Genomic DNA, 144,179 nt, shown 5'->3' with positions numbered 1-144,179 from the left:
AAATACCATAAAATAAATTTATTTATGAAGAAAAATGATATGCGCGTATAGGGTGGTCCGTTGTCTGTTTTTTGATGGGAGTTTTAACAAGAATCTAGTTCTAGAGAATCCCCGCATGCGCACAAGTATTTAAATTTACAATCAACGCTATTGGTCTTACATAAAATAAAAATATTAAATCGATATATCCATATTTAAAAAAAATTCGATACATCGTTTTCGATATTTTAAAAAATATATAAATCTTAAAGGTTTTTTAAAAATTATATTTAATCTAATTTGAGAAAATATCGAAAAATATCGGCTAAAAAATATCGATATATCGATATTTTTTCTGCATCCCTAGTTTCGAATACTATTATCCAATTCTGCTTTGTCAGCCATTGTGCTTTGTAATATTTTGCCTCAAAATAAAAATAACCAATGTGAATGTGAACGACTTGTTGAGCTGTTTTACCATAACTGGGAAGAATCTAGGTAAAATATTTTAAAATGGAATGGACTAAACAGGCGATGGAACATTCTGCTGTTGAAATCTTTTTTTCTTCATTGGCATGGCGTAGAAATGACAGCCACCGAGAAAAATATCGATACATTTTTGCAATATATCTTAATAATGACAATTTTGTATGATGGTTTGGAATACTATTACCCAATTTTGCTTTGTCAGCCATAATGCCTTGTAATATTATGCCTCAAAATTGAAAACAACCAATACGAAGGACTTATTGTCGACTTAAACAGTCGATGGAACTTTCTGCTGTTGAAATTTTTTTTTATTGGCATGGCGTAGAAATGACAGGAGAAAAATATCGATACTTTTTTGCAATATATCTTAATAATGACAATTTTGTATGATGGTTTGGAATACTATTACACTATTCTGCTTTGTCAGCCATAATGCCTTGTAATATTATGCCTAAAAATTGAAAACAACCAATACGAAGAACTTATTGTCGACTTAAACAGTCGATGGAACTTTCTGCTGTTGAAATTTTTTTTTATTGGCATGGCGTAGAGGTGACAGCCACCGAGAAGAATATCGATACTTTTTTGCAATATATCTTAATAATGATAATTTTGTATAATGGTTTGGAATACTATTACCCAATTCTGCTTTGTCAGCCATAATGCCTTGTAATATTATGTCTCAAAATTGAAAAACAACCAATACGAAGGATTTATTGTAGACTTAAACAGTCGATGGAACAATCTGCTGTTGAAATTTTTTTTTTCATTGGCATAACGTTGAACTGATGGTCACCGAGAAAAATATCAATTTTTTTTGCAATATATCCTGATATTGATAATGTTGAATAATGGTTTCGAATACTATTAGCCAATTCAGCTTTGTCAGCCATAATGTTTTGTAATATTATGCCCCAAAATTGAAAAATAACCAACTGGAAGGACTTATTGAGCTATTTTAACAAGTTTAGGTAGAACGTAGGTTAAATACTTTAAAATGGAATGATCGAAAAATATGAAAATATCGATTTTTTATCAAATAATATATTTTTTGCAAAATATATTGATATTTTTAATAAACAATTAAGAAAAAAAACCAAAAGTCCAAAATACATGAATCTTAAAATTGTACATTGTTATTTATGCAGTGCAATTTATATAGTGGATCAATATAAGAAAATAACAAAAAACCAAATGAGAAAATGCTGATAATTTATCGAGTTAAATCGTCGATATAAAGAAGGGGAAGTACGCCAACGTCTTCCCTGTACGAGATTAGACAATATGCTTGTGACTGCGATATAATAATTGGCTTGACTGACGCCCGACACGTGGCCATAAGCGTACCGACCGAGTGGATGATTATTAAACGATATTTATGTCATAACTGCTCATTTCGAACGGTTTACTGCACACCATCGTCGTTTATTCCCACCGAGCCAACGGCATATACGACGCGAATCAGCAGCAGCATCCGATTTTTTTAGCAAAGAGTCAATTACCAGGAGAATAGATGAAGCTGCACCAGGCTTATCGGCGATTTACTATTAGCGTATTCTCATTGACCAACTTCGAAATAGGCTGAGGTTCTATGTTCAACTGTATATATTTTTTTTTCTCCGTAAATTGCGCGCCGATTTTCAATATTCCTTTTTAAATTCGATAGAGTGCACTTCCGAGGTGGTCTCATTGCAACCAAATCAGGATCTGTTGTGTGAAGGGGGAATTTCTTACCTAAAATAACCCAGAGATTGCTTTTAAAAGAATACAATTTTTAAAAACGTATAACATAATCAAGGAAGAATTATATCAATTTAAAAGAGCCATGAATATTTCAGAACATTTCAATACATTGGGTCGCTCATTGCAAGATTATAATAAATATAGTGTAAAGACAACAAAATTTTAACAATAAAGATTAAGTTCTATTAATCAAAACATTTATTAATGATTATTAATACTAATTATTAACTACTACTAATTACTACTACTACTTACTACTACTACTAATTATTAATAATTCCTTGCAGACATGTAGTTCGTCATGCTGGAAACAGGAATTGTTTTATTCCTGGTGCAGAACTAGTGCTTCCCTCTAAGTCCAAGTGTGACTTCCATAGAGAAATAAACCATAACTTGTTTTTGCAGTAGATTGAAAATTAGTTTTTAAAGAACTTGGAGGAACCATCAATTATTGTTATGTAGAATTCACCATATCATAGTACACTGGCGGAGAAAATTTGTACATCAACAAAGTCTGCAATTAAGTAATGGCTTAAAGTAGATAAAATAAGTTTCGAGGAAACCATGTTAAAGAATAAACTACTTAGGGTACTGCAAGGAATTATTGCAATAGACATTCAGGTCGTCAAGGATATTCAAATCAGAACTGTCTGGATTTATGGAAAGACGTATTGTTAAAAATTTTTTTTTTTTTTTTTTTTTTTTATAATTATATACATTGTTACTAGTCGTTGCCGACTAACCTACAATTTGTCCTTATAATAGCTTAAATCTAGGTATATATCTAATAGGACTCATCAGTCCTACATAGTCTCTAACATAATAATAATTGTTTTAACACTTTGAGTTTTTTCTAATGCACCTCACTGCACTACACTACAACACACTACACAAGTTCAAATGGTTTGGTCCTTTTGAGTCTGCGTCCGGTTTTGGTGTTGTCCAAGAGTTGTAATACTTCGAAATTAACATGAGAGTGAAGTCTCTCCTCATGTCTCTTTGCAATTCTTTTAATTTCTTGATTGACAGTCGGTATCTGAAGATCTCGATGTAAATAAATGGTCCGGTAATATCTGGGTGCACCTACGATGCTTCTTAGGACTTTGTTCTGGAAAACTTGTATTAGATTTATGTTGCTTTTTGCGGAACATCCCCATAATTGTATTCCGTATGTCCATATAGGTTTTAATATTTGTTTATATAGAAGTAATTTATTATGTATAGTTAATTGAGATTTTCTTCCGATTAGCCAATACATTTTTCTATATTTTAACTCAAGTTCTTTTCTTTTCTTTTTGACATGTTCCTTCCACCGTAGTTTTGCATCAAGTGTCATTCCGAGATACTTAGCATTATTGCTGTATGGTATGACAGTGTGGTTTATGGTCAATGGTGTAAGCGCGGCCTGTTTATAGGTGAATTGAACATGCACAGATTTGTTTTGGTTAATTTGTATTTTCCAGATTTGGGTCCATTTATTTATAGCGTCAGTAGCCTGTTGTAGGTTTCGGGTTGCTTCTTCGCTATTGTTTCCGACAGCAAGAATAGCAGTATCATCAGCAAATGTAGCCATTGTAATGTTTTCGATTTGTGGTATATCACATGTATAAAGTAGGTACAGAATTGGCCCCAGTACACTTCCTTGTGGTACACCTGCTTTAGCTTCTTTTATTGTAGAGTAAGCTTCCTCTTGTTTCACTCTAAACATTCTGGCTGTGATGTAAGATTTTAATAGTTCGGTGTGTTGCTTCGGTAATATTTTCTGTAGCTTATGGACGAGGCCTTTGTGCCATACCTTGTCGAAAGCTTGTGCTACATCTAAGAATACAGCTGAGCATACTTTATTATCTTCATAGGCTTTTTCAATAACATCTGTTATTCTATGCACTTGATCAATCGTTGAATGTTTGGTAATAAACCCAAACTGGTGTGTTGGTATTAGGTTTTTTCTCTCTATAATTGGTTTTAATCTTTTCAAGAGGAGCTTTTCAAATACCTTAGCTATCATCGGTAACAGTGAGATAGGTCGATAAGCTTTTATATCATTTGGTGATTTTCCAGGTTTTGGAACCATTATTATTTCAGCCATTTTCCAAACGTCTGGGACATATTTCAGTCGAAATGCTGCATTGATTAAGTTAGTGAGCTTTATAATACCCTTTCTTGGCAGATTGTGCAGCAATTGCCCTGTTATTAAATCATAGCCTGGTGATTTATTTGGCTTGATGTTAGTTTTAATAACGTTGGTGACTTCTTTCGGAGTTGTTAATTGAATTGTCGAATTTTCGCCGTCTATGTCCGGTAAAGTATGTTCAATTTCACTTTCGTTTGGTTTGAAAGTTTTCTCTAAATGGTCAGCGAATGCTTCTGCTTTCTCCAGGTTGCTGCGTGCCCAACTTCCATGCATGTTTCTTATCGGAGGACTATGTAGACAGGATCGTTTTAGGTATTTAGTGGCTTTCCAGAGCGAGTAGTCTGTGTTCTTGTCATCTGTTAAATTTCGTAGATAGTTATTTATGGAATTGTTTTTAATTTCCAAAATTTCCCTCTTCAACCTTTGTGTTATGTTGTTTAAGATATTCTTATTTTCAGGTGTTCTATTTTGCTGCCATTTTTTCCGTAGTTTTCGTTTTTCAGCTACCATTTCCTTGATTTCTTTCGGGTAATTTATTCCTTTGGTTGAAGTTTTAATTTCTGGAGTGTTATTCCAAGCAGCCTGTTGGATGTCTGCAACGAATTTTTCGGTTTCATAATTTAATTGGTCTTCTGTCTTAAGGGGAACATTTAGTTGAATTCGATTGTTTATTTCTTCAACAAATCCTTCCCAGTCTGTCCTCTTGTTGGTTAATGTTGGATTTTGTTGTTTTCTTATAATGTTTTCACTCAGCGTCAAAATCACAGGTGTGTGATCTGAACTTAAGTCAAAATTTTCTTCAACTTCCATGTAGTTAGTGGTTATGTTTCTAGCTATAAAGAAGTCTAACAGGTCTGGAGTTTTCTCTGGATCGGTAGGCCAATAAGTTGGTTTTCCTGTCGACATGTAACTGCACCCTAGCTCAGCAGCTGCTTTATGTAATTCATTACCTTTAGTTGTCGTCATTCTAGATCCCCATCTTGTATTTTTAGCATTGAAATCACCACCGATTATAAATTTTTCTCCTAGGTTGTTTAGAACATTTAAGTAATTTTCTTTTTTTTGGTTGTATCTTGGAGGGCTATATATGGAAGCTAATGTAACCCTGTATTTGCTAGATATAACAGTTACTGCCGTTACCTGATTTTCTGCTAAACTGAGTCCGGGTTCTTGATGATGGCATATATTATTTTTTATTATTATTGCACTTCCTCCTCTTGCTGTGTTAGCTGGATGAATGGTGTGGTAAAAGTAATAACCTCTAAATTTAATAAAGGATTCCTTTGTCAAATGGGTTTCAGATATTAAGCAAATATCTATTTTTTGCAATTCTAGGAATACTTGTAGGTCAGCGTGATGTTTCTGAATCCCATTAGCATTCCAAATTGCGATGCGGATGTCTTTACTTGCCATTTTTAGTTCTTGAGGCCACCGCCCTATTGTTTTCGAGTTTAAGTAATCTTTCAGAAAACGATTCAATAATCTTTTCCTGGTTGTCCAGCTTTGCTATAAGTTTCAATAGCAGTTCGTTGGTTGTAACGTCTTCTTTTTTTGTTTCTTTTTGAGCGGTTTGGTTTATGCTTTGAGCATAGGTCATTTCATCGTTGATTTCGTTGTACATTTTTGGTTGTTTATTTTGAGTCACTGTTTTTTGCTCTTTAGCCTGACTGATTTTATTTCTTCTCTCTTGGAATGTTTTCGCAACTACGCATCCTCTGTAGCTTGCTGGATGCGCTTCATTGCAATTCGCACATTTCGCTTTTGTTCCTTTGGGTTTTTTGCATTCTCCCGTGATGTGTTTTCCTGAGCATTTTACACACCTTGGTTCCCTTTTACAGAATTTTTGTGTGTGTCCATGTAATTGGCATCTCTTGCACTGTGGCACAAGATTTGCCTTTCTAAGAGGTTCTATTTTTACTTCGACTCCTAGAATTTGTTTAATTTCATAAATTGCTTTTATGTCCGTGTTATGTTGGAATGATAACATAAACAGTGGTAAAGGCTTCTTCTGGACAACTATTTCTCCATTGTTATTTTTATTTCGTTCTTTTTTCAGGATATTTGTGACGTCAGTACATTTAAGTCCATTTTTTATTAACTCTTCCACTATTTTAGTAGTTTTAGCTGTCGGTGGAAGCCCTCTTGCCATTACTTTAATGTCTCTGGTTTGCTTATCTTCATACGAGTGCCATTGTAATTTTAGGAATTCCAAGCACTCAGCAATTTTCGTAAAAGTTTTACGACATTCGGCGTTTAATTTGATTTGTCCATTGTTTAATGTTGTTGCTCTAAATAGTATATTATTTGTTTTCATTGTTTCATATAGCAAGTCAAAGTCTGTGACATTACTTACTATAATTGGAGGTGGTCTCGGCACTTTTATTTCTTTATTCAATTCTTGTGCTTTAATGGTTTTTGGTTGTTGTGGTGAAGCTTCAGGTGTGTAGTTTGCTTTTCGTTTCTTATTTCTTTTAACTGTTATCCAGCCTACTTCTTTTTGCAATTCTTCCTCGTCTGTTTCATAGTTTACAGGCAATTTGTTTTCAGTGCACTGGTTCACTACGGGAATGCTAGTTGGATTGTATGTGTTTTGGTTTTTTATTAGGAGTTGTAGTGCATCTAATTGTTTTTGCATATTTGTTAGTGCAATTTCCAGATTCCGTCGGGCTGTTTTTTCGTTAATATACGCATTATAGAGAGCTTGCTCATTTTGCGTTCTCTTATGGTTTTCTTGACAAAAGATTTGATTCTGTTGTGCCAGATAAGCTTCACCTGACGTTGAGGATTGTGTTTCCATCTCATTTAGTCTCTGGTTCTCTCTATTAATCATTTTTATTTAATGAATAGTTTAATTCACGTTTTTACAAAAATTTCAGTACCGGTATTTGTTTCAGAACCGTTATAACGCCGCATTTGTGGTACAGATGATGCACCTCCGACCCTTAACAGCCCCCAAAATTTTACCTTTGTTACTTTATTGCAGTGACCATCGTTTTAAACACATTTTCACTAAACATTTAACGCGCAGTTTTAACACTGTTATTGTCGTCACGGTTTTTACTTATTTTTTAAAATCGCATTTGTGGCACAGGTAGTACACTTTCAAATTTATTACACTGACCGTCGCTCCAAACACGTCTTTACTCTACGAAGGTCGAACGACAACTGATTGTTAAAAATAACACCTTCGGTTTGTGTGAGCTCGATCAGACACATTGAAGAATACATTGACATATAGTAGAATCTTGAGCAAGTATTTCATAGATTGGACATAAACTACTTAGTTATTAACTTGGTTAGTGTTTCTGAAAGGGACAGTGATTGAATAAAACTTAATGAATGTTGGTTTATGAAACAACTAAAGGTCAATATACAGGTAGTAATAGAACAAACTAAGGAGAAATATAGTAATATCATAATGACTTTATAAGGAAACATTGCATCGAAAGAAACAAGAACTAAGCGTAAAAGGTAAATACGCTCTCTAATGAAAGTAAAATACATTACCCAGATATACAATTGTTAATTAGGTGGATTAGGCCTTCGGGGGATACCACTACATAAAAAACGAGCCTAAAACTCTATCTATACTAGTGCGGAAAAAATTTCAGTGCATATATAATAAAACAATTCTAACCTATAAATTATTGTGGCTGTATAATTAATTGTAGTTTTTAAGTTCTTCGATAATATATGCATTAGATGTACTATAATGTTAAAATAAATTATAATACCTAACATTTTTGTTTCATTATTTTATTTAGATCAGAATTTTGTTATATGTTAGAGCCAAAATGAACTAAAACTGCTGATTTGCTGGGGCAATATTGCGACGTTTTGACAGGTCACGTCTGCCACTACTGTTTTGAATAAACTATGAACCCCCTCCTTTTTTGAAGTCGGTTATGAAGGTTTTCGTTAGAAATCTTAAACAGCTCTTATACATTTTTCGCGGACATGTGTTTTCACGACCTCATGAACGAAGAAATAACCATTTTATAAAAGAATTCTGACCATTCACTCAATAATTATAATAACAAAGTCATCTAATAAGATTATTTGGGGAGATTATCGACCATTTCTGACGCTTTTCACGCAGTCGAAACACCCCGAGACCATTTAGAACGTCAAAAACGAAAAATAAATACACAGCGCCGAAGAAAAAATGTAAATAATTAACGGAAACCGCAAGTAACACCATATCCACTTAAATCTCCGATAACGGTCGGCGTTAAGTTAATAGGTGGCCCTTTTGTGCGAACGAAAGAAACATCTTAATCGTCCGCGTAATACTCGAGGTCCGTAATTACGAATCGAAATAACAACGCGCGTCCGCCATTGTCCACTAATCCAAACCGATGCCTGTGTTTCCTAAAAAGATAATGAGGGGGCAGCCAATAATTATACGGGTGCTACCGAAATTACTGGGTCTCGAGAAGCGATAATGGTCGAGAGTCGATGAATGGAAACTGGTGGAATATTTTTTTTCGAATCTGTAACTGTGAAGAATGATGAGGGAGATATGATCAAGACCGAAGGACGGCGTAAGCTTCTGGTATTTAAGGCGATGGGCGAGGAAGATAGACAGGTGTTATAATTATTATTTAAGGTGCCTGTTTAAGTTGATAATTTCCGAGTTGTTCGCGTCATAAACGAGAATCTTTTAGGTGTGAAGTTGTTCTCGGTGGATGAAAAGACCTCCCAGATTAAGATCGAACTGTTATTACCGAGGTTTTTAATTGGTTCTTGTACGATTTTCAATAATAGTTATCTTCGTGGCGATTAAAATTCTTTATCACATTGAAAATCTTAGTTATTTATAGTTTCGTAAACAAGAGGTTCAACTCGGTAGCAGAAACACGCAATAGGTCAATTGAAAAGTCCCCGCCTGACACATAGATGGCGCTACTAGAATTAAATCCGTATGTTTTTAGTTAGCGATAACCCCCAAAAGATGCGTGTATAAATTTGCCAGCTGTCGGATCATTAGCCTGTGAATTATATCATTTTGAGTGAAGCAACTTTTGTTATTGTGAAAAAAATGGATAAAAAAGAATTTCGCGGGTTGATAAAATATTGTTTTTTGAAGGGAAAAAATACAGTTGATGCATCTTGGCTTGATGCCGAGTTTCTGGACACTGCCCCAGGAAAATCAACCATGAAGGAGTGGTATGCTAAGTTTAGACGTGGTGAAATGAACACCAAAGACGATGAACGCAGTGGACACCCAAAGGAGGTTGCTACCGACGAAAACATTAAAAAATCCTCAAAATGATTTTGAATGACCGCAAATTGAAATTTAATGAAATAGTAGACACTCCAAAGATATGAACTGAACGTGTATATTATATCATTCACGAATATTCGGGTATGAGAACGTTCTGTGCAAAGTGGGTGCCGCCCGAGCTCACTTTTGACTAAAAACAACTACGAGTTAATGATTCGGAGCAGTGTTTGAAGTTGATCAAGCGTAATAAACCCGAGTTTTCGCGTCGATATGTTATGGTGCCTTTATTTTAGGATGCGCATGGAATAATTTTCATTGACTCCCTTGAAAAAGGGAGGACCATCAACAGCGACTATAACATAACACTATTGGACCGTTTGAAGGATGAAATCGCCGAAAAACATCCACATTTGAAGAAAAAGAAAGTGCTGCCAAGACATTGCACCGTGACACAAGTCAGTGAAAACGATGACAAAGTGGATTGGAAAAAAAGATTGGAGGATGGATTGGGCTTCCTAAACCACCGTATTCTCCAGATCTGGCCCGCAGCGACTATTTCCAGTTCTCAGATCTCAAAAGAATGCTCGCTGGGAAGAAATTTTCGCCGAATGAATAGGTGATCGCCGAAACTGAGGCCTATTTTGAAGCAAAGGACAAATCCTACTACAATAATGGTATCGAAAAGTTGGAGAGTCGCTATAATCAATGTATCACCCTTGAAGGGAATTATGTTGAATAAAAAAAAACTATTTTGTTAAAAAAATGTGATTCACTATGGTAGGCCGGGGAATTTTCAAATGACCTATTAATTTGTAACATTTTTAAGAGATATTTTGGCAAGAATGTACGAAATAATAAGTTTAAAAAAAAATTCAAAACAACTCCAAGCACCAAAAAGGAACGTTTCATAATTTCATATACTTTTAAAACAGCCACATAGTAACTTGATACTGTATATAAATATTACATTACAACAAAAATATCTCTGTGGTAATGAATAATGCTCTTTAAACATTCGTCTTTGTATAAGACAAGAAACACAAAAGGATTAAATTAATCGGAAAAAGCGGATTAACATTAAAATCTATTAGTCTCACATAAGATGTCCATTATTTATACTGTCCAACTAATCTGGTTCTTCGATGTAGCTGAATTTATTCTCACCTACAGTTGAGAAGCGTTAAAAATAAACAATAGCTTCTCTTTATATCTCAATCTACTTCTCATTATGATCACTACCTATATGTATTTGTAGTATTATTGTACACTACATATTAAGAATAATATTATTGACAGTTTTTTAAACTTTCAATTATTAGATAAAAAGACGCTTTGGCTTAAAATAATTTGTCATTTTTTCGTGAAATTTGGAAAATAGAATTACCTCATTTTCCCATGTTTTGTAGTTCAAAGTACACCGATTAGGAATCCGTCTCGCATTTTGATATATCTGTGTTAGTTACCGAGATACCGATGCATTTAAATTTAATAATTTTGTGGCCAGTGAAGAAGTACATGATTACCTCGAAATTAAATGGATTTACAAAGTTTTCTAAGATTTCGCATTAAAACACGAAATAAAGTTGCTGTGAACCAAACCGTATGAACTTTGTCTCAACTCTCTAAGACTAAGGACTTATCTAGGCTATTTCTTAATTTCTAATAAAATAAAAGTTAGTGCCACTTTTCAGTGTTTATGCCATGTATTTCACTGCATAACTGTACAAGATTGCACAATTTGGTTCTCTGGGGTCTGCGTCCTAGTTTACTGTTGTTTAAGAGCTGCAGTGCGTCAATATTTCTCAGAAATTTATTCTGAACTATTGGTATTGTATATGTTGATATTACTTCTCGTGGAATATCTCCATAACTCAATTCCATAGGCTCATATAGGTTTTAGTATCAGCTTGTATAGCACTATCGTTTTAACAAGTCAATTGAAAAATCCCCGGCTTGGCACATAGATGGCACTACTAGAATTAAATCCATATGTTTTTTAGTTAGCTCTAACCCTCAAAAGATGCGTGTATAAATTTGATAGTTGTCGGATCATTCGTTTGTGAATAATAGCATTTTGAGTGAAACAACTTTTGTTATTGTGAAAAAAATGGATAAAAAAGAATTTCGCGTGTTGATAAAATATTGCTTTTTGAAGGAAAAAATACAGTTGAAGCAAAATCTTAGCTTGATGCCGAGTTTTCGGACACTGCCCCAGGAATGATTATCAAGGTTGATTGATTATCAAGGATTGGTATGCTTAGTTTAGACGTGGTGAAATGAGCACCGAAGACGGTGAACGCAGTGGACGCCCAAAAGAGGTTGTTACCGACGAAAACATTAAAAAAATCTACAAAATGATTTTGAATGACTGTAATATGAAATTGAATGAAATTGTAGACACTCTAAAGTTATCAACTGATCGTGTACATCATATCATTTACGAGTATTTGGATATGAGAAAGCTCTGTGCAAAGTGGATGCCGCGCGAGATCACTTTTCACCAAAGACAACGATGAGTTGATGTTTCGGAGCAGTGTTGGAAGATGATTAAGCGTAATAAATCCAAGTTATTGCGTCGATATGTGACAATGGATGAAACATGGCTCCATCATTTCACTCCGAAGTCCAATCGACATTTATCCGAGTGGACTGTATACGATGGACCCTCTCCAAAGCGTGGGAAAACGCCACAGTAGTCTGGCCAGGTTATGGCATCTGTATTTTGGGATTCGCATGGAATAATTTTTATTGACTACCTTGAAAAAGGAGGGACCATCAACAGTGACTATTACATAGCATTATTGGATCATTTGAAGGATGAAATCTCCGAGGAATTGTCGCATTTGAAGAAAAAGAAAGTGCTGCTTCACCAAGACAATGCACCTTGTCACAAGTCAGTGAAAACTATGGCAAAAATCCATGAATTGGGCTTCGAATTGCTTCCTCAACCACCGAATTCTCCAGATCTGGCCCCCAGCGACTATTTTCTGTTCTCAGATCTCAAAAGAATGTTCGCCGGTAAGAAATTTTCGTCGAATGAAGAGGTGATTGCCGAAACTGAGTCCTATTTTGAAGCAAAGTACAAGTCGTACTGCAAATGTGGTATCGAAAAGTTGGAGGGTCGCTATAATCAGTGTATCACCCTTGAAGGGAATTATGTTGAATAAAAAAAAACTAATTTTGCAAAAAAATGTGTTTTATTATGATAGGCCGTTGACTTTTCAATGGACCTGTTATATACAGATAATTTAGATTATCGTCCAAATAACCAATACATTTATTGTCTTTAATTTTCTTTCTTGTTGATATACTCCTAATATAAGTAGGAGAATGACTCAAACACACTAAACCGATAACGATTTTCAATCAAAATGAACTCACAGTCCTAGAAATATGTAGCCACTAACGATGGAAAGACCATGGAAAAATCTCAATTGTAACAGACATAAAAACACAAATGAACAGTATCCGAACCGAAAGTTTTCTGCTGCGTGGAGAACAATGGGAAAATTTTTAATTAGAAGGGAATAGTAATTATCATTGTGCGATACAGTGCCAACCTACCAATACTCATTGTTCCGCGCCAGACAAAGCGCCCGTCGACAAAACGAACAGGTACGCGGCTTCGCTATCGATACAATTAAAGCGAAGTTTGAAAAGTTTTAACGATGCATTTTGCATTAAATAATAACTTGTTGAAGTATGGGACGCGATCAATAGACTCTCGTATCCGCAGGAGACCGAACAGGACGCAGGGCGATATGGGAACGGTCGGGAGGGTGATGTGGCGGCATAAAATGCCGCGTTTCGCCCGTTTAATTGGCAGGATTTTGACATTTTCCGACGTTACGCATTAGTTTTAGAAGTTACTTCGGATACGTCGTTTTTTCCGTTGCAAGTGAAGAACAACTTTTTAATTTATAGAAATTAAATGGGACCACATAAAAAAAGTTTGTAAAACAATTTTAAACCTAATATTTAGGCAGAATGTTAGATATTTTTCACAATATGGCATCAGTTGTCAATAGAATGAATAGACAGACATATAATGCACTTCCATCACAATATGAATACAATATTTTCCTTCTCATTTTATTTTAGTTAAAAAGAGACACAATACTGTGTGATAAGTTCCAACACGTAAATGAACGAACACGAAAAAGTCGTCCGGTTGTCAAACGTATGCAAAATTCTTGAAAACAATAGTGATAATAGGTTATAACTCTAACCTATAAACTATTATAGCTGTGTAATTAACTGTAGTTTTTAGAAGCACTGTAATGTTAAAATAAATGGTATTTGATAACATATTTGTGTCATTATTTTATTTAGATTAGAATTTTGTTATAAGTCAAAGACACTAAAACTCAGAGTTGATGTGGCAACATTGCACCGTTATAACGTCATAAATTGTGATGACGAATGTTTACACCAACTTTGGATAGACTAAAGATTAACGAGAGAAAAAAAAGTTTAACAAAAAATATATGTAAAATATTCCTTTCATTGACTTCTTCCAGACACTACCAAACAAATCCTATTAACTTGAAACCCTATTGAGAATTTTACTTAATTGTTCAAAGATATATATAAAAACGTACGTATAAATAAAACAGTGAATTCACGTCATCAATGCTTATGATGTCGCAATGTTGTCGCTTCAACTCTGACTCCTAGTCCATTTAGGCTCACGATGTTATCAAATATAATTTATTTTTAATATTATGTTACATCTAATAGATATATTATCGAGGGATTTAAATGAAGCTTTTGCACAAATATAATGATACATTTATTTATTGTTAATTAGGGATATTTTAAAATTATTATTCGTTGAAACTTCAATAGAAGAATTTTTAACAATTAATGGGCCCGAATGAGAATATCCAGAGAACGAAAATTGAAAAAGTCAATCAAAATGAGACCTAATAGTTACCAAGATAAGATAAATACGGTCAGAAGTATTTTAGTATTTATCAGTAAATTTTGTAGCAATATTGTTTGTTTCGATAAGTTAAGTCAAAATATGTGGGAATATGTACATATTATGAATTTGAATTCAATTGTCAATATAATGAAAAACTTAGTATTGAAATTGAATCTTTGTTAAGCAATGTTTTTCCTCATTGGAGTCAATAATCTTCCCTCTTTTTCTGCAAGATTTCGAGCATTGTCTATTCATCGATGTGATGAATAATGTTGTTCCTTGTAAAGTAACCAATAGCTATCACCAATAATATTGATATTCTAGCTTTACTAACACCGTTTTTCCATTCATTATATCGATTTTCACTCACGCCACCCAAATTGTCAAGAAAAGGTCAAGATTATTGTGTTTTTACTCAAATTTCCATGTTAAACCTAATATAGGTGATTTCTCAAGTTTTGGGAATTTCAAATGCCAATAGTTTACTGCTGAGCGAGTAAGATATTGTAATTTGCATTTGGTGATCTTAATTCTCAAATAAATAGCGTCCGAAAACAGTCGATAGTCAAAAAACTAGCGACTGAAAAGCCAACTACCAAACTGGTAAAAAGTAGTAAAATCAGTCGATGTGGACGTCAATGTTCTTCGTTTCATAGAACCTTCATATAACGGTTTGAACCACCTTCCCAATATATTAATTAAACACAATAATAAACCAAGAATTGCAACCAAAGAAAACTAAACCGAACGACATGAAATATATCCAATTAAATATCCGATATCAATAAAAAAAAGGTCGAACGACATCGGAGGGGGGCCCGACAGCCGGGAAAGAAAACAGGAAAATGTTCGTATCAGTCACTTTTGGTCGTCGCGTACGGTCCGCTTTCTAAGCTTCAGTTCATTACAAATGGATCTTTTATTCGCTCTCGGTCAATCTTGTCCGAAAGTAATCGGCTACAAGAAAATGGATTTCGCCTTTTTGCGAACGATGGATTTATCCCCCCAATTCGGTGGGAAAGCCGGAGGATCCGTCGCGAGGGCGACGCGGTCAACGAAGCGAATGGACCCTGGAAAATAGCCGGAAAATATCAGATTTGAATATGTGAGATGAGAGCAGGTGGTCAGAATTCAATACGCAATTTTCCGAATACTTTATTCTTAGATATTCTTTGCTATACCCATTTCTTATTCGTTATAGTGGCGAGAATTACTTTATTTTTCAATATAATATATCTCAATCATCATATAATCCCATTGGGTTTGGTTTTAACGATTGACAATGATATCATTAACAAAAAACAACTTGAGGAGACAAACAATCGCCGAATGCATTGCAAGACTTAGTGTGCGAAAATCGAGTTTAAAGTCTTATGAAACTTTCAAACGGATTAGCAGTTGATGAATCAACAATTTTCGGCCATTTACCTTTGATGAGGGAGCTCCAAGAGGAAGGATAATGGTTACCACTCAAATTGACTGAAAGTGCCATTTTGAACCATATCAACATAGTAATTTGATTAGCTGTCATGCAAGAAAAGAAAAATGTTGGAAGGATATTGCGACTGGAGATGAAAAGTGGATGTGTTGCAACAGTCCTAAACGCAAAAATTCATGGATTGCTCCAGGAGAGCCATTCATATTGACAGCGGTAAGTGGAACATTGATGGCCAAGTATAGCTTTGCATATGGTGGGACCAGCAAGGTTAGTGTATTATGAGCTAATAAATTCCAATGAAAATATTACTGCAAATATCTACTGACATTCAAACCGCTAAATTATTCTCTTTCACGACAACACTTGTAAATACTTTGCAAGAGTTGATAAGACTTGGAATTTTTGTCTCTTTTTGATTACCATTTGTTCAGTCTAGTATAAAGCAAGCAACTAATATATCTTCTGCACGCGCATCTGTCTTATTTATTTAATATTACAAGAAGGAGTATAAACATATATAATTATATGGAAAGCTGGTATTTGGTGACAAAATTACCTTGTCATAAGGTTTGGCCTAATTGAGATACAATTAAACATTTGATATTTCACCCTTGTTGTCTTAATATATTGTTTAAACATTTGCTTTGTTGTAATTATTTAAAGAAGTGTTTTAATACATGTGTTAAGCCACTTTCAGTTATTTCCAACAATATAGAGAACTATGACCATTTTTAAAATATAGAGTTATCTTTCTTCATTCACTGGATAGAAATCTGTACGTTATCATATCAATTATTTATTATCTCTACAACAGTACGTTCTCATACAGTTCCCGATTAGTATAACGTGAAAGGAATACCTTCAACAGCAATTACAATTGTAAATTATTAACAAGAAACAATACGGCTAACTACAAAACAATCGGTTCCTTCCATTAGAACATTTATTAAATCAATTTTTATAGTGCGAATCATTAAAATAATTACGGAGCGGCACCACCACAACAATCGATTCATTATAGTTGCGCTTTTCGAAATTGAAATGCAACAATCGATCGGCGGTGGAAAAAAAAATCAGCCCGACCGGAAAATTCGAAATACGCATAAAACAATTACCGGGAACTATGAATTGCAAACGTTTCCTTTTGTGTGCCATTAATTGCAATCAAAACTGCACAATACTCCACATCAATCATCGTGGCGTGGCGGAAAAATGCGAAGCGCCGTCTTCCACTCGAAGTTTCGCGTCTTGGCAATGGCGTACCAGAGCAGTGAATCGCACACAGATTAGGATACGTTAAAAATCATCGTGGTTCGGAGATTCGGCCACTTTCGGTATTAATCGTATACTGGCACAAAATATTTCGAGGAAAAGGAGAATTATAGAAATCGATGTTGCCAGATATACCGCTAAGCTACTTGCGTTATGGATGTAAATTTTGGAAGAATAATTTATGTGACAAGACTTAAAAATAATAACAGAGTAGATAAGTTTTCTACTATATAACAGGTCAGTTGAAAAGTCCTCGGCCTGACACATAGATGGCGCCACTGTAATTAAATCCATATGTTTTCAGTTAGCCCTAATCCTCAAAAGGTGCGTGTATAAATTTGACGGCTGTCGGTGAATTATAGCAATTTGAGTGAAGCAACTTTTGTTACTGTGAAAAAATGGATAAAAAGGAATTTCACCTGTTGATGAAATATTGCTCTTTGAAAGCAAAAAATACAGTTGAAGCAAAAACTTGACTTGATGTTGAGTTTCCTGATACTGCCCCAGGAAAGTCAACCATCGAGACCAACCAAAAGAGGTTGTTACCGACGAAAACATTAAAAAAAACACAAAATGATTTTGAACGACCGTAAATTGAACTAAAATAAAATAGCAGACACTCTAAAGCTATCAACTGAGCGTGGACATCATATCATTCACAAATATTTGGGTATGAGAAGGCACTGTGCAAAGTGGGTGCTGCGCGAGCTCACTTTTAACCAAAAACAACGACGAGTTGATGATTCGGAGCAGTGTTTGAAGATGATCAAGCGTAATAAACCTGAGTTTTTTCCGAAAGGGGGGACCATCAACAGCGACTGTTACATAACGTTATTGGACCGCTTTAACGACGAAATCGCCGAAAACGGCCGCATTTGAAGAAGAAGAAAGTGCTACTTCACCAAGACAATGCACCGTGTCACAAGTCAGTGAAAACGACGGAAAACATCGATATATTGGGCTTTGAATTGTTTCCTCATCCACCGTATTCTCCAGATCTGGCCCCCAGCAACTATTTCCTGTTCTTAGATCTCAAAAGAATGCTCGCTGGGAAGAAATTTTCGTCGAATGAAGGGGTGATCGCCGAAACCTATTTTGAAGCAATATATAAATCGTTCTATAAAAATGTTACCGAAAAGTTGGAGGGTCACAAAAAAATGTGTTTTACTACGGTAGACCGGGGACTGTTCAGTTGACCTGTTAGTAAATAATATATAGTTCTTGCGTTTAGATTTGGCAATACTGCAGAGTACTGCAATTAAACAATTCCTCTACTAGAGCAATGCGACTTCATAGCTACTTCTTAGTACAGGAATTGTTTAATTGCAGTCAGACCCTTAATTTTTTTTTACTCTTTGTGATTCTGTTCACAATCTGCCCTATAGGCAATAAGTATTTCGTATGTCTATGTTATATTTACGTGGCATGCAGTAAATCACTTCATTAAGCGATCTTCTGTATAAAATATTATCTTAATTAATTACTCTTATTCCAAAGATTATTCTAAACTCTACATATGTCCAGTAATCAGATCAGGTGGTACTATCACGTCGCATATTTAGCTAATTAGCGAGTGCATTGGGATGCACTGACACTCTTTCGAAGTACCTCACACAAACACGTTGAATTACACTCGTTATAGGTTCTAGAGGAATATCGCGTTGTATCACTTTATTTGAAACATACTACGGAGCATCAACAATGGCACGCAACACTTTATTTTGGAACCGTTGAATGATGGATATATTAGATTTTCTAGCGGTACCCCATAGTTGTATTCCATATGATCAAATAGGCTTGAGTATAGACTCATACAGCAACACGTTATTATCTAATGATAACTTGGATTTGCACCCTATGAGCCAATACATTTGATATAATTTTAGTCCCAGTTGTTTCCGTTTAGAGAGTATGTGCTTCTTCCAGGTTAGGCGTCGATCCAAGTGCATACCAAGATATTGAACTTGCTCTGCTTGGGGGAGTTGACGATGATTGATATTCACTGGTGGACATGTTCTTCTATGCAGGGCAAATGTTACATGGGTGAATTTTGTTTCATTGACTTTAACGCGCCATGTCTTCAACCATAATTGTATTTGATCCAGGTGGGTTTGTAGGTATATTATTGCTGTGACTGGATCTTCACTCATAATATAGATGTTGAAAAAATCTAAAGCACCATTCAAGAATTTGAAAGACTTTAATTATTATGTTTGAATGTTAGAAGTTTATTGTATAGCTTTATAGGGAGTAATCGCCAAGGTAGTATATATATTGTTATAGTAGTATTCCCATATGTATTTGCTGAATGCTATTAAAACCCAATATTGAAGAAATTACAAGTAGGCAACATGAATCCTATAAATCAGCTTTGCCAAGGTCACAGGGAATTATATATTTAAGTAATTTCAATTATTCGTCCAATTGAAAGACATTGTAGAAGTGCAGGAAAATATTGCATACCATTAAGTCTGAAAAGGAAGTTATTTGGAAAGTATTGTTCTTGTTAAACACCTGTAGATTTAGTTGATAAGAAATAGCGATCTGTCAAAATATCAAGGAAAAGAAAAGCAGACCTACTTTCCTAAGATTAAATAAAGGAAAATACTTAAAAGGTATAATACATTTACAGAAAAAAAAACACATCTGAAAATATAGTCAGCTGGTAGTTCCTCAACTCATGTTCATTTTCATCACAATTTCTTACGGGATAATGATGCGAAAAAATTGGTTTGATGATGCGCGCTATAAATGATTTTTCAAATATACTAGCTGAAGGATGCGTACTTTTACTCCATAGATTCTTATACAACCAAGAAAATCCTCTAAATAATCTCGGTTACGATTCCTTAAACAAATTTAATGATTTGGAAACACAGTCAAAAATAGATTTCTTTGAAGAATCAAATCTTCTTAAAGTAGCAATTACATTATTAATTGATGGTTTTGTAAAAAATATTCTCTTAAAGGGAGAATACAATCTACAACTATTACCTTTTTGAAGGACGTCTTATATGACGAAAAACTAGGTAGACCAGACGAATCGATATTTGCACCACTATCATTTATGTCTTGACAAGAAAGCTGATATTTCCATTTTCACAATTCGAAAATACTGAAACAGCTCTTTTGTTACAGGCCTGTGTTATAGAATAAAGTGATACGAGGCAAGGCTGTAGTAAATCAATTCGAAATTTATTTTTTTATAATAAAACTTATACTGTTTATAGAAGAGAATACAGCCATTTATTATTACGTATAGGGCGCGATACATTCAACGAAAACTCAACAAGAGAAAAAAATGGGTCAATAGGCAACTTCCCATACAATAGGCTCTTTTCCAAATAAACCCCATCGTTATGTAAATGCTATAATAGTGTTGTACGGGTCCTTTCTCCGACGGATTACGACCATAAAGCTTCATTATCCGCCCCACAATAGCTCCAAAGCATTCCCCATTCCCCATAACTCATAATAGACCGGCCAAGGATACGTCTGTCTTCCGTTTCTACGCGTGAAAAATCTAAAACACACAAAACAACAATTTCCACGAAGGTTCCCGACAATACCCGCCGGCCCTTACCCGTCTCCTTCGCCAAACATCGCGCCACCGTAATTAGTTTTTCGACAGTAACGACACGATATCCCTGATAATAGCTAGGGGGTTTTGTTTATTTTCGAATTACGAAAAACCGACAGTTAGTTTTCGATACGGAACAATGAGGGATACACCATTAGAACGGCTATAAATCATTGAAAGTTGAAGCCGTGGCGAATTCGGAATCGTTTTTTTTTTCAAATAACTAACGCGCGCCTGAACCCGCGTGCCCGTGTGTGAGTGAGTGTGACTGACGCGACCTGGCGGATTTTCACTGTTAATGGTCGGTCTGTAAGTGACAACGTTTATTAGATGACGCAAGTATCTTCGCCGCTATTATGCAACACGCATTAACGAGGACTCCTGACAGATAGTGCCTTATTACCGACAATGGTCATAAATATTCCGCTGCCATTATGCGTTAATACTGAAATGTCTTGATTGGTTGACTCGTGTCTTCTATAATCAATCATGTACGTGTATTTTCTAATTTAAATACCAACGATTGAACAATGAGACACGTCAGATGCGGGTAAACATTGTTTTGTAAGGTTTTTTTAAGGCCGATTCTTGATATCCTTTTACGCTATACTAACGCTAATTTCCGTGGCGTTTAACATTTGATTTATTTCATTTCAGACTGTACAAACATTGTATTATAAATGTTGATGCATGATGAAATCGTAAAATTAATATATATCGTAATAAAAATCTTGTTTATTATGTCAGTTTTGTCGTTACTACTCACATTATACTGTATATTAATTTGTGTATATATAACAGGTCAATTGAAAAGTTCCGGGCCTACCATAGTAAAACACATTTTTTGGCAAAAATAGTTGTTTATTTTTTTAACGTAATTCCCTTCAAGGGTGATACACTGATTATAGCGGCCCTCTAAATTTTCGATGTCTTTTTTATAGTACGATTTGTCCTTTGCTTCAAAATAGGCCTTAGTTTCGGGGATCACCTCCTCATTCGACGAAAATTTCTTCGCAGCGAGCATTTTTTTGAGACCTGAAAACAGGAAATTGTCGCTGGGGGCCAGATCTGGAGAATACGGAGGATGAGGAAGCAATTAGAAGCCCAACTCATGGATTTTTGCCATCGTTTTCACTAACTTGCAACACGGTGCATTGTCTTGGTGAAGCAGCACTTTCTTTTTCTTCAAATGCGGTCGTTTTTCGGTGATTTCGTCCTTCAAACGGTCCAATAACGCTATGTAATCAACGCTGTTGACGGTCCTTCTCTTTTCAAGGCAGTCAGTGAAAATTATCCCGTGTGCATCCCAAAATACAGACGCCACAACCTTGCCAGCCGACTATTGCGTTTTCCCACACTTTGGGGCGGGTTCATCATGTGAAGTTCACCCGGATGACTGTCGATTGGACTTCGGAGTGAAATGATGGAGCCATGTTTCATCCATTGTGACATATCGACACAAAAATTCGGGTTTATTACGCTTTATCATCTTCAAACACTGCTCCGAATCATCAACTCATCCTTGCCTTTGGTCAAAATTGAGCTTGCGCGGCTCCCGCTTTGCACAGACCTTTCTCATACCCAAATATTCGTGAATGTTATAATGTACACGTTCAGTTGATATCGTTAAAGCGTCTGTTATTTTTACAAAGTTATTTTGTGGATTTTTTAAATGTTTTCGTCTGTAACTTCTTTTGGGCGTCCACTGCGTTCACCGTCTTCGGTGCTCATTTCACCACATCTAAACATAGCATACCAATCCTTGATGGTTGATTTTCCTTTATAGTGTCCGGAAACTCGGCATCAAGCCAAGTTTTTACTTCAACTGTATTTTTTCCTTCCAAAAAGCAATATTTTATCGATAACGCAAAATTCCGTTTCATCCATTTTTTTCCACAATAACAAAAGTTGTTTCACTCAAAATGTTATAATTCACAAACTAATGATCCGTCAGCTGTCAAATTTATACACCCGTCTTTTAAGGGTTAGGGCAAACTAAAAAACATGTGTATTTAATTATAGTAGCGCCATCTATGTGACAGGCCGTGGACTTTGCAATTCACCTGTTATAATGAACATAATATCAACTCTGCACAAAAGAAACAGACTCAAAACATTTTTGAATAATCCAATAATTTGTATCGGTTAGCAATCGAGGCAAATAAAGGCGAATGATTTCGACAAACTCCTAAAATAAACTACAACACGAAAAACGAAATAATCACTTAATATTGAAAACATTATTTAACATCTCAGGTTTATATGAACTGTATCTACATCTTTACGTCGACCTTGAACGATGGCCCAGGGCATTAAGTTTACTGACTGGTGAATTAACCAATTAAGAGGTGATTTCAGAAAATATCGTGAAGTATTAGTAGACTTTTGACTACAAACCATCATAAATAAAAATGAAAAGAGAACTAAAATATTTGTTAGGATATATTATTATACTTTCTCCTATATTATTTAGGGTCAAAACACTCAATATGATGAACATAATATCAATTCTGCACAAAAGAAACATATTCAAAACATCAAAAAAAACTCCAATAATTTATATCGGTTAGCAATCGAGGCAAATAAAGGCGAATGATTTCGACAAACTCCTAAAATAAACTACAACACGAAAAACGAAATAATCACTTAATATTGAAAATATTATTTAACATCTCAGGTTTATATGAACTGTATACTACTACATCTTTACGTCGACCTTGAACGAAGGCCCAGGGCATTAAGTTTACTGACTGGTGAATTAACCAATTAAGAGGTGATTTCAGAAAATATCGTGAAGTTTTAGTAGACTTTTGACTACAAACCATCATAAATAAAAATGAAAAGAGAACTAAAATATTTGTTAGGATATATTTTTATACTTTCTCCTATATTATTTAGGGTCAAAACCCTCAATATGATGAACATAATATCAATTCTGCACAAAAGAAACATATTCAAAACATCAAAAAAACTCCAATAATTTATATCGGTTAGCAATCGAGGCAAATAAAGGCGAATGATTTCGACAAACTCCTAAAATAAACTACAACACAAAAAGAGAACAAAAACCGATCATTCTTCTGGGCCCGTCCAACATCCGATGTAACAAATGATTCGTAAAAGTAATGTCTTATTTATTCGGACGAAATAAAATAAAGTCGGGAAAGGGCGGACGTCCGGGCCCGTTAGCGTACACTGGGACTCCCCCCCTGGATCCCCGCGACCCCATTCCTCTGACGTAACGGTCGTGGATACCACCCTTCTTCGCTGTATCCTATTGTGGCGGCCTTATATTTTAGAGGCAACGGCACACCGGATTACCATACGAATGCGTCGAACGAATCCATTTTTTTCCGCTTCTTTTCCGTGTGTTGGTCGTTTCGTTGCGTTCCACGGTCTTTGTCGATGGACGTACGCAACTGTAAATACCGCCACCTTTTGTGGGAGGCCGTGAACGTGGTTGTTTTGTTTCGAGACACATTTGTTGGTGGTCAACGGCTCTGGCGGAATGGTAATATTTCTGCGAATCGGCGTGTAATGATATTGTCTTTGGGTAAATTATGTGTTTCACTGTTCCGACCATTTTTTGCTTTTGGTTTCCTTTTCTGCATTGTTAGACGTAAATATACAATCTTAAGCTATAACTAATTAAAAACAACAAGAAAATACCCGAATGTGCTTATTTTTAACAGCGGTAAAAATAATTCAATTAATTTTAACTGTTTGGGGAAAAATGATTTTGTTTCATCCCAGCTGATGGCTATAATGTCGCAGAGCTCTAGCGGTCCTGAGGCATATATTCTTAATCTGTATTGTCTTTTTTCTATATACACTTTCACTCATTCAATATTGATGTCCATTCTTATTTCTTTACTTCTCATCTTGTCTATCTTTCTTATATTTCTAACTACATACGCTCTAATACATCCAAGAAAATCTTCCAAATAACCTCGGTTAAGATTCCTTGGAAACTCAGTCAAAAATAAATTTATTTAAACAAATCAATATTTTTAAAGTAGCAATTACATCATTAATTGATGACACTGTAACAAATATTTTCTTAAAGGGACAATACAATCTATGAGTAAATTATGTGTTTCACTGTTCCGACAATTTTTTACTTTTGGTTTCCTTTTCTGCATTGTTAGCCGTAAATATACAATCTTAAGCTATAACTAATTAGAAACAACAAGAAAATACCCGAATGTGCTTATTTTTAACAGCGGTAAAAATAATTCAATTAATTTTAACTGTTTGGGGAAAAGTGATTTTTATTTCATCCCACCTGATGGCTGTTATGTCACAGAGCTCTAGCGGTCCTGAGGCATATATTCTTAATCTGTATTGTCTTTTTTCTATGTGCACTTTCACTCATTCAATATTGATGTCCATTCTTATTTCTTTACTTCTCATCTTGTCTATCTTTCTTATATTTCTAACTGCATACGCTCTAATACATCCAAGAAAATCCTCCAAAAAACCTCGGTTAAGATTCCTTGGAAACTCAGTCAAAAATAAATTTCTTTAAACAAATCAATCTTTTTAAAGAAGTAATTAAATCATTAATTGATGACACTGTAACAAATATTTTCGTAAAGGGACATTATAATCTATGAGTAAATTATGTTTTTCACTGTTCCGACAATTTCTTGTTTTGGTTTCTTTTTCTGCATTGTTAGCCGTAAATATACAATCTTAAGCTATAACTAATTAGAAACAACAAGAAAATACCCTAATCTGCTTATTTTTAACAGCGGTAAAAATAATTCAACTAATTTTAACTGTTTGGGAAAAAGTGATTTTGTTTCATCCCACCTGATGGCTGTAAAGTCGCAGAGCTCTAGCGGTCCTGAGGCATATATTCTTAATCTGTATTGTCTTTTTTCTATGTGCACTTTCACTCATTCAATATTGATGTCCATTCTTATTTCTTTACTTCTCATCTTGTCTATCTTTCTTATATTTCTAACTGCATACGCTCTAATACATCCAAGAAAATCCTCCAAAAAACCTCGGTTAAGATTCCTTGGAAACTCAGTCAAAAATAAATTTCTTTAAACAAATCAATCTTTTTAAAGTAGCAATTACATTATTATCTGTGTTGTTCTGGTAAAATCTAAAAGCTGCAATTCTTCTATATTATCATGAGAATAGCGTCTTTTCTCATGCCCCCTTGCAATATTCTTAATTTCTTGACTGACTGTTGGTATTTGAAGGTCTCGATGTAGGTAATCAGGCGTATAGTATATGGGTGCGCCCACAACACCTCTCAGGACTTTTTTTTTTAAACTTTTATTTAATTTATGTTACTCTTTGCAGAATATCCCCATAAGTGAACTCCGTATGTCCACATAGGTTTCAATATTTGTGTATGTAATTGCAATTTATTATGTACTGATAATTGTGATTTTCTTCCGTTGTTGCTATATGGAATGATTATTTAATGTTATATCTTAAATATTTAATAAATATTTAATGTTATAATTTGATGTTATTGCTTGTACGGTGTGTTTGTAGGTGAACTGCATATGCACATATTTAATTTCATTAATTCTTATTTTCCAAGCTTGTGTCCTATTATTTATATTGTCACTTGCCTGTTGTAATTTTCGTGAGGCTTCTTCACTATTGTCTCCGACAGCTATAATCGCAGTATCATCAGCAAATGTAGCCATTGTAATATTCTCCATTTGTGGTATATCACAAGTGTAGGGTAGATAAAGCATTGGTCCCAGTACACTTCCTTGTGGTACACCTGCTTTAGCTTCTTCTATTGTAGAGTAAGCTTCTTCTTGTTTGACTCTAAACATTCTGGTTGTAATGTACGATTTTAATAGTTCGGTGTGTTGTTTTGGTAAGATTTTCTGTTTCTTATGAAAAAAGCTTTCATGCCAAATCTTATCGAAGGCTTGTGCTAAATCTAATAATATAGCTGAGCATACTTTCGTAGGCTTTTTCAATAACATCTGTTATTCTGTGGACCTGGTCAACTGTTGAATCCTTGTTAATAAATCCAAACTGCTGTGTTAGTATTAGTTTTTTTCTCTCTATGAACGGTTTTATTCTTTTCAACAGGAGTTTTTCAAAAACCTTAGATATTACTGACACCATTGATATAGGTCTATAGGCTTTTATTTCGTTTGGTGTCTTCCCAGGTTTTGGAATTATTATAGTTTCCGCCATCTTCCAAAGGCCTGGGACCTGTTTTAATCTAAGTGCGAGAAACAGCGATAATGGTAGGAATTTCGAATCTAGAGATTGAAATTGGTCTTCCGATGGATCACTGCCTCGATGACCATCCACACGCATAAATAATTAACGGGAACGGAAGGTACGAGCACAAAAGCATCGGAATAGGACGGCACCGACACCTATAGCAACGACGATAAGAAAGAAACCGGCTACGTCATCGTTTCGCGTTGATGGAGCGTCGGCATTCGATTCGTTTTCGATTGCCGGGCGAAAAAACAATCGGCCTCTCGCGGCCGCGGTAGCCCGGACCTCGATACGAAATAATAAGTATCACACTGGGTCTCGATTCGTGCGGAATCAATAGACGGAGCAATTGGGTTATTGTCTGGTCGGTAGAGCGGCCTCTGGAGTAGTTGGGCGAGACCGGCGGGTGGTAAACGGTACGGACGTTTGATCTGGATCGATGCCGGTGCCGAAGATCGACCGGTATTGTCGTAGCGTTAAAGTGATTTCGTTTCTGGCTTTTGAAATTGTATCTATCGGTTTTCGTTTGTCATCGCCCGATGCGGTCGACGATTTAGGCGTGGCCACGAGTTCTTTTGGGCGTATGTATCTGTTTAACGCTGTTAGAATAAACCTACATTTCTTGACAAATGGTTTAGATTTTGGCGCATGCGTGTATACAGCTTCATCTACTTACTTCTTTCTTAAATATATATTATTTTTATTAAATAAATATAACTATAATATATTTCTTATATATAAAATTCTTACGTCACAATGATCGTTCCCATACTCCTCCGAAACGGATATATATATATATATATATATATATATATATACATATATATATATATATATGCTGTGCGAGTTGCCCAAGGAATTCTTCGAAACTGGCATCAAAAAACTTCCGGAAAGATGGACCAAATGCGTAACTAGTGAGGGGAAATACCTACAAAAACTGTAAATTTTCGTAAATACTTCCAATAGTAAATAAATATGCCAGAGTATTTATCTCGATCATCTCATCTCATATTCAAACCACCCTCATACTTTCATGTTAATATCGTTTAAAGTTCCAAACGTAATATAACACCAAAAAGACTAAAAATTAAGGGTATATGTTATATTATATTATTTAAATAACATTTTAATGTTACCAAGAGCCAATGCTATTTTAATTCATTTGTTTGCGAAGGTACGTCTAGACTTTTTACTTATTGACAAACGAATGTACAAAAACAAATTTAACGAAAATTCTCATTCATATATTATGTCACCAAATGTTGATCTTTTTAAAACGATTATTTATGTACAGCATAGTGAGCAATGTTAACGTAATAAGAATGATAATAATTATGTTTTGCTTGTTCTGATGGATAAAAAAAGGACTTCAAAGAGCAAAAATAAAACATTTTAGATTGTTACATATGTTAATATTGTTTAAAGTTCCAAGCGTAATATAACACCAAAAAGACTAAAAATTAAGGGTATATGTTATGTTATATTATTTAAATAACATTTTAATGTTACCAAGAACCTATGCTATTTTAATTCATTTGTTTCCGAAGGTACGTCTAGACAATTTATTTATTGACAAACGAATGTACAAAAACAAATTTAACGAAAATTCTCATTCATATATTATGTCACCAAATGTTGATCTTTTTAAAACGATTATTTATGTACAGCATAGTGAGCAATGTTAACGTAATAAGAATGATAATAATTATGTTTTGCTTGTTCTGATGGATAAAAAAAGGACTTCAAAGAGCAAAAATAAAACATTTTAGATTGTTACATATGTTAATATTGTTTAAAGTTCCAAGCGTAATATAACACCAAAAAGACTAAAAATTAAGGGTATATGTTATGTTATATTATTTAAATAACATTTTAATATTACCAGGAACCTATGCTATTTTAATTCATTTGTTTGCGAAGGTACGTCTAGACTTTTTGTTTATTTACAAATGAATGTACAAAAACAAATTTAACGAAAATTCTCATTCATATATTATGTCACCAAATGCTGATCTCTTTAAAATAATTATTTATGTACAGCATAGTAAGCAAAGTTAACGTAATAAGAACGATAATAATATGTAATATGTGTACATAAACGATATGTGGTGCTTGTTCTAATGGATAAAAAAAGGAATTCAAAGAGCAAAAATAAAACATTTTGGATTGCTACATATAATATGGACAATGTCCAATTAAGTACCTATAAAAATATATATGAGAAAAGGAGGTTTTGCAATCAGAAATGTAACATGTAATTAATATATTCAGTAATTATTCTTTTAGATAAATGATAAATATTTTTAATTAGTAATTTAAATATTTAGATAAATGATTTTTTAACTTATACTTTTCTTATAATCATTAGATTAGTTATTGGGTATCTATCTATATCGAGAATATTTAAAAGACATGTTAACTAGTATTTCAATAAAACATTTTACTACAGTTCTATTGTTTTAAGTATCCCTCGTAATATATATATTTTCTAATTCTATTTTTGAATCTCTCCCGGTAGTAAATACATCCTCTTGGCGCGTCTTCAGGTCGCGTCTTGGTTTAGGCTAACACAAATTGGCTACACTTTAGACCGGGGATTTCATTCATAGACTGTCTATTCTGTGATTATATTTTCTAAGAACTATAACCGTAAAGTATGCAATTTTATGATAAATGACCAATAAAATTTAAATAAAATTTAATTTCTGAAATAAATTTATTAAATAAAATTCAATGAATGAAAAAAATATAATCTGTAAAATTGCAAATTATCTATAAAATATAAATATAGTATAAAAATAAATATATCTATGAAATATAAATATTAGCATAAACAAAGAACTTTGGAACATATCAAAATTATCTCTTCTGTATGTTCCTTTTTTCAGATTTGTCTAGGGCCATCAATTTTATAGGATTTATTAGAGGCTTTATGTTTTCTTATACTGAAAGCAAACTTTGAGTCTTTCTCTGTTAAAATTCTGTTTACCTGTTTCATACAAAAGTATTTGGTGCATTTTTAAAAAGATGTTTGCCAAAATATATGTTATATTATCGATATGGCAATGACAATGGGACTGGGGCATGTGATATAGCCTTGCCTCATTTGTTTCTATAGGAACATCTGCAATTGAAGGTACAAAGTGCAATTTCTCAACTACTGGTAATACATTCTCCGTTAGTTTGGAATTAATCTTCTTCACAATTTCCTGAAGAAAATGATATGAAAAAAATTGACTTACGAGCGCTTTAAACGATTTGTCAAACATTCTAGCCGAAGGATGTATATTCTTCAATCCATGAACTCTAGTAGACTCCAAAAAATTCCAAATTATTTTGATTAAGTAGCCTTAAGCAAATATATTTATTCGGACAATGACACATTTCTTTTCTTTAATGAAATGAATTAATAATCACCCTCAAGGTGATTATTACATTCTTAATTCTCTTTAACTAATTTGTTCTTATTTAGGCAATAAAATTTAAGCACTATTTCATTCCTGAATCGTTTTGCACCAAAATGCCTAGTGTATTGAACTTTGTTAATGCTCTCTTTCAACTGTCAAATAATTGGTCCAATAAGAAAAGTATATGGCGTTTGTGTATGTTGTGTTTTTTTTAAAATATATTTCAATGTCTCCTTTTACCAACTAGGGGTTTATCTGGACTAGGCCTAAAGTTTAACATGGGCTCCGAACCACGGTCCTCAGCGTTAAGCCTACCGACTGGCGTATCGCCATAAAGAAATAGAAATTTAACTTCATAGGAAGTTTTGGGGAAATGTTTCGCGACGTCCAACATGTAAACAACTGTTAGCTCATTAGTATTTGTAAGATGGTAGTACAATAAGTAATTTGAATCATCGATCTAGAGAAAAACGGTTGATAATATTAAAAATCAAAACCATCAAAGAAATTTATAACCGCTACAGCGTGTTGTGTTGTCAAGCTGCGATACGTTTGTTCATATTAATATCTATATATATATTAGTCATAATCATATATATTAATATTATCATAAAATGCCGGCTTGGTGGCGGAGTAGTGAAGGTGATAGGACGGTCCTCTTACTGTTGCGATAGCCGCGGGTTCGAATCCTGCTGGGGCATGGTAGTAAATTTATGTTTGTGATTGTTTAAAATTTGTGATTGTCCTAGGCAAAAGTGTAAAATCCGACAAGGAAAATGATCCCAGTCACACCAGTACCCAGGCTGGGTAAGACCAGATGTCTTCTGGGATGTTTTCTAAAGTTGTATTTGTGTAAATGGGGCAGGCATTACTTTCCTTATTTAATCAAAAGAAAAAAGCGACTGAAAGTTATCGTTTGATTGTTCTTGAAAAGTGATTGATTTTGGCTGACAACGTTCTGTGTTTCGTCGGACCAGACCGGCGTGTTTTACTACGAGCTGTTGAAGCAAATGATCAACTAGAATCATGAATTGATCGAAAACGTCCAGATTGGACCCGAAGACACGGTAAATTGATTTTACAACACAATAACGGGCCGTCTTATAAAACCAGACCGGTCAAGGAAGCATCGAAATCACGTGGACGGGACATATTATCGGAACCGCCGTACTCTCCAGACCTTGTTCCGTCCGACTATCAACTTTTCGAATCAGTGGGGCACGCATCCAGAGAGCAACAGTTCGCCAATTTCGAAGAAGTTGGAAAATGGCTCGATGAGTGGTTTTTCTCAAAGGACAAACAATTTTTGGCCAACACTTTGTAGAAATATTTTGACAATTTTTAACAGTTGGGATAGTCGTTTTATACGACTCGCTTCAACTGACCGAGAGCAAAAATTAAACCGTAAAGTAGCGAGAACAAGACGGAGGAAGCAATTACCTCAGCGCCGATCGATCCCGTCTACCAGATAACGTTGTCAAAACACACGCACACACGTACACACACACAGGAGCGAGCCGAATTTCTACCGTTCTCATCGGATTTAATTGAACGGGCGGGAGAGGTCCGGGGCCGAGGAGTTGGCGTTTGACGCGGTCCCCGTGTAATTTTCCTCGTTATAGCGATCGGTATTCGATTTTCCCTCGGAATTCTTTTCAATTGTCGAGCTGCTTATCGAATTATCGCCCCTTACGTCGTTTTCTGGTTGTCTAAACAACACCGACGTGTTTTCGACGTGGGTACAGGGGCGGACCGTCGATCCGAATCGTTTCGACGACTATTTCCGACGCTTTTAGGGCTCATTGAGATTTATATGAGCCGAAATGGAATTAACACTGGTGGAAACTTATATTTAATGATTAATACATTGTTAGAAATCGTTGCCAATTAACCTACAATTGTTATTTACGATAATTTAAAATCTAACTTGTATGATGGTTCGATAAGTACTTGGCTTACAAAAAAAAAAGAAAATTTTGGATAAGTCGTGTAGCGACCTTGAGGCATGTCGAATTTTACATCGTGGAATAACGGTCAACAAAATACCCAGAAATATAATCCCAGATGTTGAACACGGGCGGGGTGTCAGCAGCGACAACTAGAACACGATAACGAATATGTTAATATACGTTTATCTGGTATATCGTTATTGAAGGGTATTTACATCATTCAATACCCGACCATCGTTTAGTTTAGACTCGTCACCAGGTAACACCGCTGCCATCCGTTTTACCTATTTTGTATTTTCTACATTTTTTATATTGCCAATAAATAACGGTCACATAATGTAAACACCACTATTACATTTCGTTTTACCTCCATTCACCGAGCCATATCATTTACCCTAAAAGCGGCAATTTATTTCTCAACATAGTCTCCTTTTAGCTCAATACACCTGACCCAGCTATGCTGATGTCCTCCTCATTAGACTAGTTTTGCCCTTCTCTAGGTTGTCCGATATAAATCACACCTTGTGAATCCCACAAAATTGTGGCCATCACCTTTCCTGTCGATAGGTCAGTCTTCGCCTTCTTCGGAGCACGTTTGCCCGCTGAAGTTCTCCGTTTCGACTGTCCCTTGGTCTCTGGTGTGTACCGCTGAATCCATGTTTCATCGGCGGTCACGGAACGATGCAGAAACTCCTTCGGATTGCACTTAAACAGCGTCAAACACTGCTCTAAAGTGGTTTGTTGTTCGGAGTGAGCAAAAGCGAAACCCATTGCGCCGACAGTCTTCTCTTTTTTTTTATTTCTCCTTTCATGCGGTCTTTTGGGATGCCTAGTGGATCATCCATCTCGCACACCTTCAATCAGCCGCAAGGTGAAGGAAAGTGTTTCCGCCCGAGCAAAAAGAAGTACATTTTTTTCATTGCCACCCCAATTACTTTCCAAAAATTTTGGGAGAACTGAGTGAAGAATAAGGTGAATGATGTTTCCAGGACATTAATAAGGTTGGTAAAAGATACCAAAGAAGATGGAGAATCTACTGTTGAATGCTTTAGAAAAGCCTTCCAGATTCTATTCACAAACGCAAATGCACAATGAAGATCCTCACTGGGAATAAAAAATTGTTTTAGTGTGTGTTAGTAAACATGTGTTAAACAAAAATATTTTGCTAGTTTATTCACTTTTATTTTAATGTAATAATCCGTTTAACATACTTATTCCAGCTGCCAAACGACTGCTAGTCGTTTATAATGTTTTAGATTTGGGGTACATCACATATGAAAAGTAGGTAAGATATCGGGCCAAACATATTTTCCTGTGGTACACCTGTTCTTTTATTCTAGAATAGGCTTCTTTTCGTTTGGTTCCAAACATTTTGGCTGTGATGTTGTTTTGGGCACATTTTCAAGTTACTTTGTTTTCTTTTTTTTATTCAAGTTTGGGATTTAATACCTCATGTCAAATCTTGTCGAAGGCTTGGGCTACATTATACATACAGGTTGGTCAATTGTTTAAATGTTTGTATATAAAACCAAACAGATGGGAAGGTTTAAATTGAAGGTTTAGGTGAGAACATAGTTTCAGCTATCCTCCAAATATCTGGAAGACGTTTTAGCCGAGATAATACGTTAGGTACGTAATTCTGTGCTGATGTCAGTGTTTTGTAACTTCGGTGGTTTATTTGGTCACTTTTATTCAAATTCAATTTCATTTGGTAGGATGATTAATATTTTCAAAAAGACATTTATTAAAATTATACATCAGCAAAATTTTGTGATTATCGTTACGTAACTAATAATGAATTGCACGATAGTTTGAAAGTGAAGTGTATTCACTGCAAAACATGAAAGAAGAACTACTGAACATCACGCAACAATTCTTCATATTAGTTTATCATTGTACCATTGTTTACCATATCATAATTTTGTTTCAAAGCTATATCAATAACAACAAAACAAGTCATTGGACACAATTTCAAGTTAATTAACACATTATTTTTAATAAAAATTTGCTCATTTTCTATTCTATTTTTTTTCAGTGACGACTGATTTTGCAGAACTTTATTGATACCAAAAGGTACTGTAAAATAGCTGTCTAAAATATGTTGGACTTTTTTTTACTAATCCATTTCATCATGACCTATATTTATCTACAAACAAAAAAAGAACTAAATTTTCTAAATTCTCACATGCAATTAAAGTCATATAAACAGAAAAATTCAAGTATTTGGTTTTAATTATCTTGAGATCATCTGGATTACTTGCATCGATTTCTATTAGTATTTTTGGCGGGTATAAATTAGTCATGGGTTTCCAAAATGTATATAGATGTAGGTAATAAATCTTAGAGAAGCCATAGGATGCTAATAACCGTTAAGGACCCGATAAACACGTAGTTAACCATTAGCACGTCATACTGCGAGTTAAGTTCTCATCAGTTTTAATTTATTATCTGTCTAGTAATATTTTTTTTCATTAAAATGAGTCAAAAAGTGTGTAATGACGTGACAGTTACAGTATAATTGCTCTTAAACTGCAACAACATCGAGGGTGAAACCAAAGGCGTTTCGAATTTCGAAAAACATTACAGAGTGATTATCTGGATAATAATATTCAAGGTGTTGTCGAATTTGATTACAGAATTGTGAATTTTGTGACATTTATAACTTCGTTGAGACGAACTTTAGTGTACCCGTACCGTGGAAGTAGTTGTACTTATGTGAATTTATATGATTTTTTAGAAAATTCGGAAAAAAAGAGTTCCTATTAGGTACTTAAATATAGTATTTTTACTTAAAATCATGCAGAAGTTTAAGTAGCAACACATTTGCAGTAACAGTTGGGCAAATATTAATTATTGAGAAGTGAATGAGAATAAATATATTCATGTCAATTTTACGATTAAAGAATCAACAATATAAAAGAACAGGTTTAGGAATGGCCTTGAAAGCTAATCTGTAAAGCTCATATAAGGAAGATTGAATAAAAATGAATGTCCTCGAGGTCATGGTGTAGTTCTTCGCTGTTTATATAGGGTTAAACATTGGCAATTGACGGAAGAACTTCGTTTTTTGACAGCGTTGTATTACTAGTCAGTTTGATGATTTAGTGCAACCTCATATTTGCATCACCTAAGCTCAAATATGTTAAGTTTTACTATTGGTATGGTATCTTAAAGCTGTTACCGAGATAGGTGCTGATATATTTCTGTGATACTTCTTGAAGATTTGGCACTCAGGTGATATAATTACATTTTTGTCATTTTGTTGCAACGCAAAATTGGCATAAATAGATTTAGAGCTATAAAGATATATTTTATATAACCTAGTACATTTGATGATATGTACCTTTGATCAGAAATGTACCTTTACATGTCAGTAGTATATAACAGCCATAGAAATAGTCCGAAGATCCAACCCTGTGAATCTTCAGCTTATCAATCAATCAGTGAGATATTATTCAATCAAAATAATTTATCTTCAGTCACAGAACTATTTTGTTCTTTAATTTGATACTGTAGCAATTGTTTATATTTAAAAACATAAAAATATTTATATTAAATAATAAATAAATCGAAAAGTTTCCTTTACTGTATATCAGGGAAGTATATCTTGTAAGGGTATGAATAAATGAAAGATAAATTTGTCCACAAAGTATTTGTATTAATAATTTCTTTAAATACATTACAGTATTGTTTACAATACAGGTGTAATTCTAATTCTTTAATATGGAATATAACAAATTTACAACATACTTTTAGTATAGGTTTATCTCTTTCTATCGTCTAAGATAGAAATAGGAACGAATTCGAAACGAAATAAAATAAAATAGTAAAAAAATCGCGTACATTTTCGAAATAATTTAGACTAAACATCACAAAAACAAATTTAAAATCTCACGACATTGATACGAAATCGAAAAATATAGATAATATAACAAAACAACAGATTGATAACTCGATCTAGTACTCTGTCACATGCATAAACTCTGTACATAAACAAAAAAAAACCATAAATATATTTTTTTTAGGTATAATCTATCATCTAAACGAGTGTTTTAATTAGATTTTGTACAAACAAATATCTACAATTATATTACAAGGGTCTTTTCTTGCTGAAAACGTCGATTTCGATTACATAGCAACTATATGTACAACAAAATTGATTATTATCGGTATTATATAGAAATAAAAGAATGTGGGAGTTACGCGAATACGTGCTATCACAAAACGATTTAAATAAAAAGGCTTTTGAGGTTTTCACTCTTTTTGTATCACTTGTGTTGATTTATTTCTCATTTGATAGATTCAAACAGTACATCAGGAGATAGTGTAAACAACTTACGGGGTGATACAAATCGGTTTAAACCCTTCTAAACTTACAACACTAGCATCACAAACTTAACATGAATGATATCGAATGAAGAATATATTGGAATTGAGGATATTATTAGGGTCTTTCGTTCGTGGGGATTATTGACTATGAAAATTTGAGACTGTACTTGAATATGTAAAATGATAATAAAGGATATCCTATACAACTACCGGAGGAAGAGGCATGGGGGTCTTGGAGGCTAAGGAAGATATCAAGAGCAAATGATGAATGAATATTTCGGGAGTGGTATGGATATGATGAGATCTAGACCCTAGTAATATTGAAAATGGTGAATGTTGTCGTCTGTCGATACATGTATACTAAAAATACCTGACTGATAATGATACAAACACAACAATATCGATATATTCTTCGTTTGATGCGTAGAAAGCGAACAATTAAAGAACCCTATATCATCCTTATAATTTCTATTCTTATTTCACAAAATGCACCTAAATATATCACTAATCACATTCACATGTTATCTGGTCAAAATATAACAGTTAACGGCCTCCGAAACTCGCTACCTGGGGTTTGCGCCGCGTACTGACCGCTATATTGAGCCATGGGCAGGATACCGGGCGGTACCGAGTTGCCCTGCTGGATGCTCCCGCCCGGATAGTACCCGGGCAGGCCCCCTGGCGAGGCTCCCGCCGAGGAGGTGGTCGTGGAGCTGGACGAGCTCGCGCCGTCTAACCTCTCCTGGTTGGTCGTTTTGTTGTCGGAGGGTGAATCGCTCCTGGGCGATCCTAGGAGATTTCCTGCCGGGATCTGCTGCTGCTGCCCGCCGCCCTCGTACATCTTGCTGATGTCCAGGCCGGGGTACGGCCGGGAGGTTTCCCCGTTATATTTCCCGTCCATGTACATCTTGGAGGATTCGAAGTAGGCTTTGGTCAGGGTGGGATCCAGATAACCTCTTTCCAGGTAGCTCTTGGAGGAGGAGTCCATGTATTTGGGGTCGGAGTACATGGACATGGCAAGCGTGGACGGGGGCATGTAAGGGGAGCGGTATTTGTCGGCCTCCATGGAGTACTTCATTGCATCCATGGTACTGACGACCTAAAACAAGTACACAATTGTTTAGATATTTTTCATAGTTGTAGAGTGGTGGAGAGTTTTTCATGCTATAAATTAAAAGTAATTTGTCATCTTGCTTCTGTTTACAAACAGATATACAAACATGTACATGTTGCTATAACTCTTTCTTATCGATATAACCAAATATTGTAAATTAATGTGAGAGTAATTATTAAATTCCCATAACACAGGATTGGACATTTTTTTGTATTTTTCTTTTGGTTCAACTATCTTGTCTTGACTTATTTATATTTTTCATAGCTCAAAAATTTGGATAGATTATTTAATATTAGTCATTGTGTTCCTTCTCTCTATTTTTTGTAGTTCTTCCATTAATCTTCTTTGTTAACTCCTTAGAATTCTATTATATTCCTTTTACTTTATAATTACGCCTCTTACCTACTTTAGTCTTGTCCTAATCTGCCTGAAATCTGAAGAAACTGTCATTCCTCTTTAAAAGTTAAGAAGCCTTGATCTATTTATTGATTTTTTTTTGTTTTTTTAAAAAAATTTTATTCTGTATTGATCTTTATTTTCAATTGTGTTTTGTGTCTTCTTTTCAACTGTCTTTAGTTTTAAGTTTTACTATATCCTATTTGTTCCTTTAAATGGCTAAATTTTGACTTTGACGGAATCTAGAAGCTTTTCAGTTAAATACATGAAAATTAGCCGAAAATAAGTTGCGAAGATATATCTCCATGAAAACACTGAAATCCTTTGGCTACTCGATGGATAAGTCGTTTGAACACTGAATTAGACTGAATTTTGGGATCTAGTAATAGTACGCTGTTAAAAGCGTTGTAAAAGAAAGGGTAGTTGTTTGAAGATGATTATAAATAAATTTGTGATTGTTTTGGAAGCTTTGACATATAATTGAGTTATATTGTCTTATTGGACGTAAGGATTATATAATTTCACACCATTATTATTTGTTTTGGTGCGTTCTTTTTTTGTTGCATGTTGATCTGTTTAGTTCTTTGATTTATATCAATTATCTACATATCAATATGTCATCGATTATTTTGTTTAGATACTAATTTTGTAAGAATATATTGTTAAACGCTTAATAATAATTATTAGATATTTGAACAAGATCATCAATAAAAAAATGCATTAGAAGGGCCATATTTGTCATATTTCAGAGTTTTTACATTCTACTAGGTCTCATCAGTTACTGTAAGCACGGGTCTAGTGCTTTTTTATCACCAATATCGTTATAACACCTTTTTTTCAATGTAGTTGATTTTTATTTGAATAAATAAATAACACTTATATTTCTCAGTGCATTCTTTATCAATTTCGCGAGATTTGGTTCATAAACATTAAGAACTACAACACTGTTTATGGGAAATTAGGGCTAATAACAGTTCCATACTATGGAAAAGAAATATATAATATAAACAAATAGTTCGATATTTAAACATATATGTTATGGAGAGAAAAGTATACTACAACTGCGTATATATAAAAATGTTAAATATATCAATAGAAAATTATGTGTAATTTTAGTGTGGCCTTTGTACAATTTAGTTGATTTACTTGCCTACGGAGCTGAGGCTATTTAGTATTCAGGTCTTAGCTCCGGGTTACAGTCAGTTTAGTTATAAGAGTTGGTAGTTCTTTGTATTGGATAAATATCTCAAATTACAGACATGTGGACCCTCAAAAAATGAGTTAAGTAAAAAGGTGTTTAAGGTTTTTACTGTTTTCGTATCCCTTGTGTTGATTTTTTTCTCATCTGATAGATTAAAACAGTACACCAAGATAATGTAAACAACTGACGGTCATTTGTTTTTATGTGTGTTCTTTTTCTGTTGCATGTTGTATCTATTTATTGATATCGTCTATCTTTATTATTATATAATACCCTACAAACTAAAATGAAATTAGTTCCTTCATTGATATCAATATCTTATTAATATGTTATCGATTATTTTGGTAATAAAAAATTGTTAAACGTTTAATAATAATTATTTGGTATTTGAACATCATCAGTAAAAAACAATGCATTAAAAGGATTATATTTGTCATATTTCACAGATTTCACATTATACCAGGTGTCATCAGTTACTGCGATCATAGGTTCAGTGTTTTTTTTATCACTTGTATCACTCACTTGTATCACTTGTATTATCACAGCTTCTTATCATGGAGAAGAAATATATAATATAAACAAGTAGTTCGATATAGTTAATAGAAATATAGTATATATAAAAATGCTAAATATATCAATAGAAAATAATTTCAGTTAATTCTTTTTTAGCCTCGCGAGATTTGGTTCATAAACATTAAGAATTACAACACTGTTTTTGGGAAACTAAGACTAATAACAGTTTCATATCATGGAGAAGAAATATATAATATAAACAAGTAGTTCGATATATAAATATACACGATATTCAAATATACATATAAAAATACAATGGAGAGAAAAGTATATTACAACTGCGTATATATAAAAATGCTAAATATATCAATAGAAAATAATCTTAGCGTGGTCTTTGCACAATTTAGTTGGTTAGTTCCTACGTAGCTCAGATTATTTAACACTCAGGCCTTTGTTGAAGTAGAAGTGGTCCATAAATTCAATTGCGGTTACAGTCAGCTGAGTTATTAGAGCTGGTAGTTCTTTGTATTTTATAAATATCTCGAAATACAGACATGTGTATTCTGGAAGTAGATAGTATGGTTGATATAAGATATAGCTTTTTTTAGAAGAAGTTATCGTTAGTGATTATTCAGCTAAAACATTATCTCTCGACACGCGCGTATCTAACAAAGGAAATCCTGAGGATGGACGCTGACGAAGACGATTAATCGCGATTTTGGTTTACGTCGTTGGACCATCAATTATCTAAACAATGGCAAGCGAATAAAACCGATTGTCACTGCGATTATTGAAGACGAGACCTGGTGCCTGCTATGATCGTCGAACAACCGTATTGTACCCGTCCCCAGTTTTAAAGCAATTTCGCCTGATGACTGGCCGTTTTCCACGCAGGATATCATCGTCGTCGCCGTCGTCTTTTTACCCTTTTCGGGACCGACCTGCGTTTTTTCCCGACTTCCGGCTCTTCCCGTTCCCCAAACGGAACTAATGGACTGTGAGAATTGGCACACGTCGCGTCTGTTTGTCGTTTCTTTTCCGTCATTGTTTGGACTGAGGCGCGTAAACTTGCCCGATCATCCTAGTCCAGAAAAATACGCTGGAAGTTATCTTCTAGTGATTTATTATTATTGTGAATTAATTTTAGAGGTTGTGTAACTAGGTTTTACATTTCCCTGAAGCCTTTTAACACCTTTTGTAGAGAGCTTTTATATTAAATTTAAAATACATTTTTTTTATTTATTAGATCTTAACAGGTCAATTGAAAAGTTCCCGGCCTACCATAGTAAAACCCATTCCTTAGGCAACAGTAGTTTTTTTATTCAGCATAATTCCCTTCAAGGGTGATACACTGATTATAGCGACCCTCCAACTTTTCGATACCATTTTTGTAGTACGATTTGTCATATGCTTCAAAATAGGCCTCAGTTTTGGCGATCACCTATTCATTCGACGAAAATTTCTTCCCAGCCAGCATTCTTTTGAGAACTGAGAACAGGAAATGGTCGCTGGGGGCCAGATCTGGAGAATACTGTGGATGAGGAAGCAATTCGAAGCAAAATTCATGGATTTTTGCCATCGTTTACACTGACTTGTGACACGGTGCATTATCTTGGTGAAGCAGCCCTTTATTTCCTCCAAATGCAGCCGATTTCGTCCTTTAAACGGTCTAATAACGTTATGTGATAGTCGCTGTTGATGGTCCTTCCTTTTCCGACTATTGCGTTTTCCCACGCTTTGGAGCGGGTTCGTCGCGTGCAGTCCACTGGGATGGCTGTTGATTGGACTTCGGAGTGTAATGATGGAGCCATGTTTCATCCATTGTCACATACCGATGCAAAAACTCGGGTGTATCACGCTTGAACATCTTCAAACCCTGCTCCGAATCATTAACTCGTAGATGTTTTTGGTCAAAAGTGAGCTCGCGCGGCACCCACTTTGTACAGGGCATTTCTCATACCTAAATATTCGTGAATGATATGATGTACAGGTTCAGTCGATAACATTAGAGTGTCTGATATTTCATTCAATTTCAATTTATGGTTATTCAAAATCATTTTGTCGATTTTTTAAATGATTTCGTTCGTAACAACCTCTTTAGGTCCTCCACTGCGTTCACCGTCTTCGGTGCTCATTTCACCACGTCTAAACTTAGCTTATAGTAAGATGTAATTAATAATAAAAAAAATATGTTAATAAAATCCTAAATTATATTTAGTTAAAAGGTAAAACCACATTGATTGTCTGTTAGGTGGTATAAAGTTCCCCGATCAGCTAGTATTAAATATACACAGGTCATAGGAGAATAATCTTACATTGACGGAAGAAAAATCACGAAAACAAGCTAAATGCGGCAAAATTATAAGAATTGTTTCAGCTATACTTCATCATTAAGCCGATAGATTGTTGAAATTCCATCCTTTCTAAGCGTTCGAATATGAATGGGCCCGCTGGCCGATATAATGAAGCTATTAATGGACAGAACCGCGTTATTTTTTCCGAATAGATCGACGCCCACTGTGACGTGGACCCGGGGCCGTCAATGATGAATAATGTATTCGATCCTGAAGGCTTTCAAATTCGGTCCTAATGCATGTAGCGTCCACACCTGGTTTGTGCCGCTCTTTTTTTTTTACTTACAATCTTGACCACTCACTGACGTGACCGGGCGTTTTTTATTCTATTCCTGCTCCCATATGAAAATCTACATCGTGCCAAATCGCGCTGGTAGATCATAAATCATTGCTGTCGGGTGTGCACTTCGAAAATATTTCAAATAGGATTTTTTTATTAGATTTTGATACTGTCTCAGTACATATCTGCATAGAAAAGGGACCTTTACTTAATTTAAACCGGTTTAATTTATGACAGATTATTAATGCAATTAATTATGTCCCTATGAGTAGTAGAAATATTCTAAACACTTATTATACAGAACATGAATTGTAGTTAGAGGATTATATTTCATTGTCGGTGTATTGTAGTCTAAAAATTAAAAAGAAGTTAATTTTATTGCATAATTTCGAAGGGTAACCTTTTGAGAATATGACTTTAAGAGGATTATTCAAAATTAAAGTTATTTTCGGAAACATAGGTATTTTGGAGTTTTAGTGACTATAACAGAAATTGGATTTTGACTATTTTAAAAAAATCAGAAATTTTTCAAATTCATGGACTAAATTACCCCCTTAAACTCAAAATAAGCTCCTTATGACTCTGAATTTTGTTTTATGAAACTAATTGCATCATATTATTACTATTACTAAAGAAAATTAAGTATCTTTATATATATTTTTGTGAATATAATGGAGACATTTTGGGTAGAAAATACGAATATTTATTAACCGCAAGTAAAAGCTTATATTTATATAAATATTTGAATATGTTGAAACTAATTGATATTCATATATTATTAAAGTTAGTTAATTATGTTTATTCCAGCAATAAAATTTGTATAAATAATGGTTGACTAAGCATAATATGATGATATAAAGTCAATTAAGTAAACAGAAATATTTTATCCAATAAAAATATTTAGTTCATACAATTTTCGGATCATTTTTCCACTTTTCATATAAAATAATCCATATTAATGCAAACCTTTTTGCACGAGAAGTATAGTTTTACTTATCGTGGCTAGTCACAATACACCAATTTTAACCAAAGTAGATTTTCCAGTATCAGCCGCTCTATAAATTGTACAGAAAGAACGCATCTAAGTTCTTTACATTCTTTCATCAAGGGCCTTGGCAAATATACATATACAGGCTTTTGGTAGATATTCTTGTTGGAGAAATATATATTCACCGGTTTATTTTGATTCATTTTGATACGGAATTTTTGTTTGCCATTCTAACAACAAAAGAAGCAGGGCTTGGAACATTTGCCGACGACACTGTTGATCATGACAAAAGATACATCTCTGCCTAAGGGCGTAGAGAATGTACAAGTAGCAGTTAAGAAGATCAACAGATGGATTAGAGATTAAATCTGTGCATGTTAATTTTGCGTTGCGGCAAAATAAGAAAAACTAATTATATCACTTAGCGGATGCCCGATTCCTCAAGCAGAATCAACTAAATACGTCGGCATACATAGAAACATCATGTTAAACAAAAAGCAGAGTACATTAAACCCTGCAGTCAAGCAACTGCACTGGTTAGTTGAAAGATATTCCCAAATTAGCTTAAAACCAAAGAGATTGGTTTACTAGTCAGTTATACAGCCAATCTGGACCTATAGGGTGCGATTATGGGGTTGTATTAAAACATAAAATCAACTAATAATCCATCGCAGACAAATCAAAGTTCTACGATTAATTGCCAATGCTTATCGATACGTAATAAACGAAATGAATATACTAATTAATTAATTCTCAAGCAAGACGAGTGCGAGAAAATACATCAATATATATTCGTTAATTATAAAATAATAATAACTTATAGCTATAGTTTATACTAAAGGTATAGACTTTATATAAGTTCGTGTGGTTTGGTTCGCTTTAATCTCCAGAGATCCTGCCCGCTGTCCAGCTGTTCTATTGCTTCCACGTTAGTATGATTTAGTAATCTTCTTTCGTGTTTCAGGGCGAACTCTTGGATAACTTCGCAAATCCATTTGATTTCCAGGTCATCGTGCAGTTCTTCGTTGGTTACGTAGCGAGAGGCATTGGTAATCAATCGAAGAACCTTGTTTTGACATTTTTGGATGATTAGTTGATTAGAATTTTTAGTGCAACCCCATATTTGCATCCCATACGTCCAAATTGGCTTTATAATTGTCTTATAGATCAAACCCTTTGATTTTAGATCAAGTTGAGGGTATCTTCTGGCTAACCAGTGTAGTTGTTTTATTTTGGTTCTAATGTGTTTTGCTTTTTGTTTAACATGATGTTTCCAATTTAATCTACCGTCAAGATGGATTCCAAGGTATTTAGCTGACTGTGTTTGAGGAATCGGGCATCCATTGAGTGATATAATTAAGTTTTTATTATTTCGCCGCAATGCAAAATTAACGTGGACAGATTTGGAGCTATTAAGTTGAATTTTCCAATCTTTGGTCCATTTGTATATTTTGTTGACTACCACTACTTTTTCTATTGCCCTAGGCAGAGATATATCGTTTGCCATGATAATTTTGTCGTCAGCAAAGGTTCCAAGTAGTGTTTCTTTTGTTGTTGGAATATCAGCAGTTTAGAGCCAATATAGGAGAGGTCCTAAGACGCTACCTTGTGGAGCTCCAGCCGAAATAGTTTTAAATGTCGAGAACGCCAATTGACACTCCAATTGACTCCACCAATTGACAATAGTTACGCGGTAACAATTTACTCATCTTAGAGATTAATCCCAAATGCCAAACCCGATCAAAAGCTTGTGAGACATCCAGGAATATTGCAGGGCAGTATTTTTTTTCTCAAACGCCTTTTCAATAGCCGCAGTTGCTGTGTGCATTTGATCGATTGTTGAATGATGATTTCGAAAAACCAAACTGGAAATCTGGTATTATTAGAAAATTTTTAATATGTTTAAATATTAGTTTCTCAAATAGCTTTGGTATTGCAGGTAGTAGCGAAATAGGCCTGTAAGATTCGACTTGTTCTGCAGGTTTGTCAGGTTTTTTGAGATTTAAAAAAAATGCTGTTTGTTGATGCAATGTTGTACCAAATGACTGTGTTAATATCGCTGACCAAAATGCACGCACGCACCTAATAAAAAAATCAAGTTTACTGTACAACCAATAAACTATTCACCGTTAACCGTTATAAATATTCCCGGCTAACTCCTTAACGTACAGTCTTACAAAATTAATTAAATCAATAAGAACCAAAGGATGTGCAAGCGAAACAAAACAAGGCGGTGGCATTCGCGCGGAATACGAGGCTTAACCCAGACAACTCACTTATTACCGATAAAATATCGTGGAGAGGCGAATCGTAAATTCGACATCTAAATCCGTAAAAAATGTTCCTGCTGCATAAATTTCGATCGGGAGAAGTTGTTTGGGCCGCTGTCGACCGATTCCAGTAATCCCTACCAACATTTATTTGTTATAATGGATGTTTCCTTCGTAATTCTCGCAATGAATTGTTAATATGCGCAGCGTCATCGTTTCTCTTCTTTTTATGTGTCGTTGTCGTATCCGATATCTTGTCGTAAACAATTAAATTAAAAATGCGGACAGATTCTTGTAGATTTTGGTTATATTTTTGGGAGTGTATCAGCTTCAAGAAGAAGATGTAAGATATTAGATATGACTAGCGACCCGCCCCGGCTTCGCACGGGTGCAATGCTGATACTAAATTAAATACACTACAGAAAAAATATGAACGTTGTATATAAAAACATAGCGGCCCGCTCCGACTTTGCACGGGCATAAAATATATATGCCTATGTCACTCAATGAAAACATGATTAAAATCGATCCAGTATTTTTGGTTCATTCATTACTGCCCTTGGCCTGCACGCATTAAATTTGGAGTAAAACAATTCCTCTTCCCCTATACTTACTATGAAGATTTCCTGCTATCTTTGGAATATCTAAATTCATACAATTTTTATTACATTACACATTTTTAAACGCGAATTTTAAATTTGTAATATCTCCGAAAATATTTGTTTAATTTACATGCTGTAAGGAACCATATTGATCTATATTAAATGCACACTGTATTTAAGGTACTTAATTCGATAAGGATTAATGCCGTATTGCTTAAAATAGCTTCGTAAATAAGCCATTTTCTCACGTAAAAAGTAAATAATAAAAATGGTTAATGTGGGTTATCCCTAAAAGATAAACATATACCATCGCGGACTTTTTTGTAGACCTTTTTATGGTATACAATACTGTAGTACATTAGTTTGATCTAACTCGTAGGGTTAGGCAGCGTTTTTTCTAATTGCTAAATAAGCCTACAAAAATAGATTAATTTACGACATCACGTTAGAAACCTCTAAAATTAGCAATGTTGCCTTAGTATATTATGCATGTATTATACATATAAACTTCCTCTTGAATCAGTCTATCTATTAAAAAAAACCGCATCAAAATCCGTTGCGTAGTTTTAAAGATTTAAGCGCACATAGGGATATAGGGACAGAAAAGGCGACTTTGTTTTATACTATGTAGTGATTATCAACGAAACCATCATACTCACTGAAATCGCTATTCACTGATATATATTCAATACCTTATTAAGCAGAATATATCTACTAAATTTGTGGTAAAATTCGTCAAGCAGTACCAGCTAAATACCTCGGAATATATCTCGATCATAGTTAATTCATAGATCATTCGTTAATTGGGAACATCATGTTAGACAAAAAGAAGAAAAGATTAGACTCAAAGTCAAGCAAGTTGGGCTTATGGCGTGTAAATATAGGGTTGCACTAAGTCATAAAACCAACTAGTAAACCAACGCATCAAACACAAACTTCCGCGATTAATTACCAATGCTTGTCGCTACGTAAACAATCGAAGAGCTGCAGGATGACCACGGAATCAAATGGATAGACGACGTGATTCAAGATTTCGCTTTAGAACATGAAATAAGGTTGCTAAATCATAGCGACGTGGAATTAATACAGCTATTGGACAACACGCAGGAAATCGGAAGATTGGAGTGGAATTTTTCAAATTTATAGACTAGATTACCCCCCTAAATTAAACACCAGCCCATTTTACCTCTGAATTTTGTTTTATGAAACCAATTGCATCATATTATTATTTGTGAATCTGTTATTTATCTATTATCTTCACTGTCGAAAAAATAATAAAACTTGCCGAATAGCCGTAAGGCAACGGCTCCAAATGTATTCGGGTTGTTGTGTAGGTCGCTGGAAGAAACCGCGTAACGCGGGAGAATTTATTTAAATCATTAGACTCCATTGTGGACGATGATTTATCATCGCAAGGTGCTCTCTTACGATGACTACAAAAGAACTGTCGCGTATTGTACCGGTTTCTTTGGTTCGGAATCTTGCATCTGGGTATCTTTTTCTGTCGAGGATGTTCGTTGGGTTGTAGTTTTGTATATAGTCATTTTTTTACGTCTAATATGCAGAAAATTATACACTTTGGTAGTATCCAAGCTTGGATTTAAAATTGAACATTTTCAATATCTCTTGGAATTTTTGGATAAATATATATTGAAGTGGCATTAATGTAAGATTTGATGATCCTTTCAATAAAGACTAAGCAACGCGTTTCTTCAAACCTAATAGAGAAAGTTATGAACGTCGAAATGTTGGCATATAAGCTTATTATAGCTAATTTGTAGCCTAACTACAAAACTCTTGCGCAGAAATGATTAAAAAAAAACAACAAATGACCTAAGATAATCTATCACGGGCTCTTACATCAAGCTCCCGACTAGGAGGGTTTCTTTCTTGCATTTCAGATCAGATAATAATAAAACAAACGTGGTGGAACAGCATTGTTTAGTTCTTTATTAAAGTTTACATTAATATTTTATTGGAAATACATAATATGTGTATATTCACAGATCATTTCCCTTAATCTATTGAAAAATTAGGTTACAAGTTGATTAATAGAATCAGCAAATGTTCAGTGCACTTCAGAGTATTTAAAAGGAAATAGAAATAAGTGCAATTGGAAAAAGGAAACATACGTATCTGTGCCTTTAACTTCACGTAGGAAAAAACCAACCATAAATAAACAATAATTGTGACATTTAGTTTTATGACATATCCATTTTCATTAATTTTTGTGCGAAGACTGTCTCTGTCTATTGACAACAGAATGCATCTAACCAAATTTAATAAAAATGTTCATTCAGATATTATGTTAGTAAATGGTGATCTTTTTTAAACCGATAAAATTTCTACAATATTTTGAAACAACATCCTAAACATCAACTTAGTAAGAAAAATAATAGTTAGGTGTCGCTTGTTCTTGCGGATGAAAATGATGAATAGGATTGCAGAGGAGAAAAACGAAAATATTTCATGGCTATATATAATCGTATCCATTTAAATACCTATAAAATATATATAAAAAAGAAAACTAGGTTTGATGATAGAAATTGTAACAGTATTACCATATTCAGTAAATTGAAAAGTTGTATTTTTAAGAATATTTTGGATAAGTAATTTTTTAATTCACACTTTTTTGCTTCATAATATTTAAGGCAATAACAAAGTACAGTTAGAAAGTTAGTTGTTGAAAGTTATGTGTTGTACTGAAGTACACAGATATAAAAAACTATATTTAGACTGACAAATTATGTATTTTGAAAATGTCTTATTCAAATGTTAACTAAAATTCAAATTTTAAGTCCAATTTTTTAATATCCTCCTATAATATAAATTTTTTAAATTCTATTTTATGATTTCTAAGTAGTAAATAAAGCTGCTTGAGCCCTCACAGTTGGTTTAGACGAATATAATTTGGCTACAAATTTATACATGCGGATCCTATCTCTATCTATTCTACGAAATGAACCAATAACAATGACAGCTAAAAAGCAACCTGTGACAGATACGTCACAACTATCGAATTTATGTCCTGTGTCATCAAAATTATGCAGAGCAGGTGTCACCGATAAGTATTAATTCCTAGATATAATATAATGACACGGCTACAAATTAATTTCAAAGGATATACAATTTTGAAGAAAACACCATTTAACACAAAGACCGTTATGGACAGCTAAAGCAAATGTAAGGCGAGGGTTTGAGGACATTACTTAATTAAACTGTCAATGGGAATTGCTATCGAATACAATTGATGCATTTCAGTTGTGCACTGTGCTAAAAATGGCCGGAATACGAGCAAAAACACTACAAAGTTGTTCTTCAGCATGACAACATTCGACCACATTTTCAAAAATCGACTTGATCGCCCTAAAAATGGGATAGCTGTCATACCCTCCAGATCTAGCTCCTTCTGATTACTACTTGTTCCGACATATGTTATGAGTCGCGCTTCACTTATGAAATTGATCTCGTAAATGGCTTGTAAGAAGGGAAAAATTAGCAGCTAGCGATGGAGTCTGAATAAAATACATTGTTCACAATAAAGCTTCAAATTACCACAAAAAAAATGCTTAAAATCTCATTTATAAACCAATGCGTTGATCAAAAAATATTAATCGAACAAGGACGGTGTTAATAGTCCCCAGTAGTTCACCTTTCTCACCTGTCATCGAGCGACCGAATCGAACACAAAAGGAAAAAGGATCAGAGAGCGGGTGAAACGAACGGCTATACGGTCTCGTTGGGGTCCCGACGAGAAAAGAGGAGCATATTTTAATTTAAATTTAATTAATTTACAAATTCCTCGACGACACTACTCGGTCGTAAAGAGGATTATTTACGGCGACCGGGGTGTGAAACGGGCCACAAAAAAGAACACGAACGAAGAGAAACCACGACACGGGGACAGAAAAAAAAACGAAGACGAAAGGAAGAAAGTTTTGGAGGAACCAGTCGAGTGGTGGTATCCCTAACGACTGTTTCTCATTCATTCGAGTCGTATTTGCGTATAATCATTGGCGTCGAAACATATTATATCTTGGTATGTATAATTATTCGTCCGTGTGCAAGTCACTGAATTTCTAAACGCTTGGGTCAATGTTAATGAAATTTTTTAGGGTGACTTTATAGAGTAGTGATTACTTCTAGATGGTTCTAGGCAATGGTCGACAGTTTATTCCTGATTTTACGAGGTTATCATTTACAAGCAATCGAGAGGTAAAATCTAATGAACTAAGGTAGCCATTTTTGGTTGACCCTGGCACTGTTAAGAGTTATAGTAACTAGAAAACTCTAGTGCAGAGACGGTTTTTGTAAGTAAACAGTGTTAGACCTAAAGCAATCTCTTATGAACTCTTACATCAACTTCCGGACAGGAAGATTTGTTATTTGCATCTCAGATCAGATAATTATATGCCAAATTCGGATGAGAATCGAAAGTCTACATAATATGTGTATTCATTGCCTTTAACCTATCGAAGAGGCAAGTAAGGCTACAAGCTGAGTAACAGAATCATCAGTTCTTCAGATTACATTAGAATATGCAAAAAGAATTATAAATAGGAAATAAATGAACACACCACTCCTATTGAAATAAATAAATATGTGTATTCAAATTCCTGTAGATAAAAATCACACGGTAAAACACCAAAGACAGTAATAAGTAGATGTCTATGTGGTAATAGTGCGAATCGTAATTGTGATATTTTTATGGTCTAGATCCTAGCCGACATTTTTCAAATTTACAATGAACTAAAGCAGCCATTTTTAGTTTGACTCTGGCACTGGTAAGAGCTTAAGAAGCTTTCGGTTGTTTATATATGTTTATTGTTTATTGCTGTAACGCTCTTATTTTGTCAAATGAGAAGATCAATTAAGAAGAGTCGTGATTCTATCCAGGTGGGTATTTATTCAATTTTAATTTTAATTTAATTTTCAAAGTTCAATTCCACGTCAAATTCCTTACCCCTTAAGCATAATTGACCCTGGGAAAGTAAAAGTTCAGATAAATATGGCTTGATACACTTATGAGGGTAAAATTACAGATTGTTGATGATATATATAGTGATAGAGTCACTCTACAACATTAAAAATGAACCAGAAATATTGAAGTTTGACTCCCCTGAGTATTGAAAGAGCAACTAAATCCTCATTTATTTAGATTGCGTATTCCTATTTCGGTAAATATATGAACACATCTAAATACAAGTGTAAACAATCAGGAATGTATAAGTATTAAATTAGATTAATAGTTATTTATGAGTATTAATTATCTCCTATTAAAAAGAAAGAGTATTCTATGAAAGATAATAGAGATGAGAACTTTGATGGCCATAGGACTGAATTTTGTTTGTTGAACAGTGAATTCAAAGATGCCAATGGACAATAGAGGACAATTGGATAGTTAATTTGTTAAGTTTGAGGCATGTATATATACCATAGGTATAAATATACCAGAATTCTACTTCATGAGTGGCGTGGAACCAGTTTATCGCATATTTTTTTATAGTAGTATAACTTTGTCTTCTTATTATAATGTTTATATATTGATAAATACACTACATTTTTATTTTACATATTACTTTAGTTTTTTTCCAGAATTTTTTAAAACCTTTTAAATATTTTTCGATTATAAGAAAATATCACAACGAAATCACTAATTGCATGTTACTGTGAGCATCTTGCAGTATTTCTTTTGCTATCGAATTATTTCATCCAAACAAATAGTCGATGTTCGGACTGCACAATGACAGTTGGGTCCGCCAGTATAATATAAATTATAAAAAAGTATATTAATAATTTAGAAACAAGCGGATGTGGGCTATATATAAACTTCCAGTAGGGTTTTAATAACGATTAAAATGATTTTGTGCATGGCTTCGTTATTGTGTAACTTCTACCATTATCCTGAGTGAAAATAAGAGGCCAGGGAGTGATATTAAGGCAGCTCATAGCTCCTAAAGTGAGCGTGTGTTTAACAATCAGGTTCAGAAAGTGTTAAATAATATGAAGTTTGTAAATGGATGACGTCTAAGACTAATATCATAATTACAATTATTTGATCAGAATTGAAACAAAAAAAAAACACCCAATTCGTTAAATGATCATTTTGAGCCTTTACCAAATAGTTAACACAACTTTTTAAAACGAATCTTGCGTTTGGATATAATGTCAATAATCAGAATAGTTAAATACTATTTGCAGAACCTCTGAATTGGAATAACAACATTAAAGTTCCATTGACCAGCTTCCTGTAAAGCTCCTGTAATTTTATTTAAAAGATTTATATTTCCAATCAGAAGAAGCTTCAAGAACTCACCGGTCCTTAAGCGGTTTTACTTCCTGTTATTAGTAGTTATAATAATATAAAAAATAACTAGATTAACAACTTCAGAGTCATTCATCTACAGGAATCTTAAAGAATAACAGAAACTTTCAATTATATAATGTTCCGTTGCTTTCATATTAAAAAATAATACTAAAGTTCGTTTAACTTGATTATCTTTACACAACATATAGCAACTTATAGCATTATCAAATTATGATATATATTATATTAAAAAACTAATGATTTATTTGTAATTCTTCCTTCTAGTTCATCAAAATTAAAATGAGTTGTTTTATAAATGTTATCAGTGTTGTAGTTCTGACAATGCCAAGGTTCTCAATTACACATCACTGTTATATTATCAAGTTTTTTGTAAACATTTATTATAGCGATCTAGTGGAATAACCCTAATAGTTATTTATTTAATCCTAATTTGCTACGCTTTCAAAATTATAAAGTACTTGTTCTACGATAAACACTTTGGGCTTAACATATATGGTACTGTTTTTATTGTGCACCAAGTTTTCACTGAAATAGATAAAATATTTTACCCTCCTTAAAATTCTGATTAAACCGTCATTATATGAGATCTGGAAAACAATATTTACGTCATATATTCATGTTTTTATGCATAATACTTGGTAACGCTTTCGACAATATCATTCTACACATTCAGGTCCTTGTAAATTGTCGTTACGAGTGGGGCATCAACATTACTTCGCAGTACTTAGATATTTGGAATTGGAATCTTTTCATGATTTTTGTATTGATTTGGCTGGTATAGCTCCATAAGTACACATTGGTTCCAAGGCTTGTTGGTAAAGCAAATGCTTATTATATACTGACAGTGCTGAATATCTACCCAATAACCAGTACAATTTTTTGTAGTTTAGCTATATTCTGAAGGACATTAGATGTTTTCAACCTTCACTAAGATATACATTATATCATTTATTTACAATTTCATTCGATGCTAGATAAGATTAACTCATTTCACTAGGCCATAATAAAAATATATACCTATAATATACCTACGATTTAGACTACCAAATTGATGAGACACCAAAATCGACGCTCGAACAACAAAGCAGAGCGAGACGGAGACATAGCTTCATCCCCCTCCATTCCCTCGCCTCTCTCATTAATAATTTTCTTGGTATTTTCGTTCGTCGATTAAATTTCCCCTCCGAAAGCCAAACAACACATTTCGAACGTGTTAAAACAAGATAAGATGCAATGAATAATTTAAAAACATCGCTTCGCTGATCCCTCGGGCGCTTTCATATTGAAATCGGGCCGAAGGGGAAAACGGGACCCGAGACCTGCCTCTCTATTTGTGTTTATGTTAGGCCTTTTCCGACAAAAGCTAACGTAAATCAGTTTAAGAGATTATCAACTTTTCTGGTCTTTCAATATCATTGATATTTTAGCATATATATATATATATATATATATATATATATATATATATATATATATATATATAACTACGAATCTAATTTAATACTTATACATTCCTGATTGTTTACACTTGTATTTAGATGTGATAATATATGTACCGAAATAGGTATACGCAATCTAAATAAATGAGGATTTAGTTGTTCTTTCAATATTCAGAGGAGTCAAACTTCAATATTTCTGGTTTATTTTTAATGTTGTAGAGTGACTCTATCACTACATATCTCATCAATAATCTGTGATTTTATTCTCAGAAATGATATCAAGTTATATTTATCTGAATTTTTACTTTCGCAGGGTCAATTATGCTTAAGGGGTAAGGAATTTGACGTGGAATTGAATTTTGAAAATTAAAGTAAAATTAAAATTGAATAGATACCCATCTGGATAGAATTTTCTCATGACTCTTCTTAATTGATCTTCTCATTTGACAAAATAAGAGCGGTACAGCAATAAACAATAAACATGTATAAACAATCAAAAGCTTGTTAAGCTCTTACCAGTGCAAGAGTCAAACTAAAAATGGCTGCTTTAGTTCATTATAAAATTGAAAAATGTCGGCTAGGATCTAGATCATAAAAATATTTGTCACAATTATGATTCACACTATTACCACATGGACATTTACTTATTACTGTCTTTAGTGTTTTACCGTCTGATTCAATATCATTGATATTTTAGTATATATATATATATACAAAGCTTGTTTCTCTAGTGGAAATAGAGGTTAAGTACAATTAATTATTAATTAAGTATATGTAATGTAAAATATAATTTGAAAAAACTGTGTTTTACTATGGTGGGCCGGGGACTTTTCAATTGACCTGTTACTAGCAAAGCTGTTATTGGATATTCCTATATTCCTTAAAATCGGAAAAACATAAGGGCCTAAATATAATCGAAAGTTTACAACAGCAGCGGCCGTAATGGTAATTTATGGGTAGTTCTCTTCGAGAGAGATAGAGAACTACACGGCTCGCCCGTAGAGAAATAAAATCTCCGCATTATCATATTAATAAAGAGTTTCAGGGGCCTTGTTCTAGGCTACCTAAGAAGTCGTCGTCGTCGTCCGCATAAAACCCGACGTCCCGGCCGCGGCGAGAACAGGAATTTTGAGGTTATAAAACGGCGGGTTTACAATCGTAAAGTGACAGCTCATTTACCGCCGTCCGGGGATATTTTCAGGTCCCACGGGCGGCTCAGAGAGGTAAGGCGTCCGATAGGTGTTAAAAATAAACGCTGATGCTTTGTCTTACCTGACCCGGAGCCGTGAATCCGGACAATGCGGCGGACTGTTGGGCAGCGGCTGCGGCGGCTGCCATCGACGCTGCGTTTAGCGAACCGTACGCAGCCGATGGGTTATAGTATGAAGCCATGGATTGTCCCATGCTGCTGGCGGCCATTCCTGGAAATAATTTACAGTCTATTGAAAAATTAAAGAGATTCTGCTTGATAATAATATTAGATGTGTGAGTGGGCAAGAAATACATGTTTTCATAAAAAATTCAATTCGTATTTATATGTTATTTGTTGTTTTTCTATAATAACAAAACATTATGGGCCTATTAATTAATTCTTATGAATTCACATAAAATAGTGTTAGTGCTGCATGCTACAGGGTGTACAAATTTGAACCTGAAGCTTTTTAATGAAAATATTGCAATATATATTAATCAAAATATTTTCTGATAATCTGGCTGGATTTCGTATTGAAAGAACCAGCATTTCGTACAAATGTTCCAACCAAGCTCTGCTGCATCGATCTGAATAAGTGGTAAATGATAAAAAAGTAATGACAAGGCGCTATTACCCTTGTACTTAAAATTCTTGCAATGTATAGCCGAGCGTTAACATACAAGGGAGTGGTTTGTCACTCGTTATTGCTAGTCTTGTTCGCAACAATAAATACATGTTGGTAGACATATACAGTAACATATTCATTTGGTTTGGTTGCTGATATCGTTATATATACAGTAAGGGTTAAATGTGAATGGCTACCATGGGTCTTTGTACTTCGGTCAATCATAATGGATAAACTTTTCAATCATAATCACACAATAAAGAAAATTCTTAGTTTTTGCTTGGTAAACAATGAAACCGTGATCTTGAAGGTTTCGAAATGTTAACTTCGGTCAATTCAACTATCAACAATGTTCGCTCATTACCTGGATTCTTATTCTTTGCCGTTGACATCAGTTATCACTTTTAAATCGTCGATATCAAAACCGAAAATCCCTCAACACCATAAGTTTCTTAAGTATACATTAAATCATTCAATAGTTGAGGTTATTTATTACACCAGTTGTTTATATTGATAGTTCGCATTTTTACCAATAGGTATTGCTGATCTAAATACTAACAAGGATCTAATAATTTGTATTTGTATGTAAATTAATATTTTTGTAATTTCATTTTAAAATGAACGAATGTTTACCACATCAATCAACCAAAGAAAACAAAACAATGTATCTTATTATTGTGAAATATCTGATAAGCAAATATCAATTGACACGTGCTGATTTATTTACTGCATTTTACAGGGTGTACAAATGCATTTTCATATGATATCTGATGAATCAGTTCTTCAAAAAATATTTAAAATTAAAGCGAGATATATAAGTTTGACTGATTAATATCTTTACTGAAATATCGAAATTTGTGATATCATAAACTATGGACGTGATTAGGAAATTGGATGGAACGTGCCAAGTCCGAAAGTAATTGATTATGTTATTGTTATATTCGCTGATACAGGTGAGACTTCGAGTAATCTTCACGATATAGTTTGCAAATCCATATGAGCCGAGAGTAAATAAAGAAAAGACCAAAGCATATATAACTGGGGAATTGAACCTATGCTCTGCCAATATTTCTGAATTGTTTAGAGACGTAGACATTATCACTCAACACCTGTAAGTTTGAGGTATATTAAATACCATGGTTAAGGCTATTTGTGCTTGTTTCTGTTGAAGAACGTATTAGATATGAAGTCATTCGTATTAGAAGAAATAACGAAATACCTCGAAAAGTAAAAGAACTATATTGGTTAGTGAGGAAGATACTCCCAACTTGATTTTAAAACAAAGAGATTAGTTTGTTAGTCAATTATAAAGTTTATTTGGACTGTGGATGTTCTTATAGGTTCATATATGGGGTTCTACCGATGTTTAACGCTACATAACTTCGTAACGTAACCTCAGAACACGAAATAAGGTTACTCAATATTACTACCGGACAACATATTTGGAAATTAAAAGATTGAATCGAACCAAACCACATGAACTTGTACAGTGTATAAGTATTGGATCTTAAGTTTAAGTTAAGTAGTCTAATTAAATTTTTGTTTGGGAAACAAAACAAGACAATAGTTATAAATTAATTTAGTTTAATTTAAGACTGCACTAAGATGCAACAATAAGTGCACTACTGAAGCACAAATGCAGAAACGTAGACTTCTGTGCTTTAGTCATATTTCTTGAAGGAAAAATGGCTGGATTTCTTTGAGTTGTAAGGCCAATCGACCTTTTGATGATAGATCGGTGTAACACTGTCTAGAAATGATAATAAATAATAATAAACGTAGTCATAATAGGTCAATTGAAAAATCCCCGGCCTACCGTAGTAAAACATTTTTTTTGGCAAAATTAGGTTTTTTTATTCAACAAAATTCCCTTCAAGAGTGATACACTGATTATAGTGACCCTGCAACCATTTTCGTAGTACGATTTATCCTTTGCTTCAAGTTTTAGTTCAAGGCCTCAGTTTCGGCGATCAGCTGTTCATTCGACTAAAATTTCTTCCCAGCGAGCATTCTTTTGAGATCAGAGAACAGAAAATAGTCGCCAGATCTGGAGAATACGGTGAATGAGGGAGCAATTCGAAGCCCAATTCATACGTGAAACAGCACTTTCTTTTTCTTCAAATGCAGCCGTTTTGTCGACGATTTCGTCCTTCAAATGGTCTAATAACGCTATGCTATGTAACACTGCTCCGAATCATCAACTCGTCGTTGTTTTTGGTCAAAGGTGAGCTCGCGCGGCACCCACTTTGCACAGAGCTTTCCAATACCCAAATATTCGAGAATGATATGACGTCCACGTTCAGTTGATATCTCTAGGGTGTCTGCTATGTTATTCAATTTCAATTTACGGTTATTGAAAATCATTCTGTGGATATTTTAAATGTTTTCGTCGGTAAACTGTAAATAAAATGTTTTCACCGATTTCGGTGCTCATTTCATCACTCAAAATGCTATAATTCACAAACTAATGATCCTACAGCTGTCAAATTTATACACAAATCTTTTGAGGGTTAGAGCTAACTAAAAAAACGTATGAATTTAATTCTAGTAGCGCCATCTATGTGTGAGGCCGGGGTGTGTGACTTTATTTGTTGAATGAAAAATGGCTGGATTTCTATGAGTTGTAGGGCCAAATCGCTCTTTTGATGATGGATTGGTGTAACACTAATAGTTTGGTGAAGTAGATAAGCAAATTTGTCAAAGTTCATAAAATAAAAAATAATAAATATAAATACCGTTGTTAATTACATATGAAAAGTTCATTGTTGTCACATTATATATTATTGCGTATTAATTGACGATATTGTCTTTTTTTATATCACAACAATTACGTTACGTTATTCTTAAAACACCTTCATGACCCTGCCTTGCCTCGCTATCAATAAAAAAGTTAGCGGCCGGATTATGGGCCAGTCTCGACACCCGGCGACTTTCGCTGAGGTTACGGACGATTGTCGTCGAAAAATCGCGTACGTGAACACATTCCCCAGGCGCAAGGTTATTCGACGTTATTATTTGAGGCCTTTACGTAATGCTTGATTATGTGGAAATGAAAATCGTCGATTGTTCGACCGATCGAAGATGAAAAATCATCCTTCGCGCGAAACAATCAATCAATTGTGGCGATTTTTAATTGGTGCCTTTGTCGACGGTTATTAATTTTCTCTATATGTCCGATTGTTGTTTACATAACCCCTCACAATCGGCTCATTATCTTGTTTCGCCGATGATGAAAAAACGCGTGTGTAATTTTTATTCGGTCGGACCACCGGCACTCAAGGACTGGCCAATTAGTGTTTTTTGTTCTTCGCGTGTAATATGTCAGTTGCAAGTGATCAGAGACTTCCATATATACAAGTTGGTTTGAGAAATACGGGGATTCTCTGAAAAAAGGCGTAGTTGGCAACGTCGCAATCGTTAATACACGATCTATGGTACTGCTCGTTAACTGAAAATAGTAAAAGGTGTTTCGGTTGTGTATTATTTGTTACTTCTTGTTAACTGTTGTATGTTTAGAGATCCTAGACGTAACAATTTGAGATTATAAATTTATACTGTTATTAAAAACGATTGTCAAATTGTCAATAAAGTATTAACATTTTCCTAATTTGTTATTTTTTAGATTTGTATGACATTTTCAGTTTGATTTAAATACACCCATTCTTGGTAAAGAATAAATATTCGTAGAAAATAATGGTAATGCTGCTCAATGATGTCTTATTGGCCCAAAAATTGTCACAACAATCAAAGTTGTTTATGGACAATTAATTGGAAGCAATAACGAGCACAACCACTCGAGTGTCCAAAGGACTAATTATGAGGCTAGTTGGAGAAGCTATACCCGGATATTATTCATTAATATTAGCTAGATTTTATTGTAAAACAATACGGAGCCTCAGTTCTATAAAAAGTCTATTTTCCATTTCATTCCAAGACTTTGTAACCATTAGCATACATTAATATAAACTGTACTAACATATATAAGTTTTACCGAAGATGAAGAATTGAGTAAGACATATGGTTAAGTTGATCAAGTCAAATATATCGATTAAAAATGTTAATTACTTCTATTATTAAACTACTATTTACTATGTCATTGAGCACTGACAATCGTATTTCTTGCATGTCGATAAGATACATTCTCTATAATAAATGTTCATTCAGGCTATGCTTTGACTGTTTGATTTTTATGTTACTTGAAAGAAATCATCAAACAATAGTTTAGTTCGATATTTAATATTTCATTAAGGACCGGTCGATATTGGAAGCCTGTGGCGACCATGTCCTTTTGGAGGCTTCCCTTTAACCTGTTCTTTATCATTGAGTAACTGATGTACAACCACCATAGCAAGTAATATGGTTAACTTGTAGGAGTCATTGGTCCATAGTTTTTCATCTCATCAACGTTGAATACTGTAAAATTAGGTTATCTTGGTCAAAAACGTTATGGACAATACGGAGGATGTTCTGTATGAATGATTTGATAGTATGATTAACCTTAGTAGAGGTGACGTCATCAAAATAGTAAGTTTTGATCTCACTAGGATTTTCCCTGTAGGGTTTTTTAAAAGGGTTTGTGTAAATAAGGCCATTACTTAAATTCAGCCAGCTTTATGTGACAAAATCATTGGAAATTAGACCAGTTAGATCTATGCCATCGTGAAAATTTGTGGGGGGGGGTCATTTGTATCATGTTTGATACCAAAATAGTTATACACAATAGGGACCTTTTAATAATCAATCAATATATAAGACAACAACTATTTATAGAATATATTATTTACACATAACTTTGTGATATGAACCAAAGAACGATACTGATGAATCGATACGGTGGAAAAAATCGTTATTTCTCAACGTAATTAGGCAGTGTTTGAATCGTTGTTCACACTGTTATACTATGCATTGTAGCCCGTTTGGTATTTTAATATAATATTTCAAAGTAAACACACGACATCCATAGAACACCCAAAACGCTGATGACTTACGCAAACAGCTTGGCTCGTTTATATAACGATTATACAATGGACGATAATTGCGCATTGTTGGTAGCAAATGATTTTGAAAACCTTTAATGCTATTGAAGGGAATGTGATGATGTTATTTTCTGTAAAATTCCAGTAAATAAAATGTAATATTTAATATCGTTTGTTAGTTTTTTTAGTTTGAAGTAAATTTTAATGATTTTTTATGTAAATTTGAAAATTTATTGATAGTATTTGAATTTTGGATCAGAAAACTATCAATTCCTTTGACGTTTATGAGGTATCGGAAATACTGTGAGTACTCTGTATCATGTGGGTGGTGTAGGATATTGATTTTGGGACATAAAACTACTTTGTACGGTGATATGGTGAACAGTTCCCGACCTGATAAAGAAAAACTGCGATTTTCAGTTTAAAATGATTTTATTTCTTTACAAAATCTCCTTCGACGTCAACAATTTCGGGTCAGACTTACCTCAACATCAGTAATCCTTTTCGGAACTGAAGTGAAAATATTATTTGCTCAATTTATTCACTCAATGCGAGGTGTTTTATTGAAACAAATTTCATCAAATTTGGAAACGGGTAGATCTTAGAAGGTGAATCAGGAGAATAGGGGAGAAGGCTGATTGAATGGTTCCCCAAATAACGCAGTTTCTCCATTGCTAATACATCCTTGTCTATAAAAGCGTTGTTCTGGTTGGAAATTATTTCGTAAATTTTATCAGGTAGCTGGTTAAGAAGGTTAGAGTTATATGCGTAATAATTTTTCTATGGCAAAGGTTTTGCTCCAATTCTTTGACTATCATCACAGTCTCAGCTATCGCTATCACGACGTCATGGCACCAGCATTATACTACGCACTTTTCGATGGTTTTTGGTGTGGTTACGGCTTTTGCTCTTTGCACTTTTAATTGGTGATAGAGAAGGAGAATAATGCTCGTTAATCAACTTCTAATGAATCTGTATAGCGATTAATCCGTATAAAACCAAGAATTTAATAACATAATATACATGCTTGTCTATTTTACCTAAAGATATCCAAGATTACTAAAAAAATCGTGTCAATGGGGGAACATTTTGTCATACCTTTGTAATAAGGAGTTTTTATGTCACATCTCGAATGTTTTGTTGCATTTAGACTTAAACGAAGACCATATTTTTTCACTGTTGGACTCGATGACATTTTATTTATTCAATTTCTCATACTATAGATCTATGCTAGTTTGGAGTATAAACTTAATAAACCTATTAATTAGACACTTTCTATATAAAAATTAACATTTCAAAATAATAATATAAACTCAATGTTTTCCATGGAATATGATATCTTGTTTTCTCATTCTTAACATCTCTGGTGATACTTGGCAAAATAGCATGAAAGTCAAATCTAACGATTTATTAATTAATCTGCGATGATTGGTTGGTTCCAAAACCTTTATTTTTTTGTTTTTCTTGTATATGCGTGTTAATGTTATTCTCTACAAATTGATACAATTTATATCGATTTTCAATCGGGTTTTAATCTGGGCTCTCCATACAGAAATTGCTCTATGTTTTGTAATTTTTCTCTTGGGTCAGAAGAAAAGAAAGAGTAGAGTAAAACAAATCATATGCTATTGCACTCTACGAATACATCCGGTCCTTTTGGTGCACTTCATCGAATAATTTCTTCAAATCCTTATCTTCCAGTTGTTTGGCTGTCCAGAATGCTCTTCGTCTTCGGTGTCACAGTCACCATTTTTAAAATGGCATATCCAATATTCGTATGTTGAAATTGATGAGGCATGGCACATAAGCTTTTTTATTGTTAATCTCTTAGAACATCAACAATCTGCGCGTGGGCAATAAGTATTATTATATGATTTCTGTTATATAATATAGCCATCTTGGCATGTAGAAGATCATTTAAATAAGTGATCTGCTGTACAACTTATAATCTAAATCTTATTCTAGATATTATACTAACTTATTTCAAAGTCCTAACTCATTCTAAAGACTATTCTAAATTATTCTAGAGATTACTAAATCGCACTCCATGTGTCTATTAATCAGTTCGTATACTAGTTTTCGTTTGAGTATATGGACTTCACTGTCATCGCGCACATTTAACTGCTTGGCGAGTGCATTGGGATGCATTAATAGTTTTTCAGAGTACTTCGTACTAACACTCCGAATCACGCTCGTTATGAGTGAGGAGATATCGAGCTGAATCAGTTGGACACGCAATATGGGGCGTCGAAGATGACCTGCAATACTTAATTCTGGAACATCTGGAGGATATCTATGTTCGTTTTGCTAGTAGTATCACACAGTTCAATACCATAGGTCCAAATGGGCCCAAGTATTAACTTATATACCGAAACCTTGTTATCTAATGATAATTTAGATTTACGCCCTATTAGCCAATACATTTGGTTTAGTTTAAGCCTAAGCTCTTTGCGTGATGTCACTATATGTGTTTTCCATGTCATGGAAGTTCATGATTATTCAATTTTACTGAGGGACAAGTTCTTCTATAAATCGTGAATGTCAAATGGGTAGATTTTATCTCATATCTCATTCATTATATATATATATATATATATATATATATATATATATATATATATATATATATATATATATGTATATATATATTCGTTTTGAATAACTAGAAATAAAAAAAAACTTCCTTAACGATTGTATCACTGCTCACTAATTCTACATAGTCATTTGTACCTTTCGGTTGTCTTTTCTCTCTGCTAACGTTCGAAAAACCTCCATTAATTTTCCCGAACTATATCATACAATCGTGAGCCGACCCGACCGACTAAAAAGCTTCGAGCCTTTACGTGTCAATCAAGTATCATTTAATCTTTCGGTTTGACGTGTCGGATAGGTAACGTGTTTCTTCTCTCGTTTGATTGATAACTATCAAAAACGTTTCGTTGACAACCGCTTGATTAGCGCGGATCGCTAACGGATACGTCGGGAGAGTCGGCAGGCGGACAACATAGACGGACAGACAGCAGCGTAAAAGTGAAAGTTAATAAATTGCCGCGCTCCAAAGACGCGTCTTTGGCGAAACAACGACGCGGAATGCGCTGGACGGGAGTAAACGAAAAAAATTAAAAGCGATATATTACGTCCCACTATGTCGAAATCAAAGCTGATAAAATATAGGTTAATTAATACATTAATAGTATTTTTTTAATCACAATGGGGCATTGTTAAAGGCCATCGACCACCCATTAGTGGAATTGGGTATTATCTTAGTTTATTAATCAACGAAATTTTAATTAGTGATTGAAAAATTGAAATATGTGAAGTCAAATCCAGAAGGAAGTCTGTCATATCTCGACTTTAATAGAGTGCCGTGTGAATCTGTGTAATTCTGTAACACTAGACAACAATATTCTTTTAAATATCTTCGTATCCAGCTTCTCTTGACCATCTTCACTCCAAATACAGTTTTAAAGCTTTTCATAACATTTAAGCTTTATTCAATGAAACAAAGAACGACATGTGATGCTTCAATCTTGCTTAAATGAAAGAAAAACTAAAAGCGATATATTACGTCGCATTATGTCGACATTAGGCTGACAAAATATAGGTTAATTAATATACTAATACTACTTTTTTAATCACAATGGGGTATTGTTACAAGACATCGACCACCTATTATTTGAATCGAATTATTTTGCATTATTAGTCAACGAAATTTCCATTGGAGATTGAAAAACTTGAAACTTATGAATCCAAATTCAGAAGGAAGTCAGTCATGTCTCAATTCAGTCAGAATGGTTTAAAAATCTGCCTTTTTGTTTCGGGTTTGTTAATTCTAGGGAAAAATATTAATTAATTGGTTAATTATGCTTTCTTGTGATTTCTTACGATATTTTATTAGATATAATATTTCTTATGATGATTCCAGTGGTTGACGAACAATCGGAAAGAGTAAATAGGGGAAAAGAAAAAAATATGATGCTGATACAAAACCATTGCGATTATACTTCTTCCTGGTTAGGCTTAGTCTAGATGTTAATCTCAGTTTGGGGAAGTTGACAATTTTATATCTACTAGTGGGCATGTTCTTGTACGCAGAGTGAATGTTACATGAGTAGATTTTGTTTCATTTGCTTCAATATGCCATGTCTGCAGCCACAGTTGTATTTTATCAAGGTGCGTTTGGAGCTTGTGTGATACTGATATTGGATCTTCAATGAATGAGGTGCTAAGATTGATGTGTGGTCTATATATGTTGCCACAGTATGGATTTTTGTGGTGAGTAGATCTACTGTATAAGGAAGTTATAGTACATTGCCTGGGACTACTGAATATATTAGATGTAATTCAAGGAGTTCATTGTCTTGTTTTACAGTGAAATTTCTATGTGAAATAAGACTTTAGTAACTGAAAATGTAGATGAGGGACGAAAAATATGAAAAATCACACAGTAGCCTATGTAGGGCGATATTCACACAACGATTTCGATTTGATAATAGTTAGTTAATATAACAAACGAAGAACTGTAACGTGGCGCAGTGAATCACGGACCCGTCATAAATTGTATCGTCCTAAACTCCGGCCACAATAGGCCACATATCATCTTCGCACAGCGAGATATAAACATAATCGCAACGCCGCGTCGCGAAACGTAAATCCTTACAAATCACCAGGTGTAAATCAGAGAGGAGCAGGCCAGCGGCCGTTACCGGCCAGACGAGCCAGGACGGGAAAAACGACCACGAGAGGCGTCCGACGATGACCGCGCAGAAGAAGAGGAAACCGGCGCGCGGCACTTAAAGGTGAAGAAGTGCCGGGTTCCTGCCGGCTATCGAGGCGGGAGCTCCGGCAGGAATTCGATTGTGAAACTGCGTTTTGGCACCCCGTCCGAAATATATAATTCCCGCCGATCGGTCTTGTTTTATGGCGACGGCGTGGTGTTGGCAGATTTGGTCTGGTATTTTTTGGTCATTGATTAGAATATTTTAATAAAATAAAATAGGTCAGAAGGTATCAGGTCCGAAACATATCGAAATACCTTAACGTAACAAGGAAATCTCAATATTAACAGTTTAAAATTAAAATAAACTAACAAAAAATAAAAATTCTTATTAAGTAAGCATCTTATTTGCCAACATAATCCACATCTTTAGTCCAGGCTTTTTCATTTCTTATTTATTCCAAATAAAAGGTTTTCCAAAGGCCTCTTCATTTGATCAGACTCTCTTGCCATCCAACAACCTACTACTACTGTGGCAACAAACGCATACTACACGGCTGTCTTAGCTTCTTATGAAGATCCAGCCGTAGCATCAATGAACCTACAAACACACTTAAATCAAATAAAAATGTGGCTAAAAAGTCGGCGTATAAAGCCAACGAAACAAAATCCAGTCAAGTCCTCCCATGTCCACATGTCCAACGGTCTATATCAATAATTATCAACCCCGCAAGCAGAGGATGAAAAATAACTAGGTATGCACCTATATCGACGCCTAACTTGATAGAAGCACATACTTGCCAAACAGAAACAACTTGGAGTTAAATTCCTCCAAATGTATTGGATTATCGGGTTCAAATCCAAGTTATCATTAGATAACAAGATATTAGTTTATAAATCTATACTCAAGCCTATTTGGTCATATGGAATCCAACTGTGGGGAACCGTTAGCAAGTCTAGTGTTGCGTACCATTGTCGATGCTCCGTACTACGTTTTAAATGAAGAGATACAACGCGATATACCTCTAGAACCAATAACAAATGTAATTCAACGTGTTCCTGTGAAGTACTTCGAAAGACTGTCAGTGCCAATGTACTCTCTAATAAGCTAAATATGTGAAGTGACAGTGAAGTGCGTAGACTGAAACCCCTAACATATATAGACTTTAAAATAAGCTTTAGAATAAGACTAATTAATTAAAATAGTATTTTGTACTGGAGACCACTTAATGAAGTGATGTTCTACATGCCACGTGTGGTTATTGCCCTCTCGGCAGACTGTGGAAGTACTAAGAGTAATGTAAATAAAATAAGCACAAGAAAATGTTTCTTGGCTGAAACTCCGAGTTATCATTTTATAACTATACTAGCGACCCGCCCCGGCTTCGCACGGGTGCAATGCTGATACTAAATTAAATACACTACAGAAAAAATATGAACGTTGTATATAAAAACATAGCGGCCCGCTCCGACTTTGCACGGGCATAAAATATATATGCCTATGTCACTCAATGAAAACATGATTAAAATCGATCCAGTATTTTTGGTTCATTCATTACTGCCCTTGGCCTACACGCATTAAATTTGGACTAAAACAATTCCTCTTCCCCTATACTTACTATGAAGATTTCCTGCTATCTTTGGAATATCTAAATTCATACAATTTTTATTACATTACACATTTTTAAACGCAAATTTTAAATTTGTAATATCTCCGAAAATATTTGTTTAATTTACATGCTGTAAGGAACCATATTGATCTATATTAATTGCACACTGTATTTAAGGTACTTAATTCGATAAGGATTAATGCCGTATTGCTTAAAATAGCTTCGTAAATAAGCCATTTTCTCACGTAAAAAGTAAACAATAAAAATGGTTAATGTGGGTTATCCCTAAAAGATAAACATATACCATCGCGGACTTTTTTGTAGACCTTTTTATGGTGTACAATACTGTAGTACATTAATTTGATCTAACTCGTAGGGTTAGGCAGCGTTTTTGCTAATTGCTAAATAAGCCTAAAAAAATAGGTTAATTTACGACATCACGTTAGAAACCTCTAAAATTAGCAATGTTGCCTTAGTATAATATGCATGTATTATACATATAAACCTTCCTCTTGAATCACTCTATCTATTGAAAAAAACCGCATCAAAATCCGTTGCGTAGTTTTAAAGATTTAAGCGCACATAGGGATATAGGGACAGAAAAGGCGACTTTGTTTTATACTATGTAGTGATTATAAAGAATCGTCCATACCTCTAAATGTGCATACTGTCAATAGACGTCTGAAACGGAAAAAAGATCTGATCTTACTAATATCTGAACACTAACTAATTCAGAGGAAAATATCTTAGTTGCAGTTATTTATTGGTATGTTAAAAATGATCAGAATATATGCAAGCACCTAAGAGTTTAACTGAAGTGTTTGAATTAATTTGAACACAAGTCCGACTAACAAAAACAGACCGTTCGAATTTCGAAAAGCGTCTAAAGAAGATCCCGTCCGGCTCGAGGGACGAAAGAATAGTCCTGTCCAACAATTATTAATTCATTCCCCACGGTCCACGTGTGTGGTCCGTCGACTCATCCCCCCTTTGTTTCAGCATAATCCACTGTCATAGCCAAACATATTTCTCACAACGTCCCATTATTATTAAATTAAAGTGATTTTATATAGCGTCCATTTAGGACGATAATTAGTTTGCAAGGTTCACGAGAGCGGACCGAGAGTTTTCTGTGACGGTGTAAAATTAATGAAAAACTCTCAATAGGGTTGGCAATCGCGTTTTACGTCCAACGTCGATATAAATCGACAGAAATGAATTTATTTTTATACTTGTAGAATTTATAAAATATTTATTATCTCTGGACGCACAGAAACCCAATGCTAGAGGAACGTGTTATATTGAATAAAATTTGAAAAAAACTGGTTCAATTTTTTCGATAAATCACTGTTTTTGACACTAATACGGAACATTTTATAAAATATCTAGCAAAGGGCTTATACCATAATTATAAACGGTTCTGAACCTGAGCAACCAAAAGCTGTTTATAAGGTATTTTTGTACATTTTAAAGTTTCTTTTATTTAAATTACCAACGAGGATTTATCTGGACAGGACTTATAGTTTAACGTGGGCTGCGAACAACGGTCCTCGACATTAAGACTACCGACTGGCGAGTGACCAACTTAAAAATGATCTCAGAAGACATTCGGTCTTACATGGTTGCCCAACATGGTTGCTGGCGTGACTGGAATCATTTTCCTTGTCGGATTTTACACTCTTACCTAAGGACAACCGCAAATGTAAAACAATCACAAACATAAATTTACGATCATGTCCCAGCAGGATTCGAATCCGCGACTATCGTAACAGAAGGAGGACCGTCCTGCCGCCTTTACCACTGCGCCAACCAAGCCGGCTATAAGATAATTTGGAAGGCTGAATTCCAATCAGCATCCCGTAAATTTATTTATAGTTTTCGAAATATTTAATAAATTGGGCATTTTTCTTTTTTTTAACCATTAACGGCCATTTATTGAATTAAAAAGTGTAAATCAGAAATAAACAGAGGTTGGGCGGTGTCTTTTATACTGCTTGGGGTCTGTTTCACGTATTAAGCCATGCCAATTTTTTGGGAGTATAAATCAAGATGTGAATGCAAAAAGAATATTTTGAGAGTTATCAGGTACATATATTATCAGGTAAAGACATATTGCCTTTTTATCTGGACAAATTGGCAATGGATCATTGTCCGTGCCTGGAACTGACTTCGATACTGATGATCATATCTTTTCGAAATAAAATTTAGAGTCTTGCGTGAAGGGGTATGTATTCTCAACACTTAAACCTATTTCGGCTGGAGTTCCACAAGGTAGTGTCTTGGGACTATTTTTATAACTGCTCTATACTGTTGATATTCCAAAAACAAAAGAATTAACACTTGGAACATTTGCTGACGATACAATTATAATGGCAAAAGATGTATCTTTATCTAAGGCTATAGAAAAATTACAAGTAGCAGTCAACGATCTACAAATCGACTAGAGACTGAAAAATACAGCTTAATACTTCCAAATCGGTCCATGGTAATGTTGCATTGCAGCGAAATAATTAAAACTTAATTAGATTACCCAATGGATGTCCGATTCCTCAAGCAGAATCAGCCAAATACTTCGGAATCCATATTGACGGTAGATAAATTGGAAACATCAAGTTAGCCAAAAAGCAAAACACATTAGAGCCAAAATAAAACTACACTGGTTAGTCGGAAGATGCTCATAACTTGAACTAAAATCGAAGAGATTGGTTTAGCAGACAATCACAAAGCCAGTTTGGCCCTATGGGGCGCAAATATGGGGTTGCAGTAAAAATTTAAATCAACTAGTCCTCCAACGCTGTCAAAACAAAATTCTTCGACCAATTACCAATGCCTATCGCTACGAAATCAACGAACAATTGCACGATGACCTGGAAATCAAATGGATTTACAAAGTTATCCAAGATTTCGCCTTAAAAGACCAAAAAGTAGATTATTAAATCATACTAACGTGGAAGCAATACAACTACTGGACAACGTGCAGGATATCAGAAGATCTAAGCGAACCAATCCATAGGAACTTATATAAAGTGTATACCTTTAGTGTATACTATAGCTTAAGTTATTATAATTTTATGATTGAGAGATACATATTGATGTATTTATCTCGCACTCGTTTTGCTTGTGAATTAATCCAAGTACAAATGGAATGTGGTAATAAATTAATTTATATTTAAGATTGTACTAAACATATCTAATAAAGATGTTATCAAAAAAAATTATTGAAATTGATTCAGTATATCTTGGCTGGCACTCGGTTATACTCGAAATACGAACAAAAATAGAATAAAAGTGCAAAACTGGGGTCTCGATAACTCGACGCTTGGCAAACCAGTATCCTTCTTTCGACACTGCATTGTCGTGTTTCTGGAGAGATGGGAAGAAATTGCGGAAACAGATCTAAGAAATCTAAATATATTGAAATGCTTAATATTATACGATTATTTCTATTTTATTTTGACGTTAATATCAATATAAATAAACTCAGATACTAATAATTGGATTGTAGTTAATTCAGTTTAACTTGGAGTCATTCAAATATATCTAGTTGAAGCTGAAGGTTGAACTCTCTCAAAGAAACCATAAAAACAGAAATCGACATTATAAACCCTAATTTCCGAACAATGACCGGATTTATATGCAAAAAATCATGACGAATGGTACGTTAGAATTCCAGGTGTGATCATTATACTACCGGTCTGTTAAATTGAAGATTTTCGGTTATGCCGAGCTCCTCTTTATTCTTGTGCCGGAACAAGAGCACAACGGCAAATCCGAATGCAAACGAAAATACAATCCCCGCCATTGTCAGCTACGGATCGATAATCCATTGAATTTTGATTTTTGTCTATTTCACTTCTATCTGGTTCAGGTAGTGGGCTCTTTGTTCGGAATGGGAATCCGTCGCCCTTACAATCCACACGTTTATATCTGTTTTTCTTTAATTTCGCCCGAATAACAGTCAAAATCAATATATGCTCGAATCTCGAACGCACAGGCCTTATAGAGTCAACCTTTCTATTATTTTATTGTTTTGGTAGGACTTCAAGTTACCACAATATTAACTACTAAGCCTCTACGTATATTAATATAAACTAATATATGTCTGATCAAATAATGTTTCCCGGAATGTTGTTATTTTAGACAAGAAGAACTAAAATAACAAAATATAGTTTATAACTAGCAACTTTGTTCTTGCTTTACACACTAACTAATAGCAATAAACAACATATTTCTTGAATTGTTAGATAAAAAGCAGAGCAGATTAGACTCAACGTCAATCAAATGTATTGGCTAGTCTGCAGATACTCCAATTTGGACCTATCAGTTGCAATTATGGGGTGGCACTACAACATCAAGCCAACTAGTAATGCAATGCACTCAAAACGTAGTTCTACGATTAATTACCAATGCTTTTCGCCACGTAACCAATGAAGAGCTGCACGATTACGTCTAAATCAAAAGAACTAAGGTTACTAAATCACAGCAATGTGGAAGCAATACAGCTACTGGTCAATACGCAGGAAACGACATTAGAACCAATATATAACAACTATACTGGTTAGTCGGAAGATACTCTCGACTTCATCTAAAATCAAAGAGATTGATTTGTCAGAGAATCATAAAGTCAATTTCGACCTATGGCGTGCAAATATGGAGTTAAATTAAAAATTTAAATCAACTAGTCATCCAATGCTGCCAAAACAAAATTATTCGATTAATTAGCAATGCCTATCGCTACGTAACCAACGAAGAACTGCACAATGATCTGGAAATCAAACGGATTTGCAGAGTTATCCAAGATTTCGTCTTAAAATGAGAGAAGTAATCTTCTAAATCATACAAACGTGGAAGCATGATTTCTATAGCTATTGGACAACGGGCATGATATCAGAAGATTGAAGCGAACCAAACCATATCAGGGTTAACTATGGCTTAAGTTATTGTTATTTCATAATTGAAGAATACATATTCATGTATTTTCTCGCACTCGTCTTGCTTGTGAATTAATCCAAGTACAAATGAAATGTAGTAATAAATTAATTTATAATTAATATTATACTAAGCATATCTAATAAAGATGTTATCAAAATAAAAAAATATGAATACATATGATTTGTATGTACACAGATGGGTAAAACAATTATTTAATATATATATATATATATATATATATATATATATATATATGTATTTAATATATAGATGTATTTAATGTATTTATATATAGATTGCAATGTATTCAAGTCAAGAGAATCTTATTATATTGTTTGAACCACAGCCATGCTAAATATTTTGCGTCATATTTACTTTAGTAAAAGCAACACTAGATATTACCTCTTAGTAGGGAAACGCTGAAAGAAAACACTATTCGGAAAATTGCATTAGTTTATTTTTAGGTATTTAAGGCTTCCGGTACAGTTTTAAAACCCAATAGAGAAAATTTGAATCCGTCACATATGGAAAATAATCGCCTTCCATGCAGGTTGTCGTCGCCCGACCCAAATCCGCGAAAGAAACAGCGTTTCCTTCCATTCCCGTCAATTTGCATAATCCCGGCTCTTCCATCGCGAACAGATCGACTACAGGCGATTAAAAATAGCCTTGTTATCAACGCCGTTTCTATTGGACGAGGAACTGAACGACAATAAAATGTTTCGTTGTTATTTGGAAATTTTTTCCTCCATTTTTTTAAACCATAGGCTTTAGTGAAAATCGCTCGACACTTTCGGAGTTTTGTTCACAGTGATTGTCATTGTTACACCTAGTTATATTTCCTTTTAGTTGCTAGTAAGCTGGAAATAGTTTTCTTTAAGCTTGTCGTTTGAAAAGTCCTCGGTCTGATTATCATATTCTTTTAATAATTGATTTTAATGATAATGTTCCTCATAAACGTCATGATTACTGTTCAACTACCGATATTTTCCTTTTTGGCTGCTAACAGGTGGTTTCAGTTTTTAAGATTAACTGGATATTTTCATCTAGTATCTCAATTACTGCAGATATATGGCTTCTCTACGTAAATATTCAGGCACTTGACAGGACGATGGTCTCAATAGATTTTTTTTGATAACATCTTTATTAAATATGCTTAGCACAATCTTAATTATAAATTAATTTATTACTACATTTCATATGTACTTTAAATTAATTCACAAGCAAGACGAGTGCGAGATAAATACATCAATGTGTTTCTCAATTATAAAATTTTAATAACTTAAGCTACAGTCTACACTAAAGGTATACATTTTATGTAAGTTCGTATGGTTTAGTTCGCTTCAATCTTCTGATATCCTGCGCGCTGTGCAGTAGTTATGTAGCTTCCACGTTAGTATGATTAAGTAATCTTATTTCGTGTTTTAAAGCAAAATCTTGGATAACTTCGCAAATCCATTTAAATTCCGGTCATCGTGCAGTGCTTCGTTGGTTAAATAGCAATAGGTATTGGTAATTAATCTAAGAATTTTGTTTTGACAGTGTTTGATGACCAGTTGAATAGAATTTTTAGTGCAGCCCCATATTTGCACCCCATAGGTCCAAGTTGGCTTTATGATTGTCTGATAAATCAATCTCCTTTATTTTAGATCAAGTTGACAGTATCTTCCGACTAACCAGTATAGTCGTTTTATTTTGTTTCTAATGCGTTTTGCTCTTTGTCTAACATGATGTTTCAATATATATATAAAATAAAATAAAGACCGATTTTCTTAAGTAAATGAAATAATTTTGACAGCTTTTCTTTCATCATTTTATTAATATATAGGAGACGGACGTTAGTTCCACATAATTGAGACACAGTAGTCATCAGTTCACATTAGAAAGGAATCGGTAGATTGTTTAAAGTCATGGCAGTAGAAAAGGAATCCTCCAGGAAGTAATGGAACAAAGCATTTTATTCTCCTCCAGCGGGCTTCACTTAAGTTGCACCAGGCTATCTATCTTAGGATCTGCAAATTTACAATAACTTCTTTGTCGATGTTCTCAGCCCATTCGTTCCAAGAGATAGCAGGATTGTATAATTACGGAATTTAAAAAACTAGCGGATGTGAGAAAAATATGTTACCGATAGTTTTTTGCATTGAGTTTCGTGACTCAGATTACATATGTTTGGATTTAGCAATAGTTATTAAGAGGGATTATAAGGTTTAGGGTCTCCTTTATTTCGAACGTCTCATCAGTAAGAACAATGGAAATAGAGGAGAGTTTGGAGAGTTTATTGTGAGACCTGTGATGTCTTGCAGCACCTACTCCTATAGATGTATTGGACCTATCTGCATAAATAACCTAACAATTTTGTGTACTCTGATAAGATTTGAAGGAATAATTTCTTAAATGCTAAATTCTCCTATGTCCGATTTGTTTTAATACTGGACAAAGTATTTCTAATGGACATAGTTAAAGAAAATTACACTTATTTACAACATAGTTAAGGCGATTCCTTCATATTTCATATTTCAAGATAAAATGGACTGTAAAATCACTACATAGTATAAAACAAAGTCGCCTTTTCTGTCCCTATATCCCTATGTGCGCTTAAATCTTTAAAACTACGCAACAGATTTTGATGCGGTTTTTTTCAATAGATAGAGTGATTCAAGAGGAAGGTTTATATGTATAATACATGCATAATATACTAAGGCAACATTGCTAATTTTAGAGGTTTCTAACGTGATGTCGTAAATTAACCTATTTTTTTAGGCTTATTTAGCAATTAGCAAAAACGCTGCCTAACCCTACGAGTTAGATCAAATTAATGTACTACAGTATTGTACACCATAAAAAGGTCTACAAAAAAGTCCGCGATGGTATATGTTTATCTTTTAGGGATAACCCACATTAACCATTTTTATTGTTTACTTTTTACGTGAGAAAATGGCTTATTTACGAAGCTATTTTAAGCAATACGGCATTAATCCTTATCGAATTAAGTACCCTAAATACAGTGTGCAATTAATATAGATCAATATGGTTCCTTACAGCATGTAAATTAAACAAATATTTTCGGAGATATTACAAATTTAAAATTTGCGTTTAAAAATGTGTAATGTAATAAAAATTGTATGAATTTAGATATTCCAAAGATAGCAGGAAATCTTCATAGTAAGTATAGGGGAAGTGGAATTGTTTTACTCCAAATTTAATGCGTGTAGGCCAAGGGCAGTAATGAATGAACCAAAAATACTGGATCGATTTTAATCATGTTTTCATTGAGTGACATAGGCATATATATTTTATGCCCGTGCAAAGTCGGAGCGGGCCGCTATGTTTTTATATACAACGTTCATATTTTTTCTGTAGTGTATTTAATTTAGTATCAGCATTGCACCCGTGCGAAGCCGGGGCGGGTCGCTAGTAGTAAATAAATAAATCAAGATTGTTCCGAGCTAGCCGAACGATTTTTCGTGAAGTTCTCGGCACGGGAGGGGGCGAGCGGTATCCGAATGGTGTGCTGCCTATCACAAAAACAAGGACCCGGTCAAAAATAATATTTCAATTGAAGCGGGGCCTCGCGTGCTAAGCTCCATCGTGCACCCCATGAAAAGGAACACGTTAGCGTGGAATTCGGTTAAATATTTATTTATGGCTTTATTTTTCATGTGTATCTGCTTTTATAACATAACGAACTCTCCATAATAATGACAGCGGAATAAGCCCCGTTTTTTTCGAGGGTTGAGTATTGTCCAGTGTCGTGTATTTGGCAAGTTATAATGCAGTTAATTTACTGATATTGGTAAAAACGTTTAGTTGTTATTCGTTTTAATGTATAAGGTCAGAATTAGTTCATCAGTTTGTATATGCATCTTCAGGCTTCTCTTTATCAGTAAGACTGAAAAGCAGAAGTTTTTTTATTACATCTATAAGTAGATCGTTGAAAAGGCTATGTATCGAATGCGTGTGAAGCTTCTTGCTGCTCTTTCCGTAAATATACGTTTTTTACAGGATATTGGTATTAGTAATTTATTGCTATCGTTCTTTGTTTGTTAAATAAGCGTAACCTATATTAATACAAACCAAATTAAGACTAATTAAGCTGAAGTTAATATGGTTCCGATTGTTTCAATCTTCTGACTTCCTACGTGTTGTCCATTAGCTTTCTTGTTTTATAGTTTTGATTCCTGGTTATTAAAATTTAATAACTCTGATACATGTTTTAATGGGAAATCTAAATAAACGCCCAACCATTGTGCTATTTTTCTCTGGTCACGTAGCGATAAGCATTGGCATTTAATTGAAGAACCCTATTTTGGCAGCTCCAGAATTACCAATCGGTTTGATGATTTAGACTGGTAAACAAATTTCTTCGATCTTAAGGCAATTTAACATTATTTCCCAAGTAACTAGAACAGTTTTTTAATTTTGAGTCTGATTTGGTCTGTTTTGTTTAAGGTCATATTAATGGCCATTACATATGTAAAAGTTAATTGTTTAAGATACGATAATCTCTGTTTAATTGAGGAACTAATCAAGAAAAGGTATGTTTTGGACATGTTTGTCGAATAAAGGTGAACAAATTTTATTCCTTCACTTGATAGAGTGGTAGAGGGAATTCCGAAGAAGAACGGTATCAACTATACTTGCACGTCAACGTTTTTCATATATATATATATACGTCGTCGTCATACAGTGATGATACATTGTCATATGTGCCGCAGTGTAGCAGAAAATATCAAATATATTTTAAACTGGAATCTTTTTAATTAAATGAAATTATTTTCAAGTTAACTGTTTTTTTCTGCGATAATGCCTAATCATAAATATGAGCATATAAAAAACGGTTACTCACTGATCTTGGAGGCTTGGTTCTTTTACTGCTCGGTTCTGTCAATGTCAGTATAAAACAATGTCAGTCTGTTTGCAGCCAATATGACTAAATTGTAGGATGCTGTTTTATTTAGAAAAAACTCATAATGATTACAATTCAAAGTATTAGTGTTAAGTACCTTAAAAGAGTGTCAATGTACTTGACGTGACTTGGCAATCAGCTAAATGTACATGTGAATGATAACAGCGAAGTACTTAGACTAAAATGTTTATTAGCTTCATCTGATTAGTGGACATATAAATATTTTAGAGTAACATATTTTTCACAAGTCTTACTGAATGTACTAAAGTGATCTACATTTCATGTATATGATAACTACCAAAAATAAATTGCCCATTAGGTAGACTGTTGATCCAGTTAGGTGAACCAAAATAGTACCATAATAATCATAACTAAAATAAACAGGCCTCTAAGTATTGACTAAAGCTTGGTATCAATAGACTCTTTTTTATATGATACTCAAGATAAATTATGTGCGATATAAGTGATAAACTGGGAGTTATCTTGTTCAAAAACAATAAACAACATATAGTTGAATAAAAAACATCTGGACAAATGGATGTAGTATAGGTGTGTTTGTTTAACGTGAAATCTACAACTTCTTCGGTTGTTGGTTGTGAAACCGATCGTTTTAATCGATAATTTTAATCGGGTGGACTATACATGATACTTTGTAGCAAGCTATAAAACACTAATAGCGAAGTATTGTTTAAAAAATGTCTCCTTACTTATTTGTAGCTTCATCTGATTAGTGGACATATAAATATTTTAGAGCAACATATTTTACACAAGCCTTACTGAATGTACTAAAGTGATCTACATTTCATGTATATGATAATTACCAAAAAAAACTTATTGCCCATTAGGTAGATTGTTGATCCAGTTAGGAGAACAAAAATAGTACCATAATAATCATAACTAAAATAAACAGGCCTCGACGTGTAGACTAAAGCTTGGTATCAATAGACTCTTCTATGTGATACTCAAGATAAATTATGTGCGATATATGTGATATACTGAGAGATATCTTGTTCAAAAACAATAAACAACACATAGTTGAATAAAAAATATCTGGACAAATGGATATAGTCAAGGTGTGTTTGTTTAACGTGAAATCTACAACTTCTTCGGTTGTTGGTTGTGAAACCGATCGTTTTAATCGATAATTTTAATCGGGTGGACTATACATGATACTCCGTGGAAGCTATAAAACACTAATAGCGAAGTATTGTTTAAAAAATGTCTTCTTACTAGTTATTAATTGATGATAAAATATTTATTACGAACTTAGTATTTGGCACCATGGTATTTATTGATGTAAAAGGAATATTTATGTAGATTCTTAATAAAATGTTCAATATTTAAAAGCATATTAATTAAATATGTAAAATGAATATAAATTGTTATGAAAACTGTATTTCCTGCAACACTTGAAATACATTCTTTAAAGTTTTCTTTTTCGGATCGAATAATAGATGGTAAGGCACTTACCTGCTCTCAGAGCGTCCATGGGCACGGAGGGATAAGGTATGGAATAGGGATAACCCTCCTTTCTCAAGGTCTTCGGCTTCCTCCGCGGTCGGTATTTGTAATCGGGATGCTCTTTCATGTGCAGGGCCCTCAAACGTTTCGCCTCGTCGATAAAAGGCCTTTTCTCGTCCTCCGTGAGCAGTTTCCATTCGGAGCCTGGAAAATCGGAAAATGGAAATGTGCAGAATGGGATTTTTACGCATCGGAAAATCGAATTAATTGATTGTGAGCCTCCCCTCGACGCAGCGCGCTGTTGTAGAACGTGTACGGCCGCCGTTTAGGCCTTTGAGGTACATAATTTTTCGATATTTTCAAACTTAGCGTTGACATTCTCCGTTTTTCTCAAAGAAATTTGTTTAATAAAGCTGGTAAACTGTGAATAATAATCAGTATTGACGTACTGTGATGAAAAGGCTGACCAACTGTATTTAGTTGCAAATTTAAAGAACCTCTTATGGTTTTGTCAATAAACAAGTAGTTAAAATAGTTCTAGCATTATTGTAGTATACTAGATTACCTATTACTTATATATTGTCTATTCAAAATAACAGCGAACTCACGCCATCAAGATGCTTAATATATTAGATGCAGCAATTTGTAAATTGACCAGATGCAGCATTTACAGCGATATTTCAGAATGGGACACCGGAGCACTCATGGCAAGATGATTATATAACATTATTGATATTTAGACAAACAACAAACACACTATTGCGTCGCAAGAAAGATTGGTATAATAAAAAGTTATATTTTTAAGAAGCACAATATATATATATATATATATATATATATATATATATATTTCAGTTATATATTTTAATTACAAGTTATTCGAATACTGTCTAACCCTGATTGTGCTACACCTTTTGTTGGTCGAATTCATATGCTACTCAGCTCACACATAGACACACACACTAAAACATCACTAATAAAAAAAGGAAAAACTACCTTTTTACGTTGTTTACGAACGGTAACTGCCTTTGTTAACCGACCACTTTACAAATAATGAGACCTAGCCCAATTTTAACCCTTCGGCAAACAAACCTAATCGGTAATAACGTGTTTCTGTTTGTGCTTCCGTCTCCTGGTAGCTCGCATTCAAACGAGAAATCACGTCACGGGCGCCCTTGGACAAACAACTCGGCCACCGGTTCTGCGGATATTAAAAAGTTAAATATTTTTCGTAACTAGGCCCTAACCGGCTACCAGTAGTTAGCGTTCCGCTTCTAATTTTAACGCGCGACATATTTGGTGTGGCGCCTGGATGAAGGGTATTGATGGAGGATTTCTTGGAAACCATCTACTGGTTAAACACTGTGTTTGTAGACGATTTTATCGGTTTCATGTACGTATCGGTTGAAAAGTTACTTGTTCGGTTTTTTTCTACAGTTCAGCCTCCAAATACATTTTGAAGGATTTAAAAATGATTGTATTACTGTGTGTTAAATCGCATCTGGTAATTTAATCATACTCCATCGATTTCAACATATGAATACTGTTTTTGAAAAAGCGTACTAGTTGGATGGGGATCGATATCCACTGCAGCTGATGCGATCGGACCAAAAACTGCGCGAAAATCGGTCGGAATACGAGGAAAGATTCAGCAATGTTGCTCTTCAGCTTCAGCAGACGACGCTCGACCACATGTTGCAAAACATATCAATAAAAATAGGCAAAAGCAGTGGCTATTGATGGACAATACTTTGAATAAAATATATTCTACTGAATTTTCATAATAAAACTTCAAAATGGTGAAAATCCTTTATTATTATATGTATTACTTCCACGTAGCTGTGATATAGCAACATTATTTCATATTTTAAGGCTTGATACTGAGTCCAACCTCCTCTGCTTTTTGTCTAACATTATGTTTCCAATTTAATCTATCATTGCGATATATTCCGAGGTATTTGGTTGATTCTGCTTGAGAAATCGGGCATCCGACAAGTGATATAATTAGGTTTTTGTTGCCAAATTAACATGAATAGGTCTAGAGCTACTAAGCTATATTTCCCAGGCTCTAGTCCATTTGTTCATCTTGTTGACTTCTATTTATACTATTTCTACAGCCTTAGGCAGATATTTTGAGCTAGATGTTTTGCCTGTATCGTCGGCAAATGTTCCAAGTTCTATTTTTTGTACAAGAGCAGATAAAATTCATCAGAATTGTTTTGTGAAATACGAAAAAAAAACAGCGACTAAGCAATTTCTCATCATTACAGTCTCTTGTGCGTCAACTGAAACAACCAACTGGCCAAATGGCCGAATTGATGGACTGTCCTCTGTACAGCCTGATTTTGCATCAAATGACTTCCTTATTCACGCATATCAAGAATAAATTATATGGCCAACGTTTGTTGGTACTAGAAGAAATCCTTTAAAACCCAAGTTTTGGTGGTACCTCATTCAAAGCTCCAAAAGTGTTACGAAAACTGTGATTGATTGCTATGGAGAATACCTCGAAAAACAATAATACCATTTTCGTTAATAAATTACTGTTTTTTAATGAATAATATTGTAAAATTAACCTACAACGATACATATCGATGTTACTCCGACCTAATCCCGAAATATAAAAAATTACCCCCATACTATCGACGTAAACAAAACAACAGTGGCCCGAATTCCTTCTCCAGCTCCGTTCATCAATGAAATTACACCTGAAACTTTCGCTTTCGAAAAGGGAAAGAATCAACGACATATTCCGTCGGGTTGTACCCCAGGGGTCGGCGATTAACAAAGCCCCATTACCGAACCGAAAACAACCGCCCTCTGCGCGCCGTGGCACTACCCTGGACACCCCCGCCCCTCACCAATCCTCGGTCACGACGAGATAAAGCAATCAGCGAAGACAATCTCTTAGAAATTATGTAACTTGAAGTATCCATTCTGTGTCAGACGAGGGACAATAAAGCCCGAACAATGGGCCCCTAAAGAGACATCTTTCGACCCATTGTTCCAATCGAGACTGTTTGTCGACCACAAAAGAACAGTTTCCAACTCGCCGATTCTCCACGAGGAAAATAACGAGACGACGACGAGTTTTTATCCGGAATGAACTAGGAAAATGATACAATGTGATTGCGAGATTATTTCCGATTGTTTTTTGTTTTACTATCTAGTATCCATTACGGTTTCATCTGTGTATGTATCCTTTTTACTTAAATATAGTCCAACTTTGATTACAATTAGTAAAACAAATATTAACACTATCCATATACTACTAACATAAACATTTCAATAAAATGTGTCAGTTTCCTCATCACACAAAATATAATTATGCCAAATCTGAAGATACTACGTACATACAATATTCATAAAAAATGGATTTGAATTTATTTTTGCAATAATAAGTCATTCAATTTATTCTATCTATAGTTCTATCATATTATAATACACTACAACTGCTGGAATCGTGTATTTACGAAAGGAAATTCAGAGTTAGAACATAGAGGCGTATTTCAACACTTAAACCTATTTCGGCTAGAGTTCCACAGGGTAGTGTCTTTGGACTACTCCTGTGTCTGCTCCAAACTCCTGATATCCCAACAACAAAAGAAACAGTACTTGTAATATTTGCTGACGACAAAGTAGCAGTCAACAATATCACCAAATGGACTAGATAGTGTAAAATACAGCCTAATAGTTCTAAAAATGTATCCAGTTAATCTTGCGATGCTGCGAAATGACAAAATACTAATTATATCACTTGACGGAGGTACGATTTGTCAAAGAAAATCAGCAAAATACTTGGGCATATATCTCGGTGGTAGGTTAAATTGAAAGCATCATGTCAAAAATCAAAGAGATTAGTTTATCAGCCAATTTGGTTATATGGGTTACAAATATGGGGTTGCACTAAAACATCACACCAACTAGTAATTCAACGTAGCCAAAATAAAGTTCTACAATTAATTACCAATGATTATCGATACTCGAAATCAAATAGTTACACGATGTTATCCATGATTTCGTCTTGAAAACCTGAAATAAGGTTATTAAATCACAGTAAAGTCGAAGCAATACAGCCACAGTTACAAACCACACGAACTTGTATATTGTGTTAGTGCATTCTTAACTTTAGCTTAAGTAGTTTAATTTAGGAAATACATACTGATCAATTAATCGCCTTGCTTGTGTATTAATTCAAGTACAACAGAACAGTAATAATAAATTAATTTGTCAATTTAGATTGAACTAAACATATCTAACGTAATTAATACACATTAAAACAAATCTGATAAACAAACGGTTATCTACCATTCAGAACTTACCATTCTAGGTTGCTCTAACTGAACAATTATTTCGAAGTAACAAGATTTGTCTCGTTCTGGAAGACTCATACTTAATTAGCTTTAAGTATAACACTTAAGTTATACTTAAGTTATACTTAAGTTATATTATACTTAATTTATACAGTATTATATATTATGCCTATACATTTATTTTTAAGTTTTTTTTTAAATAAATTTAAGCATTATTGTAAAGTATTGGTACAATATATTTTAATCAAAATATTGTCCCTCAATTTCCATCTTTAAGCAAGATTTAGGGATTCCTTCTCGAAAGAACAATGTATATTTTTGAGGCAATTCACGAATCTATTTATTTTTTGTGTTTTCATAGCAAGTGAAGCGCTGCCTTGACAGGTTATAATTCATATGTCGAAACAAGTAGTAATCGGAAGGAGCAGGGTCTGGAGAATACGACGGGTGGTGTAGCACTTCCCATTTTAATGTTACGAAGTATGTTTTCACCGTCGGTCGAACTGGGGACCGAGGATAAGGACCCTCTCGATTTGGAGGCGATAAGTATGGAACTCCCTCTTGCTGTGGAACAGAATGACCTGAGTATTGCTCGGACTAATCTGAGGCCGCCAGAATTTGTACCACGCAATCGGCTGGTTCAGTTGGATTCGAAGTCTGTCGCGAATAGTGTCGGGACTATAACCGGTGTTAAAGAAAGCTTTATCATCTGCATAAAATGCTTTGTGGGAATGTTTGTGGAGTGGGAAATCAGACATGTATAGATTGAGCGGGGCTGGGGCTAGTGGAGCACATTGCGGGACTCCTGCGGAGATTTGTTTTCGAGGAGACTGCGTCACCTATCCTCACTTGAAAGGATCTACCGACCAAGTATGAATCAATCAGAGAGATTTGATCGAAAACTTTGGAAACCTCTAAAAAGATGATTCGGCTTTTCGGCCTTTTTTTAGTGCCTGTTGGATAGTTGCTGCGACGCAAACAACTTGAAGAAGGCTTGAGTGTTTGGCACGGAAACCGTGTAATATCGCTTTTTCGGCAAGTTTGAAAAGTGAACTAATCAGGCTGATGAGCCTATAGTCAAATGGATTGGACTCGGCTTTTTTGGAATGATAGAGACAAGCGCATGTTTCCAGTTCTTTGGGAAATGCTTTAGTCTCAGGATGGAGTTGATAATGTTGGCCCCATCGATGGTTTCGTCCAGTAATACCTTTAAATCCTCGTCTTCATAATCTTTGCCTGGGGCATGGTTCCCACACGGTTCAAATTGAAGTAGCAATGATTTCTCAATAAAACCAACTAAGTAAAAAAACATGCATTTTCAATGCATTGACATTTTTGTTCATAATTCCACAAAATGATACATATTGAGAAGTGAGGCCTGTCGAGTGATGTAGTGGTGCTTCAACATGAAGTTAATTACAAACATACCCGATGCGATTTGATTCACAGTAACACCATCTGTTGTAAATCCTTAAATATAATTTGTAGACCTGATATTAAAGTAATAACACCAACCAAAATTCTGTTTTCATTATTTTATAACATGGTATATATATTTCCTGTGATAATTAAAACAATTTCCTGTTATAGCCACTTATTTGGCGTAAAGAATCTGAGCGGGCCCTGACCAGAGAAACGGTCGACGGTTGAGCCCGGCCAACATCTGTCGACTGTCACTTGTCCGTCAAATTTAATTCGTCCAAGGCCTACTTGTATCCGTACGTCGTGAATAATGCATGAACTTCCACCGCTACGTAAACACGCCGTCATGATACGGTTTTCGGGGTGTGGAGTTAGTTTTTATTTTTTTTGTGGTCGCCCTCCCCGTCAGAGGGAGGTATAGACGACGCCCATTCATATGTAAAACGGTCGTTTTTTGTCCAGTTTTAAAATTTATATCGGGTTTTATGAGGTGCGTAGTGGAACAGTTTTTTTTTGCTTCGATCGACGTTTGAGGAGCGGCTCTTGTGTTTCGGCGATTTTTCTGGATGGATGTTTGGATTGTCGGGATGGATTCGGGTGTAGGAGACCCGCGCCCTGCAGTTCGACGGCTCCGACGTTGAAGTATTTCCTATATTGGCATCTCTGTTTGTTTCTTTGATTATTTAGTAAAGGATTTTCAACATGTAGACAACTAAGGTTTTTATTGTAACACTTTGTCTCTGATTCTCTCTGATACGTTCGAATACGTAACCGAATTAGCCTACGAAAGTCAAAATATTAGTTAAAATTACGGATTATAAACCGTCAAACGTTGTTTTAACTCTTTGCTTCTTTTGGTAAAATTCAAATTGCTGCTTATTATTACTCTGGTTGAAAATGCCGAAGCCACACAGGAACAGGAACGAGATAATGGAGACCCTCTCTTGCCAGTAAAATTCGTTAGAGAGGTAAGCATTTTCACTGATAATTATTAAGTTGCTACAGTTTTCATTGAAGATATTTTTTAGCGTGTTGCAGCTGCACTGAATTAGTATTAGCATGGTTATTAAAATATATCAAAAAATGACAAATGTATTCTTAGATTCACCGAAAAGAAACCGTCCTCGCACGAAGTGGGTGACAAATCAAGATCAGCTTGATTTTAGCTCCATCAGAGATCAAATATGTAAAATATATAAAAACGGGGAGTTGTTTTTCAATATAAACATAATTTAATACAATTATTGTGGAGGAAACTGTTGAAACTTAGAGATACGCAAATTTTTGAGGGATGAACATCCCTTTCTACCCTATTGGGTCATATATAATCTAAATAATGTAGAGATAACCGACGAAGAGTTTCAACACACCTTCCAGACATTGCTTTCAAAGGAATACAATTTTAAAAGCATATAATAAAATCAAGGAAGACTTGTTTCATTTTGTGTATTTATATGAGACATGGATATTTTAGAATGGACATTGGTGTCACTCATGGCAAGATAATAAATATATTGTTAAGACAACAGGTTGATGGAAAAAGGAAAACGTTTAAATAACAATTGATTAAGTTTTGTTAGTCGTAGTATTAATTATTCATTAATAATTCATTGCATATATACAGTTCTTTATGCTGGAAATAAGAATAGTTAATAATACCTTCAGAATGGATGAACTTGTTCAAACACTGGAAATAAGAATAGTTAATAATACCTTCAGAATGGATGAACTTGTTCAAACACTGGAAATAAGAATAGTTAATAATACCTTCAGAATGGATGAACTTGTTCAAACACAATGAACAAGAAATCGACTAATTATGGAATCGTGAACAGATGTTATGTATATTGTAAATTGACAAATTACTTATTAACATGAATGAAACCTTGTGAATGTGGGATTATAGTTTACTGGCGACAATTTCCAAAATAGTGTGATGAGAGTGGAAACAACTAAAGGTGATAACTAAAGGAAATCAGACTCTAGGGTGTGAAAGAACTATGTGCGTAACTGCTCAGAATATACATGAGTATTTGTTTAAAATGTGTACGGAGATTAAGACTCCTAGATTGTAGACTAAGTATTTTGCAGATACACCAAATGCATTAGAGAAAATACAATGATATCAAAACGACTTTTCAAGGAAACACTGCACAGAAGGAAACAAAAACTAAATATAAAAAGGAAATATGCCCTCCGATGGAAGTAAAATACATTACGAGAATATACAATTGTCGATAAGGTGGATTAGGCCTCAACGGGATACTATTACATAAAAAAGCCCATAAAACACTACCTCATAGGTGATGGGGAGGACACTTGAATGTAAATATAATAAAACACAACCCTAACCTACATATACTATAATTTTGACATTATAATTAATTGTAGTTTAAGTGCATCGGTACTGTAGTGTTAAAATAAAATTTATTTGATAGCATTTTTGTTTCATTATTTTATTTACATTGAAATTTGGTCTGTCAGAGCCAAAATTAAGTAAAACTCTGAGTTAAGGTGACAAAATTGCGTCGTTTGGACTATTTATTGTCTCCGTTGATTATTCGGGCCATGAAAATATGAAGAATAAAAGAATTTTTGAAATTTCTAAACAAAAAACACGAAATATAATTAATTCGTCGAAACTTTGATGCTTTCTATATATTTTATAATAGTTAATGCTTATTCCTAATTCCGCTTCTTTGAACTATCCGACAAGTGACAGCCGACAGCTGCCGATCGGCACCGATCGTCGAGTGTTTTGCGCGTCGTAGAGCACTCGAATCGTAACGCGTTTTTTTTTTGGGATGCTCTGTCGCCTTAATGATTCGATTGTTGGGCCAGCGAACGAGGCAGCTGTTGCTGTTTTCCGTGTCGTGGTTTCCGATTCAATTATGTAGGATGGGCCTGATGGGTTGTCAAGAGCTGTTGAATCAAAAGGGCGGTAATAAGGGGTAATAAGGCTGAATAAATTCATTACGTGTCTGAATGGCCCTCCCAAAATGGCCGAAGGGGTTCTAAACGCGAACATATTGGGGGCTGGGAATTGATATTCGTTTTTTTTTATAAATCGATTTTAATTCCAAAAATTGGATACGTTTTGTTTTCTACATAACATATCAACTTAGAAATCATCCTAGAAGAAATCCGGTCTTACCCGGCCTGGTTACTGGCATAATCATTTTCGCACTTTTGCACTCTTGCCTAAGGACAATCACAAACATAAACTTACGACCATACCCCAGCAGGATTCGAACCCGCGACTATCGCAACAGTAGGTGGACCATCCTGTCGCCTTTACTTCTGCGCCAACCAAGCCGGCACGTTATTATCATTTAAAGGGCTAGGTATTACAAAAGGTATTAGTATAATTTACCAAGATTAATAAAAATTATTTGTGTAAAAAATGTTTCAAATTTAAATCCGTTAATTTGTTGTTTCAGTAGTTTGTTTTTGTTTTGGTATGTGTTAATTATTGAATATTGATAGTGAAACGATAAGGGAAACTATTGAATGATGGTGTCTCGATATCAATTTACGTATTATAAACGTCAGAATTAAATATGCGCATTCCCATCTAGGATTCAAAGGAATTACTCCAGGATTAACGAAAGGCTGTACAAAACCACAATGTTTGAAAAACATTTCAAATTTATATCCGTTGTTAATTGCTGTTTCAGTAATTTGTTTTTCATTTGGAATGTATTACTTATTGAAGATATTAATATTTATAATGATTCAATAATAGGAATTATTGAATGATGGTATCTTAGTATGAAGCCAAAAATGTACGTATTATAAGTTTTAATGTTAAATATGAGCAATTCAACCTTAAATTTAATGGAATTACTCTAGGATTAACTAGGATTAATGCAAAGCTGTACTATGCTCTACTACTAAATTTACTACAATAGGATAGAAACGTATATTAAAATAATTGTATAACCTGCGCATGAATATGCTAAGCGTATATTGATCATTATACATGTTAATGGATAGATATGACCTCTATGGTTCATCAAGAGCTTCAGATAGACCTTGCAGACGAAACTATTAGAAAAGTTACAACAATCCATGAAACATTACATTCTTATATTTATTTCCTCTAGATTCGATAAAAAGCTGAAAATGGAAATGAATTTTTGGTTAGCTAACTACCGTCGTACAATAAATTTGATCCATAAGAGCAGGTGGTTAACAGAATTCTCAACATTTAAATCTATTTCAGCTGTTGGTAATATCTTCTGACTGCTCATGTGCATTCCTGATACCTCAACAATGAAACAGACAATACGGCTATAGAAAAAGTACCAGTGGCAGTCAGCAGGATCCACAAATAGTCTAAAGGCTGCACTACGGAGAAAGGATAAAAACCTAATTATATCACTTGAGGGATGTTCAATTCATGAAGCAGAATAAGCGAAATATCTCAGCATTGATGGTAGTTTAAACTGGAAACTGCACGTTAGATTAGAGACAGACCAAATCAGACTTAAAATCAAAGTACTGTACTGGTTAGTCCGAATATATTCTTAACTTGACCTAAAAACAGAGTAAACCAAACTTTACTAGTTTATTATAAAGATTAATTGGGCTTGTGGGGTGCAAATATAGCGCTGGATAAACACTACTTATCAACTAGTAATCCAATGCTGGGATAACATTTATTTTTCACAGATAACAAAGTTTTTCGATTAATTAATAGTGGCTATTATCACGTATCATAGCAACGTAGAAATAGTAGAGCTACTGGACATCACGCAGGAAATTAGAATATTGAAACCAAACCACACGGAATTGTATAGTATATAAGTGCTATTTTTTACTTTACTTTTTATAATCTCATTTAATTTTATTGTATTTATATATTTATCCCGCAGTAGTCTTGCTTTCAGACATGCCTGGCGTAGTTCTAAAGGCGACAAGACGGTCCTCCTACTGTTTCGATTCCTGCTGGGACATGGTCGTAAATCGATATTATTGTGATTGTCCTAGGCAATCCGAGAGTGCAAAATCCGACAAGGAAAATGATCCCAGTCACGCCAGTAAGCAGGCTGGGTAAGACCGGATGTTTTCTGGGATGATATATATATATATATATATATATATATATATTATATATGTATATGGCAACATTGTTCTGAGCTTATCTAATGAAACGTATAATAAGAGGTACAAAATAAATAAGTTTACTACAACGCTATTTCCAGTTCCCGATAGTTGAACAATTCAATTTCAGGAATAGGTTTCAAGGCCATATATGATTTGGTTTTAGTATTTTTAATCGATCTAGAAAGTTGTTATCAAATGATTTTTTAAGCGTAAAGAACAACCTTAGGGACGTCTGAGTTAAATCGGGTGAATAGACAGGCATGAGGTGATTTTTATAGAAAAAAATCTTGATGAAAGAATCCAGAGTTATCGTTGCATATGCAGATAATCTTGATACAAAAAGTTTCATGCCAAAAGATGTTTAACACTCAAAGAATTTTATTTAGTGTTGGTAGTTAGACACGACGAAATGAAGTTATTCACAACAACAAGATTTTCGCATCTTACTATTTTTTGATCGCAGTAGGGTATTCATAACAATTTTACAGTCTGAACATAAAAGAAAAAAATAATAATTATTATCTTTAAAGAACTGGAATAAAAAGCCTTCAACATGAAAATCGAAAACGTAACGAGACGAAATAATGACGAAAATAATGCCCACCTTTCCCGGCCCTATCGATCCGGATCGCGAGCGCGCCCCCTTTTTCGTCTACCTGCCCTTTCATTCCCCCCCGGTCCTTCCCCATTGGAGAAACAATGAGATCGGCGATTGGTTGGACCTTCGAGGCGTCGAATTACTGTTTGCCTGTTTTCGTGACGCATTTTGTCGAGTCGGCTGCGACGTCGGCGGCGAGGGGCGGGCGGGACCGTCCCCGCCGCACCCTCGCACCACCCTTTCTACCGGCGCGAGATAAGAATTAATTACAAGCAGCGCTGGTCCTTTTCAGGCCACCGGCGAAAGATAATTTAATGCTTTGTTTTTGGAGGTTTTGGAGATGCGCCTTTGTCTGGCGCCACAAAATGGCGTTGTTGGGGTGGCTATGGAGGAAAAAACGATGTATAATGGGAGCGGTGAAATGTCTTTTTGTCGCGTCGTTGATGGAGGAGACCCGCCTTGTGGCGTTTGTGCGCGGTATTAAGATGTTTTTTCGGTTGTTGGTATTTTAGGGCATAATAACGTTGTTATTTTTCACTGAGAATGCCGTTATTTTCGTGAAGTTATACTGGAACACAACAATAGTACAACACGTGTAATATTTTATCTTAGCGTTAAAAATATAGAAAAAAGAAGCGATACAAATAATTTTTGGAATGGAATAATGACTACCATCTACCCTGCTTCACACTTTGATCGTGGAGGATGTCTACTTCTCAAACAATATGCTGCTGTTGATGTTGCCGGGCTTTGAACTGTCGTGACTATATCTTCTTTGCCTTTGACAATATTGGTCCTCTAACATTTCAGTTGAATAGTCCCCAGCCTGACACCCAGGTTAAAGCTGTTTTATTAACTGGTCAATTGACAAGTCCACGACCTGACACATAGATGGCACTACTAGAATTAAAGTCATATGTCTTTTAGTTAGCCCTAACCATCAGAAGATACGTGTATAAATTTAATAGTTGTCGGATCATTACTTTGCGAATTATAGCATTTTGAGTGCAGCAACTTTTGTTATTGTGAAAAAAATGAATAGAAAGGAATTTCGCGTGTTGATAAAATATTGCTTTTTGAAGGGAAAAAATACAGTTGAAGCAAAAACTTAGCTTGATGCCGAATTTCCGGACACTGCCTTAGGAAAATCAACCATCAAGGATTGGTAAGTTTAGACGTGGTGAAATGAGCACCGATGATGGTGAACGCAGTGGACACCCAAAAGAGGTTGTGACCGACGAAAACATTTAAAAAATCTACAAAATGAATTTGAATTACCGTAAATTGAAATGGAGTGAAATAGCAGACACCCTAAAGATATCAACTGAACATGTACATCATGTCATTCACGAATATTTGGGTATGAGAAAGCTCTGTGCAAAGTGGGTGCCGCGCGAGCTCACTTTTGTCAAAACGTAATAAAACCGAGTTCTTGCGTCGATATGTGAGAATAGATGAAACATGGCTCCATCATTTTACTCCGAAATTCAATCGACAGTGATTCGAGTGGACTGCACACCACGAATCAGCTCCAAAACGTGAGAAAACGCAGCAATCGGCTGGCAAGTTTATGGCGTCTGTATTTTGGGATGCGCATGGAATAATTTTCTTTGCCTACCATAAAAAAGGAAGGACCATCAACAGCAACTATTACATAGCATTATTGGACCGTTTGAAGGATGAAATCGCCGGAAAATGACCGTATTTGCAGAAAAAGAAAGTGTTGCTTCACCAAATTCATGAATATTTCACTACTTATTAATTATTGATTAATTTTTATTAAAGTATAGTTATTATTGAAATAGTTAGTTTAAATTTTTATTAAGTTATTATATGTTAACATTTATTTATTTGAGTTTTGTTCTTGCAAAAATAGTTTTGTTTTATTCAATATTATCTATCTATAGTCACTATTTCGACCACCCCTTTGGTCATCACGAACTCACGAACTTTTTAACTTGAACACTTAAATCGGTCATCGATGGAAAGAAATAGTAATTAAAAGGTACAATGTACAAATATGGCGCGTGAAGTTGGGCTTTTCTTTGGTGTATTTCCTTGGGTTTAAGTCAGTGTCACATGTGAAGAAGTCACATTAACGTCTTTGTTATTTTTATACATATTAGAATCTCTGTAGCGATCATTCTTCTTTAGTTCTTGACTCAAACACATCAATTTTAATTTTTTTAATCAGTGTATATCTCAAGTTGACTTATAAGTAACTGTATACCCAATAACAGAAAAATAGTGGTATATGATTTTATATTTTCTGGTTGTATTATGCATTTTTAAATAACATAATTATCATTTTATGTACAATATATAATTTCGAAATATATCTATTTATGATTGAAAATATTAACTTGCTTGAAATTCTGTATTGTTACTTTTAGATAACTGAGTGAATACAATGCGAGTAAAACTAATTATACAGTCTAACACAAATCTGTAGGAAGTAACTAAATTATATTTTATGCATCCGTAGTATAATTTAAAAGGAATTAGAAATATTAAGCTAGCAGCTATTAGGCTTCGTTTATTAAAAATTATATTAATAATCAAGATAGTGAGCACGAAAGGCGCACACATATATTTTGAGATTTATAAAGATAGCATATGTGGTACTTTTTATTTAAAATGCTTCGATTATCTTTAAATAGGAGTAGTTGTCATTTCTATGTAATAAACACTATCTGTTTATTAATCATTTTTAACACAATTATATTCCGTTTTCATTTGAAGAAAAGTGTATTGTATATCGATTATTCGATGAAGTATAATATGTTCCATCAATAATAACTTGTATCTAATGGTTTATGGCTTTTTAAAAGTAGTTATTTTAATATTAGCAACAACTAACATAAGGAGAGACAAGCGAAGTTTGAAAATACTGGGTTGGAAGTATTCTTGAAGTAATATTAAGGTGGTAAGACATAAGGTGTCGAAGAGTCACTAGTCATTTTCTGAACAAAAGATTAACGTTGATAGCGTCGCAAAGATATAAAATAATACACACGTCTTGATACACCATTAATATTCCGTCCATAAATTTAACAGAAAACAAGTTAGATGTGGGAAGAACAAAAGTGCTTTCTTACCGAGCCTTTTCGATATCTCCGAATTGTGCATCTTCGGATTCTCTTGAGCGATCTTCCGACGCTGCAGCCTGGACCAGACCATGAAAGCGTTCATGGGCCTCTTGATGTGATCCTCCTGCTTTTTGTTGGCCTGCGCGGACTGCAGACCCTGTGGCATACCAATGGGCGTCCCGCCCAGCGAGGCCATCCTGGAGAAACCTTCAGCGGCATTAAAGCCGCTCTCGCACATTTGGCTAACCGATCTGGAATGAACGATGGGTCACTGAGTTAAATTTAATCATAAATTATTTATATTAAGGGGTACTTGATAAAAATATACATGTTATTGGCTATAAAATATATTATTATGAGAGAATATTCTAAATCATCATTAATGGCGTGTCTGGATCTGCAAAATGTTGCAGGATGGAGGATCGGAAGAGGCCATTCTGACTTTAGGAGCCAGCTAACAAATCTATTCGACATTCTACACTACCACGTTGTTCTTGTTATGCCATCTCTTCGTTAACAACGGAAACAACCTTTATCGATATTTTAACAAGAACATAAATAAGAATTTTAATAATAATTTAAACACTATAGTTGAGACTTCGGTCACTATCGTCCCTATCATTATGAAGCCCAAATCAAAACAAAAAGCTAAGGAGTGATGTGAATCAGGTCCCTCGGGTGTAGAGCAATTTCGTGTACAGAAGCGTCAATTTTTTGTCATGAAAGCGGATTTTTTCAAAAAAGTATCAATCAAGATACCCTGTTAATAGTTTGGATTGTTTCAACATTGCTTGTTTAATTCCCTTTAACTTCTTAATTCATCTCAAGCTGTAATAATGATATAGTAGACAAATGTGACCATTTCTTATTCTTACCTTTCCTATAGTCATATTATTTAACAATATAATAAAACAAAAATAGCCAGTTATTCCATAGCAAGTTATAACATTAGTGCTACAAATTTAGAGTGATTTACTGACCTTATACAATTATTTACTGTCGTCTATGAAATTTGTGTGCGATTTTGACGCCTTTCCGCATTAACTGTCTTATTTTAGTGAATGGTCACAAACTATCCATCTACTCCCAATCGGCCACCCAACCCTCTCCATAGGTAAAACTGTCCCTTTTCTATTCTCTTTACATTTCATTATATTTTTTATAACGTCAATAAATAACGGTAACCAACAACCGAACCATAAACCCCAAATATAAAAAATAAAAACTTTTTACCTTCAATAAAACTTAACAAATTAAAACTTTTGAAATAGAAAAATGATGTTAGCTTGGGTGTTCTTTATTAAAATGACACGGGAGTAAAGACAGAGCTTGGTAATATTTTATAACAATGACTTGAGTATATAGGCTAACCAAAGTAGCGGTGAACTCACATCATCAGGACGTATAATATATCGCCTATTGCATTTTGTAAATTCCTTTTAATACCGAACGATATTTTTCTTCTCGTTTTAATAAAATTATAATATATATAAATTATAATAAAATTAAGGGAGATTTATTTTTTCAATATATGTATGTATAAGAGCGTAAAGAAAACAAAAGTTGATGGAAAATTGATTGAAGGAAAACATTTAATAAGCTTTTGTAAATCCAACAGAACAGGAATCGAACAAAAAGATCCCAACAAGTGGTCGGCAAAGGCTGTAATTAAGGATTGGTTTGCATGACATTAAAGAGTACATTAAAGTCTGAAATCGGTATATTGCTAAATATAAATGAAATGTCCTAATTGTGTTTCGTGTAGTTTTTTTAAAATAGGTCTGAAGGAAGATACACAGTAGATTAGATGGCTGAACAATATGGTTATGGGATGTGGCAAAAAATTGCTACTGTAGATGTCCGGTCGAAAAAGAGATAAAATCAAGAAGTGTTTGGATATGTGAAAAAAGACCCGTTGGTTAGCATGAACTCCGTTAGAAAGTAAGAAGAGGAAATTGACAAATGATGGAATTGCGAACTAGTCTTATATTGGAAATTAACAGCTTGGTTATTGACTTGTAGCCCCCCAGAATATGACAGTGAGTGAATGAAAGTTTCTGGATGTGACATTATGATTCAACCAATATAGGGCGATACCAATATAGGGCGATGAGAGTGGAAACAACTAAAGATAATAACTAATATAGGATAACTATAGAAATTCGTATTCTAGTCATTATTCAGATAAATTTGAGCATATGGTTAAAATATGCAAGGAGAGAATGAATACTGCTTTGCAGGTATGACAAAGGCATTACGGAAAATGCTCTGATTATTTCTAATTTTGTGGAGAAAGGAGAAACAAGCTAAAGAGAAATACAGTGATATCAAAATGATTTTACAAGGAAATACCGCAACGAAGGAAACAAGAACTAAACATAAAAAAGTAAATATGTTCTCTAATGAAAATTTGTATTTAATTTTACTTGGATGCACCATTGTTAATTAGGTGAATTAAGCCTCCAGGGGATACAATAAGTGGTTTAGACCAGAGTTCAATATAAATTTACAAGTCAATTGAAAAGTCCCCGACCTACCTTAGTATAACACATTTTTTGGTAAATTTAAGTTTTTTTATTCAACATAATTCCCTTCAAGGGTGTTACACTATATTATATATAGTGTATTCCCTTCAAGGGTGTTATAGCGATTACTTTTCGATATCATTTTTATAGTATGATTTGTCCTTTGCTTCAAAATAGGCCTCAGTTTCGGCGATCACCTCTTCATTCGACGAAAATTTCTACCCAGCGAGCATTCTTTTGAGATCTGAGAACAGGAAATAGTCGCTGGATGGATTTTTGTCATCGTTTTCACTGACTTGTGACACGGTGTATTGTCTTGGTGAAGCAGCACTTTCTTTTTCTTTAAATGCGGGCGTTCTTCGGCGATTTCATCCTTCAAATGGTCCAATAACCTTATGTAATAGTGGCTGTTGATGGTCCTTCCTTTTCCAAAGTAGTCAATGAAAATTATTCAATGCGCATGCCAAAATACAGGCGCCATAACCTTGCCAGCCGATTGTTGCATTTTTTCCATGCTTTGGAGTAGGTTCATCGTGTGCAGTCTACACGGATGACTATCGATTGGACTTCGGAGTGAAATGATGGAGCCGCGCTTCATCCGTTGTCGCATATCGACGCAAAAACTCAGGTTTATTACGCTTCATCATCTTCAAAAACTGCCCCGAATCATCAACTCGTCGTTGTTTTTGGCCAAAAGTGAGCTGGCGCGACCCACTTAGCATAGAGCTTTCTCATACCCAAATATTTGTGAATGATATGATGTATACGTTCATAATATCTTTAGAGGGTCATTCAAAGCCATTTGTGGATTTTTTAATGTTTTCGTCGGTAACACCCTCTTTTGGGCGTCCACTGCATTCAACGTCTTCGGTGCTCATTTCACCACGTCTAAACTTAGCATACCAAACCTTGATAGTTGATTTTTCTAGGACAGAAATTCCTTTTTATCCATTTTTTTCACAATAACAGAAGTTGCTTCACTCAAAATGTTATAATTCACAAACTAATGTTTCTGTTAAATTTAACACGCATCTTTTGAGGGTTAGCGCTAACTAAAAGACATATGAATTTAATTCTAGTAGTGTCATTTATGTGTCAGGCCGTGGACTTGTCAATTGACCTGTTAATAAAACAACTTTAACCTGTTGTTGCTGTTTAATTAACTATGATTTAAGTCCTTCGATAATATATGCTTTAGATGTACTATAATGTTGAAGTAAATTATATTTTATAACAATTTTGTTTCATTATTTTATTTATATCAGAATGTAATGCGGTAACTCAAATGCGGCAACATTGCACCGTTTTGACGTCATAAATTGCGAGTTGACTGCTCATTTGGATTACCTATAGTTTCGATATAATAACGTCAATGTTGGTTGCGACTTTTTTGCGAGCGAGGCATCCAAAACAAGAACCACACCGATTCTGTCGGGAACCACGTAAATTCTTCACACCCGAACCCATTCGTTCGACCTAAGGTCTCGTTTATCGACGTTTTGTTTACTCGGCGTCGCGCATTCACGCCTATTACCTTTATTTTAGCATAATACGCGCCGTATATTCCTGCGACAAATCTAATTACCATTCGTGGCCATTGTCTCGGCCGCGATGGCCTTTTCCGTCTCGAAGTTCGGTCACGGCGAGGAACGCCTCACTCCCGTAACCGATACCGGCGACGGTCGGGGAGGTGATGCCGTCGCGTCGAGTGTGTACGCGGTTGTCACTCGAGATGGTGAACGGGGCGCAGCCGAGAACATTCTGATTTAAATTTTAAATGTTGGATTTGTTTATCGGCGAAGAAGTGTTCATGTTTTAATGGTTCTGCTACTAGTGACACTTTAGACTGATTATGTATACAATGCCGTGTCTAAACGTCGTGTTTGACGTCCACGAGCTGTCTTCCGTTATTTGCGTTCGACCAGTGATGTCCGTTGATAGATTTGAAGGCGTTGAATAGGTCGATCACATCGTAGTTCTTTCGTCTTAACTCCGTCTTCCGGACCAATAAAATATTTGGTTAATAGGTTTTAAGCATTATGTTTTTATATAGAACCGCTAAAATATATTTGGCTCGCATCTTTTCTTGGTAATTTCAATGTAAAATAGTTATAAAGCAGCTATTGAGCTAAGATAGAGTTATATGCCAACTGATGCTTACTTTCGGGCTCATACGAATATGTGGCGACCGCCACGACCCTTTAGGCCACCACCAATTCACCATCAACAACTACAAAGGTTGGCAACGCCGGTGGATTGGTACCATGCAGTTTCTGAGTATAAAAGGCCATCACGACGACGTCTCGCTCTCTTTTCTTATCACCGTCCCCCTGTAACAGTACCACTTCCACAGCGCTACCGTACTTCCTTCACCTTAACCTAAGATCCTGTCAATCCTCCCATCGACCACATGTATCAATCGTAAGTTAGAATAAACAACTTTGATTCAATCAGTGTTTTTAGTTCCCGTGCAAATTCCTTCCAAAAATAGTAGTGAGTGTTCTGATAGATAACCGCAGCGGCAGCCACACGTTTCGACCGACCGACCGATACTACGAACATTCCTACAATTGGTGACCCCGACGTGATCAAAGTGCCTAACAGGTAAATCAACTCAACATAAGCCACTCGACAGGTGCTTGACACGTGCATGGAAGGATAGCACGAGGAACGGAACTCATCAACATCACGTGGTCGACGACATCCCACGAGACTAGCCTGATGGACGAAAACCACAGAAGCCCATCATGTATATCAGCAACACATGAGCACCCTCGCATCACGAAACGGGACACCTAACACATTTACAGGTACCCTCAAACAAAGCTAAACGCCTCAAGACGAACGACGTCCTGCTACAGCTCCGATGGCAGCTGATCCCGTAAAACTCCTCGCTCAGGTTGGGATACCCATCTCATCAGCAGTCCCCGGGCGTTTGTTTGCGTCATTGCGGGTGCATTCCGGAACTTGCACCACATATAGGTACGTTCCACGGCTGTTCCACTAGGAGGGGAGTTATGTGGCGACCGCCACGACCCTTTAGGCCACCACCAATTCACCATCAACAACTACAAAGGTTGGCAACGCCGGTGGATTGGTACCATGCAGTTTCTGAGTATAAAAGGCCATCACGACGACGTCTCGCTCTCTTTTCTTATCACCGTCCCCCTGTAACAGTACCACTTCCACAGCGCTACCGTACTTCCTTCACCTTAACCTAAGATCCTGTCAATCCTCCCATCGACCACATGTATCAATCGTAAGTTAGAATAAACAACTTTGATTCAACCAGTGTTTTTAGTTCCCATGCAAATTCCTTCCAAAAATAGTAGTGAGTGTTCTGATAAATAATCGCCGCGGCAGCCACAGATTTCGACCGATTGACCGACTCGACGAACATTCCTACAAATATATCCATGATTCGTCACCTGTCACGATTTTATAAACGTCTTTCGAAGCACCAAGATTAAATTTATTAAGCATTGGACACGAGCGATACACGGTGGTTTTTGATGGAGCTTCATCGCCAAAAGTTAAATTAAGTTCATTAATGCACTCTTGTTGTGATAATCCACGTAGAAAATCGTAAAAAATCATCGCACGAAAATAGACAAAACTTTTAACTAAATATAAAATAAACAAATAGTGTCCATGCGCCAAAATGTTCTGAGTACGTGTATCTTCAAAAATGTCAAACTTTACGATGGAACCTTCAGATGGACCCACATGACTACAGTGTAGTAATTTCAATATAAATATAAATAGTAACCGTCGTATAAGGAAATATTTGCTAAAGAATTGAACAAAGGATGAAAAAGAAATATTGGGAATTACAAATAATCAAGCCTTCGATAAATTATGGCATGACGATGTTGCTACAGCTACAGAAAATGGAAGAGATTACGGAAGAACGTACTAAGTTATTCATATCTTACGTTAGAGCCAAAATATTTAAAGTCTTACTACCTTGCTATATTCTTGTACGTTTCATAAGCTCACGAAGCAACTATAGCTAGAACTGCATCTTAAGGATCTTATATTTATTACTTGAACAAGAATTTGAGGATTTTATATGAAGTTACATCATTAACTATATGTTCTACCAGAGGATTCTAACTGATTGGAAAATACATTTATGTAGTAGCTCAAGTAGCATATAAAATATTTAGCTTTCAAGTGGCAAGTTTATGATCTTTTATAAACATACTCGAGAATCAATTTAGTCTTAACAGGATACTAACAGAAAAATGTGAAATTAGTGAGAAATGTAAACTGATATTAAAATTGTAAATATTCAAAAAAATCTTAACATGCATGTAATAATCATTTTAATTTTTATAAAATTAATTTATTATTATTTAACAACAGTTTAATAGAATTATTTTTTTAAAGAAACAATTATATTCTTATTTGTTTCCGTTTAAGTCAATGCAAATGAATGGAGCAATGAAAAAGATTTGAAAGGTCATTGTTGATGTTTCATATTTCATAACAATATTACAGTTTAACAAGGAAAATAATTGGAATTATTTTCTGCATATTTTCATAACTATGGATGAGACTTGGTTCTTGGGAAGAGAAGTGGTATGTATCCAGTTCTTTGTCTTCCAAAAGGGTCTAGAAATGTATTATTAGAAGAGAATTTGACTATTAACGTGATTTAAGATTCAAGATTAAAGCACAACACTGACCATTGAGGTTTCTAACTACGAATTTTACGAAACCACATTTTGCATCAAGGATTATCCGTGTACACCCACCAGCACTTTCCAGGTCATCGACTGATTATTAAAAAAACATAACTAATCAAATTTTATTGCATAACTGCACCATTCCCATGAAAAATAAAAGAACATACAAAGCTTACATTACCAAAAAAAAAAAGAGATAGCGTTGAGCAACTTGTATTCGGTATTTTCGTATCGAATCCCAATTAATAACCGAGCGCGAGCTGGTAAAGATCCATTCATTCCGTCGTTTATTGGCATAATAATTAATTTAGTAATCAATCGAGTTTCTTGACTCGAACCAAGGAGAAAATAAATTACGAGTGAAAGACGATGATAATTGAAAACTTCCAGAAATTTAATATAGCAACAGATGGAGAATACGGATGAAATTCTACTGATTCTTGTTGTTATTAATAGGTAGTTAACATTTTTTGATCGATAATTATGCGAAGAACTGATGGATACTAGTCGATCATGATCGGTTATTAAGAGCGTTAAAAATAACATAACTTAATATAACTTGGTTTAATATAACTTGGTAGCAGATATAAATAAGACAAGATCATTATTAATTGAGAAATATATATACATATTTGGCTGCTAATGGTAATCACTGAAGGATTTTTAAGTGTTACTCTAATGTAGAGCAAGGGACATTCTAATTATGTTCGAAGATAAGAAATTGGAACCTAAAATCCGCCAATCTGTAATGCAGGATAACTAATAACAGCAAATGAATCAGCTTAGGGCAAATACTGATGTAAAAATGTTCATTATACTAAAAAGAACTCGACAAGTTAATCGTGCATGTTTCATCTTATCCGTCATATTCACCAAACATTGCCTTTTTTGATTATTTTTTATACCGTTCGACGTCAGACTAGCAGATATCTCAAAAGATGTGCCGTTTTTCATTTACGAATTTAAATGCTAACAGAGAGATGAAATGTGTGAAATAATGACTGGAACTGGAAATGATAAAGTCTCTTAAGAGAACAGCGTCGATATTAAATAGTTAATATAAATCTTGATGAATAAACTCGGCATGGTAACTAACCTTAAAAACCTTAGGATACAATATTTTAAATCATGCTTAACAAGTTTCCACCAAGTTTACTGAAGTTAAGAAAGGTACTCTGTTAAAATAACAATTTTTTTGTGTTAAATAAAAGGAAAAAGTCAAGCAAGTTATTACTAATGGTTTCAATTATGTTTCATTTAGTATTATCTGTTAATTAATCTACACGGTCTTAATAAAATGAATAACCCTAGAAATGTAATGAATGTCGAATATCCCTCGACTTTGAAATGGGTCCCTAAGGGTTTCCATAGGTCACCGCTAGGATATGACCGATAAACTAGCCATTATAACAGTACTATTATTCGAAATATTGCAAGAATTCTTAGGAAGGTGTATAAGTGTAAATTAGAAAGTTAAAAAATTGCTGTCTAATATATATATGAGTTACTGAAATTAAAATTAAAATAGAAGAACAAATATGTTAGAGTATCAGTTTAAGTTCCCTAAAAATCAAGGAACATACGAACAGCGATTACATTTAAAACAGCGATTACCCAGCAGGAAGGAACATAAATATATTATTAAATATGCAGAATCGTATTCATGGACACGGTCTCTATCGGTCACCAATCACCACCATGAACTTGAGAAGAACTCAGAGATATTTTGTCAGTCCTGCTTTAGTTTCATATTTTACAGGATATTTTGGATTATATTTGCTTTTTTTCTATTTTTGCATATAATTTTAATAGTATTTTTGTTAGTATGGCTTTATTTTCATAGTGTCTACAGTAAAAGTGGTTTTCGATGCTATATAGATTTTTTATTTAACCAAAATTATGTCAGAAAATCAAATTCTTCTATTCTTTAAGATAACTAATTGACTCAAATATCCTCGACAGGACATTGAAATAAGAAAATTAAATGAAATAATAAGAAAATATTATTGTAGAAATCGAACAATTTTCAATGGTTTTGAATGAAGGGTATATGATTTAGAATCATATAGTTTATTCAAAGTTTTTTTTATACATACGTCATTAAGATGTTTAATATATTGCCTGCCGTAGTTTGTAAATTCATTTCAGAATTAGACAATATATTCCTTCTCATTTTATTCTAGTTAAAAAGAGACACATTGCGCTCTGATTAGTTCGAACATGTAAACGAATGAGTCTGTCAAACTCGTCCGGTTGCCAGGTGTATGCAAAATTCTTGAAAACAATAGTGATAAGAGGTTATAACTCTAACCTATAAACTATTATGGCTGTATAATTAACTGTAGTTTTTAGATGTACTATAATGTTAAAGTATATTATTTTTGATAAAATTTTTGATCAATTGTTTTATTAAGATTAAAATTTTGTTGTATATCAAAGCTAATACTGAACTAAAACTGAGAGTTGATGCGGCAACATTGCGACGTTTTGATTTCGTTAGATAACGTATATAGAAAATAACTTTGACTAGGCTATACATTATTAACCTTTAAAATTATATTATTGGATTCATGAAAATATTATCATACTTGTTATATATATATATATATATATATATATATATATATGGCAAAAATAAATAGTTAGTTAAATATTAAGTAAACATTCATATATAAATTCAGTGATTTTTAACAATTATTATGGATAAAAAGTGCGCGATAAAATGTCTAAAGCGCTTATTTTTACAGATCGCAAAAACGCTTTTAACATTTTCTGTGTGGCGTTAAAAATAAACCGTATTAATATTTATAATATGAGCTAGAATTAGACACGGAAATGGAAATAAATTAAATAATAATCACTTATTTTATGAACTGTTTTATTAGGCCGTAATATAATTGAAAAAAATCACCATATCAATGGGGACAAAACTGGAGAATTAATGATTTAATTAAAAATACAAGCAATGGAAATGTTGCTAATCAAATTTCAATAATGGTGTTTTGTGACTGGTGACTATTTTCTTTGTTAGTCTGTTATTAATATTAATAAATACTATTGAGTAAGTCTTTGGGTATTGTTTGATTTATATATATAAAAAAATTGAAACATTTTTAGTTATTTTTCTATGCGGTTTTGATACTATTGACCACTCAAGGTAAAAACATTATGACATGATGTTATTAACGTTATTGACGCCCCCCCTAATAGAATAAATCATTAGGTTTTTTATTATCAGATATCTATTATATTAAATAACACGATAAAACGTTGAATATGGTTAGATAAAAACAGTTTTAGAATGACATCAATATCAGTTTGCAAATTATTAATATTCAATTATTTGGATCAATATCAAGGATTTTAATTACTGTGTCGGCTATGTAAATATTCCAAATCTTGCTACAGTTTCACGTTTTGGATTTGTTCCTTGTTCAATTTGACGCAGAAGGGAAGAATGCGTGTCCACACACAAGACCAATAAGACAAGAACCATTCCAGTGTCAAGCTGTTTAAGACCAAATATCTTCTAGAATTGCCTATTGTGTTACTTCTTCATATATTTCTCTACAGTATTGGAAAAGAAGTCACTTGGTTAAGATACGACAATCAGTTAGGTCAATAAAGGACCCTTTAACACAGATTTTGGTGGCGAATACAACCCAAAAGACGTGGCTTTGAAAAAGGCATGGTCCAAGACTACGGCGCCCTGAAAAATAGAAGGTTAATATTGTCCGAGGCCAGAACACTAACGACAGCATTTGATTCAAAAGTAGACTCTCCTTGAGTGCTTGCTGTGGATTTGTGATGATTGTTACTTGTTCGAATTACAATAAAGGAAAACCTATGGAATATCATGAAAACATTGATAAACTTCAGTAACTGATTCGAAAAATTTGTTCTGTCTTCCATGATTCCAATAAAATGACACCCAAGTGACCGAACCATTGGGTCATTCAGTCAATTCAAGATATTTTGGTGATGCATTCGTTATAATCTGTAATAACAGTGTTAAATGATATAATTTACGTTCATTAATTCTTTTGTTGGTGTTTATTAGAATGTGGTAATTGAAGACATATGTCACTTGACGTAATGTGCACGTAGTATTGTTATTTTATGATAATTTTGGTCTTCGATACTTTCGTTATTCACGCTGACATCGATATGATTCATCTCCTTTCAAGTCTGCATCAGACGAATAATATTTGCTTTATTGGTACTGATATTTCATTATATGGTTTATAGGTACTTTTGTTAGTTAAATTGGCTGATATTAATTCATTTATCTTGCGTAGTTGAAGTACAATCCTCCACTAAATATTAAAAATTGTTAATTCTTTCTCGCGGAGAATACCAAATATCTAGAATTGATTTAGACCCTCATTTAACCTGTAAAAAGTACCTAGAAAAAGACAACATCGGGCGAAAATTCAATTTATCGTTAGATAACAAGGTATTGCGGTACTATTCAATTACTATGCTCATTTGGTCATATGGAATCCAACTATGGGGTACTGCTAGCAAGTGTAATATAGCCACTATTCAATGGTTTGAAAGTAAAGTGTGTCGTACCATTGTTGATGTTCCCTTTTGCGTAATTAAGTGACACAGCGTGATATTCCTTAAGGACTCTTAAGTACTGTGCTTCAAATTATTTATTTGTGTTAAATATTTCGAAAGACTGTTAACCCTAATGTTCTTGCTAATAAGCTAAATGTCCGACATGCTAGTGAAGAAACTAAGTTTTACAAAGGAAATATCTTAATGAAGTGATGTTTTACATGAAATGTCATTAAAATGAGGAAAATAAAATTACTAGCTTTCTAGATTCGCCATTTCAAATGGATTTGAACGCACGAGAAATTAATAGTCAGAAAAGTTAAACAAACAATAATGAGTGAGATTAATATTAAAAAAGCTTCTGGTTATGACTTAATTACTGGCAAAATTTTAAAAGAACTATCAGAAAAGGGTATAGAACTATTAACGTTTATATCTAGTGCTATGCTACGAATTAATTACTTCCTTAGTATCTGGAAAGTAGCTAAAATTCTTTTATGGAATTAAATCCCATATATTCAGGAGTTCCGCAAGGTTGTGTACTGGGTCCAGTACTGATCTTCTGTATACGGCCTATCGGCCCACCACAAAAATAACTACTGTCGCAACATACGCAGACGACACAGCAATTTTAGCATCCTATGAAGATCCAGTCACAGCATCACCAAACTTACAAACCCACTAGGAGCAAATACAATTATGGTTGAAGACATGGCGCATTAAAGCAATTGAAACAAAAGCCACGCATATAACGTTTACCCTGCATAGAAGAACATGTCCACCAGTGAATATTAATCATCATCAACTCCCCCAAGCAGAGCATGTTAAATATCTTGGTATGCACTTAGATTAACGCCTAACCTCGAAGAAGCACATACTCTCTAAACGGAAACAATTTGGACTTAAATTGTATCAAATATATTGGCTCATCGGGCGCAAATCCAAGTTATCATTAGATAACAAGGTATTGCTCTATGAGTCTATACTCAAGCCCATTTGGTCATATGAAATCTAACTATAGGGTACCGCTAGCAAACCTAATATATCCATCATTCAACGGTTCCAAAATAAGCTGTTGCGTGTTATTGTTGATGCTCCGTACTATATTTCAAATAAAGTGATACAACGCGATGTTCCTCTAGAACCTATAATGACTGTAATTCAATGTGTTTGTGTGAAGTACTTCGAAAGAGTGTCGGTGCATCCCAATGTACTCGCTAATCAGCTAAATATGCGACGTGATAGTGAAGTGCGTAGACTAAAACGTTTAACACCACCTGATCTGATTACTGGACATATGTAGAGTTTAGAATAAGCTTTAGAATAAGACTAATTAATTAAGATAATATTTTATACAGAATATTGCTTAATGAAGTGATTTTCTACATGCCATGTATATATAATATAGACATAAGAAGTACTTATTGCCAATAGGGCAGATTGTGGAATCACAAAGAGTAATAAAAAAATACTGTCATCAGAAATAGTTAATTCCCTTTAATTTTAGTATCCAGTGAATAGTAAAACTATGTTTACTTCAAATGATTACTGAATTTTACCATCAAATAGACGTTAATGTAAATGAAGATCAAAGTTAATGAAGCTTGTCATTCAAACTAAATATTCTCTTTTTTTGAGGTGAAGTTTAATCAATCATAACGTATAACAATATTTGATGATAAGTTCATTAAGTTAGACAAACGTTTGAGAGAATATTTATGAAAATGCATGTATATTGTTAATTTTCAGTTTAGTGTTTGTTTTAATATATCTCAACTTTTTATCAAACAATTTTTGATTGTTTAAACACTATTTTGTTTCAATGTTTTTGTGAGAATATGAAGAGGTATCGTGGAAATAACGTTCAATTTTATCGAATTTGTCACCGAAATTGGTAAGTATGGATATTATTATGGGATTTTTCTGCGAATAGAAATGTTCTGGCAAGAAATCGGGTACTTTTAACTCTGCGGAGATAACAGGTAAATGTCATTCATAATTCCGGTCTTCATCTGTAAGAACAGGTCAATTTAGAAGCATTTCTACGTCGCTAATTAAAAATACCTTAGTGTTATGTTAATTAATTATTTAAATAATATGCTAGAGTAAATATCCCTTTATTTGAAGGTCTGTTTTAATCAATCACAACGTATAACAATATTTGATGTTAAGGCATTCATTAAGACAGACAAACGCTTGAATGCATGTATATCTATTGTTAATTTTCAGTTAAAATTTTCACCATCATTTGTTTTAAACTAAATTTCTCACTAAAATGGGATGGATGGATAGATGGACACTATTGTGGCATTTTCTTGGTAATAGGGATTTTAGCGAGAAGTCGTATACATTTTAGTTTATTGAGATAACAGGTAAATGTCCTTCATATTTTCGAATTCGTCCCTAGTAAAATGACCGTTTGAGGTCGTCACTTCATACTAAATCAATAAAACCGAATCGGTTACTGCTTTTATCAAAAATCCTTTTATTTGAAGGTTTGTTTTTATCAATTAAGAAGTATTGTAATATTTTATGTTAGGGTATATTAATGTATATCTATTGTTTATTTTATGTTTATATTTTATTTGATATACTTCAGTTGACTTTGTTTGTTTAAAAATCATTTGGCACTAGGTTTTTCGATAAAATTATGAAGCGGTATTGTGGAAATAATATATTTTCAATAAAATTTGTACCAGAAACTGTAAATTATGGACATTGTTGTTTAATTTTCTTGGTAACGTGATTATTTTGACAAGAAAATGTATATTATTAATGAATGTCATAAATGTTTTCGAATACACACCTAATAAAATGGCCATTTGCGGCCTGTCCCTGTGAGTTTGGATTGTTTAAATATCATTTGGCATTAGGTTGTTTCTCAAAATATGATGAACTGTTGTGGAAATAATGTTCAATTTGTTACAGAAACTGGTAAATATGCACTTTTCTTGGTAATAAGAATGTTTCTGCAAGAAATCGCGCAAATTTTAACTTTATGGAAACAACAGGTAAATGTCATTCATATTATCGAATACGTACCTAATGAAATGGCCATTTGCGGCCTGTCCCTGTGAGTCTGGATCAATTTTGAAACCTTTCTACGTCACTATGTCACACTACTCAAAGTTAGTTATGTATTTGAATAATATGGGAGAATAAATATTCTTTTATTTGAAAGTTTGTTTTAATCAATTGTAAGTTATAACAAATATTTTATGTTAAAGTACTCATTGAGTAAAGTACTTGAGGTCATAAATATGAAAATGCCTCTCTATTATTATTTTTCATCTCAGTTGACTTGTGATTGTTTAAATATCATTTGGCATTAGGTTGTTTCTCAAAATACGATGAACTGTTGTGGAAATAATGTTCAATTTGGTACAGAAACTGGTAAATATGGACTTTTCTTGGTAATAAGAAAGTTTCAGCAAGAAATCGCGCAAATTTTGACTTTATGGAGACAACAGGTAAATGTCATTCATATTATCGAATACGTACCTAATGAAATGGCCGTTTGAGGCCTGTCTCTGTAAGTCCAGATCAATTTTGAAGCCTTTCTCCGTCACTATGTCACACTAAATAAATCAATCGAATCGTTCACCGGTCCCTATCGGGAAACAATCACGTGCTCTTCGTCGAAGAATCGTCGGAACAACGATCGAAACGGAAACGCTACAAATCAAGCCCGTTCACAGACAGTGAGTCTTATTGTGATTCCGATACGCAGCGACCAAAGACGTGCAAATCGCGTGAAGACCGCGACACTCTGTGCCTCTCTCGCTGCGAGACGTTCGGGCGACGCGTGTTGACTGGGCGTGCGCGTCTAGCACTCGAACCCGGCCGACCAATCCGAAGACGGGGGCGTGGCTCCCGGAGCCCCGTCGCTCTACCGCTTCGGGAAAAACAGACTCCGGCACCGCCTCTCCTTTGTCATGTTAATTTTTTGTCTCTTATCCTTTTGTACAGGTGTTTCGGATTGTATTTGCCTTTGGAAGTTTTTTTCTTATATCGATTAGGACGATTGTGAGGCGTCGGCGGCCGCCGGGGCGGTGGGTGTTCGGGAGGGGGGGGAGGACGGCTCGCGGGAGGAGGTGGTTCCTTTTTTGGAGATATTCCGGATTTTTTCCGGGAGGTTACTCCGGACAGAGAAGTGCGAAAGGGGGAGGGTCGTTATTATACGACACAATTAAAGAAAATGTAAATATAGATCGTGATTTTGATACAGGCCATTTTCTGGATGCCGGGACAAGCGGGAGAAACGTCTCCTCCTTTTTTGTTGCTCTGAGAAAGAGTTGGAGTGGTTCTTGTCATTTTAATTGTTGGAACAACTGGAGAAATAGGTTCATTATCAGTATGAGACGAGTAACCTGTTGAACACAACAAAATTTCTCCGCAGACAAGAATATTTTCTGATATTGAGCAGCCATATTTGATATTTTATGGATTTTCTTGATACTGTGAATCATATATCCTCAGCGTTACCCGCAAATTTGTTAGAATCGCAAGATTTATTAAATTTCGTTTGCGAATATCTTGACACTTTAAGTAATTAAGCGGCAGAAGTGTCGCCTCCTTTTTGTTTCCCTCACAAATAATTGGAGTGATCTCTGTCATTGTAACTGATGGAAAAACTGAAGAAATACATTCGTTATCAGTACGATACAAGTAACTTATTATTGACATGGAATAAATCAAGTAAACGACGTATACAGCAACATCTTTCCATTTTATATCTCGCGGAAAAGAATATACAACAGTGGTCTATATAATTTTCAGATATTGAGCAGTCATATTGGTTCAGTTATGGGTTTTTTCAGCGTTTCCCTACAACTAATTTGTTGTTTTCTTTTTATCACATAATTTGAATCAGCAAATGTATTAATTTTTATTTTGGAATATCTTGAGACAGTTTTTTAGTGGAGATTGTACAGCGCCTTTATTGTTACTTCGAGAAAGAATTGGACTAGTGATTTTCCTTTTAATTGTTTGATCAACTGAAGGAATACGTTCATTGTCAATATAAGAGAAGTAACCTGTTACAGGCATTGAATAAATGAAGTGAGTTAGCAACTTTGTTCCCGCGATACAAACGCAAAACCGAATATATAATATTGGATCTAATTTTGTAGCTTTTTTTGTCATTTTATAGGTTTTACTGGCCCATAATTTTCTTTTTGCTCTATATGCTTGAATCGTATATCCCCAGGAGTTCACACATCTTAGCTAATTTCTTTTTCTGCTGAATAATTTTAATCACAAAATCATCACCATCACCACAAGTGTTTTATCGGGGGTGGATCTACCTAAGGTTTTTAGCAAATAAATGTATAAAAATATAAAAAACTGAAAAAATCAAGTAGAGGGAGAATAAGGCAATATTTTTCCAGTTTATGTGTTACAAGAACGTTTTGCTCGGTCTTGGGCATCTATTTTTATTATTTCATGGGTTTTCATGGTACATATTTCCTCTTAATATTCAATTAAACTATTTTTGTTTACTCACCACTCTATAGTGACAATATAGTGAACATAGAAAGAATAATGGAATTCTAACAGTATTTCAGAGGTACTAGCCATATAACGCGGTTGAGTACTAGAAAGTGAAGTGCAAAATACTATCAGTATAAGGCTTGGAAAGAAATTAATAAATGCAAGCTCCTAATGCTACAACACTCTACAACTACAAGTCTCTAAGACAAATCAAAACTGTATTATCGATGACCAACTTACAGAAAAATTTAATGATTTTTTTAAGATGTGGATGCCAACGTATTTGTTAGAGCTACAATAGACTTTACTAGTATATAAATGAACATGGTGTATATTGACTGACACTTTTTTCAAAACTCTAAATAATACAAGATTGAGACTACAGAAATAATTAGTAATGTGTATTTGTAAAAGTAATTACTTGTGTTAATAACCACTTCAAGCTTAGAAATATAATTTGCTAATTCATACAAGGTATTGTAATATTAAGCAAATATTTGAGGAAAATATAAATGTGATCTTATTCCAAGTTTAATAAGTAATAAATACCCTCAAATTTTTGTATGGCGAACTGTTTGATTATTGATAATTATAAATAAAAAAGGAATTCGGTTTTGTAAAAAAAATGGATCCAATATTCTTTATTACAACAACGACAAATTATTTATTACCTTTTTACTGTATAATTTTAATAATACAATTTATCAGTATTTGTTGTAACTTTATGTAATAACTTAATTTAATAATAATCAAATTCTACATATTCTTTATATTGAACAAAATTCTATAAATTATTTTTAACAACAAAACTGTATTGAGCTATATTTATTATATGATAAAATGAAAGAAACTTGAATTGTAAATATTGTTTAATATTTACTCAGTATGTTAAAATATTTTGATTTTATTCTAAATTTAAAAACGTTATATATAAATAGAAATAGTTTAGTTGATATTTCTCTAGAAATAGCACAAAATATGAGATCACAAAATACATTGTAACGTATTCTATTTTTAGACTGTATAGTAAGTGCTTTTTATATTACTATAATGCATGTTTTAAGAGAATGTACCATGGTTGGTAGTTACCCGCAATTATGATTTTTATCAATTTATAGTTCTTATAATATCCTCATGACCTTCTTAACGGTTTTACTCATAATTTCAAATGCTTGAAATTTTTTAATTGTAGTAAAACATCCATTTTTATAATAAATCTGATTTCTTTTCTTGTTTAACGTTCTTTTCTCGTTTACCAAAACGTTAATTTTTTCATTCAATCTTTATTTCAATAAGAGTTATGTGGAAAAATCTCAAGTGAATAAATATAGATATTTTTAACTAATATTTCCTAAATCAAGAAGTGATGGGATGGTGAAAAATAAGTTGCATCGTATATAAAATACATTGCATACATAAAAATGTTGAGCCTGCATTCTACTTAGAGTAAACAGCATTAGTGTCATTAGTGTTTATATAAAAAAGATCGCAAAAGATATTATAGATTATGAATAAATTGAAATTTTATTAGTCCCTATTTGTTTTAATTTTTTTCGAATCTTTATTATATTTTTTATTACTTATAACCATGAATTGAGTAATAATATAATTTACTATAACATATTCTTTTTAACAGAGTTTAAATCTTTTGGTCAGCTGACTGTATGGACCTCATAAATTGGCAGTCAAGCTTCATCATGGTCAGTTATGTAATAGTAACCATTTTGTAACTCTGACAAAAGTGTTTTAATATGTTTGTCACCGATGACAGTAATTTGGTATATATTCGCAATTGTCTATTCTGTCCCACAATTTCTATGTCACTTTCCATCACTTCACAATATTTTACCGTGTTTTGTAGGTAGTGTGCCTGGAATATTCCCTCCCATTATCAGCGCAGTAAGAGTTCCATTATTCATCAAGAGTATTCCAAATAAACTAAAATAGTAGTAATAGTTTCTACCAATGTACATTAAAAGTTTACCTATGACATTTCAATAACAATAAAATACGTCTTTATCGTGGAAATTTGATCCATACGTTGTTTCTTAATTAGTACATATAGCAAATATATTTAACAGTTATACTATTTCATTATTTGGTTTTGCTAACTTATTTTATAACTATGAAATGTAGCATATATGATGTAAATAGAATCAAAACGCATCATCAGTTTCGAACATATACAAATTGTTGAAATTATAGTTAGCAAATGGTCACGTCAATCGCTAGTAAATGATATTTAACTTATCTATTGTTGCGATTTGTGTTTTTATTTCATTAAAACCCTCATAATCACGATTGCAATTTAGATACAAATTGTCTTACGTTAATATGATAAGCCAATATTATTGCAAATCTTTGTTTCTGTCATCGCATCTACTTAGAACGACAATCATTCTGTTTTAACAGTTTGATTCTTGTTAGAACATCAGTGGTAGATGTTCCAATAGGCTGGATTCAAGAGTTGATTGACTCCATTGCCTTCATCAACCCAATTGTTAACAGATAATTCAATCTGGATATTACTTTTATATCCCTATTGAATTATGTGTTAACTTTGTAACGTTGTAACTTTGTAACGTTGTAACTTTGTAACTTTGTAACTTTGTAACTTTGTAACTTTGTAACTTTGTAATTTATAACTTTGTAACTTTGTAACTTTGTAACTTTGTAACTTTGTAACTTTGTAACTTTGTAACTTTGTAACTTTGTAACTTTGTAACTTTGTAACTTTGTAACTTTGTAACTTTGTAACTTTGTAACTTTGTAACTTTGTAACTTTGTAATTTTGTGACTTTGTAACTTTGTAACTTTGTAACTTTGTAACTTTGTAACTTTGTAACTTTGTAACTTTGTAACTTTGTAACTTTGTAACTTTGTAACTTTGTAACTTTGTAACTTTGTAACTTTGTAACTTTGTAACTTTGTAACTTTGTAACTTTGTAATTTGTAACTTTGTAACTTTGTAACTTTGTAACTTTGTAACTTTGTAACTTTGTAACTTTGTAACTTTGTAACTTTGTAACTTTGTAACTTTGTAACTTTGTAACTTTGTAACTTTGTAACTTTGTAACTTTGTAACTTTGTAACTTTGTAACTTTGTAACTTTGTAACTTTGTAACTTTGTAACTTTGTTGAATTGAATTATATCGTATAGCTTTTAAATTGTAAATGCTATAAAACATATAAGCTGTGATGTGTAAATAGTTTTAAGGAATAACTTACTCATTAATTAGTACATTATCAAGCCTTTCCTAGCTCAGAAATATACACTCAAGAACTGTTTCTTCTGTAATATTTACTAAATTGTGGGCTGTAAATATAATATAGGGACTGAAACGGAATATAATATAGGGATTTAGTTTACAATTGAACTAATAACGTGGAAAACTGGTGCAATGCGGACGATAGAGCACATCTAGCAAAGTTGCAATTTTATTGACAAAAAATAATTAATATGATTGTGAACTAGGGTATCGAAAGTTCGCCACTGTAAATCATGGATGCCAGTTTTCATCAAAATGCTTGTGAACTAAAATTCTGCACATATCGAAAGAAGTTATTAGAACCAACACGGCTATTATTGTAACCACAAACTCAAGAAAAGGAGAGAAGAGCTAGTTTTTTATAATTTTAAAGTTTGTTCTTATGACTACGTTATATTTTTATTGTATATGTTAACTATTATTATATTTTAAGGTATATACTCAAGAACTGTTTCTTCTGTAATCTTTACTAAATCGTGAGCTGTAATTATAATATAGAGACTGATACAATGATGACTTAGTTCACAGTCGAACTAATAACGTGGAAAAACTGGTGCAATGAAGACGATAGAGCACATCTAACAAAGTTTATATATGTTAACTATTATTATATTTTAAGGTTATAATTTTTGAAATGATTTTATATTTTATAGTTATGTTATTTTTATCTATTTGGTCATTTGGCCTATTTGGTTATATGGAATCCAACTGTGGGGTACTGCTAGCAAATCTAACATATCCATCATTCAACGGTTCCAAAATAAAGTGCTGCGTGTCATTGTTGATGCTCCGTACTATATTTCAAATAAAGTGATACAACGCGATATTCTTCTAGAACCTATAACGAGTGTAATTCAACGTGTTTGTTTGAAGTACTTCGAGAGAGTGTCAGTGAATCCCAATGTACTCTCTAATCAGCTAAATATGCGACGTGATAGTGAAGTGCGTATACTAAAACGTTTAACACCACCTGATCAGATTACTGGACATATGTAGACTTTAGAATAAGCTTTAGAATAAGACTAATTAATTAAGATAATATTTTATACAGAAGATCGTTTAATGAAGTGATTTTCTACATGCCATGTAAATATAATATAGAAAGAATATAGAAATAATATAGAAATACTTATTGCCTATAGGGCAGATTGTAGAATCACAAGGAGTAAAAAAAAAGAGTTATGTTAATTTTATCTTCATTTAATATGTATTGTTACATCAATAAACTGAAGGATGAATCTCCGTCTAATAATAGCCACGTCTGGTACTCTAGGAAATGATTCGTTGTAGTTACATGCATACAGACTCTGAACTATTAAAACCGGTGTTTACCTATCGCGTCCTCGAGCTCATTCACCATTCTCATTTCGAGTGATGTGTCAATACTCTCCAAGCTGCAATCGCCCGTAGTTCAAAATGTTTGTCGTAGTCAGCTTGAGCTTTTTTCTTCACTCCACAGCGCCGGAATCATGATTTATGCCGTAGCATTCAACGAATTATCGGATTAAATATTCATGGACATAATGAGGTTTGACCCGATGTATCGGTCTTATGACCAGCTGAGTACGGTCGTCGGTACATTTATGTGTTAATTACAATGAATAATTTCATCGAAATAACGTGTGGTTAGCCCTCCTAAAGGCTTCGTTGGTTGTACACCTTTCTGGTTAGGTATTTTAATGGAAATAAAGTTGGTGTAAGGACATTGTACACGGTAACCGGATTAGGCAGTGTTGAATAATCGGTATTATCATGACAGGACCAATTATATGTATTTTTTCTTTATTTTTCTTCATTGGCTAAAGCTCTATTGTTGGAAATGATTTATGGCTATCCGAAAATCTATACAGATGATATTGTTTGAGATTATTTAACATTTTGTAGAGATTCTAACGTATTTTAAACTGATTACTAATTTTATTTGTTATCTTAATATGTAACTATTCTAAAAATGGCTTATATCTTTATTTATCATAGATAATGTTATAAACTACACCTGTAAATGTTTTTAGGTATCGATTATTTAGAAAACTTAATATAAAATTTTATACACACCCCATGTAATAGTTACGTTTTTAGAGGTTTTACATAATTTTGTCCGCGATTTGGGATTGTTTTATAATAGTAATGTGGGAAAAAGTTTTTCGAAACATACTAAATTTTATTTTAATTGCATATTTTCTTGCCTAGCTCACCTTTAGGCAATTTGTTATTTCTCGAAGATTTGGAGAATATGGTGGATGAGGAAACAATTCGAAGCCCAATTCATGCATTTTTGCCATCGTTTTCACTGACCTATGACACGGTGCACCGTCTTGGTGAAGCAGCACTTTCTTTTTCTTCAAATATTGCCTTTTTCGGCGATTTCGTCTTCCAAACGGTCCAATAATGCTATGTAATAGTCGCTGTTGATGTTCCTTCATTTCTCAAGGTAGTCAATAAAAATTATTCCATGCGCATTCCAAAATACAGACGCCATAACCTTGCCAGTCGACTGTTGCGGTTTCCCACACTTTGGAGCGGGTTCATCGTATGCAGTCCACTCGTATGACTGTCGATCGGACTTCGGAATGAAATGATTGAGCCATGTTTCATCCGTTGTCACATATCGACGCAATAACTCGGGTTTATTACGCTTGATCATCTTCAAACACTGTTCTGAATCATCAACCCGTTGCTTTTGGTCAAAAGTGGGCTCGCGCGGCACCCACTTTGCACAGAGCCTTCTCATACCCAAATATTCATGAATGGTATGATGTACACGTTCAGTTGATATCTTTAGAATGTCTGCTATTTCATTCAATTTCAATTTATGATCAATCGAAATCATTTTTTAGATTTTTTAAATGTTTTTGTCGGTAACAACCTCTTTTGGGCTTCCACTGCGTTCGCCGTCTTCGGTGCTCATTTCACTACGTCTAAACTCTCACTCACTCTATATCTTCAAAGTTTAAATTCCGCATTAATTAATTTGTACTCAAACGCTAATTAAAAACTCATTACAGGGCAAGATCATAGAATAATGAATAATATTTTTAAAACAATATTTATTGTTTTCTTTTTTATATGAAGTATATTTTAAAGAAAACTTAGGCACCTTTTATTCTTTTAACCCATGATAAACAAACATAATATATCAGATTTATAAGAATAATTGTTTCTTTTTCCTGCAGATAAATAAAAGGGAGTCTCTAACCAACATATACTAATTGAAGGTGTTTTATTAACTGTCAAAATAACTCTTATTGACTGCTAAATACCGATGCTAATAAAATTTAGATTATCTCTCGCAGTGAATGAAGGTAAGGCTATTTGCATACAGTGACGGGTCTTTTACAAAACACCAGGGTTAGGTGAAACAGGTACCTGTAAGTAAGCAGTTGTAATGGAAATTTATTTTTCATGTAACGCCAAGCGATCTGGTTTTACTACAATGGCTTTGGATTATTTGCACTTTTGTGCTTGCTTGTTTCTTAAGGCCGTTTTGGATTAACACTGTTGTTGAAAGGATTTAAACGATTGTAAGACGGAAAGGGTAGCTGTTCGTATACTTATCTAGTGCCCCAGTATTGAGTGATTTATGACGTTATATAAATCTATACAAATATTAGTTTTAGTGATAGTAACATTATGACACATTTTTTGTTACAATATATTTTTTAATTGAGAAGGTATTTATTTTTGCTAGTCTTTCTTTGACACCAAGCTTATAATATATGAAATTATGTAGAGTTATTTCTAGTACTTTGCTTTAAATTTTTTGCATGAATTTTATTGTAATTAGATGTTGAATTATGAACTTAAAATGTAAGCTATTGTTAGTTTTTCTTTGGCAGACTACTGTTATTTACTATATACTATTTTAATTTATGGGAAGGAATGTTAAATATAGTCTATTCAAAGTTTTTTTAGTAATGCATCATGGATATTTGTGACGTCGAAATATTGCAATGTTGCCGAATTAACTCTGAGTTTTAGTTCAGTTTGGCTTTGACACAAGAAAATTCTAATCTAAATAAAATTATTGAACAAAAATGTTATGAAACATAATTTATTTTAACATTATAGTACGTCTAATACATATAATATCGAAGGACTTAAAACTACAATTAAGACACAGTTATAATAATTTGTAGGTTAGATTTGTTTTGTTTACATTTAACTCTTTTCAACGTCACCCATGAGGTAGAGTTTCTAGGCGCGTTTTTTATGGTATGGTATCCCCCTGGATCCTAATCCACCTAATTAGCAATTGTATATCTGAGAAACGTGTTTTATTTTCATTCGATTCATATTTACTTTTTTCGTTTATTTCTTGTTTCCTTCAATGGTGTGTTTACTGGTCAAGTCATCTTGGTATCACTGTATATTTTATTTCTTTTGCTACAATCTGTGTACACCATTCTTCATAAAATTTATCACTGAATTCTGCCTAATGCATTTACCATATCTATAAAACAGTTATTGTTCATTCCCTCCCCATACGTTGTAACCTAATGCTTATGTTTAATTTTGAACAACTACAATCATATCTGTGCACACAAAACTTTTTCGCCCTACAATACCATTTTCTACACTTATATTTAATTAATTACGTGCATACCTTTATATGTTTCTACTCTCATCACTCTGTCTCAGGAATTTCTAGCATTGCACAGAATTATCACATATCCTGAAAGTTTCCTCCAGTCACTCCCTTTTCCACTCATTGTCCAATTCAATCACTAAACTATTAATTTCTAATCTATCTAAAACATATTCACAATTCCACCATTTATCAATTACTTCCTCTGTATGTTTAATCGAGTCCATCCAAACCCAAGGTGTTATGGTTGACAATGCTTCCTTCCACATATCCAGACAGTTTTTAATGGAATATCTTTCTCGACCAGCAATATATCTGCAATTAATTATTAATAAATATAATGATCAACCTAATCGAATGCCATTATAACTTTTACCTTTTTCCATCACTTTTTATTCTCTTTACACTTTTTTATTACTGTCTTACCAAGACCACAATGAACTATTTTGAAATATCCAAGTTTCATCAAGATACTATCTAATCATAACTAATCTACTAAAACTACTTAAGCTAAAGTTAAAAATACACTTATACACTAAACAAGTTCATGTGATTGTTTGGATTGTCCAGCAGCTGTATATCTTCCACGCTGCTGTGAGTTAGCAACCTTAATTCATGTTTTAAGGCGAAATCTTCGATCACTTCGTGTATTCATTTGAGTTCGAGGTCATCCCTTCGTTGGTTACGCAGCGATAAGCATTGATAATTAATTGTAGAACATTGTTTTGTGTGCCTTGGATTACTAGTTGGTTTGGTGTTTTAGCGCAACCCCATATTTGCAACAGATAGGTCGAAATTGGCTTTATTTATTGACTGGTAAATCAATCTCTTTGATTTTAGGTCAAGTTGAGAGCATTTTCCGACTAATTAGTATCGTTGCTTGAATTTCAGTTTAATTTGCTCTGCTTCTTGTCTAACATTATGTTGCCAATTTAATCTACAATTGCGATATATTCGAAGGCATTTAGCTGATTATGCTTGAGGAATCAGGCATCCGTCAAGTGATATAATTAGGGTTTTGTCATTTTGCCGCGACGCAAAATTAACATGAGCAGATTTGGGGCCATTAAGCTGTATTTTCCAGTCTCTAGTCCATCTGTAGATCTTGTTGACTACCACTTATAATTTTTCTACAGCCTTAGGCAGAGATACATCGTTTGCTATGGTAACAGAGTCGTCGGCAAATTTTCCAAAGACTGTTGGTTTTGTTCTTGTGATATCATCAGTATAGATCAGATATAGGAGTGGTCCCAAGACACTAACCTGTGGAACTTCAATTGAAATAGGTTTAACTGTTAAGAATGAATCTTCAATACATCTTTAATGAACCATATTCTCTAGAATCAGATAATAATAGGTCAATTGGAAAGTCCCCGACCTGACACATAGATGGCGCTACTAGAATTAAATCCATATGTTTTTTAGTTAGCCCTAACCCTCAAAAAATGCGTGTATGAACATCGATATCGACAATTTTAACACATCGAACCCCCTTGGCTCCAATAATATAATCTTTAGCAACGTTTCAATGATGCGACAAATTACCAACACATATCACTTTAATATTTACACGCGTACCGACGATTTGTCAACATTATCTACTCCATTATGCCCCCATTATATCCACGACCAATATTCCAGCAGCAGCAGCAGCCACCACACCCCATCCTCGTTCGTCCATTAGCGCTGTTTAATCATTCACATTATTCAAATCGCCGTCACCGATCATAAATCAGAACCAGTACGAATCTCTCGCCGATGCCTCCTCAAACAATAAAAAGTGGAAAAAAAGAATCGCTCTTTATCCTTACCATAATAATGGACGGGGGTAATAAAATTTCGATAATCCCCCAAGCATAAGGGCGATTCTCCGCGTGAAATATTTGCATACGATCACTGTTATTAAATAATTACTTAGTCCGTAATGGGTTTTATGATGTAAATTAGTTCTTCAGTTGTGGGACGTCGGAAGATCAGGTTTTTATTGTTATGGATTCGTAGAAATCATTTCTAGTGTAGTTGGGAGACATATATGAAAGGGTGAATCGATTGTTTTAACGTTGTGAGTGGTATTGCAAGTATATTCAGTTATTTATTCATGAATAATCTTCTGGGGAGGGATTGTGAATTTTTTTTTTGAGATTATTCTTTTGCAGGCTTAGGATTTAATGTTTTAAGAGAAATAATTGTTACTGGACCAATGGAGATGATCTCTCTTTTCTTGTACAAATATAGAATTCCTTTTGATCTCAAATTTAAATTTATATTGTATGGCAATGGTACTGTTGTGTATATTTGGAAACTTGTATTTGTTCCTTGAGTGTTTCATATTACAGTACATTTCTTTGATTTTAAGTCTGATCTGCTCTGTTTATTGTCTAACGTAATGTGTATTTGTATTAAAATTTAATTGAAATTTGTTTGTTTCATGTTTCATCAAGATACCTATGTTAATTGTGATTTATTAACAAGAAAACGTTGCTCAAGAATTTTATAATATAGACAAGATAATTATAATACACAGCCTCATATATTTGTTCATGAACTACCTTGAAAATAGTCGAATTTGGTGATCACTGGTTATTATTGGACGCCTCGAAAGTTTATAAGAGCTTATTAGAAAAGGAAGTAAGTCAGTAAGTGATTTCTCTTGGGTATAATATGTTATTATAATTCTTGCTGTGTACATTAATCAGCCTCCATCACTCACATTTAGCTCACCGACCAGTACACTGGGATGCACTGACCCTCTTTAGAAGTACTTAACACAAAACTTTGAATTTTAGTACAGAAGGGAAGAAATATCCTAGCTGAGACAAGAACACTGAGCAGTTAGGAAAAATGTTAAAATGTGTTAATACAATGGGTTCTTCCGGTAATTCTGGTAGAATTTTTAAGAAGCAGGAACTTTTTTGCACTTAGTATTCTCTCTTTGTTATTGGTTCTTAATAGAGCTTACCGAAGAGAGAGATTACCGAAAAAAAGTGATTTATAAACCCTATAATGTGGCCCTTGTGAACAATAAATTACATTTCGATTAAAATTAGTAGTAAGCAATTATCATTAATAGAAACGATGAGGTTTTACGACATCTTTCGATGGAAAATTTATACGATACGTAAAAACGCCGAAAATTTCATCCCACGTTAATCTAACACATTAAATCAACAGATTAAAGGATTATGAACGGGAACGTATCTAATACAGTGAAAAAAAGGCACGGGGAATAACGAAATAACGAAAAAATTACAAGCCACACAAAGGAAACCTGTTCGGTCTTCACGAAACATTCCGTGGTCGTATAAAAAACAATTTAAATGAGAAAGCCCAGATGGGCCCGGTAGAACGCGCGTTTTAATCTTCCAAGTTATAACCAATAAAGTAAAGGGGCAACTACGGCCGGTACCGAGAACCCAAGCCCGAATGGTGCCGGCCTGTCTACCCGACGATTTTATACCGCTTCTATGGGATACCTTTCTAATATTTTATGGTAATATTCGTCCATTTTCTGGACACAATTGAGACGGGATGTTTGAACGGTACTACCGTGTAAGTACAGCTTTGTTCGGACTTTTGGCGGTACGGAGGTTTGTTGCCGTTCAATGAAGATGTTCGGACATGGCGTATGGTTGTTCGCAGAACAGCTATTTGTAACCAATTGCGTATGAAAGAACTTAACAGGTGATAAAAGAATTTTACGGATAAAACCCGAGGATTTTTCTTTTTTTTATTATGTAGTTATAAAGAGTGCTTGTTATATTATATATAGTTAAGTACATCCTTTTTATTATGCAGTTATCGGTTATCCTTTTAAGGTCCAACAATTCCTCAACACACATGCTTATTTAATGGTTGAATAGATTAAGAATATAACAAAATATCTGAAATGCTAACATTTAAGGTTTATGTTGTTGTGAGTTTATGTTATCAAATTATTCAAGAAATAAGAAATTAATTTGTTAATTAATATTGAGCTAAACATATCTGATATAAGATATAATAAAAGAAATCATTGATATCTAGCACCAGATTGCAAAAACTACGAAGAAATAGCCTCATATTAATTGTTCAAAAATAGAGGATATAAATATTATATATATAAAAAAAATAGAAAGAGATATACTCTCGTGATACAAAGAAAAAAAGTGTAAATACAATATATCGTATAAAAATAATTTATACCAAACAAAAAATAGAATTAATAAAATTTAGATAAAATATCTACTAGCCAAGAATCATTTACGAATTTTCTTATATTGAGTTGATTACTGAAGAATGGTCTAAGGTGGATTAATTTTTTTGTAGAGATTTTAAGTACAGATCCTGTTATTTCTCAGGATTGCCGTGTTTGAATCTTGTTGAGACTTTTTTGTGTGTGACCTGAAATAATAAGATTGTTGTTTTTTCGTGTACAATTTCTCTGGAATTAGTTTTTTATGATGTTATATATTATATATATATATATATATATATATATATATATATATATATATATATATATATATATATATATATGACAGCTCGAAGCGATAAAACATAATATATAATAAAACAAAACATAAGAATGAAGTCAGTCCTGCCGTATTTGGATGCGCCCACGATACTTCTCAAGACTTAGTTCTGAAAAATTTGTATTTTGTTTATGTTACTCTTTGCAGAACATCCCCATAATTGAACCCCGTAAGTCCATATAGGTTTCAGTAGTTGCTTATATAATAGTAATTTATTATGTACTGATAATTGTGATTTTCCTCCAATTAGCCAATGTATTTTCTTATATTTCAATTCCAGTTCTTTTCTTTTCTCTTTATATGTTCCTTCCATCGAAGTTTTGCATCGAGATTCATTCCGAGATATTTAGCGTTGTTGCTGTATGGAATGATAGTACTATTTAGTGTTATCGGTGCTTGTACTGTCTGATTATAGGTGAACGAACATGCACAGATTTACTTTCGTTAATTTTTACTTTTCAAGCTTGCGTCTAATTATTTATATTGTCACTTGCCTGTTGTAATTTTCGTGTGGCTTCCTCACTATTGTCTTCGACCGCTATAGTCGGAGTGACATCAGCAAATGTATCCGTCGTAATATTCTCCATTTGTGGTATCACACGCGTAGAGTAGATAAAGCATTGGCCCCACTATACTTCCTTGTGGTACACCTGTTTTAGCTTCTTTTATTGTAGAGTAAGCTTCTTCTTGTTTAACTCTAAATATTCTGGCTGTAATGTACGGATTTAATAGTCCGGTGTGTTGTTTTGGTAATATTTTCTGTAGTTTATGAGCAAGGCATTCATGCTAAACCTTATCGAAGGCTTGTACTACTTATAAGAATATGGCTGAGCATACTTTTTTACTTTCGTAGGCTTTTTCAATAACATCTGGTATTATGTGGACCTGGTCAGTTCTTGAATGCTTGTTAGTAAACCCAAACTGATGTGTTGGTATTAGGTTTTTTCTCTCTATGGTCGGTTTTATTCTTTTCAACAGGATTTTTTCAAAAACCTTAGATATTACTGGCAGCAGAGATATAGTTTTGGGGTATATATTATAATTTCCACCATCCTCCAAATGCCTGGAATTCTGAGTCAAATGATGTAATAATAAATCATAACAGAGAACGACAATTGTAATTTACAAGTTCACTGTCAGTGCTTGTTATTGCTATATTACTTAATATTATTAGATAAAGTTATAATACCGATGCAGAAGTTTCACGAGAACCGCCAATATCGCGTCGTAATCCAATCTTCGAACAATGCGACCGATGTTAGAAGAAAAAAACGCGACGAAGAAAGAACACCACGTAGCACCGATCTGGTCCGTTAACTTCTCCCGAGCCAGCTCGATGCCACCCATCTAGTTCGAGCTGTCAATTAAGCTCTAAAAACCTTAACATCCGAAAAATTATACATCAAAAATCTTGTAACAACAATCTCATTCTTTTATCTCGGACAAAAACGGGACCACAATGCCTAAATAAAGCGATTTAGTAAAGCATGGCGGACGAACGAACGCGCATCTCGTTGTTATTAATGACGCTGGCCGACGCCACAGTTCACGTCGGAATTTTTCGTTTTAGAACGCGAGGCGCGAGATAGCGATCCGTCGCGGGCCTTAAAGGGTACCGGTGTACCCAGGTGGCGGCAGGTTCGGTCCGTTCGCTGCCCATGAAGACAGTTGACATCCGAGGCGTTTCCAACAACCCATTTCAAACAAAAAAACGCACAATTACATAACAATAGATCATCTACGCCTACTAACAGAGTATAGTGATGTCCTTAACACGGTCCGCGGCGATACCATCGCCCGGTATCTGTTCGAATCTCGCTCTTTCCGATGCCGAAAGGAACACCTGAACGGTTCTGATGTCAGTGTCGGGGCCGCAGCCCTAAAAGCCCCGTCTATGTCTTCCATTCTTAGTCGTTTTAACAATAACGGCGATTCTTTGCGTAGCTCTGCAGTGAAGATAACGATTTTTAATCAAAAATTATAAATATTTTTGTGGTAACATATTGTTAACATGACAGAGAAAGAGTATCCGAAGTTTCCACTCCACTGTAATGTAAAAGCCATTAAGAGTTGAAAATAAAATAGGTTACATTACATGAAATTATGACTTTTACCCTGCGTAGAATATGTCCACCATTCCCAAGCAGAGGATGTTAAATATATTGGTATGCATTTAGATCGACGCCTAAATTGGAAGAAGCACATACTCGTTAAACGAATGTATCTTGGATTTAAATTATATCAAATGTATTGGCTCATCGGGCGCAAATCCAAGTTATCATTGGATATTGTTCGAATTGTAGGTATTATTGCATGAGTCTATACTCAAACCTATTTGGTTATATAGAATCCAACTATGGGGTATCGCTAGCAAATCTAATATATCCAACGGTCCCAAAATAAAGTGTTGCGTACCATTGCTGATGCTCCGTATTATGTTTCGAATAAAGTGATACAACGCGATATTCCTCTAGAACCTATAACGAGTGTAATTCAACGTGTTTGTGTGAAGTACTTCGAAAGAGTGTCAGTGCATCCCAATGTACTCGCTAATCAGCTAAATATGCGACGTGATAGTGAAGTGCGTAGACTAAAACGTTTAACACCACCTGATCTGATTACTGGACATATGTAGACTTTAGAACAAGCTTTAGAATAAGATTAATTAATTAAGATATTATTTTTTTGCAGGAGATCACTTAGTGAAGTGATTATCTACATGTCATGTAAATATAAAAAATACTTATTGCGTATTGGGCAGATTGTGGAACCACTAAGAGTAATAAATAAAATAATCTCGATTATTAGTGTCTCATAATTAAACTATAAAATGGAAGAAAGTGTAAGAAAAATGGGAGAAGCATGAAGAAGAAGGAAAAACCATTCATCTTGATGATAAATATAAAAGGAAGAACAATGGGACTACTGAAATAGTTAAAAAGAAGTCGGACAAAAATTCTGAAATATTTACGCAGAGAAAGGAGCCATGTTCAAATATTCTTAAAACCCTAAATATACGGATAAAATTTGGAGAAGTTAAGAAAAGAGATAGAGACCAGGAAGAGCAGAGAAAAGGAACACACAGAAGATCAGCAAAAAGAACTACAAATGTAGATAATAGGAAACAAAGGAAATAATAAAGAAAATGGTTAGTGAGTATCCAACTAGCGCGAAAAAAAGAAGATAGAAATCATCAAGAGATAAATAATAGTAAGTTTCTAATAGAAAACCAAGAAATATTACAACAGCGAACCTAAGAAACAATTTTATGTCGACATTTTTGTGTATGATAAAATTATTTTGGCTAAATGATGACCGCGGTTCGCTATGCAACTTTCGGTTCTTTTTAAGGCATTTTCTATAACATCCTGCAACATCTAAGGCTAAATTTCTTCAATTTCGAAAACGAAAATTGTCTTTGGGATGTCGAATCGTTTGGAACTTATTCACGTAAACTTTTGATTATAAAATATCGCATAAGAAAAAGTCTGGTGCTGTTAAATCCGGAGATCTGACTGGCCATGCTAAATTAGTCTTGGTGGAAAAACGTCATTCAATAATTGAATTGTTGAACGAGCTGTGTGTGCTGTGACCCCATCTTGCTCTTCCATTTCAGGCACACGAAAATTTCGAATCATATCTTGGTACCGTTCATCAGTAACAATAACTGCAACACATTCGTCATTTTCAAAAAAATAGGGACCAATGATGTTTACAGCATGAATACTACAACACACAGTTGTTTTTAGTGGATGCAATGATATTTCATGAGCTGATTGACTGTTGTGTGTTCCCCAAAACCGACTATTCTGTTTATTTACGTTGCCACCGAGAAGAAAATGGGTTTATTTTCAATAAATATTGTCACTATTTCTGCTCGTTTTCGTGGAGATTATTTATCCATTATAGAACTGAGATGCTTACATAACACAGTCCTTAAGGTGAAATAGAGCTAAGCGCGACATAACCGAGATAATTGTGATTTTCTTCCAATTTGCCAATACATTTCCTTATATTTTAAACGTTGGGAATGATGATGACAAGATAATCTACTAATATTATAAGTTCAAGGTTTTAATTGTTCCTTCCTTCTTTTATCCTATCATCTATTCAATCTTTGAAACTATTATTTTATCGAGGAGGATCATGAGTGAATAATCTATCACTATAATTATTAATTCCTTCTACTATCCTGTTTTCTTGTCAATATAGGAAGCTCTTATTTATGTTAAGAATAATGATGCCAGAATAATCTGCTAAGAGTTCAACGTTTATCCACTCTACTGTTTCGAAAATTACAGATATTGCAGAAATTATGTGTTTTTTTTTCAATTTTCTCTTGTAGTAAAGGTTTTAATATGCAACTAGAGGGTGAATTAGGATGAAACCATAACGAAAATAATACTTTTCGACTTCGAACGAACCACCACTGTCGGGCGCAGATATCGACAACGGAAAAGCGCGTTCGGGGATCTGATAAATCCGAAATCAATCTGCCATTACGGGCGAAAAGGATTGATAGGCGGCCGATCGGACGGACATATTCGCCGGCCATCAAGACGTGGGGCACCTTCAACGGACCCACTTAAGAGACCTTTGAGTGGGCATGATGAATCGTTTTTCGAACTGTTTGCTTTCTCGGTTCGGCCTTTTGTCTGAGATTCGAGACTCGTTCGCCGTCTAGGTGTCTGGCGTGTCAGGTAGCGTTGCAGATGACCCGGCGTGCACTCTCTCAGAGGAATTGATATCAACCTCGAGCATTGTTTGAATTAAACGAATATGGCATCTCATAATTATCAATTATACAGTATAATTCTATGTTTAACGTTTATTTTCTCTTTCTCCATGTTTAATTCCTTTCATTTTATCTCTCCATCAAAAAGCAGAAGCATTTAATTAATATCTAGAAAAAACCTTCAAACTAAACGAAACTAATCTAACCAAAGTTATTAAAACTGACATTAAGCCCAGGAAATCACCGGGCTACGATTTAATAACAGGATAATTACTGCAAAAACTGCCAAGAAAAGGAATTATAAAACTCATCAACTTGATCAATTTAGATTAAAATATGACCCAGGCATTTGAAATGGAAATTATAATGATCCCAAGAAATGTTAAAACCATAGAATTTGATATTTAGATTAGTTTACAATAAGAAAAGTACATTATTTCGTTATATTCACAATCATAAATTAGTTGTTAAAAGAACCTTCAGTCGTCACAACTCCTCCTATAACAATAAAGTTAAACCTTAACATTCTAGTTTATCCAAATTGCACTCAATACCAGTCAGAGAACAAACCCAACAAAACGGGGATTAAAATCGTCTGCTAATCCTGGTTTAGTTCGGAAAAAAAACTCATGAATGCACTCAGATTCATTCTAAAATAAATATGACACAATGGTGCCCCACTCGCACATCGCCGTTGCCCAACAAAGGTAGACAACGGCATCAACAATGGCATAAGACACGCTCAATGGACGCTATTAATCCAACCAGCAAACATCCAACACTTCGCAGAACGCGACTATCAACCTTAAGGCAATGGGGGATAAGGATGGGGTGGGTAGTTTGGTATCAATGAAGCGACGTAATTTCGATCCCAAGGCAGTTACCATAAAGACCTTAATTCGTGTGGACGTTGATATTATACTGGGGGTCTCGTAAATATGCTCGTGTGATATACAGGGATGGACTGATCTAGTTAACAAAACTAACACGATATTGGTTTGAAACTTGTTTTGCATGAAGCAGATTTTTTCAGTATTTTTTCTCTGGTTTGAACTATTTAAGAAATCATGGACATCTTCGAGAAATTTATGGTGTAATTGTTAAAATTTTCTACACTATTATATATAGATTTGGTTGTATTTTTTATGGTTATGAACTTCTATGAATTCTACTATATGTATATAAAGGAAAGAATGACAAATATACCTGTTTATTTCATAAGTAGCTTTGGGCGATAGATTTTGATTTTATTATTATAACTACGGAAACAAACAAAATAACTCTCTAAAATTATAAACACAATATAGAAAATTAAATGCTGGCTGGCAAAAAATTACTGATAAAATTTATATTGTTAGTTATGTATTAAGTCCAATTTTGTCTATAATTTAAAAACCTTATACTCAGAAAAAATTGCAATTTTTGGCCTTTTCCAGACTTTTCAATATAACTCCAACTTAAAGAGGGATATATATTTCAGAATATCAAAACTGAGGTAAAATATGACGCTAAATACCATGGTAACTGCTTAAAGTTGCTTAAAAGTTGTTTTAGCTTAAAAATTTTAAACTCATATTTTAATCGTATTTCCTAATATCCTTGATATACATAAAAAATAATGGTGTATATGTTTTTTAATCACTATATTTACCAGATAAGAAAGTTTTAGTTTATTTGGAGAATTTTTTGCCATTTATTTTCTAAGATAAATTTGTACAAAAAATTACCAGTACGTAAGCTAAAATAGCTAATACTGTGACTTAAATCCAGATAATTACTTAGCTAAACCAATTAGTCTTTAAGTTAGTAACACTTTTCAGTGTTTTCATCATTTGGGCCACGTTATTTCACAAGAGCACACTAAACCTGCAGTCTGCGTCTTGGATTGCTGAGTGTTATTCTAGTGTTGCTGCAGTGTTTACATAGTAGTAGAGTCTTTCCTCATGTCCTGTTGTGACTCTTTTAATTTCGTAATGCCAGTTGTAATCGAAAATTGTTCTGAGGACTTTTTTTCTGAAATACTTGTGAATAACTGAATTCCATAAGTCCATATATGTTTTGAAGTCTACTTGTACAGCAACAACTATTATGTAGGGATAATTTAGATTTTCGTTCCAAGTACAAATATATATTTTTGTAATATAATTCAAGTTCTTTTCTTTATTTATATTCTTCAATTAATAGAAGTAAATGTGAACATTGTAAGTGGTAATTAGAGAAGGTAAATTTCGAGAAGATATTTTTTCCAGCCCTTAAATAATAGTATTGGACAACTAAGATATTTTACAAGAATCAATATTTTCGTAAAGTAGTAGACGAAAAACCGTTGATATAACTTTCCATCCAAATGCTCGAGCAAACAAGCCAGTCCATCTCTGTTTTCTCGCGATCTGACTGTCGAGGGTAGTTTTTGCATCGAAAAAGCAGATGATCGAGTATGGTGTTTGCGCCACTATGGAATTAATGTGGCATAACTAATTTGGGGTGGTCCGGGGCAACGATGAAACTTGCAATATGCCCGACAAGATTGATTGTATTTACCCACAAGAGATGGTTCCGCGTATCAGACGATAATTTTTCAAGAGCCCTCAGATTTACCGCCATTATCTACTTAATTGCGTTATCGGTTATGAACGAAGGAACCGAAGGTACAGGAAGTATCAGTTTATCGACATTATTGCTTTTTTTTATGTTTCATAAACATCTATGCATAATTCGACGAATTACATATTCCATTTCAAAGTGTTTTTTAATTATTACATATTAACACGTTCGCTGCCGATCTGGGATCAAATACTTACCCTAGAAGCCGACTACGTTTTTCTGATTATAATAATAAAACATTCCTAGTAACGTTAATTAATGTATGTCCAACTTAGATTTCAATATGTGTGTCACGTGCAAGAGCGTGATCGGCACTGAGGTCAAGTGAGTCGAAATTAAAATGGACAGAATAGGACAATAGATTGTTGATTAAAAGATATAATTCAATATACCATTACAAAATTATATATATATATATATATATATATATATATATATATATATATATATTATGGGAATATGAATCAATTACCATAAGAAGAAATAATATTCAGTAGAAAGACGTGAAAAAAATCTAAGTAAATGTTATTACAAAGAAACAAAATATATATTCAAGTAAATTGAAAAGTCAATAAAAATAAATAAACGACTACAAGCCAATACAAATTTTCACTAAAACTCACAAAATACTTTTTTAAACATCTTTATTACATACGCTTAGTACAATCTTAATTATAAATTAATTTATAACTACTTTTCATTTGTACTTGGTTTAATTCACAAGCAAGACGAGTGCGAGAAAATACATCAATTATAAAATTATAATAACTTATAGCTATAGTTTACACTAAAGGTATACACTTTATATAAGTTCGTATGGTTTGGTTCGCTTCAATCTCCTAACATCTTGCGCGCTGACCAGCAGTTGTATTGCTTCCACGTTAGTATGATTTAGTAATCTTCTTTCGTGTTTCAAGGCGAAATCTTGGATAACTTCGAAAATCCATTTGATTTCCAGGTCATCGTACAGTTCTTTGTTGGTTACGTAGCGATTGGCATTGGTAATCAATCGAAGAACCTTGTTTTGACAGCATTGTATGACTAGTTGATTTGAATTTTTAGTGCAACCCTATATTTGCACCCCATAGGTTCAAATTGGCTTAATGATTGTCTTATAAATCAACCTCTTTGATTTAGATCAAGTTGAGAGTATCTTCCGACTAACCGGTATAGTTACCAGTACATGATGTTACAAAATAAATAAAAACCCTATTCAGATAATTCATGAGGTCACTGATGACTAATTTTTGCGTAATATAAACAGTAACCTGGATATCCAGGACTTGCAGTGCATACATAGATAGTGTCTTTTTTTTTCTTTGTACATTTTTACATTGCTTTCTGGAAGCAAGCTGCTGCTGCCGCCGGAAGTAGGTTTGGATGGAGTCTTTAGTAACATTTTTATGACAGACAATCGAAAGTCGTAAATTGGAAAGCGATTGCCTGAATATTTATTGTAGACTTAGGGCACGTTTCATTTCTATTTTTCCTCTTTTAGGACACATATGAATCAAAAAGGAAAAATCGAAACCAAACGCTTAAATGACTCAACTATAATCTTCAAATAATAAGTATTCAACTGTACTGGCACACTTCTAATGCCGAGCTAAATACAAGGCTTAGAAAGACCACCGCACGTCTAACGTGCTGGAGCGTAATTGGCGTCCACTGAAAACTTCGCATTACAAGCTAGCGCGTTATTGGCAGCGAACGTGTTAAGCAATTTTTTTCTGAATTTGAAAAATAAATTTGTCCATCGATAATCGCTACTTTTTTCCATCTTTCAGATATATTACGGGTTTATTATTGAAAGAACGATGTATGTTTTTAGGGTATCAGCGAATCGGTCCTTTTTTTTGGTATCTTCATAAGAGGTGAAGAGTTTGCTCAGACAGGTCACGACTCACACAAGCAGTGGAACAAGTTCTAATCAGAAGGAGCAGGGTCTGGACAATACGGCGGGTGGTAACGCTTTTCGATTTTAATATTGCCTAGTACGTTTTCACCGGTTTTGCAACACGTGGTCGAGCGTGTTGCGAGTCATCGTCGATGCCCCATATTACGTCCCCAACAAACTGAAAGTACTCTGAAAGACTATTGATGCAATTTACTCGCCAACATGTTAAACGTGCGCGATGACTCTGTAGTGCATAAGCTCAAATGCAAACTACCATACGAACTGATTAATAGTCACATAGAGTGAGATTTAATAATCTCTAGAATAAGTTAGATTAGTCTTTAGAATAACTTAGGATAGACTTTAAAAAAAGTTAGAATACTCTCTAGAATAAGATTTAGATTAGAAGTTATGCAGCAGATCGTTTACTGAAGCACTGTCCACAAGCAGATTGTTGAAGAAATTAATTAAAAAAAAACAAATAGACATATTGGTAGCGATGTTTCGTAACTTATCAAAGAAATAATAAAATATGAAGCTATTTTATTCCTATTAGTAGAAGATAATATAATCATATAATTTTTACTGTTAGTTTGTAAGTTGTTGCATTGGCCAGAGGGTCAGATTTAAAATTAAAAATATTATATCGTATATGTAGAATAGTTATGATTATCGAATAAGTAATAAATTAACATTGAATGAAATTGAATTTCATCACCGTTACTTTCCGAATCCACTGTTAGCCGACAATGGCATACAAGAAATCCAACTGAAAAGACCATTTTCGACGCACAAAAAGAATCAATTGATACGTTTAAACCGTCACAAATCACCTTTTTGCATATGACCAGCACGACCGGATATTCAATTGATGCGGATGTCAGCGGTGAAGGATACAGCCAAAGCAACAATGGGCGCGATCCCTGTTACAACATATTTGCATCACGAATCAATTGCAAGGGTTGCTGAATCGAACGAATATGTAATTATTATACTTTACATCGCATATGTAGCGGATTCATTCGATTTAGGAATAGCTGAATGTAATTCACCAATATGGTTCAATACGGTTGATTTTATTGTGAATATTGGGAGGGTGAATTAATTTTAAATGATTCAAAATAAATAGCGTAAGGGGGATTTACAAGTAATTGATGTATTTGAGCCAATACAGGCTGTTATTAGGTAGTGTTTTTCGATTTAGGTAGCTTAGAGTCGATAGTAAACATTATGTTGCCGTGGCGCACGAAGAATGAGTACTAGTTTAGAAAATCTAGCTGGAAGATAAATGACATCAAGAAAAAGAAAGATCCAGACGGTTAAATGAAATTTTAAATGACTAAATAAGGGTTATGTCAGAGGATGGAGAACAGATAGGTGGAGGTAAGAACATCAATGTATAAATTAAAAGCCGAACAGAGAATGACCTGCGATATAGATGTAAAAATGTTCTTCCGAACCAGCAATACACCTTCATAATATATTAAGCTAAGCATTCAATCAATGTAATGTCGCTGATGCCAATTCACTATAGCAAGTGGCGCTATTGAGTTATAAAAATATCTGACACTTAACAGTTATGAACTAAAGATTTTTCTCCATCAGATAGTTTTACATTTCCTTTAATTATTTACCACTTATTAAACATATCAGTAGATTTTTGACCATTTATGGTTTAAATATAAATTGTGTAAGTTTTTGCTATAGTTTATTCAGATTCAAACAATGTTATGTGTCTTTAAATAATAAAACATATATATTAAGGTCTTCCGTGAATTTTATCAACGATATCCATTGATATCAATCCAAGAAGTATCAATGTAATTGTATTAATATAATCAATATCAATATAATAGAAACACTAACAGAAACTTATAGTGGACTTGTTCTGTCATATATAGACTTGGTTTTAATAGCTTAAAACAAGTGATTTTAATGTCAATGATTTTGTTTTCAGACATGTTAACAATTGATGAATTGAAAGCTAAACAAGATAACAAAATCTCTGTAGCATATAGCAATTGACGAGGAAATTTGGATTTACAACGACATTATTTGAACAAATAACCTGACAAACCAGCAAAACAAGTCGAAATCTATGTCGCTGCTACCGGCAATATCAAAATTATTTGAGAAATTGCTGGTAAAACGATTTAAAACATTTACAGAAATACCAGATTTCCAGTTTGGATTTCGAAAACACCACTGGACAGTCGATCAAGTGCACAGAGTAACAGCGGTTGTTGAAAGGAATTCGAAGAAAAAGGAATACTGCCCTGCAATATTCCTGGACGTTTCACAAGCGTTTGACCGGGTATAGAATTTGGAAATATTATAAAAAATAAGCAAATTGCTATCGTGGAATTACTGTCGACTGCTGAATCATGTCTTTTCGACATAAAATTTTGAGTCTCGCGTGAAGTGGCATTCTCAACACGTAAACCTATTCCGGCTAGAGTTCCACAGGATAGCGTCTTCAGACCGCTCCTATACACTCTCTACTGCTGATATTCCAATAACAAAAGAAACAGTACTTGGAACATTTGCCGACTATACAATTATCATGGCAAAATATGTATCTCTGTCGAAGGCTGTAGAGAAAGTACAAGTAGCGGTCAACAAGATCTAGAAATGGACTAAAGTCTGGAAAATACAGCTTAATAGCGCCAAATCTGTTCATGTTAATTTTGAGTTGCGGTGAAATGACAAAAACCTAATTATATCACTTGATGGATGTCCGATTCCTCAAGCAGAATCAGCTAAATATCTCGGTATACATCTCGATAGAAGATTAAACTGGAAATATCTTGAAACAAAAGCACAGCAGATTAGACACAAAGTCAAGCAACTGTAGTGGCTAGTCGGAAAATAGCATAGGAAGGAAGATACCATAGGAACAGTAGCAATAAATTAATTTGTACCTTAATATTGTACCGAGCATATCTAATGTAATATGTAATTTATATAAAAAAGGAAACTGTTTGTTCAGAACCTATTCAAAAACTAAACCATCTTATTCTCCGGCGTGATTCGTCACTACGACCCCGTGTAATTGAAAATCGTCCATCGTCACAATCGAAATTGTGCCGTCGATGTTATTGTCATCATCAAACACTCAAAACCTCCCCCCGTCATCCATTCAAGCGTCATCCGCCCTCGCAAAAATCATTTAGTGCACTACTCAATTAACACGTTGGTCTCCTCCGCCCCCATCGCCACCAGTAAAACTAATCTCTCTCCACAAACAGCTTAAACGCACTCGAGACAAGGCTCTCGAAACCATCAGTGTCGTTCGCCATAACCGAGAATAAGTCGCGGCAGCTAGTCCCGTCCTCTTCTTCTTCCTCCCCCTTCGGTCTAATCTGTTGCGAGGAAGGGAGTGCTCCGCGTATGTTGCACGACCGATACCGAGAGAAAAACCATCTTTTCAACATACTGATAAATGTAAATAAACGATGGCGTGCCTGTGTGCGTGAATGTGACGCGCGTCATGGGATTCCGACGGCGTCGTTGAATGGCAGGACGGTGTCCTGCTGGGACCACGCCACAAAGAGACTGAACGATGATCACTATTGATTCTGGACAAAGGATAATGAAATTTAAAGATTTCTCTTTAGGGATCTGTTAAAAACACACATAGGCTGCATTATTTATTATTTTTTATAAAATCTTTATTATATACGCTTAGTACAATTTTAGTTATAAATGAATTTATTACTACATTTCATTTGTAAGTGGATTAATTCACAAGCAAGGCGAAATAATCGAGAAAATACATCCATATGTATTCCTCAATTACAAAATTACGCTAAAGGTATACACTTTATATTAGTTGGTATGGTTTAGTTCGCTTCAATCTCTTGACATACTGCGCACTCTCTAGCAGTTGTGTTGCTTCCACGTTAGTATGATTTAGTAATCTTCTTTCGTGTTTCAAGGCAAAATCTTGGAAAACTTCGCAAATCTATTTGATTACCATGTCATCGTGCAGTTGTTCGTTGGTTACGTCGTGATAGGCATTGGTAATCAATCGAAAAACCTTGTTTTGACAGCGTTGGATAACTAGTTGATTTGAATTTTTAGTGCAACCCCATATTTGCATCTCATAGGTCCCCCATATTTGCATCTCATAGGTCCAAATTGGCTTAATTCTTGTCTTATAAATGAACCTCTTTGATTTTAGATCAAGTTGAGGTTATCTTCCGACTAACCAGTATAGTTGTTTTATTTTGGTTCTAATGTGTCTTGCTTTTTGTCTAACGTGATGTTTCCCATTTAATCTACCGTCAAGATGGATTCTAAGGTATTTAGCTGATTCTGCTTGAGGAATCAAGCATCCATTGAGTGATATATTTAAGTGTTTATTATTTCTCCGTAATGTGAAATTAACGTGAACACATTTGGAGCTATTAAGTTGAACTTTCCAATCTGTGGTCCATTTGTAGATTGTGTTGACTGCCACTTGTACTTTTTCTACTGGCCTAGACAGAGATATATCTTTTGCCATAATTATTGTGTCATCAGCAAAGGTTCCAAGTAGTGTTTCTATGGTTGTTGGAACGTCAGCAGTTTAGAGCAGATATAAGAGAGATCCTAAGGCGCTACCTTGTGGAACCCCAGACGAAATAGTTTTAAATGTCGAGACCGCCAATTTCTGCGATACTCTAAATTTTCTTCCGGACAGATATGACTTCAGAAATTGACAATAGTTACGCGATAACAATCTGCTCATCTTACAGATTAATCCCAAATGTCAAACCCGATCAAAATCTGGTGAGGCATCCAGGAATATTGCAGGGCATTATTTCTTTTTCTCAAACGCTTTTTCAATAGCCGCAGCTACTCTGTGCACTTGATCGATTGTTGAATGGTGATTTCGAAAACCAAACTGGAAATCTGGTATTAATACAAATTTTTTAACATGTTTAAATATTAGTTCCTCAAATAGTTTTGACATTGCAGGTAGTAGCGAAATAGGCCTGTAAGATTCGACTTGTTCTGCAGGTATGTCAGGTTTTTTGAGCATAATTATTTGTGCCACCTTAAAGCGTTTGGGAATATACTTCAGTTCTGAATAAGATTTAAATATATATGTCAACATTTTATTATTTAATACAGAAAATTAATGGCAAACATTGAGAAAATTAGTGTATAAGGTAAAATGTTATGTTTCGGTTAAATTATGGTCTAACCTAGATAAAAGTTAAGAGAGCCATTCCATAAAGGCTCTATTCTATGTTCAAGGCATGTTATAAAGAACATTCAAGGCAAAAGAGAAAAAAAGTTGAATTTAAAGCGCAAATGAAAGAAGAAATTAGAGAAATGAGTAGTGAATCAGACGAAATCAAATTTATGCAGCTGGTGGATGTATACATTACAAAATTACAAAAGCTGACGAAGCTTAATGCTTATATGCAACTACTAGTGTATGATCAATTACTTTATGGTTCCATTATAGCTTATATGATGAGGACAGGATAAATATGTGAGCTCATTGCTATCGAAAAAACTCTGTAATCAACATATATATGTTAATAGAGTTCTTGAACAAACTCCGAAATCAGTTTCATCAGATGATCTGAATGATTTAAAAATATGGAAAGATTTTGGATATTGAAGGAATAAATGCTATACTAGCTCTCAAAATAGAATAATTATCAGAACAAAAATTCGCAAAATATAAGTACAGAAACTATATAGTTTTACAGCAACAAACAAATTTAAAATAAAATATCACGATAAAACGATAACAATTGTGTTAAAATATACTATGTCAAAATTTGTATTTTATTTATATTTTGGGTGTGTATTTTACTTAGATTACTTAATATTAATCGTATATTTATGTTAAAAATGAGAGTAAAAGGTAAAGATTATAGGAACACATACAGCAAAAATTAATCTGTTATATAATTTGCATAAATATATATATAGAAAGAAGAAGTTATAGATTATTCACAAAGAGTTGGTACGGATTTTCAACCGTGGATAAATTTTAAGGTATTTAACGATTACAGCAATATATATATATATATATATATATATATATATATATATATATATATATATATATATGCCGGTAAATAACATAACATAATATAAATTAGAAATTTGATATAATATTCTATATATATATATATATATATAATATCTATATAACATTTTTCATACTTTATTTTAATGAAAAGGACGATGAGAAATACAGATCAATCGAAATCTGTAGAAGGAGCAATAAAATTACATAAAATGACTGTAATAACAGTCGCTGTCTTACTGATATATATTCCACGCCACCCAAAAGCACTAAGTAGGTGCAAATGTAGTGCAAAAAAACCATTGTTGCCATCAACAACTCAATTCAATAGAAAAAAACGACCGTTAAATCCGATCGGGTATCTCAAACAATAAATTAAGCGGCACACGGTGTGAGACTACTGTCCCGAATATTTGTACCTATTCTTGATTTATTGCTCTATATATCGCTGTTTGTTCTAGCCCCGTTCGGATAGAATTCGTAAGAAATAACTGAATTTTATTTATTGAATTTTCAAAACCTTCTTTCAGGAATGATTTCAAGTAGTTGATCTAAATGTAAACATTTTGGTATATGTGTAAGTTGATGCATAAACATTGCGACGTTTTGACGTGACAAATTTAGATAACGTATGTACAAAATATTTTTGAATAGAGTTTACAATAAAATTATAGTAACAGATGAATTTATAACATTAGATTGTTCTGAACAAATCAAATTAAATATGTAGTAAAAAACAAATATGAAAAAAGCTAAATTGTAAAATCCAAGCAAAAAACGTTAGATTCTGAAGTAATATATGTAAAAGCATACGAAAGTAAAAGAATAACCTCAGCTATATTCTTAAACTTAGCACAAGCCTTCAAAAAGGTTTGACATGAATGCCTTGTTCATAAACTAGAGAAAATGTTACCAACATGACAGCCAGAATGTTTAAACAGGAAGAAGCTTACTCTACAATAAAAGAAGCTAAAGCAGGTATACCACAAGGAAGTGTACTGGGGCCAATGCTTTATCTACTCTATACTTGTGATATACCATAAATTGAGAATATTACGATGGATACATTTGCTGATGATACTGCGATTATAGCTGTCGGAGACAACTGTAAAGAAGCAACACGAAAAATGCAACAGGAAGTGACAATATAAATAATTGGACACATGCTTGGAAAATAATAATTAACGAAAGTAAATCTTTACATGTGCAGTTCACCTACAATCTGATTCTGATCATTCCATATAGCAACAACGCTAAATATCTTGGAATGTATCTTGATGCAAAATTTGGCTGGAAGGAACGTATACAGAAGAAAAGAAAAGAACTGGAATTGAAATATAGGAAAAAGTATTGACTAATTGGAAGAACATCATAATTATCAGTACTTAATAAATTGCTATTATATAAGCAACTACTGATATGGACTTACGGAGTTCAATTATGGGTATGTTCTGCAAAGAGTAACAAAAACAAAATATACATATTTCAGAATAAAGTCCTGAGAAGTATTGTCGGCGCATCCAAATACTACAGGACTGACTACCTATATCTAGACCTTCAAATACCCACGGCCAGTCAAGAAATCAAGAGAATTGTAAGGGGGCATGAGGAAGACTCCATTGTCACGAGAATGTTGAAGTAATGCAACTTTTGGACACCGCCAGACTCAAAGGACACAGACTCAAAAGAATCAAACCATCTGATCTTGTGTATTATTGTGTAGTGATGTCCATTTAATAAAAAATACAGCAGTGATATGTATAAAAATTATTTCACCAGATATAGAGCCGATGGATCCTCCTAACATAGATTTAGACCTAGATTTAAGTTATCATAAAGACAAACTGTAGGTTAGTAGGAAACGACTGGCAACAATTATTAAATAATAAAAAAAACTATACGTAAAAGGCGCAAATAACGAATACCCTAACTTGTATTCATTGAAAACTTAATAACAAAAGGAGGATATTGTAAATCTTTCACCGATTGTAATGTTAAAAAACCGTCCCAAACACAAAGGAGATTTTATTCTTCCATCGATCGTTTTCCATACAAGCCCGAAATCGATACATTACGGACATATGCCTCGCAAAACTGCATATATATGCATATCCATGCCCGATTGATCCCCAATACCGTTCGAATACGATCACTCCTATCGCTTGCCAGTCGATATTCTCGAATTCAATAGCGAATAACTCGATCACTGTTATGCTAATGGCGATTTGTTACACTTACAACATCGTTTATGCGAATCGACTCGTATATAAATCATAGAAAAAGTGAAACGGATGGGGTTGACGGGGTTCTACCCGCCCCGAAATGAATATCAAATCGATGTTTGGGCCGCAATAGTTCGAATCCGCTCAAGGGTTACGTCTCTATATCGACAACCGTCGTCTTCTGCACAAAAGACCGTTCCAATTTTAAAATTTTTCCTTTCTCGTTCGACAATGAGGACGATTGTTCCTGGTCGGGCTCCAGTTATTCGCCGTGGGGTTTGACGCCGGGAGGGGGTTAGAGTTAATGGACACATACCGGGCGATAAATCAGCCATCGGGGCTCGGATGGGATGGTCCCGATATGAATTTATTGGTTTGTTTATTGTTTGAGGTGTTCGATTGGGATTTAACGGTCGGTTTTTTCGGTGGGATTGAGTTGTTAATGGGAAGAATTGGTCTTTTGCACTACATTTGCACCTATTTAGACTGTACATATATCGGGGCGACGGGTAAAAAGTCATAAAACTCGTATTACAATATCGTTATTGTATCCGGATTTTTTTTTTATAGATTTGTTTCGTTGGTGTGAAAGAACATATACGATTTTCAGTCACAAGGGGATAGAGACCACTCACACTAATATATAGATGGATACAAGTTGTGAAAAATGTGAAAATAGTAACTTTCTTCTATACTCAAACTTATTTTAATCTAAACGAAACTTTTAACATTGATACCTTCTAGTCGTACTTGTGCTATAAAAAAAACTTAATGGCTAGAGCTTATTTAATATATACATATCTTTCATTTCGACAAGTCGGTTTTTACAGACGTATGTATAGGCTTCTGGTTTGGATTTAAAAATAATCACTCAAAAATAGACCAAATGCATAGAGTAACAGCAGTTATTGAAAATGTGTTGGAAGAAGAAAAATGCTGACCTGCAATATTTCTGCACGCCCCACAGACATTTATTGAGATAAGTCATTTGAGAATAATCCACACTACGAGCAAATTATTGTCGCAGTACCATAGCCAATTGCTGGACAGAAAAGGCAAAAAAATAATCAGAACTTGAAACATTTGCTGATGACACAGTGGCAGTAAACAAGATTCAGAAATGGACTAGAGACTCGAAAAACCAGCTTAATAGCTCTCTAACCCTGAAATTTGTATTGCGGGTAAATGAGAAAAATCTAATTATACCATTCGAAATATGCGAAAATTCCTCAAACAGAAAACAGCGAAATACTTTGGCATCCATATCTCAGTAGGTTATGTTAAATTACACAAGTTGTGTAATGTATAAGTGTTAGACTATAAATTTTAAGCCTAAGTAGTCTAATTTAATTACAATTTGTGTAATTATTGATGTACTTACTTACTGATTTATATAGGTGACAACAGGCCATGTGACGTTTAGTTCAGTTTCGCTTTAACCATTATGTTGTGTAAACGTCAAAAAGTTATTATTGATAAATATACGCCATAAGAACAAGTAAAAATAGTGACAATATTTATTAAAAATATTCGCTCCATTATCAGCGGAAATTGCCTCAAAAATATCCTTATCGTCCAATGCCTCACAAAACCACAATTTGTCGTTTACATGCGAATTTAAGACAGTACAGGACGGCAGCAGACAGACCCCGTTCTGAAAGACAACGGAGTCTCCAGAAACATCAATTCAGAGACGTGGTTCCCAGTTACACATTTGTGTACGCAGTTCAACACTAATTTTGAAAACTGATTTGAAAATGTTCCCGTACAAAATTCAGTCCAAAAATTGCTACCGAGAGATCTTGATCATCGAGTTTAGTACAGTAATACTAAGGTTATCTGGTGAAATTGAAGATTTTTCATCCAAATTGATAATGACCGATGAAGCCCATTTTCTTCTCAGTGGTCACGTCATTAAACAAAACTGTCGGTTTTAGGGAACACAGGATCCTCAATTAATTCATGAAACATCATTGCATCCACTAAAAACAACTGTATGGTGTGATATTCATACTGGAAACATCATCGGACCCTATTTTTTTTTAAATGACCAAGGTGTTGCTGTTATTGTTACTGCTGAACGGTACCAAGACATGATTCGTAATTTTCTTGTGTCCGAAATGGAAGAGCAAGGATGAAAGGACATGTAATTTCAGCAAGACGAGAGGGAGCACAACACATAAGGCTCGTTCAACAATTCAATTATTTAAAGACGTTTTTCACGAACACTAATTTTGCGAAGTGGAGATTTAGCATGGCCAGCCAGATCTCCGGATTTAACAGCACCAGGCTTTTTCTTATGGGTTTTTTAAAACCAGAAATGTATGTGAATAAACCCCAAGCGACTTAACATCTTAAAGACAACATTCGTAACGAAATTGAAGAAATTCAGCCTCAGATGTTACAGGATATTATGAAAAATGGATTGAAAAGAACCGTAAGTTGCATAGCAAATCGCGGTCACCATTTGCCGATGCAATTTTTCATTCATAACGAAAAAGAAACCATGTTAACTTTCTATGAAAACCAAACTTAATTACTTTTCTTTGAGCAAAGTTATGATTGCCTATAATGGTAGCGCGACTTTTATTACGTTGTATTTATGCCACACTCATCCTGATTGTAAATTGATGCTAGTAAAAGACAATTTGAACAATAATAAATATTTATATTGTACGTTAAGATTGTACTAGTGTAAGTTATCACAAAAACATCTTTCTTATTTAGATTATTGCACACTACTCAAGACATGTCACAAACAATACAATACAAAACCGTACGACTTACTGACACGGTTGTCCACGATGAATGGTGACTTTTGAATGACAATAGGCGTATTTGCAATGCAAATCAGTTCAGATTTGATCGGGTGAATATTTATGGATTTCCATGATACGATGCGGTAGTAATGTATCAATTTCTGAAAGTAGATACCTTCATGAATAAATCCTTTCGGATCTATCAACGGAGCCGTTTAGCATGGTAATATGTGAAGGATTTACGATCAATTTTTATGAGCAGTCGATAATTCTCTTGCTATAAATCGATATTGATCCGTAAGGGTTAAAATACGCGTATGAACATATGTTTTTTAACATTTAATGATTATCGGTGGGCAATTGTATACGGGCTGTGAATTGATATAGATAACAGGGCAATTGAAAAGTCCCCAGCATGACACATAGATGGCGCTATAGAATTAAATCCATATGTTTCCTAAGTTATCCCTAACCATCAAAAGATGCGTGCATAAATTTGACGGCTGTCGGATCCGTAATTTGTAAATTATAACATTTTGAGTGAAGCCACTTTTGTTATTGTAAAAAAAATGGATAAAAAGGAATCTCGTGTATTGACAAAATGTTGCTTTTTGAAGGGAAAAAATATAGTTGAAGCAAAAACTTGGCTTGATGCCGTATTTTCGGACACTGGACCCCAGGATAATCAACCAACAAGAATTGGTATGCTAAGTTTAGACATAGTGAAATAAGCACCGAAGACGGTGAACGCAGTGGACGCCTAAAAGAGGTTGTTACCGACAAAAACATTTAAAAAATCCACAAAATGATTCTGAATGACTGTAAATTGAAATTAAATGAAATAGCAAACACTCTAAATATATCAACTGAACGTGTACATCATATAATTCACAAATATTTGGGTATGAGAAAGTTCTGTGCAAAGTGGGTGCCGCGCGATGATTGGGAGCAGTATTTGAAGATGATCAAGCGTAATAAACCCGAGTTTTTGCATCGATATGTGACAATAGATGAAACAATGGCTCTATCATCTCACTCCCAAGTCCAATCGATAGTCATCCGAGTGTACTGCACACGATGAACCCGCTCCAAAGCGTCGGCAAACGCAACAGTCGGCTGGTAAGGTTATGGCGTCTGTATTTTGGGATGCGCATGGAATAAGT

General features: G+C 34.1%; 1 protein-coding gene across 2 annotated transcripts; it reads right to left on the bottom strand.

Moving 5' to 3' along the window:
* Positions 1-36,500: 36,500 nt before the first annotated feature.
* On the bottom strand, positions 36,501-108,698 carry Sox21b (SRY-box transcription factor sox21b). 2 transcript variants are annotated; one of them, XM_076413138.1, is made up of 5 exons: positions 108,409-108,698; positions 93,138-93,379; positions 78,607-78,801; positions 55,448-55,614; positions 36,501-37,789 (listed from the first exon to the last, which is right to left on the bottom strand). In XM_076413138.1, the coding sequence occupies exons 2-5, from the start codon at positions 93,364-93,366 to the stop codon at positions 37,220-37,222; spliced, it is 1,161 nt and encodes a 386-aa protein (XP_076269253.1). In that variant the 5' UTR covers positions 93,367-93,379; positions 108,409-108,698; the 3' UTR covers positions 36,501-37,219. The 2 variants fall into 2 exon arrangements, with proteins under 2 accessions (XP_076269253.1, XP_076269254.1); XM_076413139.1 differs by having other exon boundaries at positions 55,448-55,596.
* Between the last annotated feature and the right edge of the window lie 35,481 nt (positions 108,699-144,179).

Source organism: Rhynchophorus ferrugineus, unplaced genomic scaffold (genome assembly GCF_030347505.1).
Source record: "Rhynchophorus ferrugineus isolate W39M unplaced genomic scaffold, kcgeb_rfMv2 rfM9, whole genome shotgun sequence".
Taxonomy (NCBI): domain Eukaryota; kingdom Metazoa; phylum Arthropoda; class Insecta; order Coleoptera; family Curculionidae; genus Rhynchophorus; species Rhynchophorus ferrugineus.
This window is presented reverse-complemented; position numbering and strand designations above follow the sequence as displayed.

Excerpts from the sequence above, each read along its gene's own strand:
- Sox21b (XM_076413138.1), bottom strand. The coding sequence starts at position 93,366 with ATGTGCGAGAGCGGCTTTAATGCCGCTGAAGGTTTCTCCAGGATGGCC. Across the intron at positions 55,615-78,606 it reads CATGGACGCTCTGAGAGCAG|ACTGTAAATTATTTCCAGGA; the intron begins GTAAGTGCCTTA and ends ATTTTTCAATAG. Across the intron at positions 37,790-55,447 it reads GATTCACGGCTCCGGGTCAG|GTCGTCAGTACCATGGATGC; the intron begins GTAAGACAAAGC and ends TACTTGTTTTAG.